Source organism: Carcharodon carcharias, chromosome 9 (assembly GCF_017639515.1).
Source record: "Carcharodon carcharias isolate sCarCar2 chromosome 9, sCarCar2.pri, whole genome shotgun sequence".
NCBI lineage: Eukaryota > Metazoa > Chordata > Chondrichthyes > Lamniformes > Lamnidae > Carcharodon > Carcharodon carcharias.
Genome location: NC_054475.1, coordinates 123,280,756 through 123,424,934, shown reverse-complemented (window position 1 = coordinate 123,424,934; position 144,179 = coordinate 123,280,756). Strand labels below are relative to the sequence as shown.

General features: G+C 41.0%; 2 protein-coding genes across 7 annotated transcripts; one reads left to right on the top strand and one right to left on the bottom strand.

Annotated features, from left to right (window-relative positions):
- Positions 1-584: 584 nt before the first annotated feature.
- On the bottom strand, positions 585-2,043 carry LOC121282463 (late histone H2B.L4-like). Its single transcript, XM_041196167.1, has 2 exons — positions 1,887-2,043; positions 585-943 (listed from the first exon to the last, which is right to left on the bottom strand). The coding sequence occupies exons 1-2, from the start codon at positions 2,041-2,043 to the stop codon at positions 585-587; spliced, it is 516 nt and encodes a 171-aa protein (XP_041052101.1).
- A 29,592-nt stretch (positions 2,044-31,635) lies between these two features.
- brwd3 (bromodomain and WD repeat domain containing 3) lies at positions 31,636-136,499 on the top strand. Of its 6 annotated transcripts, none has more exons than XM_041195342.1 (40): positions 31,643-31,931; positions 32,039-32,097; positions 32,192-32,221; positions 32,430-32,489; positions 39,147-39,297; positions 39,959-40,057; positions 41,039-41,199; positions 43,971-44,192; positions 47,140-47,240; positions 48,388-48,458; positions 58,226-58,326; positions 59,751-59,791; positions 60,032-60,136; positions 61,848-62,001; positions 62,410-62,544; positions 62,934-63,062; positions 64,324-64,549; positions 67,988-68,173; positions 69,675-69,837; positions 71,051-71,144; positions 77,040-77,177; positions 80,297-80,373; positions 84,870-85,041; positions 85,711-85,824; positions 93,534-93,641; positions 94,992-95,116; positions 99,585-99,667; positions 105,617-105,728; positions 108,866-108,927; positions 109,416-109,571; positions 109,763-109,883; positions 112,288-112,413; positions 112,509-112,587; positions 120,967-121,020; positions 121,861-122,010; positions 125,168-125,320; positions 126,018-126,280; positions 130,435-130,529; positions 131,018-131,176; positions 133,431-136,499. In XM_041195342.1, the coding sequence occupies exons 1-40, from the start codon at positions 31,883-31,885 to the stop codon at positions 134,024-134,026; spliced, it is 5,280 nt and encodes a 1,759-aa protein (XP_041051276.1). In that variant the 5' UTR covers positions 31,643-31,882; the 3' UTR covers positions 134,027-136,499. The 6 variants fall into 6 exon arrangements, with proteins under 6 accessions (XP_041051279.1, XP_041051280.1, XP_041051276.1 ...); XM_041195341.1 differs by having other exon boundaries at positions 125,168-125,347; XM_041195343.1 differs by lacking the exons at positions 31,643-31,931; positions 32,039-32,097; positions 32,192-32,221; ... (5 more) ...; positions 47,140-47,240; positions 48,388-48,458 and adding an exon at positions 52,446-52,715 and having other exon boundaries at positions 125,168-125,347.
- The last annotated feature ends 7,680 nt before the right edge of the window (positions 136,500-144,179 follow it).

Below are 144,179 nucleotides of genomic sequence, written 5' to 3'. Positions count from 1 at the left end.
AAGAAAAACTTGGTCGCAGCTCGTACTTAAAACCCTAACAAAGAAGGAGGCAAACTGGAGAGAGGTAACAATGTCCTTACCTGGTGAGCAGTCACTGCCCCTAACCAGCACGTTTGACTGTCTTGAGGGCTTGCAGAGCCTTACTCTGGCCAAAAGTGGAAGTTATGGAAGAAGCACTTCCTCTGATATCAAGCAGCATCGGGCCTTCATGCTAAAGAGCAAAAGCATCAAGTCAGTTTGTTTCTTTATGCTGTAGGTCCAGTAGCAAACAACGTTCTCCTGAGGCAAGAGGCGGAGGAGCCTGCTGCAGACTTTAACACCATTCCCAAAGCCTTCATCATGTATTTTAGCCTGAAGCAAAATGTGGTGATAGTGCACGTGCAGTTTAACTGAAGGTCCCAAAGACCAGGAGGATCAGTGGAATTATTTCTCACCAACCTATATTGACTTGCGAATATGGGGCGCTGTAAGACAAACTCATCCGCAACCACATTGTCTTTAATGTATGTAATGAAAAGCTCGATGGCTTTCTACAGACCTAAGACGACCTCACTTTAGAATGATTTTCAGTCCACTGTGTAGTTTTACTTGGAGCTGGTGTACTTGGTCACCGCCTTTGTCCCTTCCGACATGGCGTGCTTGGCCAGTTCCCCGGGCAGCAACAGGCGCACAGCGGTCTGGATCTCCCGGGAGCTGATGGTGCTGTGCTTGTTGTAATGGGCCAGGCGGGAAGCCTCACCCGCAATGCGCTCGAAAATATCGCTCACGAACGAGTTCATGATGCTCATGGCCTTGGAGGAGATGCCGGTGTCTGGGTGAACCTGCTTTATCACTTTGTAGACGTAGATGGCATAACTCTCCTTCCTCGACTTTCGCCGCTTCTTGCCGCCCTTGGCTACCGGTTCTTTAAGGCTTTCTTGCCTCCCTTCTTGGAAGCTGGTTTCTTATCAACAACCATCGTCACTTTCAGACACAGAAATCACGACCTCACTTTAGATCAAACAGTTCAATCCACGAGGTAGGACAAACTCAGAGAAATTAAGCAGGCTATAATGCGTCACGATACCAAGGCTCTAGATGACTCCGTTAACTGGATAGACCTACGGGGAGCAGCCCCACCCACACAAAAGTCGGCCAAAATGGACAAAAGGATGGGAAACCCCACAGCAGCCATTTTGAAATGCTTACTTTTGGGTACAAAGAAACAACACTGACGCCAAGACTGCCCAGCAGGGGGCACGAAATGCTTCCAGTGCAGGAAGACTGGATATTTCAAGCATTTCTGCAACTATAGCAACTTTAATCAAGGTAGAAGACAAGAGAATATTTATGAGACACATTCCATCCAACAAATTGGAAATTAAGACTATTGGTCAGTTACAGTGCAAGTTAGAGGTTTTGACACCAACTCTAAAATTTATACTGGAGCTGGCATTAACATACTAGCAGGTGATCTAGACTGGCTTCAGCCAATACCCCATGATTAGGTTGTTCTAGGGTCTGGGAAAACTCAAAAGTGAGTATCACACCACTCAGCTCCCAGATACCAAACCCATCTGTTTATTTACCTCAAGGAATGTGCTGATCAGAAATGTCGAGTAACAACTGGACAAGATGCTGCGTCAAGGAATTCTCTCTCCTGTTACATTGCCTACCAAATGGTGCTCTGGGTTCATTACAGTCCATAAACCAGTGGCGACATCAGACTCTGTTGATCTGACACAGCTAAATAAAGCTGTCCAAAGGGAGATACCCCCAATGTCCTCAGTTGACAACAGTTTGGTGAAGTTGTCAAGAAGTGCCCTTTTTACAAAGCTGGATGCCAACAGTTAGTTTTGGCAGATTCCCTTTGACCAAGAATCAAGGTTGTTAACTACACTTATTACTCCCTTTGGTTGCTTCTGTTTCAATCGTCTTCCTTACAGCATATGCTCCGCACCAGAAATCTTTCAACACACTATGTCCAACATCCTCGAAGACAAAGAAGGCAGTATTTATCGCATGGATGATTTGCGCATCCATGGTGCTGCTAAGGAGGGACATGACCATAATGTTTGTGAGGTTTTAAAGGTGCTTTAAAGCCAGCCTCACCTTGAATGATAAATGTGAATTCGGTAAGACTACCGTTAGATTTTTAGGTCACATCGTTCACCAGCAAGGGATAACAGTAAATCCCCAAAAGTCCAAGGCAATTACAGAATTTTCACATCCAGTGATTTTCAGGCATGGTCAATCAGGTGGGGAAACTTATCCTACACCTGTCTGCCCCCAGTGAACCCCTAAGTGACCTGCTGAGGAAAGGTGAGCAGTGGCATTGGGGAGTCGAGCAGAAAGCCTTTCTCAAGATTAAGGAATTGCTAGTCTCTTCTGAAGCACTCGCACATTACGACCCAAAACAGCTAATGATAGTAGTGGCCGACACTTCAGTAACAGGGTTTGGGGTAATTCTACTGCAGACCCAGGAGGATGGCAGGAGAAAGCTAGTTTACTATGCTTCTCGATCGTTAACAGAAACTGAACAGCAATATGCAACAATTGAAAAGGAGACACTAGCTATTATATAAGCCTGTGAAAAATTCTCTGATTATTTAACGGCCTTGCAATTTAAGATAGAGACGGACCATAAACCTTTGCTCTCATTTCTAAACTCTAAGGAAATTTCTTAGATGCCACCAAGGATGTGGCGTTTCTGGCTAAGGCTCATATGATTTGACTGTACCACAGAGCACATGTCAGGCAAAAGTCAGAGTACAGCTGACATGCTGTCGAGAGTTACGGCTGACCAGGTCACAGAACATCATTGACACTTATCTCCAAGGTGGAAACATATTCCTCATCGATTACAGGCATCCTACCAGCCTCTGTAAGCAGACTCTGAGAGATCAGGAATGTCCAGTTGAAGGACAGAGTGCAGCCAGGTCCGAACATACTGCCACAAAGGTTGGCTAGAGTATGCCGCTAGCAACTGGGTGTTGAGAAAATACTACGAGCAGCAAAGACATCTCACAATTGTCGACAACCTCCTCATCTTTAATGAAGGGTTTGTAATCCCATGGCTGATGATAGAGGATATTCTCCATAAACTTCATGGTGGTCACTTGGGCATTGCTAAGTGAAGAGCTCAGGCACAAAGTTCAGTATGGGGGCCAGGAATTTCAAAATCTATCATATCATTCATTTCCATGTGCTAAATTTGCAACATTAACAGCCAAGAACCAATTGAATCATGGTTCTTTGCCATTCCCCTCCAAGTCCTGGCAAAGGCTTAGCAAGGATCTCCTCGACTTCTAATCATCGACTATTATTCTCACTGGGTGGAAATCAGCAGACTCCATACTACGATTGCAGAAGCAGTGGTAAAAGCTCTGAAATGCATCTGCTCTACCCAAGGCACCCCAGATTGAGGTAGTGTCGGACAATGGTCCACAGTTTGCGAATGACCATTTCTGTCTATTCACTGCAGAATATGGCTTCCACCATGTTACCAGTTCACCACACCATCCACGGGTGAATGGTGAAGCAGAGCATGGGGTCAAAACTATCAAAATGTCGATGAAGGAGAACAATGACATGGAGCTAGTGTTATGAATTCAATTTGTTATGTCTATGTGTGTTAAATTTGCAGTCTCCGGTCATTGTAATGTTTAAAGGTTCAGAATGTTCCAATGCTGTTACAGTGATTCCTGCCTAGTAACAAGGGTGGGACCCTCTGGGAGTATTTTGATAGGTTGCCCAGTTCAGTTCAGGGGTCAGTGAACAACTCTTCTTCAGGGAGTCAGTTTGAGGCAAGAATGCTAGCCAAGAATTGTCACAGACACAGGGATTCAAATAGGCCCTGTTAAGTAAATTAAAAGAAGGGAGCAAAGAAATAGCCTCCGAATTAATGAAAGAGCTGCAGTTAGCAGACGGACTCCATACTGTGGGCTGTTGGGGCAAAGGTACTCCTTTGGAGCAGTGGTATGCTGCTTGGCATGGCCATAGGTTTGAAAGTGTGCTTGTGAGCTAGGGTTGAGTCATTCAGAAATCCGGGGACAATCTTAGAAGGCAAGATTGAAACCCTGCGAGGTGGGCCATTGTTAAAGTTCCCTGAGTAGGAGAGATATTTGGAGAGAATTCCAAGGCAGGATCTTCAAAGGTGGAGATTGAAAACCCTCGTGAGAAAGATGAAGTTCCAGTGAGATTGGTTGACTCACAGTAGGACTATCTTCTGGATGATTTCTTGAGAAATTTATGGACTCTGTCTTGGTTGCATCGGCCATTTACTCCGTAGTGTGGTGTGCTCGACCACAGTTTGTCTTTTAATTTACACATACCTCATGCTTGTCCTGAACATTATAGTATAAGATATATGTTGTAAATTGTTTTATCTTTCTAAACTTGTATAGTAAAGTAAATTTTGTTTTTGGTTGTTCAAAACCCTTGGAATCATGTGACTTTATTCCAAAAGCCGGTGTCTTGAATCTCTCCCTTTAACTACTTTAAACAAAACATTACTGGTCCCTAACTGGACTTTCCCCAATGTCCCCAGGTCTGGCCAAGGATCGTAATGTAGGGTAGAATTTTACAGCCCCATCGTGGAGCGGCAGGGCCATAAAATGCAGCAAGCCATTCAGAAGCCCATTGACCTCAGCAGGAACGTAAAATCCTGCCAGCGTAATATTCCATCCATAAATTGGGGTCTCTTGCGGGATCTCAGATCCACAGACAAATACGTGGGCTGATATTTACTGAGATTAAGGTTTATAAGATTTCCACGGTGAATTTTACTATACTGATTGAAAAGCAGAATGGTTTTTTCAATTGCTACGACTTTTCTGGAGAGGGAAGATTTATTCCTGAGTGATTTGCAACAATTAACCAAGGATAGGTTAACTTCATTAGCAGAAAGGTTAGAGTTAGAATTAAAAGCAAGGGCTACGAAAGTACAAATAATTGAAGTAATAGCACAGCATCTGGAATTGAAAGGGGAAAAAGTGAATCCAGATAACAATTCAGTTGAATTAGCTCGAATTCAGTTGCAGATGAAGCAACTTGGGATGGAAAAAGAAATGGAAATGCGAAAGCTTGAGCTCGCGTTTAAAAGAGAGAAAGAAATCAGGCAGCACGAACTGGCGAGAGAAAAGCTTAGGGTACAGAACGAAAGAGGGTCTAGTAGTTTGGATGAGGAATCAAGTCCCATTCTGGTATAACAAAGAATCTTTGTCTATTGCCTAAATTCACTGAAGGTGGTGTTGAGTGGTATTTTATCTCATTTGAAAAGGCAGCTAAACAACTAAAGTGGCCAAAGAACACATGGACTCCCATTTTGCAAAATGATTTGATTAGGAAAGCTATGGATGTGTATCCTGGTCTTTCAGAAGAACAATCTTCAGAATTTGAGATAAATAGTCATTTGGTGCTATAGACCTTGAGTAGTACTGAAAAAAGTGACATTATTTGTCAAAGCTTTTCATCTTGCGCTCATCAGGACAATTTGCAACGAAATGCCAATGTCATGGGAAACAACAATTTTACTAAATGCTAAGAGAGTGCTGTTTGATTGAAAAGTGGATTCTGATTGGTAGAAGTGTTATCAAGCTACCTGGCTTAAATTTCAAACAATACTTGGCAGTTAATTGTTAGTCACCATCAATTGGTGCATTCTCCATGAGAATGCCTCTACTAATCAGAGTCCAATTGCCAACCACTCAGCACTCTTCTTATACAGTATAAATTGTTGTTTCCCCTGACATTGGCAGTTTCTTGTGAATTGTCCTGATGAGTGCAAGACGAAAAGCTTCAACAGAAAATGTCTCTCTTTTCAGTGATTATGGGATAGTTAAAGCTGCAGTACTTAATGCTAACAAGCTTGTCTCTGAAGCATATCAGTTGAAATTTCGGACTTAAAGAAAAGTATGAATTAGACATTTATAGAATTTTCTACAGTAAAAGAAATACTGTGGGACTGGTGGTTTTGATCCCTGAAGTTAGAACAAAATTTTGAGAATGTAAGGGAGCTAATGATAATGGAAGAATTCCAAAATAGCATCCCAATAGCTTTTAGGTCATACCTGGAAGACTGTAAGATTTCTAAGGTATGAGAAGCAGCAGTTCTAGCAGATAGGTATGATATGCCACATAGACAGCTAGGGGACAGTAGATATCCCTCTGTAAACCAACAAGGAAATTGGAGGAACAGAAAAGAATCTAGCTTTACATAAGAGGCTACAGTCAAGAAAAATAAGAGAATAAAAGGCATGAAAATAAACTGGTATCCTTTTATTGATGTAAGGCCAGGCATGTCAAAGCCCATTGTTGGAAGATAAAAGGTAAAACAGTGGCAGTTGTAAGAATGTTTAAAGAAACCCCAGAAAAGGCTAACAGAAGAAGAAATGGATACTAAAGCCATAGCAGTGGTACAAGTGAAACATCTTCCCTCAGAACACAATACAAAGGGGGATATGGCTTAGGATAGTCAAGAGAATTCTTCCTTAACTACTGCTAAATTAAGTCAAGCTACTGGAGGTTCTAAATGTTTTATTTTGAAGGAAGAAGTGTTCCCTTACTCCTCCAAAATAAGTAAACCAGTTAATATTTTGAGAGTTATTGGGGTAGATTAATGTCATGATGGTGGCTAATGATGCAATTTGTGTTCCAGATAGTTTGATGCAGAAAAGGTATTAATAGGAGATATTCATGGAGTTTATATACCTGTTCCCTTGTGCAAAGTTAATTTATAAAGTGACTTAGTAAATCGAATTGTCACGGTGGGAATTGCTCCTAGTTTACCCTATGGAAGGGATAGATTTTTTATTGGGTAATAATTGGGTAATGATTTGGCTAATGGAGACAGTAATACAGCGATGACTGAATTGTAGCAGGAACTTGATCATGCTGATCTTACCAAACTCCTAATAATTACTCTGACCAACCATGAGGATCTGAGTGCCAATAATAAGCAATTGATAGAAAAACTAATAAGTGCAGAAAACCAAATCTCTCATGCACAAGACGAATTCGCTAGTGAAAAATGAGAATTGGTGAGAATGCTGGTGTGTCGATCACAGGAAGCATGCTTGTGAGCTAATGTTGGATAACTCAGGAATTCAGGGAGAATCTTGGAAGGCAAGAGTGAAACCCTGCGAGGTGGGCCATTGTTAAAGCCATACGAGTGAGAGAGATGTTTAGCGAGAATTCCAAGGCAGGATTAAAGCTGGAGTTTGGAAACCCTTGTGAGAAAGATGAAGTTTCAGTGAGATTGGTTGACTCAAGTCTTCAGCTGCTTCATCAATAACTTCCTTCCATCATAAGGTCAAAAGTGGGATGTTTGCTGATGATTGCACAATGTTCAGTACCATTTGTGACTCCTCAGATACTGAAGCAGTCCATGTCCAAATACAGCAAGACCGGGACAATATCCAGGCTTGTGCTGGCAAGTGGCAAGTGACATTTGTGGCACACCAGTGCCAAGCAATGACCATCTCGGACAAGAGAGGATCTAACCATTACCCCTTGACGTTCAATGGCATTACCATCACAGAATCCCCCACTATCAACATCCTGGGGGTTACCATTGATCAGAAACTGAGCTGGACTACCCATATAAATACTGTGGCTACAAGAACAGGTCAGAGGCTTGGAATATTGTGGCAAGTAACTCACCTCCTGACTCCCCAAAGCCAGTCTACCATCTACAAGGCACAAGTCAGGAGAATGATGGAGTACTTTCCATTTGTCTGGAAGAGTGCAGCTCCAACAACATTCAAGAAGCTTGACACCATCCAGGACAATGCAGCCCACTTGATTGGCACCCCAGCCATAAACATTCACTCCCTCCACCACAAACGCACAGTGACACTGTGTACCATCTACAACATGCACTGCAGGAACTCAGCCAAGGAACTTAGACAGCACCTTCCAAACCCAAGGACAAGGACAAGGGCAGCAGACATATGGGAACACCGCAACCTGCAAGTTCCCCTCTCCAAGCCACTCAACATCCTGACTTGGAAATGTAATCACCATTCCTTCACTATCGCTGGATCAAAATCCTGGAACTCCCCTCCTAACAGCACTGTGGGTGTACCTACACCACATGAGCTGCAGTGGTTTAAGAAGGCAGCTCACCACCACCTTCTCAAGGGCAATCAGGGATGGACAATAAATGCTGGTCTAGCCAGCAATACCCACATTCCATGATTGAAATTTTAAAAATTACTCTGTAGTGTGGTGTGTTCAACCGCAGTTTGTCTGTTAATTCACGTGTCTCATACTTACACTGAATGTTAGAGTACATGATATATATTGTAAATTGTTTTATCTTTCTAAACTTATATGGTAAATTTTGTTTTTTGTTTGTTCAAAGCCCATGGAATCTTGTTGCTTTATTCCAAAAGCAGGTACCTTGAATCTCAACCTTTAGCTACTTTAAAAAAACATTACTGGTCCCTAACTGGGCATCCCCCTACCATGTCCCGGGGTCTGGCCAAGGATCGTAACACTAGCTTTGCTTAACTACAGAGCCAGCTTTTCTGGAATAGCTTTTCGTCAGCCAAATTATTGATGGGCAGAAGGCTGAAAATACAACTTCCTTCACTCCAACACCAACTCAGACTCAATGTTACTCTCCGAGACCATGTCCGAATAAGACACCATGAGGAAATGCTCAAAGAGAGCCAGTCCACTCATTATAACTGTCGGCATGGGGCACAAACACTGCCCACACTAGCACCAGGACAGAAGATATGGATCAGGGACCGTCAGACACAAGGTACAGTCATACACCAAACCCAGCAACCACGGTTATACCTCATTAACACACCACTCGTAAATTTAAGATGGAACAGAATGGCTCTGGTTCCCCTGCATACTACTAGAAGACATTCCTTCCAGCTTCATTGTGATGATAGTGACGATGCGGCCTCTACCAACAACAGCCCCAGAAACATCTTTCAAGTCCAGGAACTGGCTGTACCCTAACAAACTCAACTGAGGATACTCAGGAGAAGATCAGGGAGTAATGTCAGAGCACCTGACAGGCTCAACCTGTGATCTTATAACTTTGTGGGGAGACAGCAGGAAAGTAAATAGTTCAACAAAAGAATTTTATACTTTTGAGATTATACTTGGTGGGAGCTGTACAGTAATGGGTGAGGCCTTGGATATATTAAATATGTACCTGTGACATCAGGGGTCAGATGACCTCTGAGAGGGTCTTGGAGAAGCTCCAAGAGATGCAGAACAATCTGTGTGCTGAATACCATATATTTATTATGATTCCTTGTAAATAAATAGCTTTAGCAAAACTATACCACCTAAGTAACTTGTAACCTCGGTAAATCCTCACTGAAACAAAAACAACCAACAAGGAAGAAGGAAATAGGAGCAGTTCAAAATGAATCAGATGAGTATTCTTAATTTTTAAGAAACAATGATTTGTGCTCTCAGGCTTCATAACTTTTTTGGAATCATAGAAAATTTACGACACAGAAGAAGGCCATTCAGCCCATCTTGTTCATGCCGGTTACCGAGCTTAATGCCATCTTCCTGACTAGGGCCTGAACTTTCTGGCCCCATTGGCATCAGACATCATGGTGGGCAGGTGTGCAATATGGTGAGACAGCCAAAAATCGGTTTCATGCTGTTGTGAAACCAGTTTGCGATCATCCGCTCCACCCGTCAATGGCAGGCCACATTTCCCATTGCTGCACATCGGGAACCTAATTTCAATACTTGAGCATCTCATTATAAGTCCTGCTCACTGAAATCATCCCCACCCATGCTGGATCATCCAGGCACATCGGCATGATTGCATGCCGACCTGTTTCACAACTGTACATAAGCGACGTGCACCTGGCGAGCTGCACTTTGCTCGGGACTTTGAGGTTTGTTTGTGAACCTTGCTTTCAACAGCACTCGTGATCAGCAGTGCCAAGCTATGCAGGCAGCACCACATCATTTTTAGGAGGTGCTCACGGATAGGTCTCTGCTACCAAACCAATCATAAGGTGGGCTGGCTTTTCAATGGCTGCAGCACTAGGGCTTGCTTAGAGAAAGTGGAGAAGTGACCTCAGACAAGGGAAAAGGCTGCAGGGCAAGGGCTGTACTGGGGAAGGGGGGTATCCCAAGGTGTATACAAGACACATGTTGATTTGCGTAAGTGGCCTCAAGAGGGTGAGGGCTGAGGAGGCAGTCTCCTGAGGAGATGAGGCCAGATGGAGATGTGAAGGTGTGTGTGAGACAGTGAGCGGTGATGTCCCTTGAGCTGGCAGTGAGTTAGATGCCAGAGAACATGTGTCATGGCCTTGAGAGTGTGTGAGTTTAGAGGGATAAAATAGTTGTCTTACCCTGGCGGCACGGATGAGGTCATGTATCTTTTTTCTGCACTGGATGACCGACCTCTTGTGTGCAGCATTGGCACTAACCACCTCTGCCACCGCCTCCCAAGCTAGATTAGTGAGACTATTAGGCCTCCTGTGCCCAGGCCGGGGGTATAGGACTTCATGTTGGGCCTCCATGGCATCCAGAAGGCATTCCAGGCATGCGTCACTGAATCGGGGGGGTTGCACTTTCTTGGCTTTTGGGGCCATGTCTTCACTGGAGCTGTCCTGGGCTGCAAGCATTGAGAAGTTCGAATGCACTGCAGTTTAAATGTGGCACCCTGTGTGAGGAAGCAGCAAGGTAATGGCGTGGCAAGCAAATTGGACAGCATGTTTCCTGTGGATGCATAATTAATGAGGCAGGAATGGGACAATACAGTGCCAAAAGTCGTCATTGCAGCTGACGGGTAAAGTGACTTCTTTCCCGCCCACTACCACACTTTGTGCAATTCTGAGACAATTCCACCCTAGGTCCGTAACGCTGCCAGACATCAAAGTCACAAAAAAGTGGATAAGTTATGATTGGTGAATGTTTCTTTTTCCGCTCTCTAAGGTACGGCACTAAGTTAAAATAGGATCAGGGAATTTAAAAGATTTACTCCAAGTTTTAAAAAGAGCAGAAGCTAAAAGTCAGAGCGGACATTTAAAATGAGCTGGAGCTGGAGCTATCCCAGAATATAAGTGACATCACAGGACGAGGACTCAGGTGCTGTGTTTTCTAGTAAGTTTTTAATTTAATCAAAAATCAAGACCATATTGATTGATTAACATATACTAAAAACTGAAGCCAAGTTTATACTTTATCATATAATTTAAATTAGTGCTCAAACAATATTTTTCAATTTATTCTTTCATGAGATGTGGGCATCACTGGCTAGGCCAGCATTTGTTGCCCATCCTTAATTGCCCTTGAGTGGTGAGCCACTTTCCTGAACCATTACAGTCCACATAGTATCAATACACCCACAGTGCTGTTAGGAAAAGAGCTCCAGGATTTTGACCAAGTGAAAGTGAACGAACAGTGATATAGTTCCAAGTCAGGATGGTGTGTGGCTTGGAGGGAAACCTGCAGGTGATGGTGTTCCCAGCATTTGCTGCCCTTGAGTTGCTGCAGTGCACCTTGTAGATAGTAAACACTGCTGCCGCTGTACGTTAGTGGTGCAGGGAGTGAACGTTGAATGTGGTGGATGGGGTGCCAATCAAGCGGGCTGCTTTATCCTGGATGGTGATGAGCCACATGTCTGTGCCTATATGCAGCAAGACCTGGAGAACATTCAGGCTTGGGTCGATGAGTGGCAAGTAATATTCGCGTCAAATAAGTGCCAGGCATTGACCACCACCAATAAGAGAGAATCCAACCATCTCCCCTTGCTATTCAATGGCATTACCTTCGCTGAGCCCCCCCTATTAACAATAGCCTCGGGGTTACCATTGACCAGAAACTGAACTGGACCAGCCATATAAATACGTTGGCTACAGGAGCAAGTCAGAGGCTGGGAAATCTACAGCGAGTAATTCACCTCCTGACTCCCCAAAGCATGCCCACTATCTTCAAGGCACAAGTCAGGAGTTTGATGAAATACTCTCCACTTGCCTGGTTATTGCAGCTCCAACAACAGTCAAAAAGCTTGACACCATCCAGAACAAAACAGCCTGCTTGATAGGCACCCCATCCACCACCTTAAACATTCACTCCCTCCGCCACTGATGTACAGTGGCAGCAGTGTGTGCCATTTACAAGATGCACTGCAGAAACTCACCAAGGCTCTTTTGACAGCACTTTCCAAACTCACTATCTATACCATCTAGAAGGTCCAGAGCAGCAGATGCATGGGAACACCCCCACCTGCGGGTTCCCCTCTAAGCTACACACCATCCTGACTTGGAACTATATTGTTGTTCCTTCACTTTCACTGGGTTAAAATCCTGGAACATCCTCCCTAACAGCACTGTGGGTGTACCTATACCACATGGACGGTAGCAGTTCAAGAAGGTGGCTCACCACCACCTCACAAAAGCAATTAAGGATGGGCAATAAATGCTGGCCTAGCCAGCAATGCCTACATCCTGTGAAAGAATGAAAAAAAGATTGCCAGTTATGAGCCCAATCTCCTAACACATTAAGATCAATCAGAAGCAGTTGAGTATTGTCTACAGTCCAAACACTTGCACAGGTCTTATCTGCAACTTTGTAGATCATGCTCCCTAGCACCTACATCTGGGTCATTATTAAAAATATTGAAGACCAACAGTCCTAGCATTGATCTCTATGGGACTTCACTGGTGATAGGTCTCCAAACAGATCTACATCCTGCCAGGCAGTTCTCAGTTTAGCTCAATATATTACCATGAATACTAGCGGCCTCAATCTTACACAGGAGTCTCTTGTGCATTACCTCATCAAAAGCTTTTTGGATCTCTTTCTTCTAATGTTGAAAAAATGGTCAAGTACTTCAAGGTTTGTCAGAGAATTGTAGTTTACAGCTCTCAGATTTGTCCCTATTATTGATGGGATCTTTTCATAATGACTCAAAGATAGATAGGAAAGTAAGCTGAGAAGAGGACATAAGGAGTCTGCAAAGGGAGATAGGTAGCTTAAATGAGTAGGCAAAAATTTGGCAGATGGAGTATTATGTGGGAAAATGTGATATCCACTTTGGCAGGAAGAATAGAAAAGCAACATATTATTTAAATGGAGATATTTTACAGAACTGAACTACAGGGGGATCTGGGTGTCCTGGTACATGAATCAGGAAAAGTTAGTGTGCAGATTTAGCGGGTGATTAGGGAGGCAAATGGGAATATTTTCATTTATTGCAAGGGGAATGAAATATAAAAGTAGGGATGGTTTGCTACAGTTGTAAGGGGCATTGGAGAAACCGCATCTAGAGTACTGTGTACAGTTTTAGTCCCCTTATTTATGAAATGATATAAATGCTTTAGAAGCAGTTCAGAAAAGCTTCACTCGACTGATACCTGGAACTGGGCCATGTGGGCAAAGGGGTTATTTTATAAGTAAAGGTTGGTCAAGCTGAACCTGTATCCATTAGAGTTTAGAAAATTGAGAGGTGATCTTATTGAAACATATAAGATCCTGAGGGGACGTTATGGGGCACATGCTGAAAGTATGGTTTCCCTTGTGGGAGAGACTAGAAATAGGGGACACAGTTTAAAAATAAGAGATCTCCCAAGGATCATGAATCGTTGGAACTCTCTTCCCCAATGAGCAGTGGATGCACGGTCAATGAATACTTTTAAGACAGAGGTAGATAGATCCTTGACTAACAAGGGAGTCAAAGATTTTCGGGGGTAGGTGAAATATGAAATTGAGGCCACAATCAGATCAGCCGTGATTCTATTGAATTGCAGAGCAGGCTCAAGGGGCTGAGTGGCCTACTCCTACTCCTAATTCATATGTATGTATGTTTGTATAATGGTATTTAGCAATGCTACATAATTCTGGGATCTTTATCAGGAAGAAGATGGCATCTAAATTCAAATGATGTCACACGATTTCATCCGCCCTGATGAAATACAAGAGAGCTTCCAAAAAGGGAATGCAATACCTCAATGCATATCTATTTAGCAAAGCTTTGTGCTCAAAGTACTGATGGACTTAGATCATGGATGCATTAACCACAACTACTCATGAACAAGATTTAGCCCTTTGATTTCCAAAACTAAAAAGAACAGTGGTATCATAGGGGAGGTGATGGCACAGCGGTATTGTCACGGGTATTGTCACAGAGACCCAGATTCAGATCCCACTATGGCAAATGGTGAAATTTGAATTCAATAAAAATCTGTGATGATCACAAAACCATTGCCAATTGTCATAAAAATCCATCTGGTTCACTAATGTCCTTCAGGGAAGGAAATCTGCTGCCCTTACCTGGTCTGGCCTACATGTGACTCCAGACCCACAGCAATGTGGTTGACACGTAAATGCCCCCGAACAAGGGCAATTAGGTTTGGGCAATGAATGCTGACCTAGCCGCATCTCATGAGTGATTTTTTAAAAACCTGTCAACGTGGCTAGTGGCATTTTGACTGGCAGCTGCACAATTGCACAATACTGTGAATTATGTTGCAAATGTTTGACGTGCTGAATGCCGGGTCCTCTCTCTAGAGCACACAAAATTTGTACATCATCAGTCAAATCAAACTAAAAATGTTAATGCAATGAGACACATGTAGGACACTGCAATAATTGTGCAGCTTACACCAGGTAGTAAGTTTGGTGATGCTTTAAATATTGCCTGTTGAATCATAGATGAATGACCAACTAACAAACAGAAAGAGATAAACCAAAGACACACTTATATTTCAACTCTACTTAACTGCAACATTTGTGGCATAATCTTTCATTTTTTGGTGTGGATGTCATTACATCATTATTTCAGTCTGGTGGACACTATCATAAGGTAGTGAAGTTTTCTTTAATGCAGTCCAGCACTGCAATCTACATTGTAAGGTACAGGTTCAGTGAGATGTGCCAAGAGCAGGTACACATCAACAAGCAGGTTGAAAAGAATGCATTGTATTGTTTACATGATCAATAATTTATGGCAGGATGTAGGCAAAAAAGTAGTTATTAGATAGTGTAAAATAAAGGGTTAACATCATGAGCATCCGTGATGCTGACGTAATAATGATGTCGGATCACACGACTGAGAAGAAAGAATGATCTGGAAGGAGAAGCTCCAATCTCGTTTAGAAGTCCAAATGGATAAATACTTGACATAAATAAAGAGTAATGGATTTGAGGAACTACAGACTTATGCAGCATATTTTGGGAGAATAGACAATCCACAAAATACCTTTCTAAACCCTGACCACACAATGAAACACGATGGCAGAGTCTCACAACTGTGGAAAGATAGCCCTTTTCAAAACCATTTATCACTCAAAAGCCTGACAACCTGTAAAAAGAGGGAGGAAAAGACAGCCACATATAAGAAGTGGAAGAACTACAAGCAAAGGAATAAAATTCCTGGCGGAGGTAAGTGATAATGAAAACAAGTATTGCATTACTCGAAGTGGATGGACACCCCACAGAGTTTAAACTAGGCACAGGAGCATGGGTTTCTGTTTTATCAAATGAAGTATAATGGCTCAAACAGATTACATTGCAACCCTCATCTATTAAATTACAAGGTTTTGGTGGGATAACTTTAAAAGGCCCACTCACGGCAAAGCTGAAATATAAAGACTGAAAAATCCTCGAAAGTCTCTATGTCATTCAAAATCATCAGTGTTCTCTACTAAACATAAAGGAACGCTTAAAACTATGATTAATCTTTTTTAAAATCGTTTAAAGGATATAGGTGTCGCTCACTAGGTTAGCATTTATTGCCTATTACTAACTCCCCTTGAGAAGGTGGTGGTGAGCTGCCCTCTTGAATCACTGCAGTCCCTGTGGTGTAGGTACATCCACAGTGCTGTGAGGAAGAGAGTTCAAGGATATTGACCCATTGAAAGTGAAAGAATGGCAATAAACTTCCAAATCAGTATAGTGTGTGGCTTAGATTGAAACTTGCAGGTGGTGGTGTGCCCATACATCTGCTGCCCTTGTCCTTCTAAATGGCTGCGGTTGCGGGTTTGGAAGGTGCTACCTAAGGAGCTTTGGCGAATTTCTGCTGTGCATCTTCTAGATGATACATACTGCTGCCACTGTTTGTTGGTAGTGGAGAGAGTGAATGTTTGTGGAAGGAGTGCCAGTCAAGCGGGCACTTTTGTCCTGGACAGTATCAAGCCTCAAGTGTTCTTGGAGCTGCACTCATACTGGCAAGTGGAGAGTATTCCATTACGCTCCTGACTTGTGCCTTGTAGATGGTGGACAGGCTTTGGGGAGTCAGGGGCTGAGTTACTCGCTGCAGGATTCCTAGCCTCTGACCTGCTCTTATAGCTACAGTATTTATATGGCTAGTCCAGTTCAGTTTCTGGTCAATGGTAACCCCCAGGATGTTGATACTGGGGGATTTGGCAATGGTAATATCATTGAATGTCATGAGGTGAGCATTAAATTCTCTCTAGTTGGAGATGGCTATTGCTTGGCAGTTCTGTGGTGCGAATGTTACTTGCTACTTATCAGCCCAAGCCTGGATATTGTCCAGGTCTTGTTGCATTTGGACGTGGACTCCTTCAGTATCTAAGGAGTGGTAAATGGTGCTGAACATTGTGCAATCATCAGTGAACATTCCCACTTCTTGCCTTATGATGGGAGGAAGGTCATTGATGAAGCAGCTGAGGATGGTTGGGCCTGGGACACAATGCTGAGGAATTCCTGCAGTGATGTCCTGGAACTGGGGTGATTGACCTCCAACAACCACAACTATCTTCCTTTGTGCTAAATATGACTCCAACCAGTGGAGAGATTTCCCCCTGATTCCCATTGTTTTCCAGTTTGCTAGAGCTCCTTGATGCTACACTTGGTCAAATGATGTCTTGATGTCAAGGCCAGTCACTCTCACCTCACCTCTGGAGTTCAGCTCTTTTGTCCATGTTTGAACCAAGTGTGTAATGAGGTCAGAAGCTGAGTGACCCTGGCGGAACCCAAACTGAGCGTCAGTGGGCAGGTTATTGCTAAGCAAGTGCTGTTTGATGAAGTGGATGAAGTTGCCAATGAGAACTACAGCAGTACATTTCAAAATGAATCACCAAAATTGGTTACTGGCCTAGGAAATCTAAAGACCAAGTACAATTTCACCTTATGAGCTGATGCTAAACCAAATTTCCTCTTTACACCAAAGATAGTCTTTCACCCACTCTTGGATAAAGTCAAGGGTGAAACTGAAAACATACAGCAGCAAGGGGACATCTCACTGGTCATCATGAACAATGGTGTTCTGGAATGGTTACAGTCCCAAAGCCAAATGGTTCTATAAAAATCTACATGAATTCAACTCAATTAAACAAATCAATGGAACATGAGAGCCTACCAAACTAGCCAACAGTACTTTATTTACCAAATTGGATGAAAACAGTGGATTTTGGCAGTTGTCTCTGGGCAAAGTATCCAGATTGCTGACCACATTTATAACATCATTCAGTCATTATTGTTTCAATGGGTTGCATTTTGGAATAGTGTCCTCCCAAGAAATTTTCCAGAGAACAATGTCTCATACTCTAGAAGGCAAGGAGGGAATAATGTGCCATTTGTTTTCTTTTTTCTTTCATTGGATGTGGGCAACGCTGACAAGGCCAAAATTTGTTTGCCCATCCCTAATTGCTGAACTGAGTGGCTTAGAGTAGGCCATTTCAGAGGGGAGTTATGAATCAACCATATTACTGTGGATCACATGTAGGCCAGATCAGGTAGGAATGGCAGATTTCTTTTCCTCAAGTACATTAGTGAACCAGGTGGGTTTTTACAATTGATTATAGTTGTCATGGTTACCACTTCTGAGACTAGCTTTATGTTCCAGACTTCTATTAATTGAATTTAAATTCCACCAGCTGCCATGGATTTGAACTGGCCCCAGAGCCTGGGCCTCTGGATTATTAGTCCAGTCACATTATGGTGATACCATTGTCTCCCCCGATGTATTGCCAACATATTTATACATGCTCCACAAGAGAAGAGCATGATCACAGAGTCAGAGCAGTCCTGAGAATCTTACCAGATGCAGGCCTAACATTGAATGAAAAATGTGAGTTCGCCAAACCTATGATCAAGTTTCTAGGTCACATAGTACAAGCCACTAGAATCACAGCTGATCCACAAAAAATGAAAGTGATCAGAGAATTTCCACAACTCAGGAACATAACTGATCCTTGGGATGGTTAACCAAATAGGCATGTTCCTGTCAAATTTAGCTGAGGTCAACGAGCCCTAGAGACAACTGTTGAGACAGGCTCAACAGTGGTGCTAGAATGTGAACCAGCAAAATGCTTTCAAAAAGATTAAGCAGCTTTTAATCTCTACTGAAATCTTGGCACAATACAACCCAGAATTACCAACCATAGTAGCATGCCTCTAGGTCGCTAACAGAAACAGAACACCGATATGCCATGATAGAAGCAGCATTGGCAATAACATTGGCATGCAAAAAGTTTTCAGACTGTGATATGGGATTGCGTTTCAAAATTGAAACAGATCATAAACCACTAAACACTCTTCTGAACATGAAAGAAATTCCACAGATGTCACCCAGAATCCAGCGATTCGGACTAAGATTGATGAGATAAAAACAAAAAAACTGCGGATGCTGGAAATCCAAAACCAAAACAAAAACAGAATTACCTGGAAAAACTCAGCAGGTCTGGCAGCATCGGCGGAGAAGAAAAGAGTTGACGTTTTGAGTCCTCATGACCCTTCGACAGTTCTGTCGAAGGGTCATGAGGACTCGAAACGTCAACTCTTTTCTTCTCCGCCGATGCTGCCAGACCTGCTGAGTTTTTCCAGGTAATTCTGATTTGTTTTGGTTTAAAATTGATGAGATATGGCTGCATCACAAAGTATGTGCAAGGGAAGTATCAAACAACAGCAGACACACTGTCACAAATACCATCAGAAGGAACCATCAAGGGGATTTACACTTCATCGAGGAGGCTGAAGCATTCTTAATCACTCAGCGCTTACCTGCTACTGCAAAAAATGTAAGCAAGCCCAGCGATGAGGTGAATGATGTCTCCAAGTCTGAGAATATTGTCTCGAAGGATGGCCAGACTATATCCCCACTAATCTGATACTACAGCAGTACTTTGAACAGCACAAGCACCTCACTGTCATTGATGACTTACTAGTCTTCAATGAGAGAATAGTCATACAGAGAACACTTTGGCTTGATATTCTTCAGAGACTGCATCAAGGTCATCTAGGAATAGCAAAATATTGTGTGAGAGTGCAACAGTCAGTCTGGTGGCCAGGCATTATGCGCTCTATAAAATAAATTATTTCTAACTGTCTTACTTGCGCCATAAACAACCAAGAGCAAAAAGAACCACTATTACCTTCTACTCTTCCATCAAGGCCATGGAGCATCTTAGAATTGACTTATTTGAATTTATGGGAGAAATCTTCCTTATTGTCTTTGAATACTACTCACAGTGGATCTAAGTTAACAATTGCATAGTACCACAGCGGAGGCAGTCATCTAATCCCTCAAGAGAATTTATGCAATGAATGGTATCCCAGATATTGAAGTGTACGATAATTTTATTTTATATTCATCCACGGGACGTGGGCTTCGCTGGCTGGGCCAGCATTTATTGCCCATCCCTAGTTGCCCATGGTAAGGTGGTGGTGAGCTGCCTTCTTGAACCGCTGCAGTCCATGTGGTGTAGGTACACCTACAGTGCTGTTAGGAAGGGAGCTCCAGGATTTTGATCCAGTGACAATGAAGGAACAGTGATATATTTCCAAGTCAGGATGGTGAGTAACTTGGAAGGCAATTTCCAGGAGGTGGTGTTCCCATCTATCATGGATTTTGAAGGTGCTGTCTAAGGAACCTTGGTGAACTCCTGCAGTGCATCTTGTAGATGGTACATATTGCTGCTACTGTGCGTCGGTGGTGGAGGGAGTGAATGTTTATGGATGTGGGGCCAATCAAGAGGACTGCTTTGTCCTGGATGGTGTCCAGCTTCCTCAGTGTTGTAGGAGCTGCCCTCATCCAGGCAAGTGGAGAGTATTCCATCATATTCCTGACTTATGCCTCGTAGATGGTGCATAGGCTTTGGGGAGTCAGGAGGCAAGTTACTCGTAGCACAATTCCTAGCCTCTGACCTGACCTTGTGGCCACAGTTTTTATATGGCTGGTCCAGTTCAGTTTCTGGTCAATGGTAACTCCCAGGATGTTGATAGTGAGGGATTCGGTGGTGGTAATGCCATTGAACATCAGGGGGCGATGGTTGGATTCTCTCTTCTTGGAGGTGGTCATTGCCTGACACTTGTGTGGTGCGAATGTTACTTACCACTTGTCAGCCCAAGCTTGGATATTGTCCAGGTATTGCTGCATTTGGACATGGACTGCTTCAGTATCTGAGGAGTCACGAATGGTGCTGAACATTGTGCAATCACCAGCGAACATCCCCACTTCTGACATTATGATGGAAGGAAGGTCATTGATGAAGCAGCTGAAGATGGTTGGGCCAAGGACACTACCCTGAGAAACTCCTGCAGTGATGTCCTGGAGCCGATATGACTGACCTCCAACAACCACAGCCATCTTCCTCTGTACTAGGTGTGACTCCAACCAGGGGAGAGTTTCCCCCTGATTCCCATTGACTCCAGTTTTGCGAGGGCTCCTTGATGCACACTCGGTCAAGTGCTGCCTTGATGTCAAGGGCAGTCACTCTCACCTCACCTTGGGGGTTTATCTCTTTTGTCCATGCTTGAAGCAAGGCTGTAACGAGGTCAGGAGCTGAGTGGCCTTGGCAGAACCCAAACTGGGCATCAGCGAGCAAGTTATTGCTAAGCATTGATAGCATTGTTGATGACCATTTCTATTACTTTACTGATTATCGAGAATAGACTGATGGGTGGTAATTGGCTGGGTTGTATTTGTCCTGATTTTTGTGTAACAGGCATACCTGGGCAATTTTCCACATAGCCGGGTAGATGCCAGTGTTGTAGCTATACTGGATCAGCTTAGCTATGGGCGCGGCAAGTCTTCAGTACTATTGCCAGAATGTTGTCAAGGCCCATAGTTTTGCAGTATCCAGTGCTGTCAGCTGCTTCTTGATATCACGTGTAGTGAATTGAATTGGCTAAAGACTGGCATCTGTGATGCTGGGGACCTCCACTTGGCACTTCTGGCTGAATATTGCTGTGAATGCTTCAGCCTTGTCTTTTGCACTGCTGTGCTGTGTTCCTCCATCATTGAGGATGGGGATATTAGTGGAGCCACCTCATCCAGTGAGTTGTTTAATTGTACACCCCCATTCACAACTGGATGTGGCAGGACTGCAGAGCTTAGATCTGATCCGTTGGTTGTGGGATCGCATGGTTCTGTCTATCACTTGCTGCTTATGCTGTTTGGCACGCAAGTAGTCCTGTTTTATAGCCTCACCAGGTTGACACCTCATTTTTAGGTATGCCTGGTGCTGCTCCTGGCATGCCCTCCTGCACTCTTCATTGAACCAGGGTTGATCCCCTGGATTGATGGTAATGTTAGAGTGGGGGATATGCCGGGCCATGAGATTACAGATTATGTTTGAGTACAATTCTGCTGCTGCTGATGGCCACAGCGCCTCATGGATGCCCACAGCGCCTCATGGATGCCCAGTCTTGAGTTGCTAGATCTGCTTGAAATCTATCCCATTTAGCATGGTGGTAGTGTCAGAGAACATGATGGAGGGTATCCTCAATGTGAAGGCAGCACTTCGTCTCCACAATGTCTGTGCAGTGGTCACACCTACCGATACTGTCATGGACAGATGCATCTGCGCCAGGCAGGTTGGTGAGAATGAGGTCCAGTATGTTTTTCCTTCTTGCTGGTTCCCTCACCATCTGCTGCAGATCCAGACTAGCAGTTATGTCATTTAGGACTCAGCCAGCTCGATCAGTAGTGGTGCTACCGAGCCACTCTTGGTGATGGACATTGAAGTCCCCCACCCAGAGAACATTCTGTGCCCTTGCCACCCTCAGTGCTTCCTCCAAGTGATGTTCAACATGGAGGAGCACTGATTCATCAGCTGAGGGAGGGCGGTACGTGGTAATCAGCAGGAGATTTCCTTGCCCATGTCTTACCTGATGCCATGAGACTTCTTGGGGTCTGGAGTCGATGTTGAGGACTCCCAGGGCAACTCCGTCCTGACAGTAAACCACTGTGCCACCACCTCTGCTGGGTCTGTCCTGTTGGTGAAACAGGAAATACCCAGGGATGGTGATTGTGGCGTCTGGGACATTATCTGTCAGGTATGATTTCGTGAGGATGACTATGTCAGGCTGTTGCTTGACTAGACTGCGAGACAGCTCTCCGAATTTTGGTACTAGCCCCCAGATGTTAGTAAGAAGGACCTTGCAGGGTTGACAGGGCTGCGAATGCTGTTGTCATTTCTGGTGCCTAGGTCGATGCCGGGCAATCTGTCCAGTTTCATTCCTTTTTGTGTCTTTGTTGCGGTTTTGTTACAACTGAGTGGCTTACTAGGCCATTTCAGAGGACATTTAAGAGTCAACCACATTGATGTGGGTCTGGAGTCACATGTAGACCAGGTAAGGATGACAGATTTCTTTCGTTAAAGGACATTAGAGAACCCAGGTGGGTTTTTACAACAATTGACAATGGTTTCATGGTCATCATTGGACTTTTAATTCCAGATTTTTATTGAATTCAAATACCACCATCTGCCGTGGTGGGATTTGAACTTGGGTTCCCAGAGCATTACCCTGGGTCTTTGGATTACTATTCCAGCGACAAAGCCATTACGCCATCGCCTCTCCTAAGGGCTGCAATTTGCTAATGAGCTATTCTACAATTTTACAAATGAATATGGCTTTGTTCATATAATCAGCTCACCTCATACTCAAGTGAATGGAGAAGGTGAGAGAGAGATACAAATCGCCAAAGATTTATTGAAGAGAAACAAAGACCTTAATCTAGTTCTTGAGTTAGTGAAGCTCACCACTACAAAATAGCTTCTCGCCAGAGTTACTAATGTGTAGGAGATTGAGAACACAGTTTTCATCTCCAGAATAAAGACTCAAGGCCAATATTTCCATGAGCGACCATCACAGCGTGAGGAAGAACAGAGAAGTGACCAGGCTCAGAGCTTTAATCAGAGGCAAAATGCATTTGACTTACCAGTGCTGAAGCCCAGGAAGAGAGAGTGGGTGCAAGACCAACAGAAGGAAGGCACAATCATTGAAAAAACTCCACAACCAAGATCGTACAGGATTGAGACAGACCAGGGTATCATGGGGAGAAACCGTAGTGCCTTAGTATCCTTGGAAAAAAAGCCGATAGAAACTTGGGTTTACTACTCAGATCCTGAGGAAGAAGAAGAAAGACAAGCTCTACAGCCACCCAGGAGAAGAACACTACACGGACAGGAGGGAAAGTACAGAATATCCTTGACCTCAAAAGGAGGTCAGAACGAGATCAGGAAGGTTGGTTAAGGCACCTCAGAAACTAACCCTGTGAACTCTGAGACTTTGGGGGAGATGTAGGAAGGTATAGATATGATAGGGATAAAGACTTTGGGGAAGGTGTCGAGTAAAAGGTTAACATCAGAAGCAAACATGATGCTGATGTAATAATTGTCAGATCACATGACTGAGAAGTAAGAGAGATCTGTAAGGAAGAGAAGCTCCAACCTCATGTAGAGGTCCAAATGTGTAAATATGCGCTGTAAATGAAAAGTAATCATTTTGAGAAACTACAGACTCGAGCGGCATACTTTGGGGGAATAGCCAATCCCCAAAACCCTTGTCTGGACCCTGACCACATAACAAAATCTGTTTGGGGATCTATCACTAGTGGTATCCCATGAAGATTGATGCTGGTACTGTTGGTCATTACTATTTCTAATAACAATCTAGTTATAGGTGTTGGTGCACGTTCTGCAAATTTGTAGACAATAAGATCTGTGCAAGTTTTAGGACTGTTGTTACGACCGCAGCTGATGTTATTCACTGAGCAAACCAAATCCCAGAGGGAAACTTGCCTTACTGGTCTTAACTTTTTTTTGGTATTTTTTAAACGAGGAGAAGACTACTGATCCCAGGAACATAAAATCCCAGTAACACTTTTAGGATTTTAAAATTAAAAGATTTATTAACAAGAAGAAAAAAAACTTAAACAGACAAAATTACACAGTTAAAACTGTCTTACGAAGCATTCCCTAAAAAAACCCACTTAGAACACACAAGCTCTCATATAGATTTTATCCATAAAAGGCCAGTGATATTACCCAAGGCAAAAACCGCTGCTACTTTAATAAGGTATACCACACAACTTCTTACCCTCTTCCGCTCTGCTGTGGAAATCCAGAAAGAGAGGCTCAGAAACAGACTGCTTTCTGAAACCAAAGACATTTCTTGCTTTAAACTGGATGGCTGCTTCAAATTCACAACTTTTCTCAGCGCAGAGCTGGTCTCAAGACATCTCCCCCACACAGCCAACACAACTGAACTAAATATAAGAACATAAGAATTCGGAGCAGGAGTAGGCCATTCATTAAGATCATGGCTGATCTGCCCCAGGCTTCAACTTCTCTTTCGTGCCAGCTCCTCATAGCCCTCAACTTCCTGATATTTCAAAAATCTATTTATCTCCTCTTTAAATACTTCCAGTGATCTAGCCTCCACAACTTTCTAGGGTAGAGAATTCCAAACATTCACTACCCTCTGAGAGAAGAAATTCCTTTGCATCTCAGTTTTAAATGAATGTTCCCTTATTCTGTAACTATGGACCCTAGTTCGAGATTCCCTCACTAGTGAAAACATCTTCTCAACATCTACCCTGTCAAGCACTCTCCAAATCTTGTACGTTTCAATAAAATCACCCTTCATTCCTCTAAACTCTAATGAATAAAGGCCTAACCTGTTCTTGTAAGTCAACCCCTTCATCCCAGAATCAGCCTAGTGAATCTCTTTTGAACTGCCTCCAATGGCACTAAACATCTTTTCTTAAGTATCCTTTCCCCTTTGATCTTAGACTCCATTGTTCTAAGTACATCTTTGAACTCAATTTTTCCAAAATATAAAAACCTTTCATGTTTTCCTATTACCTCCACTTTCAGGTCAAATAAAATTGAATAACCTTCCTTTGTTTACCTCTAAGTTGTTAAAGTCCCTTGTCATTTCTAAATTCCCTTTGAAATTTAACAGCTGAAAAGTAAAGTCCTTGCCTCTTACCTAATGCAAATTTTAAAATCCAATGTATTTACTCGTATATTCAACTTCACTATAGCCTCTCATTACAAATGTATGCATCTAGCTCCTTTATCGTTCATCTCTCTGCTCCCATAGATAAGCTGTCTTTACTAACATTCCCCCAGTTTAATTACACACACAAACACACTCACAGCCTTCTTTACAGAATACCACCATATCCCAAAAATATTTTTTAAAAACATCCATCTTTACACTGTAGACAATGCTGATCTGCTTCTGATTGATCTTAATAAGTTGGGAGATTGGTCTGACAAATGACGTTTAACTTTAACTTTAATAAGTGCAGTGTTATGCTCAACATTTGTAAATCCTTTAGGTAAAATCATTAAAGAAATTGGAGAAAGTAAGAGATCTGGGCATGCTAGTGCATACATCTTTAAAGGTACAAGAGCAATGCTGTAAAGTGATAGGCAGCGCAAATAGGATGTTTGGGTGCATTCATAGGACAATTGAGTGCAAGTTGAGGCACACTATTTTGTCTTTGTGTAAGACTTAGGTCAGGCCTAACTTGGAACAATTTTGGCCATCTCACATAGTGCATAATACTGAGTAAGAGTGCAGAGGAATGTTAGACTTGGGCTATCTAAGAAGTTAGTGACATTTAAAGTCTCAATACACACCCAGGACAATAATCTGTCAGCATGACTGCAGAGTGTCCATTCTATACAGAGGATGAGTCAGGTATTTTAACAATTCTATGTTACTGAAGTTATTCAGTCTTTTGGGAGCTTTAATAGTAAATATCGGTGTATTGTTTTTCTTTCAATACATAATTTGCATAATTTGTTAGAATTTTATTATATAAGTTACTAACTCATTACTTTTTAAATAAAGCAAATTGATGCTGCAAAGCAATGAATAAAATTCAATATTCGTGTTCAACATGTTTCAGTGCATCCTTCCAAAGCACAAATCTCACCATATTCCCATTACCATCTTTAGCATCCACCTGAGTTCAAATAGGGGCTTCAATTTAACGCCTTATCTCAAAGGTAACACCTGTGGCAAACCTGCCCATGAGTGTTAGTCTAGTTTAGAGATTCTAAACAAAATTAATGAAGAGCAGATATTTCTAATATAGAAGATGGATTGTGAGGCTAAATTAAAAAAAGGCTTGGTAAAAATTAAATAATATTAAAAATGGAATATGAAAAACTAAAATATTAAGGGCATTTTTCTCGGTTGAGACTCTGGTACTTTAATGGGGGAGTAGGAATTGTGTGAGGGCAAAGACCTTTAATGTCTATTTGTAAAAAATAATCAGAGCAGAAATAGTGGCCCTCATTCAAATGATCTTGTGGGAAAGGTCAGCACAATTCTCGATAAACAATTAAACTAGAAAGTTATACTTCAAATTATACTCTTCACGAGAGCAGAGGAAAAGGGACTTCCTTGGCACCTCCAGCACCTCTCTTGCCCCTCCATCACCTGTCATCAGAAGGCTTGTTCCACATCCAGTTCTGGATGAACCGCAATTTGTTAGTTTAACGTTTGGAAAACCAAAGCCTTAATTTTCAGCCCTTGACACCAACTCCGTATCTCATCATTGATTCCATCGCCCTCCTAGTCCGCTGTTACAGTTTAAGCTGACCATTGGAATCTCAACATCCTACTTGATGCTGAGCTGAGCTGCCAACACATATCATTTCCATCACCAACTTCTAACTTTATAAAATCTCTGACCTCTTAACTCAACCCACCTTCTGCTGAAACCTTCATCCATGTCATTGTCACCTACAGACTCAATTATTCTAACGGTCACCTGGCTGCCCTCCCAACCTCCCTAGGGTTCAGCTTGTCCAAAATTCAAATCCCACTCACTCAGCACCCCTTCTCTCCCTGACCTATATTTCCTCCCCAACACTTCAAATTGAAAATACTTATTCTCATGTTTGAATCCCTTTGTGGCCTCACCCCTCCTTTTCTCTGTAAACTCATTGAGCCATATATTTTCAAGTCTTCCATATTCCTTAAATTCCAGGGTCTTTTACATCTCTCTCTTCCTTCACACCATCATGGGCAATTATTTAGGCTCTGACACGTTAGAATTCCCACCCTAAACCGCTCTGCCACAAACAACAATGAGATAAATGAAATTAATGGAGAGATTGGGAGAAATTCTTCCTGCAGCAGGTTGTTCGAGTATGGAATACTTTGTCACAGGAAAATGTTGAGGTAGATTGTTAGATAAATATTCAAAGCAGATGATATGCTGTTAATTTTGGATTGCTCTGCCAGAGGGAGAACAGATATAATGGGCTGAATGGTCTCCTATGGTGCTGTAAACCTCCAAAGTTGTGAAGCACCACAGGGTGAATCTTGGTGCAAGTTAACAGGGAAATAATAGTTTTACTATCATCTCATCTGTTACAAATATCCTTTCCCTTCTGACAATAGGGACCCAGGAAGAACTCTGTAGTACAAGAATAAAGGGTTACTGACCTGAAATGTTAACTCTGTTTCTCTCTCCACAGATGCTGCCGGACATGCTGAGTATCTCCAGCAAATTCCACTTTAATTTCAGAATTCTGTAGTACAGTTTCAAGCTCGAAATGCACCTAATGGGAGTAATGCAATGATCTGTGTTGTAACAAAAGAATGAAAAACTTGCATTTATATAGTCCTTTTCACGTCACTAGATGTCTCAAAGCGCTTTACAGTCAACAAAGTAATTTTTGAAGTGTAATCACTGTTGTGATATAGGGAACATGACAGCCATTATATACAGCAAACCTGTGCAGACAGCAATGCAATGACCAAATAATCTAGATAACAGGAAAACTAAGACTTAATAATTACAAATATGCATTGAAATGCTAATTCTCATTGGATTAATTTTACAAAACATGATACCAGTATATAATTGAAATGTTCAGATGAATTGTTAAACCTATTAAAAGGTTTTTGTACTAAAATGTAAAGATTAGAGAAAGATAAACAACCGCTTAAAAGGTCAACTAGTAAAAGAGAGTAAAGCCACAATGTTTATTACAAAAGGGATTAACAACATACTGGGAACACTGAAGATGTTGCTGTCAATGAAGCAGTAAAGGAAGAGGTAGTAGCGATATTGGATAGCAGAAAAATAACAAGGAGGAATTGAAAAGGTCAGCAGTGCCCAAGGTAGAAAAATCACCCAGTCCAGATGGGATGCATCCTAAGTTACCGAGGGGAGTAACAGTGGAAAGTGCAAAGGGTCAGGCCATGACATTACAGAGTTATTCCAGAGGATTGCAAATGTTATATAATGTCATAAAATGTAATCTGCTTAAAGAAGAGAAGGATAAATCCTGTAACCATAGGTCAGTCAGGCTAATGTCAGCAATGGGAAAACTTTTAGAAATAATCTGGGAAAAAATTGGTTGGCATTTGGAAAAGTACGACCTAATAAATGAAAGTCAGCATGGATTTGTTTGACTGACTTGATTGAATTTTTTAATGAGATAACAGAGAGAGTTGATTAGGGTAATATGTGTAAACTTTGAAGAGGCTTTTGAAAAGTACTACATAAGATACTTGTTAGCAAAATTTAAGCCCATAGCATTAAATAGACAGTAGCAACATGAATAAAAATTGGCAAAGGGACAGAAAGCAGAAGGTAGTAGCGAATGTTTAATTTTAAGACTGGAGGGGAGTGCACAATGGTATTCCCCAACAGTCGATATTAGGACCATTGTTCTTCTCAATGTATATTAATGACTTGGATATACAGGCTATAATTTCAAAATTTGCAGATGACACAAAACTCAGGAATGTACTAATATGTAGTAATATAAATGCAGTAATATGTCAATGTGGTAATAAATGTAGTCATAACACTTCAGGAGGACAAACAGACTAGTGAAATGAACAGACACATGACAGATGAAATTTAGTGCAGAGAAGTGTGAAGTGTTAGAAAGAATGAAAACAGGCAATACAAAATAGTTATACAATTTTAAAGGGAATTCAGGAGCAGAGAGACCCATGGATGTACATACACAAATCTTAAGCATGCAATTGAAAAGTTTCTTAAAAAGGCAGACAAGATCTTTGTCTTCATAGAGGCACAGGGTACAAAATCAAGGAAGTTATGCTAAACCTTTATAAAACACTAGTTAGGCCTCAGCTTGAGCATTGTGTTCCATTCTGGGTGCCACACTTTAGGAAGGATGTCAAGGCCTTACAGATGGTGTGAAAGAGATATATTAGATGAGAGAAGCTGGTGCTGTTCTTAGCATCAAGAAAGCGAAGAGTAGATTTGGTGGAGGTTGTCACAGACAGGGGTGGAGGTAAACTGAAACCCACATACCCTTTTCCTTACTGACAGCCATCGGTATGGTTTTGGAGAAGATGTGTGTGATTCTCAACACGCAGTGCATGGTAGTCATGAATATTTCTGTTACTGTTTCCAGTAACAGAAGGACCATTAACTAGAGGGCCACAATTTGGCACAAGTTGAGGATACATTTTTTTAGCACAGAGTTCTTGTGATCTGGAATGCACTGCTAGAAAGAGTGGAGGAAGCAGATTCAACAGTGACATTCAAAAGGGAATTGGGCAAATGCTCGAAGAGAAAAAAATAAGAGCTATGGAGAAAAAGCAGAGCAGTGGGGATAATTGGATAACTCTACCGAAGAACCAGCATGATTGGCCAAATGGACACGTGTGCTGTATTTCTTTCCATTTTATTAGAATCATAAATGAACACATTTATGCATTTCACAAAAATAATTATCAACAGGTAAAATACAGAATGAATTTGGCATTACTGATCCAGTTGTCTGGTTTATAAAATATATGGTAGGACAGGTAAATAAAGGTGGTTAAGAAGGCTGATGGAATATTTTCCTTTAATAGCCAAGACAGAGAATACATGAGGGAGGTTGTGCTCGAACTGTATAAAACACTAGTTAGGCCAGAGCTAGAGCAAAGTGTAGAGTTCTGATTGCTGTGTTACAGGAAAGATGTGATCATACTCGAGAGGTTACAGAGGTGTACAAGGATGTTGCCAGGGATGGAGAATTTAAGCTATAAGGAAAGATCGGATAGTTTGGGGTTATTTTCTTTGGAACAGAGGAGCTGAAAGGAGGTTTAATTGTGCATAAAATTATGAGGGACCTAAAGTGGATTGGAAGAATCTATTTCTGTTCATAGGGAGATCAATAACTAAGGGGTATTAGATTTAAATTAATGAAGGATCGGAAAAAAGCTGACAAAATAATTTCAGAGGTTGGAACTTACTGCCTGAAAGGGTGGTTGAGACAGAATTTTCAAAACCATGAAGGGTCTAGACAGAGTAGAGAGGGAGAAACTGTTCCCACTTGTAAATGGATCAAGAACCAGGGGGCACATTTTTAAAGTGTTTTGCAAAAGAAGAAAATGCAAAGTGAGAAGAAACTTGTTCCACACAGCAAGTAGTTAGGGTTTGGAATGCACTGCCTGAAAGTGCAATGGAGGCAGGATCAATGGAGGCATTCAATAGGGCATTGGATGATTATTTTAATAGAAACAATGTGCAGGGTTACAGCAAAAAGGCAGAAAATTGGCATTGTGTTAAAATGCTTGGAGCCAGTGCAGACATGCCAGGCCGAATAGCCTCCTTCTATACTGTAATTCTGTGAAATCACCACATTTTATAAGTATTTGCATGTGCATGAGGTGTGGTAACCTACAGGGCTATAGACCAAGAGCTGGATTAGACTGGATGACTATTTTTGGCTGGCACAGACACAATGGGCTAAATGACTTCCAATTGTACTATAACTCTTTCTTCATGAGCAAAACTTGGGCTGGTAATGCCAGGGGGAAGACACTGCTGCTGTTCCCCTTCCCCAGCCTCTGGTACCGGATGAATTTGGCTGCTATTACCGGGGAGGAGGGGAGCGCGGGCAAGGTTGGCTGTTGTTTCCCCTGCCCCAGCCTCTGGCGCCGGGGTGGATGAGCTCCACAGTACAACGCCCCCTCCCCCCTGGGGAGATATCGCCCGCCGGCTGACCCAAACCACAAGGGACACCTAGGCCGCAAGGCCTGAGTGTTGAGCCGATTAACCGACAGGACCGAACGACTCGGGAGCAGGGAGAGTCTTTGACCAAATACAGGCCCTCAACGAGCTACCCCGCGGAGAAGCCGCAGCGACAAACCACCGCCGGCAGCTGACGTCACAGCCCACAATCCCCACCTACCTGCTTCTCACCCATTGGCTTAAGCGTCTCTTTAAAGCCTTTAAAAGCCCGGCTGGAACGCTCCCCATTGGTCAATGCCCAGTCACTCACCATTTCCCTCCACACCCCCGCCCGCCAGCACGTTCCGTCCGCTCGAAACCCAGCCAGAGGGGGGAGTGAAAGGAACGTATCCCTCCGCCAGACCGACTCCCCCCCCCCCACCCCCACCCCCCACTCCCGTATCTTTCAGCCGATATCGAATCCCACTTTTTAACTCCGTCAAAACCCAGTAGCCACCGAGTGTCAGCGATCGGGCCCCCTTCGCCAGGGCGGGTTGAGGAAAAATGTGGGCGAAAAAAAGGGAAGTAGTTGGGGATTAGTTGGCGGCGGCGGAAGGTTGAGGGGGAGGGTGTGATGAGGCTGCTGTGCCCTGAATGGCGACGGAGGCCGGAGAGGGAGAGAGAGGTGGAGAGGGGCAGTGAGAGATTCCCCCTGTACCACACTGCTCAAACACCACGGCGGCTGCTGACACAACCGGCAACATGGAGGAGAGGCCAACCGACCCCATCCGAGTCTCACAGCTGGAGCGGGGTGGGTTTTACTGATTATTACTATTGAGGAGTGGTGGGGGGGATGTCTGAGCTTTGAAATGTTTTAATCAGCCTTGACTTTCTCTCTCATCTTTTCTCACCCGGCAGAGCTGTATTACCTGATCGCCCGCTTCCTCCTGTCCGGACCCTGTCAGAAGTCGGCACGGGTGAGTGGATCGTCATTGTGTGGAAAGTGGTGGCCTGTGTCCCCGCTCTTTAAACCCCTCACTCACTCACTCACTGTCTCTCCTTTTATTACAGGTCCTGATCCAGGAGCTGGAGGAATACCAGGTGAAAGAAAACAGCCCCTGTCTGTCTGTCTATGTCTCTCTCTCTCTCGCGATTCTCCTCCCCCCCCACACCCTTTAACCTTCCTCTCTCTCAGGCTCATTTTAATGTCGAACCCGTGTGCCCGCTGATTACTTTTATTCTCTTTTTTTCTGTTTTTTTTTCTCTCGATCTAACCCCCCCTTCCTTTTTTTCCCCTCCCCTTCCACAGCTGATCCCGAAGCGCCTGGATTGGGAAGGGAAGGAGCATCGCAGGAGCTTCGAGAGCCTGGTGAGAGTTTAGGCCGAAAAATAAAACTTTTAAAACATTTCTTGCCCCCTTCTCGGTCAAATTGAATCTCCCGCAAAAAAAGGAAGAAAATAAAGTGCTCTCTCTCTCTCTCTTCCCCCCCCTCCTCCTATCAAAAAACACTTTAAAAAATAACATTTCGATGCTGTTGAATCGACTCGACCCTGTTCGATTATCCCCTCAGAAATAGATGTGAAAATCGCTGGTGTAATTTTTTTTAAAAAAGTAAATAAAAGTGATTTTATGTGTAAAAATAAAGCGTTTTTTGTGGAGAGTGGTTGCGGGGGGGGGGGTGTTGAGGTGGAGGTTACGTAGGCATTTTGGAAGCTCCTCCAATCAGGGAGCTGCTCTCATCTGTTGCTGGGCTGGCTGGAATGTGTTGCATTATCTGATTGGCCGGCAGGCTGTGATACAGGAAGCTGATGTCGAGCACGTCTGCCAATTCATTAGCATTGCTTTATACTGACTGCACATAATAGACAGCTGGAATATCTTACAGCAATGACTAGTCCATTGTTTGCCATCTTTTCCCTTTTCCTTCTCACCAACCACCCCCCCCCCCCCAATTTGTTACTTTGCAAATTATGTTGCAACACTTCAAAGATGTTCCTGTGTATGTAATGAAGTGTATGGTGATCTGTGCTTTTTGTCACCTCCCTCATTGTTTCGGAAATAGTCCACTGAGTGATAGTATATCTTAAAAATAGTACGAAAGAATGTACAGAGATACTTGGAAGGGAAATAGAAATTTATATCACTTTTCGTTCTCAACCTATCCTGTTTCAGATTTCATAACATGCAGTTATTTTAATTAAACAATGGCTGAGCGTTTTTTACTTTTCTATATTGCATTGAATTGTGTTTTTTCAATTTGGCGATTTAAAATGAAATTTATTCAATGGCTATTTGTTCATATAGGTTATTTATGCCACCTTTCAAGGGATATACTTCATAGCAGTATGGGAGGATTAATTATTAGGATTTATTTGGTTTGTTAATATTTGGTTTATTTCACTCAGATATTTCATTTTTATTTAAAAGTATAGTGGATTTCCTGCACTAAACAAATTAAAAATGTTTAAAGAAACCATGAAAATCCTTCAAGTTTATAATTTAACTCTACGTTTATATGTTAGATTTCTTTGCGAGTATTAAAAGCCTATCCCCTGAATTAAGCCAGAAAAATATTTTCATAAATATTATATATTTTATATATTGTAAATTAAATTTTTATTTTCAATTTCCTAAAAATCCCCCTTGCGAATGCAGTTCCTTTAGCATATTACCAACTTTGCCCAGCTAGTTAGATATGTTCATACAGATTATTCCCAGGCATAATCTTGCAAGGAGGTGGCTGCGTGGCTTTCTCTATACAGTGCATCAATAACTATGGTTTGCTGCATTTGCAGTCAACGTGCCTGAATTCTCTTTGACCACATTATCTGCAGTTCTTACCATTGTGGTCCTCACATAGTTTAGGGTATGAGTTGTCAGACCTGATCAAGGCTGTAACTTTTAAGCAGTTTGAATTCTCTGAGCACTAGAAATCCAAAGTCCTTTACTGGCCTAGTCCAAATGTCGCAACTGAATCTTACATTTAAGAGGTGTACAATTGTGCAGTTGACTGCAAAACTATTCCTTGTTTGGAAGTGTCTGATGGAGGGCACATGACCAAATAAAGGCTGCTGAGGATCTTGTAACATTAGGATAAGAAATGTCTTACAGAAGATGAGTTGCTCTTCTGGCTGTAAGATGGTTGAGTATTGTGCTTTATTCAAGTGAAAGTTTGGTACTGACTGAAACATGTTTGCCCATTTCTGGCTATTTTGTATGCAGTTGCTGGCATTGCTCTAGCAGCAATGTGGAGGTGAATTGTCATGGTGAATATACCAATTTGGATGCAGTGGTGATTCATTCATTTTGAAAATATGAATTTAGGATAGCAGAAGCACGGTTGGTTTGTGAACGACTTAAATTGAATCAGTTTCAATGGCATACAATATTGTTTGAGTTTAATGTCATATTATGACCACATAGGCAGTTGAAGATTTATAGTGCAGTGGGAATGAAATTCCCCTTTTCCATGACTTTTTAAAATTTTAATCATAATTTGTGATTTCCTAATGTGGCTAAATTTCTCTTGTAAGCTTATACCAAATCAAAAAGATGAAGAAAGATAATGTATTGAGAACATTATGAAAGTATTATGTAATGTGTTGTATTAAATATTATGAGTAACTGTGTTTTTAAGTTTTTTAGCCTATATAAGAATTTACACTGAGCTTAGATATTTACATTTATAATTGCACCTAATGAGCCTATGGTATTGTGCAACCATGACTTGAAATGTGGAGTATGAATATTGTTTTTATATTAAAATCTGATGAAGGGTGGTATAGACCGTGCACTTTGATATGAAACATGGACGTATGCAACATTTTCAAAAAGTAAGTTAAATTCCATGTATGTGCCATTACTGCCTGTTGTGCGAGTTTTTGAGACATACTTCCCAGTGAGTACATTTCTAAGAAGGACCTGTAAGTGGTTGAAGTTAAACTTATAGTGAGATTAACGAACAACTAATGATGTAAAATTGCAAAAGTCATTAGAAATCTCATGCCAAGGGAAGATTGGGCATGTAACAAAGTATTCCTGGAACACTTGGCACAAAGGAAAGGTACACATTGATTATCTGATTTTTAACTGAACTTGTGGTAGTTAACAAAGTTTTTTTTTTAGTTGAGAAGCATTTTACATAATGTGAATCCAAAATAGCTTAAGCCTGCCATTATTTTGGCATTTGTTTTATTATTATATGCATTTTGAACTTCTGAGCAACTTCTAACCATATAGCACAATTTCTGGCAGGATATAAATGTTTACCTGCTCTTCATTTAAGTTGGTAAAGTTTGCATGTGATTTTTGTTCATTATTCAGATTAGGATTGTTTGCCTCTGAATTTAACACTCAAGTTTTGAGTGAAGTTGTTCTTAGAAAAAACCGCTACTCGCCAGAAATTTCTAGTAGTCATAGAGTTGTGCTCTTCTCAACTTTTTTTGCTCAATGAATTTTTGTGGCAATTTTGAAATGCAGGCATAGGAAGTTTATGAATGTTTGTTTGGTGTGAGGAAACTGCATTTGTAGCAAGTTTTAATTGGCAATCAGTAACATTTGGTGTTTAGTACATGTTAATTGGTCTAAAAATTATAAGCATTGTTAAAAAGCACTCATGAGACAAGGGCTCCCAGTTTTAACTATATTATCTTTTGAGGGCTGATCAAAAATCTTACACTAAATAAAAACAATTAAGGTGGTTGGCTTTTATTTTTAGTGTGCGGGCTGCCAAAAGTGTTTGTTGTGATTTAAAATCAGTTTTGCTCTGGTGTTGGAACAGTTTCAATTTAAAAATGGATGACCTGCAAAAGACCATAAGATGTAGGAGCAGAAGTAGGCCATTCAGCACCTCGAGTCTGCTCTGCCATTCAATGAGATCATGGCTGATCTGATGATCCTCATTCCACTTTCCTGCATTTTCCCCATAACCCTTGATTCCCTTACTGATTAAAAATCTGTCTATCTCGGCCTTGAATATACTTAATGACTCAACCTCTACAGCCCTCTATGGTAAAGAATTCCACAGATTGACTACCCTCAGAGAAGAAATTCCTCCTCATCTCTGTCTTAAATGGGCTACCCCTTACTCTGAGATTATGCCCTATGGTCCTGGACTCTCCCACAAGGGGAAACAATGTCTCAGCATCTACCCTGTCAAGCCCCCTAAGAATCTTATGTTTCAATAAGATCACCTCTCATTCTTCTAAACTCCAATGCGTACAGGCCCAACCTACTCAACCTCTCCTCGTAAGAAAATCCCTCCATACTCAGGATCAACCTAGTGAACCTTCTCTGGTTTGCCTTCAATGCCAGTATATCCTTCCTTAGGTAAGGAGACCAAAACTGTTCATAGTATTCTAGGTGTAGTCTAACGAGTGTGTTGTATAGTTTTAGAAAGACTTCCCTGTTTTTATCCTCCATTCCCTTTGAAATAAAGGCCAGCGTTCCATTTGCCTTCCCTATTACCTGCTGAACTTGTATGCTAGCTCTTTGGGATTCATGCATGAGGACCCCAAATCCCTCTGTGCTGTTGCCTTCTTCAGCCTTTCTCTGTTTAAATAACATTCAGCTCCTCTTTTCTTCTTGCCAAAGTGCATAACCTCATATTTTTCCACATTATATTCCATCTGCCATGTTTTTGCCACTCACTTAACCTGTCTTTATCCCTCGGTAGACTCCTTGTGTCATCCTCACCGCTTGCCTTCCCACCTGTTTTTGTGTCATCTGCAAACTTGCCAATAGTACACTCACTTCCCTCATCCAAGTCACTAATGTATATTGTAAATAATTGTGGCCCTAGCACTGATCCTTGTGGAACTCCACTAGTTACAAGTTGCCATCCTGAAAATGCTCCTCATCCCAACTCTGTCTTCTTTTAGTTAGTTTTAGTTTTTATACTATTTTTGTGTCTGTGTAAAGCAGTTTGAGGTTCTAGTCGATGCAAGAGCAGCATTTTAACTCTGGAGTTATGTTGGTGATTTTGACCCTTGTGACAAATTATTTCACCTGACCTTGAAGGCAGGATATGCAAGATTGCTTTGAGGTAATCTCAAAGTATCAAAACTTTGTACCGTGTGAAGTATGACTCCTGTAGTGAAACTGCAATGTTCGTCTGCATGATAACTTGGGTTTCCTGGCTACTTGTTAGAAATAACTAACATCTGTAGAAACACCCCCTTAGAGATATCAGTTATGTAGAACAACTTTTATAGTGCAATTTATATCTAGGTTGCCCCCAGGAGTTGAGAGGAATACTACATATGGTACTTAGAACTACGCCTCTTCAATTTCCATGAGGCCCTATATCTTATGTTTTTAAATTGTATAACTTGTATAAGGCACTAGTTAGACCTCATCTGGAGTACTGTGTCCAGTTCAGGGTTCCATACTTAAGGAAGGATGTGAAGGCACTGGAGAGAGTACAGAGGCAATTCTTAAGAATGATTCCTGGGACGAAGAACTGTAGCTATGAGGATAGATTAGAGAGGTTGGAGCTTTTTCTGTGGAGAAAAGGCTGAGAGGAGGCTTGAGAGGTATTCAAGATCCTGAACAGGTATGGACAGGGTAAATAGTGAGAATCTGTTCCCACTCAGAACATTAAAAAATAGAGGGCACAGATTCAAAATAATTGGCAAAGGAGTAAATGTGGTATGGAAAAATTTATTTCACCCAGAGGGTAATTGGAGTCTGGAACAAATTTCCTGAAAAGGTGGTGGAGGCAGATTCGATTGAGATATTCAAAAGACAATTGGATTGATAGCTAAAAAAAAGAGTATATGCAAGATTACAGGGATAAGATGGGAGTGGGAGTAAGTGAAATGCTCTTTCAGAGAACCATTGCAGACTCGATGGGCTGAATGGCCTCCTTTTGCGCTGTAAAGTTACTGTGAAATTGTTGACTGTAGATTTATTTGCAGCACTTCTTCCAATCTGACTGAGGTTACTTTTTGAACTTATGCCCACTACACCCACGAACAAGGGAGAATTGAATGCCTTTAAAGGTTCAGGTCTCAATTTGTAACATTGTAGAATTATTTCTGATATCCCAGAGCTACTTATCCTTCAATATGATCCTGGCCATGCAATTCCCCATGACTATGCTTCTGAGCTTGGTCTGTTCCGCTTTAGTAAAACCTGAGTGAGTGGAAGGATTTTGCGCTCACTTGAATACTGGGATGTGCCATCATTCCAAAGGAAGTTCTTGTTTTGTGTGTGGTGAAATTTATAGCATTTTGTTATAAGTAGTAAACAGAAAAAATCTTGATTGAGTTGGCCAAAACATTTCATTAGCAAATTGGAAGTTATCTGAAGTTGGCTGGCAGGTAAGCAAATGTTGTATTTCACTATGCAAGGGTTTCTGTGGGGTTTCATCTATAACTGCAATGTTTTATACCACTACTGCCTTTTTGCAGTCATGTTAATATACTAAGGTATAATTCTGCTATGTCCTTCTGACCTCTGCATATTTAGTTCACAGATGGGTGGCACAAATTTAATGCCAACTTAGCTGCTGAAATCAGTGGCACATATGTACTACAAGTGGGCAGTTGGATTCATTGAGATGTTAGGATGAGAGATAAGGAAGATTGAGATATAGCTTATCTTATTGCTAGCTGGCTAACCTAACTTGCTTTAAATTAAAATATGTTTGCTGATTGTGCTCCATCCTAAAATTTGGAAGATCTCTGCTTGGTTAGCTCTGATCAAAAACCTATCTGGGAATTGGTGCAAGCTTTCAATGTCTGAGTGTTTAATTATACTTGTGAAGTTGTGCAAATTTCGATAAAATTTTATAATTTTTCTATTTTTTTGATCAATTTCTTTAGTGGTGGTAAGTAATAAATTTAAATACATCCAAACTTTAAAAAGTTTGTTTTTTTTGCAATTGTGTAACATATGTGAAGAGTTATTTCAAATTTTAGTTTTTTGTTCCTCTAATGTTTGTAGCAATGTGCAAATTATTTGATTAAAAGGGATTTGCTAAAAATGCATGTACCAATGTCATTCTTTTTGCTTTTTGTTTAGGTTTTAGCTAATAAACATGTGTCTTCTGATCACTTGCTGCAAATTTGTCAGCGAATTGGTCCCCTCTTGGATAAAGAGATCCCGCCCAGTGTCCCTGGAGTGCAGACATTATTGGGAGTGGGACGACAGTCATTATTACGGACTACAAAAGGTACATCAAATAGATGCATTTTCTTGTTTAGTGTGCTACTAATTTTGGGACTTGTGTTGGATGAGAAAATAAATTAATGGTGTATTAAATCGCATAGTGTGCAGAAAAGAATGTAGTGCTTAGCTAATCTATTGTACATTTAGGGTCTTTTTAAAAACTCCTTGTTGATTTTTTTTTTGAAAGGATTACTAAAATGAGAAACTAATTGATGAAAGCATCACCTTTAACATATCATGCATACACTTTATGGCCTTGATAGTAAAGATGGAAAATTACATTACACCATTAGGCAGCTGCAATGTCTCAGTCAACTTTTTAAAACGTCACCTAATTTTTTTTTTGTTCAACTAAATGACTTTTACATTAAGGTGGCAATCTAATGCATTCAAGTGTATGTGTGGACTTGGGTTAAGCCTTTCAGCATTAAATGTAGCCTTTCCTTGCTTAAAATTCTGGTAGTTAATGATGTACGCAAATCTGAATGCAATCAATTTTGCATGCAATCTTTGGTATTAGAAAGGCAACTCAATTCATGGCTGAAACTCTTTCAAGAAGTGTGGTTAAGAAGTATTGTTCAATCACTTGCCAAACATTCAGTACACGGATTTACATGGATTTTACTTCAATTCACATGCTTTAGTGATAACTCTTTTTCTTACAGATCGCAAACATGTGGTGTGGAAAGGTTCGGCCTTTGCTGCCCTTCATAGAGGCAGGCCACCAGAACCACCTGTGAACTACGGAAAATCTCCAAATATTGGTAAGTCAGAAAAGTAGCAACAAAGCTGTTAGAAACACCTCACCAACTTGATATAGTCATTGTTTTTCATTGAAAAATTATGATAATTATGTGGGGAATGATAATGGGGAAACAAATGTAAAGCTGTTGATGGAATGGAACTTCATTATCACAGGTCTTGCTGCTATTATGTAATTCTTAGTATTGTTCTGTTGCTAAAATGTGTATATGTAAACTAATGTATCTCTTAAGGACCCAAGTTGTAATTCCTGTGGCCTTCTGGGCCAGTTAAAAGTTAATTGTTCTTGGATAGGTCCTCTGGTCAGACTGGAATTTTTAAAAGTGCTGCTGACAAGAATGTCTTCATGTGACAAGCAGAATCATTAATGAAACTACATTATGAACATCTAGAAAGCCTCAAATTAATGAAAAATTGATTGGGTATTTAATTTTAAAAATAAAACGAATTAAATAACCCATTTTCTGTTTTATTTTGGCATTCTTGTTCACAAAAAATAAATCTAAATACTTAGGTGCCATGAAGGCAAATCAAGCTATTAAATTGAATCTACCTTGGCATTTCACTCTTTATTTATTTTGGTAACTAGCAATAAGTTGTAGTTCAGATGATGGCCAGAGAAGGTTTATTTTCATTTTCTGGTTTAAGGGGCTCTAATAAATTATTCTTGAGCCTGATTTAATAATCAAAAAGGTACAGTACATGAGAGAATGGTAATTTAATTTCATGGTATGATAAAGAATTAGCTAATGCAGGTTCAAAACACAGTGGAGGGATACATATCATTTCAGGACCACTGCACATTTAGAAATCAATTTTGCATACTTTTTTTCTCTCTTCTCTCCTATTTTTTTCTCTTTTCTCCCTCTCCCTATCTCTCTCTTTCTCTCTCTCGGCCATGGTTCTTTTGAATTTGGGAATATTAAAATCACATGAGACCCCATAGATAAATATTCAACATTTCTCATTATTTGCTGTTTCAGTGAACATCATCAATGCCAAACAGCTGACAGGATGTGGCCGGCGCAGCTATGTTGTCCCAGTTGTTGTATACCAACATGTGAAAATGTACAAGAGGATACTTGGGCATCTTTCTTCTGTGTACTGTGTAGCCTTTGACCGCACAGGGAGGAGAATTTTCACGGTGAGAAAACTGCTGAGCATTCTCTATGAGCAATAAATGATGAGCATAGTATATACCTTACTCTATGTAAATCTTGTTGCTCGTTGACATGGTGCATTACTGCAATAAATTGCCTAATTTCAAAATTTTTTTTAGAAATTGCAAAAGTATTTTTTTTATTTGGGATATAGATGCAATGCATTTAACATAAGCAGCATGACAAAAGATCTGCCTTATGATGGCGTGTGTGTGTCCTTCTGTTGCTTTGACAGTCCACCTAGGACGTTAATGAGAGTATCAAATTGAAAGAGCCATAGCAGGAGAAAATAAACTTTGAGAGTAAACGAGCAAGTAATAGGCCCCTTAGAGAATGAGACTGGGGAAATAATAATAATGAGGCACCAGGAAATGGCAGAGGAGTTGAATAAATACTTTGCATCAGTCTTCACAGTAGAAGATACTAATAGCATTCCAAAAATACTAAATAATCAAGGGGTAAAAGGGATGGAGGAAATAAATACAATAACTATCACTAGAGAAAAAGTACTAGGGAAACTAATGGGGCTAAAGGCTGATACGTCCCCTGGACCTGATTGGTTGCATCCTAGGATATTAAAGGAAGTAGCTACACAAATAGTGGATGCACAGTTAGTAATCTTCCACAAATCCTTAAATTCTGGAAAAGTCCCAAACGATTGGCAGTTTTCCAATGCAACACCCTTATTCAAAAAGGGAGGGAGACAAGTAGGTAACTTTAGGCCAGTTAGCTGAACATCCTTCATTGGGAAAATGTTGGAGTCTATTATAAAGGATGTAATAACAGAGCACTTAGAAATGCATAATATAATCAAACAGAGTCAGCATGTCTTCATGAAGGGGAAATCATGCCTGACAAATTTATTAGAATTCTTTGAGGAGGTAATAAGCAGAATAGATAAAGAAGAACCAGTAGATGTAATATATTTAGATTCCCAAAATTCATTCAATAAGGTACTGCACATAAGGCTACTTAATAAGATAAGAGCCCACGGTGTTGGGGGTAGTATGAGGTTAGAGGATTAACTAATTAATAGAAGACAGAGGGTTGGGATAAGTGGGACATTTTCAGGATGACAACCTGTAACTATTGGAGTGCTGCAGGAATCAGTGTTGGGGCCACAATTATTTACAATGTAAATGACTTAGATGAGGAAAGTGAATGTACTATCGCCAAGTTTGCGGATGACACAAAAACAGGTGGGAAGGTAAGTGGCGAGGATGACACAAAAAGTCTATAGAAGGCAAAAACTTGGCAAATGGAATATAATGTGGGAAAATGTGAGGTTATGCACTTTGGCAGGAAGAATAGAGGAGCTGATTATTAATTAAGTGGAGAACGACTGCAGAAAGCTACAGCACAGAGGGATTTGAGAGTCCTTATCCCAAAAAGCTAACATACAATTTCAGCAAGTAATAAGGAAGGCAAATAGAATGATGGTATTTATTTCAAAGGGAATGGAATATAAAAATAGGGAAGTCTTGCTAAAACCATGCAAGGCACTAGTTGGAGCACACCTAGAATAATGTGAACAGTTTTGGTCCCCTTATCTAAGGAAAGATGAACTAGCATTGGAGGCAGTCCATAGAAGGTTCACTCGGTTGATACCGGGTATGGAGGGATTTTCTTATGAGGAGAGGTTGAGTCAGTTGGGCCTGTACTGTTTGGAGTTTAGAAGAATGAGAGATGACCTTACTGAAACATAAAAGATTCTTGGGGGCTTGACTGGGTAAATGCTGAGAGGTTGTTTCCCTTGTGGGAGAGTCTAGGACCAGAGGGCATAATCTCAGAATAACGGATAGCCCATTTAAGATAGAGATGAGGAGGAATTTCTTCTCTGAAGATAGTGAACCTGTGGGATTCTTTATCGCCAACGGCTTTAGAGGCTGGGTTGTTAAGTATATTCAAGTTTGAGATAGACAGACTTTTAATCAGTAAAGGAATCAGGGGTTATGGGGAAAAAGGCAGGAAAGTGGAGTTGAGATTCAGATCAGCTATGATCTCATTGAATGGCAGAGCAGACTCACTGGGCCGAATGGCCTACTTCTGCCACTACATCATCTTATGGTCTATATTTAAAACAAGATGTGTTTTATTGTGGTCTTATTAATGTGGAATTTGCTACTGCACAAAGTGGTTGAGAAGAATGCGTGGACGCATTTAAAAGGAAACTGCATTTAAAGGGAAGCCAGATGTGTAGTTGAGGGAGAAAGGAACAGAATATGGTTGATGAAGTAAGGTGGCAGGAGGCTTATGTGGAGCATAAACAGCATGTTGACCTTCTGGGCTGAATGGCTTTTTTGTGCTTTAAATTTCTGTATAATATGTAATAAACCTACTAATGAACAAAACAAAAACAGCAATTACCTACTAGTTTCTTTTGGCTGTTCCCCAAAGGAAAGAGCTGGGAATTTACAAGCTGTTGCCAATCTATACACAAACCTCCTTTAGCAACAGCAATTAATTTGCTGTTGACTTCAGGTTATATGTTTACAGTAAAGGAAATTGATATTTATTACTCCATTTGAATGCACATTGAGATATGTATTTGTAAATTTTAGTGCATAGTACATGAATGTAATGTTATCTATGTTTAAAATAAGTTTGAAGATTTGAATATTTGTGCCGCAGTGGCCATAGATTACAAGACCTTTTTTTAAGCTTGTGTTCAAATAAATGGACATTCATGTCCATTTAAGCTTAAACAGTGTGCAACATGTATTTCAGTACTTTATATCTGCTGTACTATTTCTAGGGTTCAGATGATTGCTTGGTTAAGATTTGGGCCACAGATGATGGACGACTCCTGTCCACTCTGCGTGGGCATTCAGCTGAGATTTCTGATATGGCTGTTAACTACGAGAACACATTGATTGCTGCAGGCAGTTGTGATAAAGTGATCCGTGTTTGGTGCTTACGGACATGTGCTCCTGTTGCTGTGTTACAAGGACATACTGGATCTATAACCTCTTTATTGGTAATGGGATTGTATTCTTGTTCTACGTTTATTTGTGTCTTCTGAATTGCCTACTTTTGGACATAACACAAAGTACTTTCAATACATAATACAATGAAAAGTGAAATGAGCTCTAAATAGCCTTGCTGGGATATTGTTGTGATTCTTAAATAGCATGCATATGGATGCGTGAAATGATATGTTTTGAAGGAGAGAATGAGGGAGGCTTTTTTTTCCTGTCCCCTCTTGTTCTTTTGCAAATCATCTTAAATTTGTGTTCGTTGGTTGCCAACCTTTCTGCCATTAGAATCACTTTATTTACTCTATCAAACCTTTCAAAATTGTGAACAGTGCTGTCAAATCTTCCTATGACCTTCTCTGCTCTAATAACAACCACCCCACATAACTGAAGTGGTTCACCCTGGTACCATTCTCCTCTGCACTTTAAAGCTTTGATATCCTTCCTAAAGCGTGGTGACCGTTCTCCAGATGAAGGCTAACCAGTGTTTTATAAAGGTTTAACATAGCTCCCTTGCCCTTGTACTCTTCCTCTATTTATAAAACCAAGGATCTTGTATCCTTTTCATAACAGCCTCTTAACTTATCCTGCACTTCCAAAGATTTTTTCTTTGTACACACCCTTAAAATGTACCATTTTGTTTATATTACCTTGCCTCTCCTCATTTTACCTATTGAAATGTATCACTTCACAATCCCTACTTTACTGTTTATGTCCTCCCTAAAGCTTTTACTATCCTCCTCACTGTTCACTACGTTTCCCAGCTTCATGTCAGTTCTAAACTTTGGAACTATAACTTGTATGTCCAAGTCCAGGTCATTCATTTATGTCAAAAAGAACAATGGATCAAATCCTGACCCTTGGGGAATACCACTGTATACTTTCCTCTAGTCTGAAACAACTGTTCACCACAAGCCTGCTTCCTGTCCCTTGAACAGTTTTGCATCCACATATCCATTGCCCGTTTAATCCCGTGGGCTTCAAATTTGGCAACAAATATATTATATGGCACTTTACCAAATTAATTCTGAAAGTCAGTGCACACATCAACTGTACTACCTTTACTTTTGATTAAACCGATCAAATCGGATGTAATTTGCTTTTAACAAATTGGCTGTAATTTATTAAACCTGTTCCAAGTGGCAGTTAATTCTGTCCCAGGTTAATGCATCATTGTTTCCTCATCACTGACATTAGGCTGATGGCCTGCAATTGCCAGGTTTATCCCTCTTCCCTTTTTTGAACAGGAATGTAAAATTTGCAACCCTTCAATCTACTTGTACCAATCCAGGAGGATTGAAAGATTGTGGCCAGACACTTGCAATTTCCACCCTTGCTTCTCTTAGCCGTCTAGGATGCAGCTCACCTGGACTGGGTGGAGTTTCTCCTTTGAGCACTACCAACTTTTAATTATGTCCTCTTATCTATTTTTATTTTATTCAATTTCTCGATTTCCTCCTTTACTGTGATATTGGCAGCACCCTCTTTAGTGAAGACAGATGCACTGTACTCATTTAGTATCTCAGCTATGCCCCCTGCCTCCATAAGATGATTGATATCAGTCCCTAATTTGGCTTCATGTTTTCCTTTGACTACATTTATGTTTATAAAAGATTCTTATACATTCTTTGCGCCTCTTACTTCATTTTTCAGTTGCCTCCGGGCTTTTTGTTTTCATCATACCTCACTACTGAATTTGAACCCAGCATTTATCATACTCTTTATTTTTCTAATTCATTTTAATCTCTCTTTAGTTATTTGGGGAGCTCTGGATTTAGATGCCTTTTCTTTCCCCATTATGAAAATTTCTAGTCTGTATCTAAGCTATCTTTTTGAAGACCCCCTATTGCTCATTTGTTGTTTTATCTGCCAGTTTTTGATTCTAATCCACATAGACCAAATTTATTTTCAAATCACTGAAAATAGCCTGGCACTAGTTGAATATTTTCAGATATGATTTTTCCCTTGCTCTTTTCCATAACTACTGTAAACCTGATATTATAATTGTTGTTTCCCAAATGTTCTCCCATTAAAAGATGCTTTATTTGTCCCACTTCATTCCCTCACTTTATAGTGGAATGAATTCTTCACATCAAGTGAACTAATTTAATTGACAATCTCTTGAAATTTTCGGAACTTCATTTGGTTTAAATGTGATCTATTGCTTTTCACTTCATTTTACTCAGCAGTCAATGTGAGATTTGTATGACTTCATCAAAAGCAGCCATCAGCAGTGGATGCATATAAACATATTCCTGTATTTTGTTGTTAACGCAAGCATAATTATAAACTGGAGTTGTGGGGTGAAAATGAACAGGCAGATATTAGACAAAATTTTTCATAATTTTTAAGTTGGAAAGCAATGTTATTCTTAGCTAAGTTACAGTTCAACATGTATCTCCTTGCCTTGTCTGGTGGTAAGCTGATACGATTAGGAAAAGATCATTGGTGAGCTAGCTCCATTCTCACTGAACACTAGTGCACATTTCCATAAGGGGTCTTTGGAAAGCTTCAGGGGCAGCCAACTTGTCTGAAGTTCACCTTGCAAGCCTGGGGAGCTGAGGTTAATTGCACTGTTTCTACCCCTGTTAAGACCAGCAAACAAATCCCAGAATGGGTATCAAACTGACAACTTGCTAACCTTTATTGATCGATTACTGGATGATCTTGCTGAACCATCGGGGAATGTGCTGACATCTTCCATAATGATGTTGATTGACTACAGTAATGTGGCAGTTTGAACACCTAACCTATTTGGCTAATGAATATGAAAATGTTTGGTGCAGTAGATCCATGCCCGCCTAAGGTGCTTGCAGGAAGTGAGGAGGGAAATTGGAAGTCATTTTGCTCCACTTCTGTAAATTGAATTTACAGATTTAACAAAAAATCTTCATAATCCTGTTTGGATTTTCAAATGCTTTGTATAATATTCCATTTTCTGTGCTCCAGTTTTGCCCAGGGACCAGAGGAAGAACACGGTATTTGACGTCCACAGGGGCTGATGGGACAATCTGCTTTTGGCAATGGAATACAGAGACTGTCAAATTTAAGTAGGTTTCTTGAGAAGTATATCTGCTGCTGCTTTGTTGACAATAATCCACTGGCTTTCATTTGCTATTTATTAATTTAGAGAAAATACTGTTTTTATTCATACAGCTTCTAGTTCATGCTTTTATCACTGCTGCGCATTTGTGAATATAACTTATGTGGCTTGTTGAATGAAGTTATCGGTGCATCGTGCCTTTTGGTAAGTCCATGGGCCTACCTGATGCTGGAATTACATGCTTGAATGCTGTTCGTCAGCCCTTGTGCCTGACATTAGTTTTATGTTTTATATATCCACTCATAATTAATAGGTAAGCTCAATATTCTTTCTACATATGTATTGGCATCTCATTAACATGGCAGAGCACTAATGGAAACATGATATTTTAAGTATTAAAAATGAGCTGTTGCAAGTTTCTCCCCCTCTTTAGATGATGAATAGTGAGGGTGGAAAAACCAAACGTGCCTGTAGCCAACAAGCTCATTCTGGAGAACTACTCTTAAATCATATGTCTTAATTTTCCCAGTTGTGAGCTTCCTGACTTTTTTGCATCTACTGGAACAATAAAAAGACGTGTTCAAATAGTTGTTTCAGGTTTCCTGCATTAAAGCTGATCAGCACTGTAGGCATAATTTTTCTTTGTGGTCACAAAAACAAATTCTCATTAATTTTGCAGAGCAATAAAGTAAATGATAAACAAACGCTTCTACTCCCATGCCTTCGCATTTGGATATGTAGGCATCCAGTTGCTATCTAATTGCACCAAAATGAAAATTACTGGATCACACTCCTTTTGTGTGGTACTTAAAACAATTGCACCTCATCGTATCCTCAACATCACAGGCAACTAATTGTAATTTGCAGTTAGTGTTAATGAAGACAAAATGTCATGGCCATTCCCACAAACAGCTGATGGGATGAAAAATGGAATGTTGGTTAGGAAGCTAGGAAGCTAACTGCTCTTCATCAAATAGATATGAATCTTTTATGTCCACCATAACGGGCAGATGGAGCCTTGGTTTAATGTTGCATTTGAAAGACCCGTTCGTACATAGTACCTGAATGCATAGGAATTTCTTGGCGGTAATGTAAATTTTATTTGCTAATGCTGTGACTTGCTTTGGATTGAAATTAACGCTCTTATTTTGCAGTGAACATCCGGTGAAGTTTACAGACAGATCCAGGCCAGGAAGTCAAATTTCTTGCTGCTCTTTCAGTTCTGGTAAGTTTTACTTCCAGTTTCACTGGGAAAGAGAACTCTTTGAGTTCCTGCCCTCAACACCACACTCATAGCCAGAGCAAAGGAAGAGCTAGAGACTAGACAAGGCCTAGACAAAATGGACAATGAGTCTTTTGGACTGAACATAAATGAGGGAAAAAAAACAATGTTAAGGCTGTACTTGAGAATGGAAAAATGAAGATCGAAAGCACCTAGGTAGAGGCAGTAGGCAAATTGGCTCGATGATAAACGCCAAAGTTACATCCAAGAATAAAATCCAGGTTAGATTAGATATGATAAGAGGTGTGATCATTGACTTATTTTTGGACGTCCAGACACTAATTATCAGCAAGCATGAAGCTGAAAAACATCTAGTACAGCCACGTGGAGTGTTGTACTCTATGGATGAGAGGTGGACTCTAAAGAAAGAGGATGAGAGGAGGAAAACAGCTATTGAAATGTGGGTAAGGCAGAGGATGTCAGAATCAGCTGAATGGGCAGGAAGACAAATGAGCGGGTTAGATCAAGAGTAGAAGTTCAGGAATTGAAAGGGTTGCTAAGCACGATTAGAGAAAGATAGTCAAGTACAGACATTGGAACAAAAGACCCGACAGCCTTGTCTTGACAACAATTGGAGGAGGAATTGAGGGTAAAATAGAAGAGGAAGAAGAAAAAGCAGTTGGGTGGATAACACTAAGATGTGTACTGAGCAGCTTGAAGTAAACCAGAGAAGAACCAAACTGTCAACAGTCCACTAAAGCTGTGGTAACAATGCATGAACGAACTGGTCCCACCCTTTTCACCCACTTTGTTATTTTCTCTCCTCCATCTGCCCCTTGAGGAATGAATAACCCAAATTATGCTAGCTAGCTGTATTTAACTATGCCTGTCCTAGCTGAAAGAAAACCAATTGGTCTAAAATCACTGATATTTGATTGCAGTGATTCCTAATTATTTGCAAGGACACCCGAAACATTGACTGCATTGCAGGTTTAAGAACATAAGAAATGGGAGCAGTAGTAGGCCATTCAGCCCCTCAAGCCTGCCGTGCCATTCAATAAAATCATGGTTGATCTGCCTCTTTAGTGCCAGCTCCTCGTAGCATTCAACTCCCCGATATTTCAAAAATCTATCTACCTGTTCTTTATATATTTTCAGTGATTTAGCTTCCATAACTCTCTGGAGTTCTCTCTAGAGAATTCCAGACATTCACTACCCTCTGAGAGAAGAAGTTTCTTCGCATCTCAGTTTTAAATGAGTGTCCCCTTATTCTATAACTATGGGTGGAATTTCCCATGCCCGCTGGCAGTGGACGTGAGGTGGTGTGCGCGGGCAATATGGCGCGATCGGTTTCACGAAGGCGGGAAGGCAGGTCGTGATCATCCGCTCAGGCCACCACCGACGGGCCGCGTTTCCCACCAGTGGTCATCGGGGAGCTCATTGTAATGCATCAGCACACCGCTAAAAGGCCACCCCACCTGGCTCTTGGACCCCTGCTGGATCATCTGTTCACGTCGACAGGAAAGCACGTTGACATGTTTCACAACAGAGCACTGGGCGGCCTTCACTTTGGGGGAACTGGAGGTAAGTAAATAGCATTGTTCTGCAGAGCTTGTCAGGGTTGCCTATTGCTTTGCAGGCTTCAGAGGCACTGGGGGGAACGTGGTGAAGTGCCGCCCTACCATGGAAGCAACTGTTGTCAGTTGGTTGGGGGTCGGGGGGGTTGCGTACTCTCTGGGGGCAACTGCTGCCCAGCCTCGGAGGTGACTGTTGTTGGGGTGGTGGGGGTTAATTGCTGCCCTGGTGTTGGATCCCGCGCACGCGAAATTGAGATGGGGGGTAGGGTAGACGAGGGATGTGGCCTCGCATTAGGGACATCTGGATAAACTGACCATTCCTTTACAACTGAGACAGTTCAGGCACAGTCACAGTGATATTACCCCACCTCGCTCCCCGGCCCCGACACAGACAGTGAGTCCACGACCACTTTAGTGGACAGCGGAGCAGTTGCATGCACACATTGTATAATCCCTTCGTCATAGCCCCTTGCAATCTCAGCAACCCAGTTAGGAACAATCTCCCCCATGTCACAGTCAGACAGGGTAGCCATGCAGCGCACTCATCTGTGGCCATCCGAAGAGTGGCCAGCACTCTTCTGGGGAAGCATTAAGGGGCCGTCTCACAGGGCCAGGAAAGGTGCTAAGTACACCCATGCTAACCGTGTCTCTCTTTCATGCTACAGGAGGACCACATCAGGAGCACAGAGCCTGGTGACCTAGCCTGATGGCCTACAGATAGTGGAGAAGAGGGAGGAGAGAGCAACTGAGGCTCCTGGCCGTGCAAAGGCAGGAGCAAAGACCTTGGGAAGAAGGGGCCGCTGGGGCTCCCACACACACTGCCCAGGAGCAACAGGGATTGTATGGACGCCGCCTGTCATTCCTGCAGATGACGGAGAACCGGTATCGCCGACGACTGCATATTTAGTGACCTGGTCGCTCACATCTGCCACTTACTGCAGGACTTGATGCCAATGGGTCATGGAGGGCATCTACTGCCAGTGGCTGTGAACGTGACCTCGGCGCTCAATTTATATGCTAGTGGCTCCTTTCTACAAGTGACCTCTGTAGGATATCACAAGCCGCCACCCACGAATGCATCTGTGAGGTCACGGATGTCATCTTCTGGAGGGCGCACAACTTTGTGCATTTCACCCGGGGCTGTGACAGCCAGGATGCAAGGGCCGTTGGATTCTCCCAGATCTCAGGATTCCCACAAGTGCAGGGTGCGATTGACTGCACCCTTGTGGCGCTCAGGTCTCTGTCACCATACACAGTGGACTACATCAATCGCAAGGGATTCCACTCACTAAATGTTTAGCTGGTATGTGACCACCAGAAACACACCGTGTGCGCATTTTCTAGCAGCAGAGCGATGGTATAATGAGGCTCATGCTGCAGCTCGCAACTTGGTGGAGCAGACCATCGGGATGCTGAATATGATGTTCCGGTGCCTGGACTGGTCTGGTGGAGCCCGCAATACAGTTTGCAAGAGTGTATCACGCATCGTTGTCATCTGCTGTACCCTTTGCAGCGCCAGATGCCTGAGGAGGAGATAGAGGAGCTGCATGTCTCCTCCGATGAGGAGAACACCGACGGGGATGAGGCTGAGGAGGTGTTCTGAGGCGACAATGACTGGGAGGAGGCCCTTGCACTGGCTGGACAAGGCAGGTGCGCTCGGGAGGCTTTCGTAGCTGCTCGATTTGTAAAGGATGATGATGACATGCACTGAGATGACCCCCATACATCCTCACATCACATTTGTGAACGTTTAATTCCAGTCTGACTTATGGCAACGTAAATACTCTTTGAGGATGCTCCTGTCATGGATATGCAGTGAAGGCTCTAATAGTCGCTCAATTGCAGGAAGATGATGACAACATGCAGTGAGGACACTCTATAAATCTTCACATAGCCTCTGAGAATGTCTGACTTCTGTCTGGCTGAGGGCAGCTTACTTGTGGTCTGTGATCAGGGTCATATAGTGACGCAGCCATGAAACTGGAAGCTCTGATGCTTTGTCTGCTTTCAGCACTTGAGCCCTTCAGGAGCTAGAGCACAGCATCAGTGGTCAGATGCTGAAGAGATGGGGGCCAGTCCCACCTTTTAAAGGTGCTGAGAGCACACAGACTTAGAGAACTCTGTGGCGCCTGCCCACTACATTCTGGCAGCAGTGACGAGCACTGCCAATGTGTAGGCATTAGTAATATTTCCAGGGAGTGAGAGGCCGGACCATCACTTTGGTCTGAGGGCTGGACTGAGAAGAGGCCCTGGACTGAGACACCTGCCTTTATCTTGTGCAGCAGGGTTTCACATCTGAGTGACAAGAACACTGCCCATCAGAACAAGGAACCATGGCGGAGAGACATTCTTCGGAGTTTATTTACAATAGTGAACAGTATGTACAAGTGATTAATGCCTATGCCCAGGCTGTGCAACTAATTCTCCTTGGGAGGAGGACCTCCTCATGAAGCTGCTCCTGGGCCTGGCCAAGGTAGACATTAACAGGTCCAGGCAGCGGGCAATTGAGGATGTCGACCGACCTGACTGTCTACTCCTCTTCCACGGCTACATTTGGGCCCGCGTGTCCTTGGAGAGGAGCACACGGTGCCTGCCAGCACCATTGAGGCCTTCATGCCTGGTGGGCACCGCGGGAACCGGAGTGCTTTATTGACCCCTTTAATCGCATTTTGATTTGATATTTGTAAGTTTCCTTTAAATTTTGTCTTTGGTTTTGCAGTTCCCTAATTTAGGGGTTGTGTTTATTTTTCTCATTTTGTTAATTTTGTTTAATTGGTTGGACTCAAAAGAGTTAATTCTCCTTTATGTTCCTAACCTTGCTACTATGCCTTGTTGCTCCCCGGACATCCACAGCAGAGGTGGAGGCAGCCTGCTGACTGCGACGCCCAGTCTATGATGACTTTGTCAGGCGTCCTCTGGATCGCTGAGACTTGGAGGGCCCTAGCCTGCTTTTGGGGTCGTGGCACCCTCCTCGGCCTGTAGAGCTGGAGCTGCTAAGGTCACTGGAAGAGGGGAATCGGATTGGCCAGACACACATTTGGAGTCACCTGGATGTCATAGAGTTATACAGGTCAGAAACAGGCCCTTCGACCCATTGTGTCCATGCTGGCCATCAATCACCTACCTATTCTAATCCAATTTTCCAGCACTTGGCCTGTACCCCTGTATGCTATGGCATTTCAAGTACTCATCTAAATACCATTTTAAATGTTGTGAGGGTCCGTGTGTGTCCCCCCCCCCCCCCCAGACAGTGTGTTCCAGACTCCAACCACCCTCTGGATGAAAAAATGTTTCCTCACATCCCCTCTAAACCTCCTGCCCCCTACCTTAAATCTGTGCCCCCTGGTTACTGGCACCACCACTAAGGGGAAAAGTTTCTTCCTATCTATGCCCCTCCTAATTTTGTATACCTCTATCAGGTACCCCCTCAGCCTTCTCTACTCTAAGGAAAACAGTCTTAGCCTATCCAGTCTCTCTTCATAGCTGAAATGCTCCAGCCCAGGCAACATCTTGGTGAATCTCCTCTGCACCCTCTCCATTGCAGTTACATCCTTCCTATAGTGTGGTGACCAGAACTGCACACAGTGCTCCAACTATGGGCTAACTAATGTTTTATACAGCTCCAACATAAGCTCCCTGCTCATATATTCTACGCCTTGGCTAATAAAGGCAAGTATCCCATATGCCTTCTTAACCACCTTATCAATCTGTGCTGTTGCCTTCAGAGATTTATGGACATGTATACCAAGTCCCTCTGAACTTACTAGGGTTCTACCATTCATTGTGTATTCCCTTGTCATGTTAGTTCTCCCAAAATACTTCAACTCACACCTCTCGGGAGTAAATTCCATTTGCCACTGCTCTGCCCATCTTACTAGCCCATCTACATCGTCCTGTAATCAAAGGCTTTCCTCCTCACTATTTACGACACCACCAATCTTCAGGTCATCTGTGAACTTACTGATCATACCTCTTACATTCGCGTCTAAATCTTTAATGTACACTACAAACGGTCCCAGCCCCGATCCCTGCAGTACACCACTCATCACAGGCTTCCAATTGCAAAAACAGCCTTTGACCATCACCCTCTGCCTCATGCCATTAAGCCAGTTTTGGATCCAATTTGCCACATAGTCCTGGGTCCCATGGGCACTTGCCTTCTTGACCATTCTCCCATGCGGGATCTTGTCAAAAGCCTTACTGTAGTCCATCAACTGCACTACCTTCATCTACACAACTAGTCACACCCTCTCAAAATTCAGTCAAATTTGTTAGATGTAACCTCTCCCTGACAAAGCTATGCTGACTACCCCTGATTAATCCCTGCCTCTCCAAGTGGAGATTAATCTTGCCCCTCAGAATTTTTTCCAATAGTTCCCCTACCACTGATTTTAGACTCATTTGGCCTGTAATTACCTGGTTTATCCTTAACTACCTTTCTTGAATAATGGTACTACATTCACTGTCCTCCAGTCCTCTGGCACCTCTCCTGTGACCCGGGAGGATTTGAAAATTAGTGTCAGAGCCCCTGCAATCTCCTCCCTTGCCTCACAGCAGCCTGGGATACATCTCATCTGGGCCTGGGGATTTATCCACTTTTAAGCCGGTTAAAGCCATTAACATCTCCTGTCTTTCAATGCTAATTTGTTCAAGTATATCACAGCCCCCCCTTCCTGATTTCTATACCTACATCATCCTCCATCGTGAACACTGATGAAAAGTAATAATTTAAAACCTCAGCTATGTCCTCTGGCTCCACGTACAGATTGCAACTGTGGTCCTTAATGGCCCTACTTTTTCCCTGATTACCCTCTTGCCCATAATATATTTTTAAAATGCTTTGGGATTTTCCTTTATCATGCCCGCCAGTGTTTTTTCATGCTCCCTCTTTGCTCTCCTAATTACTTTAAGCATCCCCCTACACATTCTATACTCCTCCAGGACCTCTGCTGTTTTCAGCGCTCTGTATCTGTATCAGCCTCCTTTTTGTTTCCTTATCAAATCCTCTATATTCTTTGACCTCCAGAGTTCCCTGGACTTGTTGGTTTTGCCCTTTGCCTTTATAGGAAATGTTGGCCCTTAACCCTCACTATTTCCTTTTTGAATGACTCCCACTGGTCTGATGTAGACTTTACTACAAATAGCTGCTCCCACTCCACTTTGGCCAGATCCTGTCTTATCATATTGAAATCAGTCTTCTCCCAATTCAGGACCTTTTAATTCTGGTCCATCTTTGTACTTTTCTATAATTACCTTAAATCTTATAACATTATGGTCACTATCCCTGAAATGCTCCCCCACTGACGCTTCTACCACTTGCCCAGTTTCATTCATGCCAGTCCAGCCAATTCAGTTCACTCCACGTGATATCAAGAAACGGCTGGAAGACACTGGATACTGCAGAGGCTGTGGGCCCTGACAATATTTCAGCAATAGTACTGAAGACTTGTACTCCAGAACTTGACGCGCCCCTTGACTAGCCAAGCTGTTCCAGTACAGCTACAACATTGGCATCTACCCAGCTATGTGGGAAATTGCCCAGGTATGTACTGTACACACAAAGCAGGGCAAATCCAAACTGGCCAATTAGATGGGAACACCACCACCTAGAAGTTCCCCTCCAAGTCACTCACCATCCTGACTTGGAAATATATCACTGTTCCTTCATTGTCGCTGGGTCAAAATCCTGGAACTCCCTTTCTAACTGCACTGTGGGTGCAGGTACACTACATTGGCAGCAGTGGTTCAAGAAGGCAGCTCACCACCACCTTCTCAAGGGCAATTAAGGATGGGCAATAAATGCTGTCCCAGCCAGCAAAGGCCACATCTCATGAACAAATTTAAAAAAAAATTCCCTAAGATCTGACACTTGTAGGACTTTCTTTGTGCTGGCTCAAAAAGCTCTCCTGGATGCACTTTAAGAATTCCAATGGATGGGCCTGGAGTGTGCACCTCCTGACCCTCCTTCCTATGGGTGTCTGGGGGCCGAGGCCAACTATGGTATCAGCTATGCAGCTGAGCCCGCGCAGCAGTGCAGAATCGAAGTCCTGGACCAATGTCTCCATGGCGGCTGCCATCCTACCAGTGTTGACCTTAGTTTGTTGGCATGCTGGCACTATCACCTCAGCCTGAAGGTAGACGGACTCCTCCATCATGCCTTGCAATCTGAGGAGTGCAGCGGACATCCCTCCCAGATGTTCCCGAGCTTGTCTTTGTAGCTTCAGCAACTATGACATGACCGAGTCCAGATGCTCAGTCTGACTCGGATTCAGAAACGTTCTGGCCTCCAGCAGTCCTCTGAGTGCCAGGGACCTGGGAAGTCCCTGCTGCCTTCCACTGTAGATCAGTGTGATGTGCTTACCAGATTGTAATCCCGAGGCTACCGAGTTAGGTGCCACCGAGGTGTAGTGGAGGGTGTCGGTGAGCGTTGTGACGGGACTTCAGGGAGGGTGCCTCCAGATTCCTCTTCAGAGGTTTCTTCTTGGCTTGTGTTTGATTGGAGGCCCTGGTTCATGGACCCTGTTGGCTGTTTCCTGGATGTAACTGCAAAAGCTAAGAGAGATAATTAGTGCATGGCAGTAGCCTGGGAAACAGGGCACATCACTCATGGCATGGCTGTCTGATGGATGTTGCACTGCTGGATCCTCACTTGGTAGAGCAGCACTGACATCACCATCAGCACAGGACTGGTCCAGATCGTGGCCAGCTATCTGGATGGCTCTGTTTTCAAAGTCCATGAGGACCTTGATCTTGGCATTCAGCCACCGGCCTGTGACCTCTCTTGTGTGCCAGCTTGTCCTGCATGGATAGAGATGGAGAAAGAGTAATCAAGACGCTTGCCAGGTTAAATAAGTATGCCTGGCCTGTGTGGATGGTGAGTGGTCCCATGGAAGGGATGCGGGCAAGGAAGGTGTGTGTGTGAGAGTGAAAGGCAATGTCCCTTGAGCTGGCAGTGAGTGAGGGCCCTGTGCATGTGTGATAGGTTTGTGAATGTGAGAGTTGAGTGATGAAAAGAGTGACTTACCTGGCGGAATGGAGGAGATCATTCATTTTGCAGCACTGAGTGGCTGTCCTCTTCTGAAGAGTGTTGGCGCTGACCATCACTGCCACTGCCTCCCAAGCCGGAATGGTCATGTTGCTGCCCATCCTGCAGCCAGAGCAGGGGTACAGGTCATCTTGGTGGGCCTCCACGGTATCCAGCAGTCACTTGAGGGACCTGTCGTTGAAACGGGGTCTGCAGTCTTTTTTTCCTTTACTGGCCATGTCTTTTGTTCAGCAGTGGTGAACTGGAAGCAATGGGCGCTGTGCTTGCGGCTAGACTTTAAACATGGTGCCTGGTGTGATGCGGCAGTGAGGTGATGGCTGGCGAGTGAATGAGAGCCTGCCTGCCGTGGAAACAGCGTATTTCCTGGGAGTGAATAAATAATAAGGCATGTTTGGGACGATTCCGCGTGAAAACCCTCCAAGCGACCTGCAGGTGAAACATCGTTTTGCCCTCCCGCTACCACACTTAGGGTGGAAAAATCCCAGATTTGCATTATGTTCCCTAGTTCAAGATTCCCCCACTAGTGGAAAAATCTTTTCAACATTTACCCTGTCAAGCCCCCTCAGAATCTTGTATGCTTCAATAAAATCACCCCATATTCTTCTAAACTCTAATGAATAAAGGCCCAACCTATTTAGCTGTTTTTGACCTGTCTTTGGCCTGCCTTAAGCTTTGAAAGTGCATGTAAATAAATCTTTTCAGCATAGTTGCCAAATGCCATACAGTGACGTTTGTGTAGAGTGATCAGAGTTCAAATTCCAACCCTCCTGGATTTCCTTTGGCAAGCTGTCTAACCAAGCTGAGCTGTTCAGTATGATATGAAGGAAGGGGTGGCACATAGTGGGCCAAAATAAAGGAGGAATGAGACCTATTACTGGACATTTTAATTATCACATTGGGAGTGACTGTGATTGGCTAAGTGATCCAAGAAATATAGAGAACCTAAGCATAACAGCTTGTGTTTTGTAACTTCTGAGTGATCAGAGCACCTGGGAATGGGAATAATTCAAGCTTTAAAAAGAGTAAAAACGAAGACAAATGTGAGCACTTCATATGAATATCAATGTTATTATAGGATTAGGATTAGAATGGGAATAAAAATCTTCGTTCAGATCACTTTGCTTAAACCTTTTTCATTGCAATTATAGGTGGAATGTTCATAGCAACTGGCAGTACAGATCATGTGATTAGGGTTTATTACTTGGGTTCTGGTTCACCAGAGAAAATTTCTGAGCTGGTGTCACATACGGTAAGATGCTGAACAGTGAGGTAATTCTCACAAATTATTACTTAACAATTTGTTCTACTAAGATGCCTGAGAGAGAATCTTCTCACCCTGTTTTCCTGCTTTTATTTTTTTAAATAAATATTGCACAAACCATGAAAATAAATTAACTTGACCACACCAGTTTTAAAAGGTAATTTAGGAATAATTTAAAGAAGTGATTGCAATTGTGAGGGAGTTGAATTGACAGCGCATCTGCTCATATAGTTGCTTGAACTGAGGAGGAGATTTGTTTAAGTTTTGCACCTCATTTCAACTCTTTCAGATCCGGTTATTAACTGTGGTTCTGAACTGCAGCATTGTCAAGCAGCAGTGTTGAGCTTTGGTACAAATCCAGAGCCGGTATGTTATCCAACTTTGAAATGAAGTGAGACCCCCTTCCGCAAGCAATCTTGCTGTACTCTGCTCTGTATGAGATTGGAGATTGACTCTGTATTTACAGTACAACTTTATCACCCTTCTAAAGTCTGCACACAATTATAGTGTAAACACAACCTTACTGTTCCAAAATAGTTTCCTCTTTTAACAATGTTGCATTCATTGGGCTGGATTTTTATTCTGGGGTCGGGACCATTTCTGGATCCTGCCCTTTAATCGCATCAATGCTTGAGGCCATTCATGATTTTTGACGAGTTCACTGATTAATGGCCAGAGTGAGTGATTACAATTCAGTTAATAATGGCGGACAGGTTCCCTAGACTGGAGGACCAGCAGGAGGCCCTCCAGCAATGACAGATTGGCAGTCCCACTGTCAGAGGTGGGAACTGCTTATATGAATAGAAAAGAAAGGACACCTCCACATGGAGGCATCTGAGTTTCGAGCAGCTAAAAATATATGTTGTCACAGCTGCCAGACCATTATGGTGGAGGAAGAGCCCCACCAGAGGGTGAGCTGTGACTGCAGTAATCTCAGCTGCACTTATCCTTCTCCATCTCCATGTGTTTTATGGAGCACTGTCCATCCTCTCCCACTGCGGTTTTAGGCACACAACAATCATATAATTTGACTGAATGAAATGTCTGCTGTCATGGTAGCTTTTGGGAATGTACACTATTTTTTGACAACAGTGATTTAAGGATGAATGTTTAACTGTTGGTTCATACAACCTACTTTAAATAAAAGTAACTTGAGAATTAAAAGATCTAATAGAGTAGAGATAATATTTTGGCCATACCGGTAGACAAATGTCTTTTGCAGTCTTATGGCATTGTATTGTCTGCTACAGCTTCAGCTAGCTGTGTCTCATGATGTGTTAGACCTTTAGGTTTAGCTTGGGGCTGAGCACTAGTCATTTCAATTTTCATTAATGCAGTTTTTTCATCAACAATGCACAACTGAATTGGGTAGTGGAAAAGAACAATCTTTTTTGTTCCTCAATCTCCTTTAGGATAAAGTGATCGCAATTCAGTTCTGCAACAATAGCCACAGGTAAGTGTTTATGCCTTTGTGATGGTGGGCTGTTTTTTTTTTCTGCTAGTTGCTTTTTAATTTCATTGTAATCAAAAACATAGCTACTGTAAAATTTTGTAGAAAATAAACAAATGTTATAAAACAACATATTAAATGTAAACTTGCTGTCCTTGTCCTTTGTGCTGCTTACTGTAATACATGAACTTCCTCAAATATTTAAAACTTATTTTTTTCTGGTTCTTCTCCAACCCTGGGTAGTTTGAGATTTGTTAGTGGTAGCCGAGATGGGACAGCTAGAATCTGGCAGTACCAGCACCAAGAATGGAAGAATATAGTCCTGGATATGTTTACAAAATTACCAGGGTAAGATTGCAGTATCATCTATTGAGTATTTTATAATGTGCAGATTTTCATATTTGTCACCGCCACCATCACTGAAAATGTAAAGCAAACTGTTCCGTATGGTTATCTGTCTTGGACATTAAGAAGTCCTAGTGTAGGAGCTGTGTGGCAAAAGTGTAATCTGGACATTGAGAATATAAATTTTTTTGCAGCTTTGAAAGCAGATGTGACTTTAGTATTTCTAATCCATTTCCTTTATAATACAGCAAATATGGACTTATTTTGTTTGAGAACACAATAATAGATAACTTGCAGTTTGTTCTAATTGTTTGGCCTTAAACAAGTTCTATTCTGTCACAGCCATCATATTAGCTTAACATTAATTATTGGCAAGTTAGAAATCAAGATGTTGGTGTTGTGTTTATCATTGAAATGTGTGCATAGCTGGTAAAGCTGGCGTTTATTGCCGATTTATTTTTAACTCTCCCGCAACAAGTGGAGGAAAGACATTTGTTTTGGAAATCTATCTACAGTTTGCTTGCCACTTATATGCTGGTTTCCCTTGTCAAAGTGGTCCAATCTCGTTTTTCTAGCTGAGTGTGTGATTGATTGAGAAATTGTTCTCTCACCATTTGGATTTTACTTGTGGCCTGAACAAAACATTAATTATTGACAAATTCAGTTAGCACCTTTTTTTTTCTACAGATCTGTTTCAAAATAGCAAGATTCAAGTTTTGCCCAGTCATATATTGGTTTTTAATGCTGCTGCAATAAATCTCTGGAATTATTGTTTAGTGTGTGAAGCTCTCAATGTGAGCTTTTGGGTTGACAATGTTGACGATATATGTATGCTTAGATTATTGTTTTCTGTTGTTTTGAATGTTATTGATAACTTGCATCTAGTTGCTTTGGATCATACTTGAAAAATACCTTGGCTGAGTAGTATCATTCTCTCATGCATTTATGTTCAACTTCAGCATTTTGAACAAGTAATATAGCCTTAGAGCAGTAGAGTACTGAGGGAGTACTGCATTCTCAGTGTTTGATTGTTTTCGGATGAGATTAAGCGAAGACCTCTAAAGTGGATGCCAAATATTCCATGGCATTTTTTGAAAAATATCATGGGAATTTTCCTGGATTTCCGGACAACATTTATCCCTCAACCAGCATAACCAAACAAAGCAGATGTGCTTTTTGGGAACTTTGCACACAAGCTGGCTGCAATGTTAGCCAAAAAACAATTATGACTACCTTCATGGCCTGTAAAGCATTTTGGGATGCCCTGAGCATATCAGTGGTGGTATATGAATGTAGATTCTATTCTTTTTTTTCATTGATTCATTCTTAATTTTTTTTCACTTCCTTAGCTTGAAAAAACATTGACAAAGATGAACAGTTCATGTATAAGGCATGGGCTTGCTTGTGAAGCTTCAAACATGGTCAAATTAATAGTTGAATTACTTTAGTGATGGTAATATTCTACACTTTTAGCCAGATCCCTAAGGAAACATTCACATGAAAAGATTGTACATTTTATTCCAAAATTTCTGTATACTGAACACAGCATTGCATTTAATGCTGAAGCCTTAAGGAGATTTTACAATAGTTGCCAATTACAGAAAGTATGATATCTGTTTTAATTCTTTAGCATGTTTAATTCCTATTTTTATCAGCACAAACGATTAAATTAGAAGTATGATATGTGTCTAATTTTTGATTTTTCTTGTGGTAGAAATAATTCTGTTGCTGTGGAAGACAAAATTAGTAAATTGAAAGTAACCATGGTAGCGTGGGATCGCTGTGACAGCAGAGTCATCACAGCAGTGAATAATTTTAATTTGAAAGTGTGGAACTCTTATACCGGCCAGCTGCTTCATATCCTTTCGGTAGGTAAACCGAATAAGTACTGCAAGTTAAATGATATATGATTTAATCAAACTGACATCATAATACCTCTTAAGTCTTGGATGCAGGAGACCAATTGATATCTGTTAATTCTGCTGTAGGATCCCCTGCACAGAGCTGAGGGCACACTTGAGTGTTATACCAGAAACTCCAATATCCATTTGGACCTGAGGCAAAATAACGTGCAGGTTATCGAGTGATCTGTTGACAATAAATTCAAGGCTGAAATGTCTCAGTTATGGCAAAATCGCACTCATTGCCTAACGTGCATTAGTCATGGTTTTGGCTGTAAAATGTTGCAAACACAGTGACATAATGAATGTAAATCAGATTTTTAAAAATCAATGATGTTTGATGTATGTGTTTAATAGACTGTGATTTTTCTGTAGGGTCATGATGATGAAGTTTTTGTTCTGGAGGCTCATCCATTTGACTCCAGGATTATGTTGTCTGCAGGGCATGATGGCAGCATATTCATCTGGGATCTTTCAAAAGGTGCCAAACTTCGGAATTTTTTCAATATGGTAAGCATTTCTCCGGTCTATGGATGAAACGTGAGCTGGGTCTGAATATCTAGATGTGCCATTCTATAATAGTCTTTAATTTATTTAAATAAAATGCCTAACCAAACCTGTTTCATAATAGGGTCCTTACAGCCAACATACAAAATAACTTAATTCCACCAATCCCAGTTGGAGTTGAAAAAGCTAGTGCTTCATGCATACTACGATCAGTTACCTTTTTTTAAATGCTTATTTTACAATATTACTACTTGTTCCATCTATGCCTAGCTTGCACAATTTTACAAATAATAGTAGATGGTCTGGGGTTGTCAGACCTTTGGGAGTTTAAGATGCAAAGCATTGTTTAATCCATCAGTGTAACCAAAAGAGATTTTATTTATTTTCTACAGATTGAAGGTCAGGGTCATGGTGCTGTGTTTGATTGTAAATTCTCTGCAGATGGACAGCATTTTGCATGCACTGACTCTCATGGACATTTGCTGATCTTTGGATTTGGCTGCAGTAAATCATTTGAAAAGGTAGGTTGGTGAGTGCATATATTCTGGAAGTAGCATTTGCTTAATTGAACTCGGAGAATGGCTGGTACAAGGAAATAAGCCTCTGAAACTTGCTGGTTGTTTAGCTCGTACACCATAATGCTGGAACAAATGATAATATTACATAATTGTCTAGAAGAGCTTTATCATTATCAAATTTTAATCTTAAACTAGAAAACTAAGCATGTAAACCTATTTTATGTGAAACATAAAAAACTTCAAATGCACCATTGTGCTTTTGTCCTATTATTCTTTCCCATTTTATCTGTATTGTTTATTAAATCTAAATTTAACTGCTGTCAACTCTTAACTAATGTTAGCATTAACCATTTACTTAACATTTTTGTTTTACTGTCTCCTACCCTCCATTTTGGAGGTGTGACAGAGATGAAAAAGCAGCTGGACTTTGCTCAGTTAAATTCACTGGTTGCTTAAAAAGGAGCAGAGTGAGTTTAGAGTCAGGGCAGATGTGGGGTAAGGAATGATCTGTATGAGATTTGATATGGACGTGAATGGTTAAGTGTGCTGAAGTGATTGATTATTTCATGTGTGCACAGTATGTCAGACATTATGCCTATCACTTTACAAGGCAAGATTCAGAGAATGCTTGGTAGTATAACTAGAGTGTAACAACTTGATGTGGAATGGCAGACTGCCAATGATGCCTGCATTTCATGAATGAATTAAAAGCAAAAGTCAAGCGCATTCAAACCATCCAGTCAAGGAAGTTCTAAAACTGTGTTGTCAGTTTATCTTAGCTTGGCATAATCTAGGATGTTTGATGGTTGCTCACAATGCCTCTAAATTGTGAAAGAAACTAGAGAAGCAAACAAGATATCTGCCCCAAATAATTATCCATTTTCCCTGTTTAAAGTGTATTTGAAGTGAGAACATGATCAGGTTTGACTGGTTGCCCCTACTATCCAATATTTTGTTGGCACTCGGACTAAATTCATGTATGAGAATGCCCATTTTGGTGAGGTTGTTGTTGTTGTGTGACTGGTGGCTGCTGGACTGTATTCCTAACAAGACATCTCTGCCTTCAGGGAAGGAAGACATGGAAATTAGAAAAGAAAAGAAGAGTAGAATAAAACTGCAACTATTTTCTGTAAGCTTTCTCAAAAGAAAAATGGTGATATATGCGATTTAAAATTAAAGTCTATTCATACATTGGCTTATGAGCTGCTCCCTTAAGTTCTCATTACCTGAATTCATTTATAACCATTTTTCCTCTCCACAATAGATTCCAGACCAAATGTTTTTTCATACTGATTACCGTCCTCTTATCCGTGATTCCAACAATTATGTTCTGGATGAACAGACACAACAGGCGCCTCATCTCATGCCTCCCCCATTTCTAGTTGATGTGGATGGAAACCCCCACCTAACACAATATCAGCGGCTGGTACCTGGTCGGGAAAATTGCATGGATGAGCAACTTGTTCCACAGTTGGGGTACATGGCAAATGGTGAGAATGGAGGCTGTGTGATGTCTGTTATTTTCTAAAAATATATAATAATTATAAATTTAGATATTTTGAGTTTCTGTCCTGTGCTAAATGGAAAGTAATTCTCTGTTAAGTACTAGACAAGTAGTTTCACTGATGAAAGACTCAAGATGTAAACACTTGCAGTGCTTGGGAATTGTAGCTTTCTTCAGAAGTCTGAAATATTTCTATGTTGTACTTCTGAGGTGTCATTGAGTGGTATTGTTTCTAATCCTATTGGATGCTTTGTTACACATTGAAGCCATACAGCGTGTATAGTATCAGGTGATTGAGTTCATTTGAACAAGACAGTACCCTGTCTTGCTGGGTCGGATGCTGTAAGGTCGTATGGTCAGGCACAGGGAGTTATCGTGCTGTGCTCTTGTGTAGTTTAAACAGTTAACCTTGGTCACCAGTTCATGACATTTCATGATGTCAACATTTGTTTAATATGCAAATAATTTCTATATCAGAACTACTTTTATGACCATGAAGAACCCTAACTCCCTGCAGCTTGCATTTACTTCCATATAATTAAAAGTAACTTTTGATAAATATAAGCTTTGTCTAAATTTGTATATCAATGTATGTAAATTGGATGTGTTTCTGCATTTTTCTAATCAAAAATTCTTTTAACATTCATAGGCTGAATTTTGCCGTCGGCGAGCAAGGGGTGGGGCCTGCTCGCCGACACACAAAATGACGCAGGATAACATCGGGGGAAAGCCCCGACGTCATCCCGCCTGTGGGCCCGCTGACCTATCAATGGCCGATTGAGGCCATTGACAGGATCATTAAAACAATTAAAGGACCTGCCCGTCCAACCTAAGGTTGGCGGGCAGGCCAGGTGCCCCGGCAGGTAATAGAAAAAACATGAAACCTCATCCACCGACGGAATGAGGTTTTATGTAAGGTTTAATAAAGTTTTAGTGAAATTTATTAACATGTCCCATCTCATGTGACATTGTCACATGAGGGGAACATGTTAAGAATTTTTTTTTTCTATTTTTAATGTTTATACAACTGTCAGCGATCTCCCTGAGGCAGCACTTAGCCTCAGGGAGATGTGTGCTCTTTAGTGCGCATGCGCGAAAGAGCACACTCTCGCATTTGGGGAATCTCTCGCCCCCGCCCGCATAGGAAGTGCATAGCGCTTCCTGCTGGCCATCAAGCTCTCCACCCGCCGGAGATTGGGTCGGGCCCGCCCGCCCGGTAGACAGAAAATTCTGCCCCATGTTTCTTAAGTTGACCCTTGTATGGGGGAGAGGGGTGGAGGAGTTGTAACTTATGTATGAGGAAGTTTTAACCTCTGTTCCCCATTGGAAGTTCTGTATTTTGCACACTTTATTTTTTAAAGGGATTGAAGGTTCAAAGCCAATTTTGTCTATCATAGAACATCGCAGGAGTAGGCCATTAAGCCCATTTAGCCTGGGTAATCTACACCTTAGCTCCATTTTCCCACCTTCGCTCCATATCCCTTGATAACCATAATCAACAAAGAAAAATGTCCGTCTCAGTCTTGAATGCTTCAATTGACTCGGTACCCACGTTCATTTGGGGGTTAGTCTTCAAAATTTGTACTCCTTTTGCCTGGAAAAGTGCTTCCTGATTCTGTTCCTGAAAGGTCTAGCTCTAATTTTAAGATTAGGACCCCTTACTCTTGATTCTCCCACTAGAGGGGATAGTTTCTCCATATCTAATTTGACCTGTCATATCCTTTTCAGTGTTTTAAACACCTTGATCAGATTATCCCTCAATCTACTATACTCAAGGGATTACAAGCTGAATTTACACAACCAGCCCATCATATTGGTAAATCTGCTGCACTCCCCCCGAGGTTAATGCATCTTTCCTGAAATTTGCTCAAAAGTAAATGCAGTACTCCGGATGGGGCTTGACAATGTCGCTGTAAACTAAAGTATGACTTTCTTCTTTTATAATCCAGCCCACATGATATAAAGACTAAGGGCAGAATTTTCTGCCAGTTGGGCAGGCGGGCCTGACCCAATCTCTGCCAGGTGGGGAGGCGATCCCCGCCGGAGAAGCGGGCCCCGCTGCCAATTAAGGCCTGCCCAGCGTGACACCTGGCGGGAAACACTATGCGCTTTCGGTGCGGGGGGTAGGGGCGGATTCCCCAAATGCGAGAGTGCACTCCTTCGCACATGCGCACAAAAGAGCGCACATCTCCCTGAAGCTAATTGCTGCTTCAGGGAGATCGCTGACAGCTGTATACACATTAAAAGTAGAAAAATAAAAAAATCTTTAACATGTCCCCCTCATGTGACAATGTCACATGAGATGGGACATGTTAATAAATTTCACAAACTTTATTAAACTTTTTTAAACCCTACATGAAACCTCATCCCGCCGGTGGATGAGGTTTCATGTTTTTTCAGAAGCCCACCGCGGCTCCTGGCCTGCCCGCCAACCTTAAGGTTGGACAGGCAGGTCCTTTTAATATTTTAATTATTTTGTCAATGGCTTCAATTGACCATTGACAGGTCGGCGGGCAGACAGCTGATCTCGCTGTACCCCCGCCTTCCTGAAGATTTAAATGGGGAGGGATGACATCGGGGGTTCCTTCTGACGTCATCCCATGTCGGCGAGCGGGCCCCGCCCCCTGCTTGCCTACGGAAAATTCAGCCCTAATATTCCATTTGCTATCTTGATTTCTTTTTTTATACCTGTCTAATAGCTTATTGATATGTGAACTTGGACTCTGCAGTGGCATAGTGGCATTGTCACTCGACTAGTGATCCAGAGACCCAGGGTAATGCTCTGGGGACCTGGGTTAGAATCCCACCACAGCAGATGGTGAAATTTGAATTTGATAAAATTGTGGAATTAAAAGCATGATGACCACATACCATTGCTGATTGTCGTAAAAAACCCATCTGGTTCACGAAAGCCCTTTACGGAAGGAAATCTGCAGTCCTTATCTGACCTGGGCTACATGTGACTCCAGACCTACAGCAATGTGGTTGACTCTTAAGTGCTCTCTGAATAAGGGCAATTAGGGATGGGCAATAAATGCTGGCTTAGCTGGCGACACCACATCCCATGAACGAATAAATAAACACGTTAAAAAGTTGAAGACCTAAAATAGATCCCCGGGGAACACCACAACCTTTATCCCCACTCTGTCTCCTACCTCCTGCCCAATTCTTAGCTCAATTTAGATGGCCATAATAATTATGATACTGTAGAGACAGTTGAAATATTTGTAAATATTAGTGCCTTTTATTCTGCCCAAAATCTAATATAAAATGTGCATGGATTTGGCTGTATATTGTTTTTGTTCCAAAGTTGGATGTTCTGTATCTTCAGTAAACTGTAATTTATTGATTTCTAAGAGGAGGGAGGAAGTTTGCTTGAATTTGCATGGAAGTGTAAGAAGTAAAAGCTATGATTCTCTTCTAGGTGATGGTGATGTAGTGGAGCAGGTCATTAGCCAACAGACAGATGATCAGTACGAGAATGGTCAGGAACCCAGCGTTCTGGATGACGCTATTAGGGAGCTCCAGCGAGAACATGACCTGAGGCAGGGCAACGAAGGAGCAGCTCTACCGGATGGCCCTCACAATAGATCAAACTTGCTGAACAGTGGTGGGTCACACTGCAGATATGAGTTTATCCCAAAATATTGCTTTATTCACTCATGCAGATAAATTAATAGATCTTTAAAAAGTCATATTGCATTTGTATAAGATGTAGTATATTTTAATGTACAAAACTCAGTTGCAGTTATACAGTAGCTGTTTGAATCTTCTTTGAGATTGCCTCATAGATCTTTACTTAATGTGCTGACTGTAGTTTAATCTGATTATAGAGTTAGGTTGATTTGCAGAGGCTTCAATTTTCATTTTATTATGGAGCAGTCTTTTTGTCTCCTGTGTGAATGATGTACAGGCTGTCATCTGTCCTTTTAAACACAGGACCACAGCCATTATAGTGTAAAAAACAGTTCAAGACAAATACTGGTCTATTGCAAATCATGACAATCTATTCTTGGAAAAATTATAAAATATTTCTGAAATTTTATTTTGTAGTGTGCATTGAGCCCTTATGCCTTAAACATTAAAGGGGAAAATGACCTCTGCATATGTAATGACTTGAGAGATTATGGGGCTAATTTTAACCTAGCCCATCCAACAGGAATTACTTGGGTTGGTTTACACCTTATTTGAATTTACTCTCCATTGAAGTGTCTCCCCCTTCTACAAGACCCACCACCACTAATATTAGTTAAAGGTCTGATTTTATTATCCAGTGTGATAGTTTACATTTCCTTTGCTTTCCACGCCCCCACCGACTTAATATCCTTTTCTGATTCCACACAATGCTACTGAGCTGCATATTTTAATAGTGTAGCCGAAACATCACTGCATCATCAGATGCATTAGATTTGACGGCACAAATGAATGTGGTGGCTTTAAAGGTGAAGTGTTTCTCCCAGTTTTATCAAATTCAAGAAGTGTTAAAGTAGTCGGGGTATTTTCAAAGCTAAAAATGTATATGGCTATAGCTACTTTGGTGGTGATTTGTAGTTGTAATCAACATTACCTACTTGAATGGGGGATGGTACCTTCAAGAGACTGGTAGACAATATTGATATATGTATATATGTGTGTGTGTGTGTGTGTGTGTCTGTGTGTGTCTGTGTGTGTCTGTGTGTGTGTGTGTGTGTGTGTATATATATATATATATATATATATATATATATATATATATATATATATATACATATATATTTCTCTGTACTTTTCAACTTCCTGGAAATGTTACCTGCTAAAATTATGAAACTTTGCTAATGGTGGACTGTTAAAGTTCAAGTTAGTTAGCTGAAGTGCTTACAGAACTCTCTTCAAACAGCTTCATTAGTAACACCTAGTATTAAAACAAACTTTTTTGGTTATGAGAACGTTGAGATTTGAGTGGCAGTTAATGTTTTAATTAACCACTTGTAAATTTTAAACACTCTTTTGCGGATGCACTGATGTGAATCTTGAGTTGATCAATTGTAATTCCTTTGTGTCGGTGTCTGACTGTGGAAATTTCAACACACTTTGTTCAAATATATATTTAAAATAAATGTTTCATGTTTTAGCCTTGCTGTCACGACCAAACATTGGACTTCGACGAAGTGGTCAGATAGAAGGTGTTCGCCAAATGCATAATAATGCCCCTAGGAGTCAGATGGCAACAGAGAGAGACTTGATGGCATGGAGCAGAAGGGTTGTTGTCATGGAACTTTCATCTGGAATTAGCAGGTAGAGATAAGTTAGGTATTTTTATCTCAAAATGCACTTCAAAATTTACCTGCATAAGGACAGTTACTTGACTTCAATGTAATCCCTTTAAGATGTTTTTAAAAACAGAAGACACACAGAAATGTAAGTCCTTTTTTAAAAAATAAATTGAGAGTATGTTTCTATTTAACTCTGCCCTATGCTGTTCACCAGCAGAATTATGCATTTGAGTTTCATTGCTGCTGCAAATAAGAAGATACAACGTAAGGAATGGGAGGAGTCGGCCATTTGGCCCCTTGAGCTTGCTGTGCCATTAAATAAGATCATGGCTAATCTGATTGCAGCCTTAACTCTACTTTCCTGCCTGGCTGCAAATAACTTTTGCCTCCATTGTAGATCAAGAATCTTAAACTCAGCCTTGAATATAGTCAGTAACCCAATTGTGATTCCAATGATTAACTGAGAGAAGAGACTCCTCCTAATTTCTGCCTTAAATAAGAAAAGCCTTATTTTGAAACTATTATACATGAGTAATATCTAGAATCAATCTGAGCTGTAGATTTCAAGGCCACATCCATTTTAAAACTGGATTAAGGCCTTCTCACTTAATAGTACCTGAGATTCAATATTTCAGGAACAAGTTAGTAATATCGGCACTCTCAGTCTGACTTCACTCGAGGGTCTTCATGACTATTTGCTAGACCACCTTCATTCATGAAATGTGAAAAATCCTCCACGTATCATGGACACTTTCCAGTACACCATGCCTGCACATTTCAAAATCTGGTGCAAAAAAACCAAAGCTATGAAAATGCAAAGATAAAGATTTTACTTCTAGGAAAGGATTGGTATATTACCAGACTGAACATGCCTTTGTATAGGAGAGATAGATGGGACCGCTTTACGTTGTCAGTGCTTAAACCATTTTAATGTGGTGTTCCTTGAACTCTCTTTGGTATCCTGGAATGGCTTGAATGGAGCATGGAAAATATATCCTAATGGATAGTTTTTTTTTATTTGATCCCAGGGAGCAATCCTATAAATGATATAACCACTTTTTAAGTCTTGAATGCCAATTTGCTTCAAATGTTTAGCAAACAAATTTTGCATTTATCAGGAGTCAGTTCTATTTTCCTTGGCACATGGCCCACACAAGTTTAAGACTATAATAATTAAGCACTTCAATGTTTTGGGGGGAAATGAATATTGCCCACTTAAAAGTTGTGAATTTCAGGTTTCAGGAGGAACTTCGACTAAGTAAAGGTGATGGAGAAATTAACTTGTACACAACTGAGAAGAAACGTAAACCACTGCAACCAACTCAGAAGGTAAACTGGAAAAAATATGTTAATAGTTGGCAGAATTGTGCATAATAGTTTTATCAGTGTCTCCCTATCTATTTAGATCATCCTGTTTGCAATGTCTTTGGAATTTTAACCTTAACTGTGTAGAGCGACCTTTTAAAGTAACAATTGAATGACAGAATCATTATGCATTTTCAGTCATGATATTTTAAGGAGGTGGCCCAAAAATTTAACGTTCAATATGAGAATTTACTGGAGCAGCAAATTGCATTTCTTGTTACAAAATGAGCAAATACTTTCCACACATTGGTAGGAGGAATACACCTCAGTGTATCTTTTTGGAGAGCCAACATAGATACTATAGGTAGAATTGCCTCCTTAAAAAGCAAACTCTGATATTTGACTGTTGGGTGTGGGCTGTTTTTATTGGTTTCTGAAATATTTTAGACATGGTGGACAAAAATGTAAAGTAGCTGCTTAGTGGGAGAGATAGAGGGTTGGGTGTTGACCCTACATTTTGTATTTAAATTTCCAGCTTTTACACTTCTGGTGTTTTGTTTGTGGTAGTTAACTCTGACATTCCACTTTGTACTGATAAAGTAAATGTTTTATAAACTTGCATTTGAACCTCAAGCACTTAAAGAAACCAGGTAAGCACATTGAACTTATATGTAATGGTATTCACCACTGTTGGGGTGTGAAATATTGACCACTGCTTGCTGCCAAAGTAATGATGAGGCTAATGGCTCTCGTTTATTATTGATGTGCAAATGGTACAACTACTTCAAGCAAGGGGGCTTGGCCTAAATAGCCAAGTGGTTATGGTACTGGGTTTGTAACCCCAAGATCAAGAGTTCAAATCTCACAACGGCGAACTATGAAACAATGTAACTTCATCTGAAACAGATGGAAACGGGTTTGTACTCAAAAGAGTTACTTCAGGCAAGGATCAGTTGGGTGATTAAGCACAGAAATCCAAAGGTTCCAGTCCAAGATGCACTCCTCCGCCATTAGCTTAGTGAAAACAGTATCTTGCCTTACCATTTGAAATGGATAAAATGGTGTGAAGCTGCTATAATTATGCGATAGATACAAACTAAACTCATTACAGAAAGTTAAGCCTTGTCTATTTCAGCCTATGTTCTCTTCTTTCAATGTGACAAATGTTAGTTATTGATAGTCAACCTCTCTGACACTTAAAAGTTAACTACTACCAGTTTGGAGTCTAATCCCTTAAGAGTTTAATTGTTAGACACTTTAAAAATGTAAAATTACAATTTCTTTTCACTTTGTGTTGTCTTTCTCAATCCAATTGTTCTTTCCCTATCTCTGTACCTGATTTGCCATTGAATTTATCCACTCTTCCTTCTGAGTCCTTGTGCTGTAACAAAAGGTGAAAAGGAGAACTTGGGGAATTATAAACCAGTTAGTCTAACATCTGTTATCGTATATTGCTGGAGTCTATAATTTAAGGTGGGGTGAATGAACACCTTAAATTTTCAGCTGATTAGAAAGAACCAACATGAATTTGTAAAGAGTAAGTTTTGCCTGCCTAACCTGATGAATCTTTTGAAGGGATGAATAAAGTAATGGATAGGAGAATATCTATGCATGCTATTTATGACTTCCAGAAGGCGTTTGATCAAGTCCCTCATAAGAGACTGTTAGCTAAATTTGAAGCTCATGGAATTGAACGTAAATTATTGACCTGGTTACAAAAATTGGCTGTGCAACAGCAGAGTCAGGTATTCATTATTGGCAGGATGTGACTGGTCCCATAAGGAACTGTTTTGGGGCCTCAACTATTCATTGCATTTATTAACTTAAATTATATGACTTGTCGATGGCACAAAGATAGGCGACATTGAGCAGTGTTCATGGAAATGTAAAATTACAAAGTTATACATACGAACATATGAAATAGGAGCAGAAGCAGGCTGTACGGCCACCTCCTCCCAAGCCTGCTTTGCCATTCAATAGGATGATGGCTGATCTGTTTGTGTTTTGAATTCCGTATTTTCATCTATCTCCGATACCCTTCAGATTCTTGTTAGGCAAGGAAAACAATCTAGCTCTGCCTTAAAAATATTCAATGACCCCGCCTTCAATGGCAGAGAGTTCCAAAGTCATACAACCATCAGAGAAAATTTCTCCTTATCTTTGTCCTAAAAGGGCAGCTCCTAACTTTAAAGTGGTGCCCCATAGTTCTGGACTCACCCACAAGAGGAAACATCCTTTTCACGTTCACTTTGTCAATACCGTTCTGGATCTTATGTACTTCAGTCAAATTATCCCTCCCTCTTCTAAACTCCAATGGAAACTAGCCCAGTCTGTCTAACTTTTCCTCGTAACACAGCCCGCTTATTCCAGTTATCAATCTAGTAAACCTCCTCTGAACCGCTTTCATTTACATCCTTCTAAAACTAAAACTGCATGCTATTTGAGCTGTGGTCTTACCAATGCCCTGTATAACTGAAGCACAACATCCTTACTTTAATGTTCAATTCCTCTCGTAATAAAATATAGCATTCCATTAGCAGCCTTAATTACTTGCTGTACCTGCATATTAACTTTTTGTGACTTGTGCACTAAAACACCTCGATCCCACTGCATCTCGGAATTCTGCAGCCGTTCTGTTTAAGCAGTACTCTGCTTTTTAATTCTTCCTGCCAAAGTGAACAACTTCACATTTTCCTACATTAAACTCCATCTGCCAGATTTTTGCTCACTCACTCATCTATCTATATCAGTCTGCAACCTCCTTATGTCCTCTTTGCAACATATTTTCCTATGTACCTTTGTGTCATCTACAAATTTAGCTATCATGCCTTCACTCCCCTCATCTAAGTCATTGACACAAATTTTAATAAGTTGAGGCCCCAGCACAGACCCCTGCAGGACTCCACTGATCACATCCTGCCAATCAGAAAAAGACCCATTTATGTATACTCTGTTTTCTGCCAGCCAGTCAATCTTCTCTCCATGCTAATTAATTACCCCTACACCATGAGTTTTTATTTTCTGCAATGAACTTTGTGGCACCTTATCAGATGTCTTCTGGAAATCCACGTACAGCACGCCTACAGACTTCCCATTATTCACAGCGCACGTTACTCCTTCAAAGAGCTCCAATAAATTGGTTAAACATTATTTCTTTTTCACAAAACCACACTGACTCTTCCTGATTTACCTTGCATTTCTCTAAGTGCCCAGCTATAACCTCCTTAATGTTTGATTCTAACGCCTTCCCCACAACAGATGTCAAGTTAACTGGCCTATAGTTTCATATAGGTTAAGTGGGAAAAAACTGTGGTAAATGATTTTGATGTAGGCAAGTATGAGGACACCCATTCTAAACCTCAAAAGGTTAGAACAGAGTACTTTGTAAATGGTGGAAAACTGAGAAATGGTGGAGGACCAAAGAGACTTGGAGGTCCAGTTATATGGAAAATAATCTAAAAGGTTAATGGAATGCTGGTCTTTATATCTAAAGAAATAGAATGCAAAGGACTAAAAGTCATGCTTCAACTGTACAAAGCCCTGGTTAGGCTACCCCCTGAATATTGCAAGCAGTTCTGGATATCACAGATTAGGATGAATATGTTGACCTTGGAGAGAGTACATTGAGAATTTACTGGAATGGTAAGGGTTGAATTGTATGGAGAGTGTATACAAATCCTGGTATTCCTGGAATTTAGAAGGTTAAGGAATGATTTGATCAAAGTTTCTAAAATATTTTGGGAACAGATAAGATAGAGAGAAAACTTTCTGTTGATAGGGACATAGTCTCAAAGTTAAAGGCAGAACTTTCAGGAGTAATATTAGGTGACACTTCTACATACAAAGAGTGGTAGAAATTTGAAACTTTGTTCTACAAATGGCAGTTGACGCTAGATCAATCGTTAATTTAAAATCTGAGACCGATCTTTCAATTTTTGTTAACCAAAGTTATTAAGGGAGATGGGATGAAGGTGTGGGTATATGAAGTTAGGCCACACATCAGCCATGATCTCGTTGAATGCCAGAGCAAGCTTGACGTGATAAATGGCCTAATCCTGTCCTTTGTTCGCAATCCTTCAGTTTGATTGGCTAAGGAGTTGCACAAATGCTTACCCTGCTCATTCTGCTTGCAGATACCTGGTTTGCCTCACTACAAAGTTCTCAGCAACACTATAATACAAAAGAATTGACATATCCAAAAAGTAGAAAAGCACTCAGACTGTCCCTTTGAAGAATTTGACATTATACTGGAAATATTTAAGGCATATGTTTTCCTCACTTCCGGTATACAGAGTGCCCCTTGTGGAAGCATGCACATTTTTTTAAAAACTTGGTTGACTGCAGTTCTTTCTATTATTGACACAGCAAGAAAAGATATAGCCACTCAATCTTTTTCTTATGTGTTTGCTTGTAGTAAGTTGTTGTTGAGTATGAAGGGCAAAATAGTGTGTAGTTAGTGGATGGAGATGGATGGGAAGGTAGAGCATTGTAATTGGCAGGGCTAATTGCAGGCCTTGGAATAATACTCCTGTGAAGTGCCATGGGACACTTTACTATGTTAAAGACACGGTGTATTAGTGCAAATAGTTACGTATTTACATACATAGTTATGATCGATTGAAATCCCAGCTGCAAGAAGTAATTTTTTTGAGAAATCTGACCCAATGAGATGGCATTAGTGGCCAACAATAGACTAGAGGCTGACCTGTTTGTTTCAGTGGAGCACAGAGAACAAAAGGAACTGAGACCAGGCTGCAGAGAGAGCACGAAGTGCCAGAAACAAGCCTGAGGCTGACAAAATTGCACTTCAAGGACGTGCTGTGTGCTAGGGGCCAGTGGGAGCAGCTAGTAACAAACAGTAGTAGTGGGAGCTTCAAATGTTGGATGAGAACAGTTGGGGGAAAAGCATCACAAAACAGTGCCCACAAAAATTGGTGTTCTCATTAAAAATAGTGAATTGGTTAGATCTGTGGAACCTCATAATCTTTTGCCTGAAACAGAAAAGCAAAGGATGGAAAAAATGAGGCTTCAAAGTTTTCTGGAACTACACAGTGTGACATACAAAAAATAACTTAACTAAAGTGTTGCAGAAACTCTCAATATAAATATTGTCTATATGTTTTGCATGCAGTTACAGCAAGGTATGGTCATAGTTAACCATTTCACATGGAATTTAAATGTTAAATTCCATATGAACTGTTTAAGTGACAGCAACTGATTTTGATAATATCTCATGGCAAGGCATAGTTGGAGCCAAGATCAATTGCAGCCTTTAGGTGAAGCAGCAGATGCTTGGATCAGGGTTCCCATATGTAATCCACTCATGATTTTAACGTCATACATTGTCATTTTGTATTTGTATTCTAATTTCCGATGTTTGTTTATAAAATAAACTAGCTTTGCAATACATGTCACATCAATTACACTTCACTAATGGTGTGCAGATGTGTTTCAACTGCAGGAGGGAACAATCACATTTTATGTGGGCAGTTTGTGTTATAATTGTAAACATTGTAATCTTATGAGTTGTTGGGAAGTGTTAACAAATATAAAATTTTTAATGTATTAAATAATCAAAAAACAAATTCGCATTTCGTACTAGACATTTTTTTAAATAGAAAAAAAATCTAGGTGAAATAAAGGGCTTATTGAATCCTTGACTCTTCCACCATTTAGCTATAATCCTTAATCTGGTTACTAAAGAAGCAAAGCAAATGAGCCATGTGATTATCTTGGAATTTGCATATCACGGCATTTCGGTATGAATCGAAATAGTGACATTGCTCAGAACTTGAAGTTTCTGATGTTGATACCTAGAAAAAAAAACTTATCAAGGTGACTGTGGCTGGAGACTTGAGATATGTATAGGATATTAAATTAGTTAAACCATAACATAATGTGAAACATATCACTTTATAGAGCGATGGCCAGGATTATTTTCAACGTTCAGGAAGGCGGACTCAACGCCGAAACCAACATTTCTACCACACACGTTCAACTGTGGAACGCCGCACTTGTAATATTCGTCAGATAGAAGAACCTAATAATTCTTCGGAGGTCAGTGACTAGAACTTTAATTTGAGTATTGTAAATCCTGTGGTAACCACTCCTGCTTCACTTAAAAAATCATAGGATCTTACAACACAAACAGGCTGTCTTGCCCATTATGTCTTTTGCCAGCTTTTTGAAAGAGCTATCCATTGGTCCCACTTGCCTGCTCATTACCCAAAGCCCTGCAAATTTTTCTTTTTTATGTATTTATTCAATTCCCTTCTGAAAATAGCTTTTGATTTAACCTGCTTCACAGATTTTTCAGTGGCTGGCTGCGTTTCGCAGGGAAGAAGAGATATCTTTGGAGAGAAAGTAAATGCCTTTGATGTACTGCTTGTAGGCCAGGAGGAACATGATTAATTAAACTCCTCCCAGGAGCAGGCAGGGAAGGAGGGGCTGCTATATAATGGGACGGGAAGTTGCGGGGCATGTGCCCGCCACCTTCCCCTCTCTCCCTCTTCTTCAAGCCTGGTTTAGGAAGGATCGAGAACAGCCTTGCCCAATGGACCACTAGAGACCCTGAAGTCTGCCTCCTGCAGCCTGTTGGGGAGGTTGGGGTGTGGTGGTGGGTGAGCACACAATCTCTCCTTCTCAGGCATCCTGTCAGTGGGAAGGGAGGGGCCCAGGAAAGATACCCCCTAGCCTTTTACCCCACTGTCGCTGAGGCTTCCCTGACTGACTCTGCCAACCCGCCCTACTGACCTGTACTCTGGGGATCGCATAATGGTCTTAATCCTCAGCCCTCCTTCAATACTAGCAGTGACCACTGGTGATGTTGCTCATGGTGAGAGAACATAAGAATGTAATAAATAGGAACAGAAGTCATTTAGTAAGATCTTGGCTGATCTGATTGTAGTCTTATCTACACTCTCCTGCTAACCCATTACCTTTGACTCCCTTGTCAACAAAAAATATGTCTAATTCAGCCTTGAATATATTCAATGACGCAGCCTTCTCTGCTCGCTGGAGAAGAGAATTCCAAAGCCTAACAACCCCCAGAAGAAGTTGCCCCTCATGTCTGTCATAAACGTTATCCTGAAACTGTGCCTTCTAGTTCTAGATTCTCCCACGAAGGGAAGCATCCTCTCAAAATCTACCCTGTCAAGCTCCATCAGAACTTTCTGTTTCAATAAGATTACCTCTCGTTCATTCTCAATATTTCCTCCTAAGACAAACCCCACGTCCCAGGAATCAGCCTTGTAACATTTCTCTCAACTGCTTCCAAAGCAAGTATGTCACTGCTTGGGTAAGATGACCAAAATTGTACACTGTACTTCAGGTGTGATCTCACCAATGTCCTGTGCAGATGTAGCAAGGCTTCCCTACTTTTATACTCCATGCTTCTTGCAATAAAGGCCAACATTCTATTTGTCTTCCTAATTGCTTATTACTTGATGTACCTGCATACTAACGTTTTGTGATTCATGTACAAGGACACCCAGGTCTCCCTGTACTGCAGAATTCTGCAGTCTCTCCATTTAAACAATAATCTGTGTTTCTATTCTTCTGCCAAAGTGGACATCCTCACATTTTCCTACATTATACACCATCTACCAAATTTTTATCCACTCACTTAATCTATATATACCCCTTTGCAGACTCTATTCTCCTTAAAAGATAAGTAGGAAAGCAAATTCTATGTTGTCAGTTTAGGTACAATACAGTCATCCCCTTCATCCATGTTATTTAATATAGATCCTAAATAGTTGAGGCCCCAGCACTGATCCCTGTGGCACTCTGAGTTACAGTTTGCCATCCACCTGAAAATGACCCATTTACCCTGACTCTGTTTTATGTTAGTTAGCCAGTCCTCTATCCATTCTAATATATCACCCCCAACACCATAAACTCTTATCTTGTGTAGTACGTTTTTATGTGGCACCTTATCGAACGCCTTTGGAAATCCAGCTGCGCTACACCTTCTGGTTCCCCTTCATCCACCCTGTTTGTTAAATCCTCAAAGAACTCTAATAAATTTGTCAAACACAATTTCATTTCACAAAACCGTGTGGCCTCTGACTGGCAGCACTGTAATGAGACATCCACCCTTTAGAAGAGAAAGTCCGGCAGGAAATGCCTCTGGTGGAGCAGGGAACCCAGCCTGCAGTAAGTAGGCTGCCAAATTGGGACTTATTTCCAGGAGCATTGTTGGCAGGATTATTCCCCAGCCAGTGGACTGGTCCATGCTGCGACCATTAAATGCCACCCAAGCTATATATCAGAGAGGTCTAAAGACCTGTGCCTTTCTGATAGATTTAAATACAGCTGCCAATGAAACCCACAGATTCAGGCAACCATTTGATTTATCAGGTTATCTCTCATGCTTACTCTCAAAATCTTAGCCAAGCCCTCTGAAGTTAACATAATATAATAGACTGTGTGTCTCATAATTACCGTAAATCAGCAGCCAGGCATCTATATTGAATGGATGGATGAGTTGATTGCATTTCTGTTGAGAAATGTGTGTAACCTTTGGTGTTTAATCCCTAAAATAGGAACAGGACTAGGCTATTCAGCCCCTCAAGCTTGTTTCGCTATTTAGATCATGACTTTAGTATCATAACTCCATTAACCATTTTGAAATTTTCAATCGCCCTAATTGCAGCTTTTTGTAGGGTGTGGTTGGGGTGAAAGAATTTCAGATTTCCATTATACTTTGTATGGAAAAAATGTTTCTTGACAACACCCCTAAATGGGCTAAATCTAATTTTAAGGTTATGATGTTACTAGTAACATAGAATACAAATTGAAAATTCAGTACGGGCAAGCATTACCAGATGGCTTCATGTTGTCTTTAACTGGAACAAAGATCAAGATCTTGCACCTTTATCCATCTCTGGCTTAAAAGCTATTGCATCACAGGGGGCGAGCAAAGGCCTGGGTATCTGGTATTTACTCAATCATTTATCACTGAGCCCTTGGAGAGAAGGAAATAAAGGTTATTTGAACTTTGTTCAGTTATTTTTATTAGCAGATTGATTAAGATGATCTCAGGTGGAATTGCAGCTTCTTAATTTTGAGGCTTTATTTTTTCCCAGCTGAAACTACAGATAGATAACATCAGCTGATGGAAATAGCCAGTAGCTAAATTGTCTTTTTTAATATTTGCATTTTGTGATGAGCAGGAAATGGAGACAATAGATGGAAGTGATGGGTCATCTGATGAGGCTGAAGAAGAATGGCAGAGCGAGAGCAGTTCTAGGTAGGAGACCTTTGTTTTGAATTCTGTCATTGGTGTGCAAATACTAACTCGAATTCTTGTACACAATTGAATAAGCCTGTACTGTATATTAACACGGATCATTGTATTCTCCCTGTCAGGCTGCTATAACAAAATAAGATATAGGAGCAGGAGAAGCCATTCATCCCTTCAAACCTGCTCTGCCATTCAATATGATCAATTTTCTACTTAAGCTGCATTATCTCCGTATCCCTTGATATCCTAGATCCAAAAATCTGTTGATCTCTGACTTGAAAGTACTCAACAAGTGTGCAGCCACAGCGTTCGCAGGTACAGAATCCAAAGGTTCATGACCCATCTGAGTGAATTTCTCCTCATCTCAGTCCTAACTGACCAATGCCTTATTCTGAGACTGTGATGCCCTAGATCTAAACTCTTCTAGTTCCTTAAGAATTTTGTGTTTCAATGAGATCACCTTTCATTCTTCTAAGCCCTGAGGAATGAAGGGCTAGCCTACTTAATCGTTCCTCATAGGACAATCCTCTCATTCCAGAAATCAGTTTAATAAACCTTTGTTGCACTCTGTCTAAGGCAAATATACCCTTCCTTTGGTAGGCGACCAAAGCAAGACACAGTGCTCCAGATGCGGTCTCACCAAGGCTGTATATAATAACAGTAAGACTTTTTTGCTCTTATACTTCAGCCCCTTTGTAGTAAAGGCCAACATACCATTTGCTTGCTGTACCTGCATGTTAACTTTAAGATTAGGATCACATAGGATACGTGCCACAGGAACAGGCTTTTGGGCCCAACCAGTCCGTGCTGGTGTTTGTGCTCCACTCTAGTCTCCTTCCATCTTTTTTCATGTACAAAACCACCTAGATTCCTCTGAATACTAACTGTTCCTCCCATTAAAAAACATTCTGTTTTTTTTTTATTCACCCTACCTAAATGGATGTCATATTTCTCCACATTATATTTCATCTATCACATTCTTGCAAACCATTTAACTTGTATAAATCCTTTGCCAACCTCTATGCTCTCCTCACAGCTTATTTTCCTGTCTACTTTATATCATAAAATTTAAATACATTATACACTGTCCCCTCATAGCTTAGACCCAAACACTGATCTTGTGGTTGCCTAGCACTGTCAGCCAACCTGAAAGTGACCCAATGATTCCTAGACTCTGCTTTTTGTCCACTGACCAATTCTCGCCCCATGCTAATATATTATTTGGCCAAAATCTTAGAACTCCCTCCCTAACAGCTCAGTGGGTACACCTATACTATATAGACTGCAGCGGTTCAAGAAGACAGCTCATCACCATTTTCACAAAGGCAGTTAGGGTTGGGCAATAAATGCTGGCCTAGCCAGCGACGCCCGCATCCAGTGAAAGAATAAAAAAAACTTATCGGCAATCACATGAGGCTACTAACATTGTGTGGAAACTTATTGAATGCTTTTTTGAAAATCTAAATGGCAATGGCACCTCCCTTATACATTCTGCTAGTTACATCTTCAAAAATGCTCATAGGTTTGTTAAAAATACAATTTCCTCTTCATAAATCCATCCTGAATGTACTTAATCATGAAGTATTCCATATAAGCGTCTTGGGACTTTTTGTTGTGTTAAAGGTGTGATATGAATACAAGTAGCTGTTGTTATCACATCTCAAAATATATTGTAGCATCTCCCCTACTATTGATGTTGGGAGATTATATTTGCCACCTTCCAGCCCATTGGGCCCATTCTAGGATAGAGGGAATTCTGGAATTCACTGTTCCCCAGAAGCTCCCTTACTATGAGGTTATTAACTAACCTTGTCTCATTGCACAAAACTAGATCTAAGATAACCTGTCCTCTATTTGGTTTCTTGATGCAATGATCTGGAAATCCTAACTTAAATGCATTCCATGGATTTGTCACCTACACTTTTTTACTGCAAATTTGGTATGGCTAGTCTATATGAAAGTTAAAGTTCCCATGATTGTTGTATTTTTCTTGTTACGCGCATTCTAATTTCCTGATTACACTTTTCCCAACGCTATAACTACTCTTAAGGGGGCCTATTATAATCTGTTCCCACCAATGTTTTCTAAACCTTAGCATCACCCAAACTGATCCTACATCTTGATTTTCTGAGCTAAGATCCTTTCTGCCTACTGTCTTTATCTCATACTTTAATATTAGGTAACCCCTCCTCCTTTTCCATTTTGCTTATTTTTTTCTAAAGTTCATGTACCCTGAAATATTTAATTCCCAACTTTGGTCCCTTCACAACCATGTCTCTATAATGGCTATTAGATCAAACCCATTAATTTCTATCTGTTCTGCTAATTTGTCTGTTTTGTTGTGAATGCTTTGTGCATTCAAATATAGTGGCTTTGCCTTTAATTTTCATTCCTGTTTTTTTTTGTCACCCTTGTGACTAATGCCGCATTACTTTTGTTAAATGCTGTCTCTTCCTGACCCACTCTACTGATTTTTAACCAAATTATTAATCCTCAACATTTCCCTTAATTGCTTTTGAGTTTGCCCTTTCCTGAATCCTCCCAGCCCACTCTGTCAACCTATTTTGCAGAAGAATTTCCTAGACTTTTATGTTAAATATTAAATTATGAATACTTTACTGGTCACAAAAGCAGTTAAGGCACTCCAGTGTTTACTTCCAGATTTTGAATATTTCCTTCTAGTGTTTACTTCCACTTTTTGAACATTTCCTTCAACAAAACGTTATGAAAGTTTTAGTGATAGAATTGTGCTGAGGAAAATGTAAACATGCTGGCTTTCAGTCATTATAATGTTGAAGATAATTGAACCACAGTGATGAAAGTCTGTATACTACCAGAATTTAAGAATTCTACCAATGCATCAGTACCAAGTTTCCAAGTTCTTGAACAATGAAGCTAAAAACTTGTTTTTTTTAAATATAAAAAAACCCTTGCAGTGTAATTTTTCTTCAAGGCATAATTGCTGTTGCATTTCCTTAAAATTGGGATAATGTGTTGGTGGAAGTTCACTGTAGTTCTTTATTTTTTCACATGCATTTTTCTTTTCTAAGCTTTTACTGTACTTTGTACTAAATCTACTGATCTCAACAGATTGAAAGTTATTTTGGGTTTTAAGACCAGTTTGCCAGTTAGTATAAAAACTCTGAAGCAGTCATATGGACTCGAAACGTTAACTCTATTTCTCTCCACAGATGCTGTTAGACCTGATCTTTTTCCAGCATTTTCTGTTTTTGTTTCAGATTTACAGCGTGTGCAATAGTTTGCTTTTATCTTTCTAGTTAGTAGTTAACTTGAGTTATTTCCTTTGAAAATGGAGCACGTTCTTCCAACCACATGCTCCCTGCATTCCAGATAAAATTTGTCTTTATCCAATATGTTCTTGTCTATTTTGGTCTTCTCTACCCTCACCAAAGTATTGCATCATTCTTGGGTATAATTGAGCAGACACTTGGTCACTGGTACTTTATCCAAGTGACTACTGTTCATGAATGCATATTAACAGTGAATGTTGCCAGGCGCTTGGACTATAGTTTCAAAGTGTAGCACAGCTGAGCCCAATTCAGTTTTTGCTCAATGTTCATACATGTGTAACTCTTTCGAGTACAAGCACGTTTCCATCTGTTTCAGATGAAGTTACATTGTTTCATAGTTTTGCCATTGTGAGATTTGAACTCTTGATCTTGGGGTTACAAACTCAATACCATAACCACTTGGCTATTTAGGCCAAGCTTCATACATGTGTACTTTCAGCAGGATTAGCTGGTTACCAATCATATGTAGCTTCTCTGGTTAGGTTGTCTATACTGCTATTTTGGCTGAGGCGAGCTAATTCAGCACAGATCAGATATAGAACCTGAGATCTTCCTGATGTGTATGGCTCAGCAGCTCCTTAGATAAGTCACCATGGTGTCTCGGATATAATGTTTAAATGAAGCTACGTTTTAAATTCCTTTTTATGATTAGTGAAGTGACCCATTCAATTATCAGCTGAGAAGATTCCCCAAAAGGATATCTACTTCCTATTGATAGCATTTGGCACATTTAGTTACTTCGAGACATATCACGAACATGTCCCTAACCTATTTTAGATTTTCAATAAAGTATAGAGATAACAATATTTCATGGACAATCTAAAAATTACAGTATGAAATTAGTGATAGAAAGCACATAAGATATGACTGATACCCATTTTGAAATAGCCTCAATGGATTGTGTCACTTCAGTGAATCTTGCTGGTAATGCTTAAAATATATATTTAGGTCCAGTTTGCAATAGTTGTGTCCCATTTTAAGATGGAAATGTTTCAACATTCAGAATCTCCAGAGTTTTCTCCTGGTGTCATGCAAAATAATTTCTGTAATACATTCTCTGCTATTTTTAATCAGAGGTTTTGTTTCAGGATGTTACAGTATGATCAGATATCTACTACCTCTTACCAGAGCCAAAGTCTGAATGTTGATCTTAAAGTTTAAATTTCCCTTCTCTAAAAATTCTAAATTTAGTGACTCGTCAAGTGAATATTCGGATTGGACAGCGGATGCAGGTATTAACCTTCAGCCACCCAAACGATTGGTGAGACGAATAGTACGTCACAATATAAGCAGTTCTGAAGATGAGAAGCTGGGAGAAAGATTGGCTGTAAAACGCAAGAAATCCAAACAGTCCAAACAGAAGGTACAAGAAAGTGTACAACATTTTGTGATTTTTACCTGTATGACCTGAAAGGAGTTTTTGCATAAACTTATATTGTCAATGTAAGATTCAGTTTACAACATGAGTTCTACAAGATTTTTGGAGCTAGAAATTCACTTCCAGTGCTGGTGCAAAATGGGAAGCATCAGATCGGCTGCCCGTTATACACAATGACTGTTATTCTGTTCCATTGCTGTCGATCAAATATCCATTTTATGCCACTGCTTGAGACAAATTTCTAGCCCTTGAATGTTCCATCTGGCTGTATTAGTTTTAAAAAGGTTAAGAGCGGGTTCCAGATATCTCTTGAATTGTTTGACCTCAGTCAATTAAAGTTTCTGACTTGAAAATTTTATTTTCACTGTTCTTGCCTGTGTTGTTTGGAATAGGTAAAACTGCGTTTGTATCATTTCAATCTTATCAATGTTTTTACTGCATCCATATCAAATGTGCAGATTTGCATTAATAAGTCTACTTGTAAGTAACAAGGACTTGTACACCCTTCTATACTTGCATATGATGAGCTATTTAAAAAATTTTCATTCCGTACTCCTATTATAAAGTATAGCACTGGCACTTTCAAACCTAAACTTGTTTTCTCAAGTTTGAATGTTATATGTGTAAACTTTCACATAGTTTGTTCATTTTTAGAGGCCAAGTGAACTTGCAATAGATGGCGCACCCTCTGAAGAATGGATTCCTCCAACTTGGATCAGAGATACAACACCGCGCAGGTCACCGTTTGTACCACAAATGGGTGATGAGGTGAATGTTTGTTTGTTTGCTAGTTTCTTATCAAATGTGAAAGTATGTCTACTTTTAGGAGTTAACAGCCCTTGTCTGTTTCTTGCAAACTACTGTTTCACAGCCTGCGAACTCTGTTGCTTCTGAAAATTGTTTGGCTGTATAAATTTATTAGCACCTTGAATACTGTAATGATGAACGTAACTAGAGAAATGTAGTTCTATGAACCACTTTTTTAATGACTTTTTTATTGCCACTTTTTTTAGCAAAGCATGAAAGACTTAAGTGAACCAGTTTTAACTATCAGTGCATCTAAGTACTAGTAAAATATCTTTGGCAATGTTCCCTGTAAGCTTCATGACTGCGCAGCAACCCAGAAGTTCCTGTGCAGACTGCGTACAAGTCAGCCCCTTTAAGTTATCATGCATGTCCAAGCGTGCAAAAAGTTTAAAGGACACTTAAGGATACATTGATAAAGCCAAATACTGCAGATGCTGGAAATCTGAAATAAAAATGGAAAATGCTGATAATCTCCAGGTCTGACAGCATCTGTGGAGAGAGAAATAGAGTTAACGTTTAGCGTCTGTGTGACCCTTCTTCAAGAGTACATTGATCTTTTGTCTTTCATTTTTTGTTCATCAGTTATCAATGAATTACTGTACTATGCAATATCATGTTAGAGTTGCCCAAATGCAACTTTGTGTGCATTCTGTGGGACCCTCTTCTCAGGGTATGACTGCTGTGTCCTATGTAACTGTAATTCAGGTGATGTTGATGGTAAACATTTTTGCAGCAGTCTTCTACATATTGTTGGCCAGATATTTGATGTTGGCGCTTTCATATTGTATCCAAACATTAAGGCCTCTCTTTTGGCCTATTTTTGGTCCTCGGTCTTATGGGATGCCCTTGGTTTCTTTGATCACCTTGTATTCCCTTTGTCTGTTAGTTTGTAATGGGCTACAGACTCAGTTTAGATAGAATTGACCCACCAGCAAATGCCACAGATTCAATCTGTAAAACTGCAATGATTAATGTCATCTTGAAGAGCACTTTTTCACCTCTGAGTCAAAGACGTTTGACACTTCAGTATAGTAAGAAAAGAGCCGTGTTGTCAGATGGTGTCCTTCAGTTGAGACGTGACACCAAGGCCCTGCAATTGGTAAAGGTGGTTGTTGAAGATCTTATTTTGTTATTTGAAATAAGGAGTGTTGTTTTGAGTTCTGACCAGTATTTTTCCTTCAAGTATCATCAAAAACTGTTTAATTGGTTTTTCATCTTACTGCTTGTGTTTTGATAAACAATTGCTGATATGTTTGCCTTGGCAGCAGTGAACCATAGAAAGAGGCCATTGAGCCCGTCATGTCTGCGCCGGCTGAAAAAAACTGGCCGTACATTCTAACCCCGCCTTGCAGATTACAGCAGTTCAGGTGTTTTTAAATGAGTTGATGGTTTCTGCCTCAACCACCAATCCAGGCAGCAAATTCCAGACACCTACCACCCTCTGGATGAAAAGGTTTTTCCTAATATCCCCTGTAATCATTCTACCAATCACTTTAAATCTGTGCACCCTGGTAATTGACCTCTCTCCTAGGCAAACAAGTCTTCCCTGAGATTTCTATCTAGGCTCCTCATAATTTTGTACACCTCAATCAAGTCACCCCTTAGCGCCTTCTCTTCTAAGGAAAACAATCCTAGCCTTCCTAACCTTTCCTCATTCAAACAGATCTAGCAACTCAAGACTGGGCATCCATGAAGCATTGTGGGCCATCAGTAGCAGCAGAATTGCACTCAACCACAATTTGTAACCTCATGGCCTGGCATATCTCCCAGTCTAGCATTACCACCAAGCCAGGGGATCAACCCTGGTTCAATGCAGAGTGCAGGAGGGCATGCCAGGAGCAGTGCCAGGCATACCTGAAAATGAGGTATTAACCTGGTGAAGCTGCAAGACAGGATCACTTGCCTGCCAAAAAGCATAAGCAGCAAGCAATAAACAGAACTAAGCGATTCCACAACCAACAGATCAGACCTAAGCTCTGCAATCCTGCCACATTCCGTTGTCAGTGGTGGTTGGCAATTAAACAGTTTGATGGAGGAGGGGGTTCAACAAATATTCCCATCCTCAATAATAGAGGAGTCCAGCAAATCAGCGCACCAAGATAAGTCTGAAGCATTTGCAACAAGCTTCAGCCAGAAGTGCCAAGTGGATGATCCATTTCAGTCACCCCTGGAGGTCCCCACCATCACAGATGCCAGTCTTCAGCCAATTTGATTCACTTCACATGAAATCAAGAAATAGTTGAAGTCACTGATACTGCAAGGCTTTGGGCCCTGACACTATTCCAGCAATGGTGCTGAAGACTTGTTCTCCAGAACTTGCTCTATCATAGCCAAGCTGTTCCAGTACAGCTATAACACTGAGATCTACCCGGCTATATGGAAAATTGCCATTCCTGTACACAAAAAGCAGGACAAATCCAACCCGGCCAATTACCGCTCCATCAGTCAACCCTCAATCAACAGTAAAGTGATGGGAGGGGTCCTCAACAATGCTATCAAGGAGCACTTGCTTAGCAATAACCTACTCACTAATTCACTAATGCTCAGTTTGGGTTCTGCCAGGGTCACTCAGCTTCTGACCTCATTACAACCTTGGTTCAAACATGGACAAAAGAGTTGAGGTGAGAGTTACTGTCCTTGACATCAAGGCAACGTTTGACCGAATGTGGCATCAAGGAGCCCTAACAAAACTACCTAGTACAAAGGAAGATGGTTGTGCTTATTGGAGGCCAATCATCTTGGTTCCAGGACATCACTGCAGGAGTTCCTCAGAGTAGTGTCCTAGGCCCAACCATCTTCAGCTGCTTCATCAATGATCTTCCTTCCATCATAAGGTCAGAAGTGGGGATGTTCACTGATGATTTAATGTTCTGCACCATTCGCAATGACTCATATACTGAAGCAGTCCCTGTCCAAATGCAGCAAGACCTGGACAATATCCAGGCTTGGGCTGACCAGCAGCATATGCCAGGCAATGACCATCTCCAACAAGAGAGAATCTAACCATCATCCCTTGACATTCAATGACATTACCATCGCTCAATCCCCCACTATCAACATCCTGGGGGATGCCATTGACCAAAAATTGAACTGAACCTATCCATATAAAAATGTGGCTACAAGAGGAGGTCAGAGGCTAGGAATCCTGCAGCGAGTAGCTCCCTTCCTGACTCTCCAAAGCCTGTCCACTGTCTACAAGGCTCACGCCAGGAGTATGATGGAACACTCTGCACTTGCTTGGATGAGCGTAACTCCAACAACATTCAAGAAGTTTGATACCATCCAGGACAAAGCAGCCCGCTTGATTGGCACCCTTTCTACAAACATTCACTCAACATTCACCGACGAACAGTGGCAGCAATGTGTACCATCTACAAGATACATTGCAGAAACTCACCAAGGTTCCTTAGGCAGCACCTTCCAAACCCACGGCCCCTACCACCTAGAAGGACAAGGGCAGCAGGTACATGGGAACGCCACCACCTGGAAATTCCCCTCCAAAGCCACTCACCGCCCTGAACTTGGAAATATTTCACTGTTCCTTCACTGTTGCTGGGTCAAAATCCTGGAACTCCCTAACAGCACTGTGGGTATACCTATATCTGGGTATACCTATATCACATGGACTGCAGTGGTCGAAGAAGGCAGCTCTCCGCCACCTCCTCAAGGGTAGTTAATGATGGACAATATATGCTGGCCCAGCCAGTCATGCCCCCACCCTGTAAGTTAACTTTTTAAAAAATCCAGCCCTAGCAACATTCTTGTAAACAGTTCAGTACTCTGTCCAGAGCAATTATGCCCTTCCTGTAACATGACTAGAACTGAACACAGAACTTCAGCTGTGGCCCAGCCAGCATTTTATACAGGTCCAGCATTCCATCCCTTCCCTGATTTTGTATTCTGCAAAGAAAGCATTCCATATGTCTTCTTTACCACTCTGTCTAGCTGTCTGCCACCTTCAGGTACTTTGGACATGCACTCCAAGGTGTCTTACTTCCTCTACCCCTCTCAATATCCTAGTGTTCATTGAGTATTCCCTTGCTTTGTTTGCCCTCCCAAAATGCATAACCTGACACTCCTCCAGATTGAATTCCATTTGCCACTTTTCTGCTCCACTCAGCTAAACCATTGTTATCAATCTCGAGTCCACAGCCATCCTCTTCATTATCAACTACACGGCTGATATTTATATCATTTGCAAATTTCCCAATCATGCCTCCCACATCTAATTATTAATATATACTACAAACAGCAAGGGACTCAACGCAGCCCTGCAAAATGCTCTGAAAAACCACTTTCCATTCACTAAAACATCCGTCGATCATTACCCTTTGTTTCCTGTCACTGACCCAATTTTGGATCCAACCCACCAATTCCCCTGTATCCCATGGGCTTTTACTTTTCTGACTAGCCTTCCAAGTGGGACCTTGTCAAATGCCTTACTAAAATCCATGTAGAACATATCCACTGCACTGCCCTATCCATCCTCCTTATTACTTGCTCAAAAAATTCAGTCAAATTAGTAGGACGGGACCTTCCCTTAATAAAATCATGTTCACTATCCCTGATCAATCTGTGCCTTTCTAAGTGACATATGAACAAGGAGCAGGAGTAGGCCATTCAACCCCTTGAGTTTATCCTGGCTCCCAGAATTGTTTCTATTAATCTGTCCACCACCAAAGGCAGACTGACCAACCTATAATTATTTGGCCTATCCCTCACACCCTTTTTAAACAATGGTACAACATTTGCAGACCTCCAATTCTTGTGTACCTCGCCTGTATCTAGTGAGAATTGGAAATATTATCCTCAGGGCATCTTGTGTTTCCTCCCTGGCTAGCTTTAATGGCCTGGGATACAATGCACCCAGCCTGGTGATTTACCCACCTTCAAGGATGTCAGTCCCTCCAGTACTCCCTCTCTCATTCTGCTTATATTATCTAATATTTTCACACTGCTCATTAACTAGAATGTGGTTGATATTTTTCAAATTTAGTTGTAAATGAAATGCTTTGGGATGTGATTAGACACTTTGTAAACATGTTTATCTATTTGCCTTCTATGTGTCTTATCTTGCTTTAAGTGGATAATATTTTTAACCTTTTAACAGTTTTACTAACTTCAATGTTGTAAAGCAGTTTTTCAAAAAAAAAAATTGCAAACACTAGAGTATATAGCAACAGCAGGAGCAGGAAATAAGTCTTCAAAGTTATGCTGACACTTTTCAGGGGACACTTGAAATGTTGCACTATATTCAAGTTTGCTATCACACCTCAAAGACTGATTTGGATCCTTCAGCATGATGGGAATATTGACCAGCTTGATATGCTTTGCTGGAAATGTATGATCTCTTGAGCTGAAAAGTAGGAAAATGATAATGAAGTACCTGAGAAAACATTGCCAGTCCACAGCTTCAAGTGCACTAAAGTGTTTTATTTGAGTCTTTAAAACCTTAATATGCTAATTCAGAGGTCCTCGACTCCCAGAATGGAAGTCTTCCTTCAAGCCTTGCATAGGATTCCTCGTGACTGAATCCTTAGGAACTACTGCCACAAAGGGCTGCCTTAATAGTTGCAACTTATTAACATGTAGCCATAAAATAGATCAGGTATGTAACATTCACTTAAAAATCTGAGCCTCATGACCAAGAGAAGCAAATAGATTTGTCAGAGTAAATTCATCAGCAAGTGCCTCATCAGATTAGGATGAACTGTCCCTGGGCCCTTTCACTAGTCTTTGACAGATAAAACCTTTCAGCTTCAAGAAATTACTGAAACAGATTGGGCCATTTCCAAGGTTGGTTACTTCCACTAAGTGAAGAAAGACTGCCATCCTGCAGAAGAAAATAGTTGCCAAGACTGGGACTCAGCAGTGAGACCAATGGCTTATGGATTGCCACATACTGGCATGGTTCTGTTTAGCATCACATCAACATTAGCTACAGCAGTAATTTTTACAAATGCCTTATGATGAGAGAAGATATATTTTTGTGGCCAAAGTGGACCAAACACTAGAATTATTACAGCAGAAGATATTTGCTTTGAGTGAAATATCTGTGCAAATTCCTTTTAATAGCTTCAATTTGCTTAACTGTTAGGCTATGTTGAATTCTGGTTTAGGCATAATTTTTTGTGCCATCATGATATTACTTGCCACTTTCCCACCTGCGGGAATTATTTTTCTTTATTCTTACATGGGATGTGGGAGCTGATGGCAAGGCCAGCATTTGTTAGCCATCCCATGAACCGAGTGGTTGGCTAGGCCATTTCAGCATCAACCACATTTCTGTGAATCTGGAGTCACATGTAGGCCAGACCAGGTAAGGATGGCAGATTTTCTTCCCTAAAAATCATTAGTGAACCAGGTGGGTTTTTTACGACATGTGATAGTTTCATGGTCACCATTACAGAGACTGGCTTTCAATTCCAGATTTATTTACTGCATTCAAATCCACAAGTTCCTGTGGTAGGAATTAAACCCATACGCCCAGACCATTAGCTGGGTCTCTGGATTACTGGTCCAGTGACATTATCACTATACCACCATCTCCCCGTTTGCCCTTATTTCTCCTGTCGCCACCCATTCGTAAACAAAGGTGCTTTTGGTTTTGATTTCCCACTTTATAAGCAGTGGCATACTTCCCAATCTTTCAGTCCTGGTGTGATTCAAGCAAATTCAGGATAGGGTAAATACAGAGGGGTAGTTCATTCGTGCACACTCAAACACAAGGAGGGTCAAAACGTTGCCTCCTTTTCACTCATACAATAAAAGTTGGGGAATAGAAAAAGAAAGATTTACAGGGCAAGGACCACGGAATAAACAATTATTGTTTCACATGAGTCCAGAGTCCAAAGTCAAAATCTAATGGTGTATTCCTTCAGAGGTCAGCAGGTTGAAGTTTGATGCTGGGTAATTCACTTTTCCAGTAGAGATGACTTTCAGAATGAGAGAGGCATGTGGAAATGAATTAATCTTGTAGGCGCTGGTACAGAAGTTCCACTAGAAACAGTGTGGCTGAGAGGTGGAGGGCAGGCATTCAAACCTGGAGAGAGCCCTTTTTCTGAGCTGCTCCTTGCTAGATGGAAAATAGCAGAATGATTGGCAGTACAGCAATACAGTGTAACTGGTTCTCCCAGCTAGTGGTGGGGTGGGAGGGGTAGGGAGGAGGCCCTACTTTCTCTCAACCTTTGGCAAAGGATGTATTTTCCTTTGTCTGCATTCTTGAGATTGTTAATGTTTCAATTATTAAGAATTTGAAAGAAGGTTGCAGGGTCCTTTGTCCTAGTAGACTAGTGGTCTCCATAGGCCAGGCTTAGGAAATGTAGATGGCCTTTGTATAATTACCTTTGAATTTGCTTTCTGCATCTCTCAGAGCCGTTAGGATCTCTTCAGAGATTGAGGTGTCAGCTTCTCAGACACTGCCAGAAAGTTCCTTTTGTTTGAAAGTCACAGCCTGACGTGGCTTTGGTGATTTTTGAAGTCTTTGTCCAGTTTTTAAAATTTTAGGAAGTAGCCATGATGATATATATAATAAATTGGAAATCTGAACTGAAAGTTGGTATGGATGAATGTAGAGGGAGAATTGTTAAATGAGCAGAAAATGGTACCTTAACAGAAAACTTACCCAAATTGTAAACCTATGTTTTTAAGAATTTTGATTATCATTTCAGGTTATATATTTTCGCCAAGGGCATGAAGCATATGTGAAAGCTGTTAAAAAAGCAAAAGTCTACAGTGTAAACCTTCAGAAGCAACCATGGATCAAATTAGAACTCAGGGTGAGTGTGGCTGTTTACAAAAATAACTGCAGTATATACTTGAGTGTAAGACAACTTTTATCTCCCCCCACTTCCAGTTAAACCTATTTTTTTTAAAAATCAGCGGCACAAGTTTAAGATTATATAACTTTTATTTACTATCTTTCATTGTCTGGTTGGTATCTGTAAATGTATTTTCCATTTTCTCTTGTCTTTTGTGGTTTAATAGCTGCAGTTTGCTAATGTGATGCTCGCCTATAGGGGAGAATTTTCTCCCCGTTGGGGGAACTCAGCGGGAGTGGGCGCGCAGCCGACCACTGCCCGCAGTTGGCTGCGTGCAGCAATTTTACGTGAGCAGGCCAATTAAGTCCCGCCCAGCGCAACTCGCACCTGGAAGCGCTGAGTGCTCCCTTTGCATGCGGGGGGAAGAGGTTGAGTCGGGGTCTGCGCTCTTTCGTGCATGCGCACAAAAGAGCGCAGAAATCTTCAAGGCACAGAGCTGCCTTAGGGAGATTAGTTTGATTTTGAAAGCTATAAATAAAGAAAAAAAATTTAAGACATGTCCCCTCATGTGACAGTGTCACATGAGCTGGGACATGTCTTATGAATTTTATTAAAAATTTTAATTAAAGTTTAAAAACCTTCGTGAAACCTCATCCTGTCCGTGTATGAGGTTTCATGATAAATGCGAAGGCCACCTGTGCTCTTCATCTGCCCGCCAACCTTAAGGTTGGACAGGCAGCTCTATTAATTATTTTAATTGATATTTAAATGGCCTTAATAGGCCTTTGACAGTTTGGCGGACATGCAGCCAACTCCGGTGTACGCCCGCCGAACTGAAGGTCTGAATGACACGTGACGTCGGGACGCACACCTAACTTCACCGTGCATCATTTTACATGTCGGCGAGGGGGCCTACCCCCACACACTGACCCAAAGATCCTGGCCATAGAAACTGTGAAGCTTTTAATGTTTCAGATTTAGTGATTTTGGGGGGGGGGAAAAAACACGCTGTTAATTATTACTGACCAGAACCAGTGAATTTAAACTTAAAACCAAACACACTGCCAATGAAAAATATATTTGAAGAAATCACAATGTTAGCACTTAATGACCCTTCCTTTAGGAACTGGTTTCTGACAAGCTAATTACAGCAGTTGCATTAAGTTGAAGAACTTGTTTTAACCCGCAATGTAATGAAGTTAGGGAAATATTTTCCGAAATAGTTCACAATCAATACATATATCTTTATGATGTTGCAGGAAAAATAGATAGGGTGTCTAAAATCTATTTACTACTGATTTTCATTTAACTTATTGAGCTTCTCTCTGCTAATCGTGTATTTTCGTATTTTTTTTCAAATATCCACAGGAACAAGAGATTGTTAAGGTTGTTGGGATCAAGTATGAAGTTGGGCCACCTACATTATGCTGCCTGAAGCTTTCGCTTTTAGATCCCATCACTGGCAAAATGACTGGAGAATCATTCTCTATTAAGTAAGTAGCTCTTCATATTTTAGGCTCAGTTAAGTTTCTGGTAGTAGTAACCCCTAGGATTTGAATGGTGGGGAGATTCAACAATGGTCATGCTACTGAATGTCAGGAAAAGGTAGGTAGATTCTCTTGTTGGAGATGGTCATTGCCTGGCACGTGTGTGGCAAGAGTGTTTGTGCCACGAATTAATCTAAGCCTGAATGCTGTCCAGATTTCGTTGCACGCGAACATGGACTTCCACCAATATCTGAGGAGTTGCGAATGGTACTGAACACTACGTAATCATCAGTGAACAGCCCCTCTCCTGACCTTGTGATGGAGTTAAGGTCATTGATGAAGCAGCTGAAGATGGTTGGCCTAGGACACTGTCCTGAGGAACACCTGTAGTGATGTTCTAGCACTGAAATGATTGGCCTCCAACAACTGCAATCATCTTCCTTTTTGTGTTAGGCGTGACTCCAACCAGTGGAGAGTTTTCCCTTGATTCCCATTGACTTCAATTTTACTCGGGCTCTTTGATGTCACACTTGGTCAAATGCTCCCTTGATGTTCTACCTCCGGAATTCAGCTCTTTTATCCGTGTTTGGACCAAGACTGTAATGGGCTTTGGGCAAGGAACCTTGGTGGAACCTAACCTGAGCATTGATGGGTAAGTTATTGTTGCATAAGTCTCGCTTGATTATACTTCAGTGACACCTTCCATCAGTTTGCCAATGTTCGAGAGGAGGCTTTTTGGGTACATTGGCTCAAGTTTTAAGGTTATATAGCTTTTATTTACCACATTTTATACCAAATAGCAACTGGTTGGTATCTGTAAATTTATTTTCCATTTTCTCTTGTCTTTTGGAGTTTTAATGGCTGCAGCTTTTAAAGTTTGAGATTTAGTGATTTTTGGGTTGGGGGGGGTGGGGGGTGGAAACAGGCTGAGGTAATTATTAATGACTCAAACGCAGTGAATTTAACTTAAAACCAAACACAAGAGCTACCAATCAAAAAATACATTTGATCAAATCACACAAAGACCAGATTAGATTTGTCCTGCTTGTGGACAAGACAACCTGTGCAATTTTCCACTTTCCAGTTTCATGTCTGTGTGGGAGCTGTATTGGAGCAGCTTGACTAGAGGAGTGGCTAGTTCTGTACAAGCCTTCAGTACGAATGCCATTATGTTGTCAGGGCATGTAACCTTTGCTGTATCCTGTGCCTCAGCCACTTGCAAACCAAACCCTTGGCCAAGTTTCCTAAATAAACACAATTGGTTAAAGGATTGGTGTTTGTGAAATTGTAGTTGTTTTTAACCATGTGCATATACCCAATGATATTTGGCAAAAAAGGAGTGACATGGTGGTGACTGAGAAAAGTCACAATAATGTTACCCTGTTCGAGTTCTGTGATGGTTTGCAAAGATAGTTCTACCCATGATACTAAGAGTTAGTTATCAAAACATTACAAGCTGTACTTTTCCACAATAAAAAATTGACAGGATTTAATTCGTGACTAACCCCTTATAACTTAGAATTTTAAATATCTTTAAAATAAGATGTTAATTTTTTTGAGAAAGTTCCAAAGCACACTTCTATGTGTTTTTCGATATATTCTTGCACAATTATGCAGATTTTCATTCAAATGCAACATCTAAGTAAGCATTGAGGGGTTCAGAGCATGACTACGGATTGCTATTGCACTAATAATGCAAAAATGTGTCCGTAGCATTTTTCTTGGCAGCTAGCCTCTAATTCAGAATTTAAGGGGCTGTGAAGAAATTGAGATAAATATAGTCATTCTTCTGATTCCATCACTCATCTCCCACTTAGCTGTAAGGAAAAATATAGTTCTGTTGCCTAGAAAGGGTAAGATGTGAAGCTACTTTTTAAATTGCCAATTCACATTCTTAAAGGCAAACGTGAAGTTATCAACTATCTGAAATGAAGAGCTTGCATGTGAGGGTGAATTGAATCGGGCTGTTTTATTCGTTAATGGGATGTGTGCATGCTGGCTAGGTGAGCATTCATTATCCATTCTTGAGATTGAACTGATGCAGTACATGCAGTGTAGGTACACCCACAGCCCTGTTAGGAAGGGAGTTCCAGAATTTTGACCCAGTGACAGTGAAGTAACGGTGATATTGTCCCATGTCAGGGTGGTGTGACTTGGAGAAGAACTTTCAGGTGGTGGAGTTCTCATGCATCTGCTACCCCTTGTCCTTCTCAGTGCTTGAGGTTGTGGGATTGGAAGGTTCTGTCAAAGAAGCCTTGTTGAGTTTCTACAGTGCACCTTGTAGATGATGCACACTGCTACCACTTTTTGTTGGTGGTGGATGAGATGCCTATCAAGTGAGCTGCTTTCTCCTGGAAGTGTCAAATTTGACTTTTGTCAGAGCTGCACTCATCCAGGCAAGTGGAGAACATTCCATCGCACTCCTCAATTGTGCCTTGTAGATGGTGGACAGGATTTAGAGAGTCAGAAAGTGAGACTCTGCAGAATTCCCAGCCTCTGACCTGTTCTTGTATCCACAGTATTTATGTGGCTGATCCAATACGGTTTCTCGTCCACGGTGTTGTTGATGTTGAAAGTGGGGCATCCAGCGATGGTAATGCCATTGAATGTCAGGATAGATGGTTAGATTATCTCTTGTTGAGATGGTCATTGCCTAGCACTTAATTGGAAGTAACATTCATGCCACACATAAGCCCAAGCCTGGATATTGTCTATGTAATGCTGCATTTGGACACAGACTGCTTGAGTATCTGAGGAGTAATGAATGGGGCAGACCATTGTGCAATTATCAGTGAACATCATAGTTTTGACCTTTTGATGGAGGAAAGGTCATTGATGAGCCAGTTGAAGATGGTTAGGCCTAGGACACTGCCCTGAGAAACTCCTGCAGTGACGTCCTGAGATGAAGATGGTTGACCCCTGACAACCGCAACCATCTTCCCTTGTGGTAGGTATGACTCCAACCACCGGAGAGTTTTATTACCTGACTCCTATTGACTCCAATTTTGCTAAGGCTCCTTAATGCCACAATCAGTCAAATGCTGCCTTGATATCAAGGGTAATCACTCTCACCTCACCTCGGGCGTTCAGCTGTTTTGATCAAGGCTGTAATGAGGTCAGGAGTTGAGTGGTTCTGGCAGACCCCAAACTGAGTGTCAGTGAGTAGGTTATTGCTGAGAAAGTGCTTGATATCACTGTCGATGACTCCTTCCATCACTTTGCTGATGATCGAGAGTAGACTGATGGGGCGGTAATTGGCCGGGATGGATTTGTCCTGCTTTTTGTGTACAGGACATAGCTGGGCAATTTTCTACATTGCCAGGTAGATGCCAGTGTTGTAGCTGTACTGGAAAATCTTGACTAGGGGCTCAACTAGTTCTGGAGGGCAGGTCTTCAGTACTGTTACCAGAATGTTGTCAGGGCCCATAGCTTTTGCAGTATCCAGTGTCTTTGGACATTTCTTGATATCACGTGGAGTGAATCGAATTGGCTGAAGACTGGCACTGTGATGTTGGGGTCCTCAAGAGGAGACTGAGATGTATTATCCACTCGGTACTTCTGGCTGAAGGTGGTTGCAAATGTTTCTGCCCTGTCTTTTCCACTAATGTGCCTGGCCCTCCCATCATTGAGATGGGGATATTTGTGGTGACGACGACTCCAGTGAGTTGTTTAATTGTCCACCATCATTCCTGACTGGATGTGGCAGGACTGCAGGGCTTAGATGTAATCCATTTGTAGTGGGATTGTAGCTCTGTCTATTGCATGCTGCTTCCGCTGTTTAGCATGCAATTAGTCCTGTGTTGTAGTTTCACCAGGTCGACATCACATTTTTAGGTATACCTGGTGTCGCTTCTGGCATGCCCTCCTGCAATCTTCATTGAACCAGGGTTGATCCTCCAGTTTGATGGTAATGGTAGAGTGGAGGATATGCCGGACCACAAGGTTACAAATTGTGGTTGAATGCACTTCTGCTGCTGATGGCCCGTAGCGTCTCTTGGATGGCCAATTTTGAGTTGCTAGATCTGTTCAAAATTTATCCCATTTTTGCATGGTGGTAGTGAGATACAACGTGACAGCACTGTGAAGACGGTGGCTCAAGAACAGCTGGAATTTAACCATGATCACTTCAAACTCAAAATTAAACTGTGGCCGCAAGGTTCAACAGGTCAGGTTTTCCATAGTTACATACCTACGTTTTTGTATAGCATTCCCTGACAGCGGGTGGGGAAGAAGAAAGGAATAACAGCTCATGATGCAATTACTTTCTGTTCCCTCTGCCTGCAGTTTTCCACCTAATATGCCCATTTCTCAGTTATAAGCAATGTGCTGCACTTCCATTCAATGCCAATTCCATTTTGGACTTTTAATTGTTGGATTCTGAACTCAGGGAAAAAAAAAAATTTTGGATTAATTTTTAAGCATCTGATTACGCTGAACTTTTGGTGGTCTTATGAAGTATCTTTAAATTTTTCAGATACCACGATATGCCAGATGTCATTGACTTTTTAGTGTTGCGGCAATTTTATGAAGAAGCAAAAAAGAGAAATTGGCAAGTCGGTGAGTTTTCCTCTGTAGGATTCCTTTTATTATTACTTTGGAGTTGCTATCTTTAAAAAAAAATGCTCTGCCACTTATTCAATTTTTCTGTACTGGTTTTCATGATTTGATTATTTTTTTTAAAAAGGCATTGGATTAAAAAAAAGGCCTTTGACAGTTCCAGTAAAATCCCAGTTTTTCCAAAACCACACTGACTTCTAAAATGGAAAATGAGCATCTGAATGAACCCATAACCAGCTAAGTAGTCTTATAACATTGAAGCAAACAACATATCACTTTTGGTATTGGTGATAGAGAGTTGGAGGTAATCTTTAATAATGGGGCTGTTTATTCCATGAGAAGGGAAATATCAAGGCTATTAATTTAGAGACTGAATAATATGAAGTCCATTTTTTGTTAAATGATTATTCAGACATTTATTGTGATGATGCTTTGGATATCAAATTCTACAACTGCTCATTATTCTCTGGAAACTGTCCAGCATTGAGATGAACCGGCTGTTTAGCTGTTTTGAGTATCTGATCTTTAGCATGGCAAAGTTAGCTGCCCTTTGGTTCTGGACTTTAACAGAACTGAGATGGGCATCCGACTAAGGCAGCACTGTTGGAGCTGCTGGGTATTAGCAAAATGGAAATACGACTTGATTTGGAAACCCTCTGGCAGAGGAACAAATCTATGTTTGACATGAGAGGGTACGGAGGAGTTTTATGAGAGTGACACTCGGAATGGAAAATGTTAGATTTGAGGAAAGATTAAATAGGCTGGAATTATTTGGTAGGACCCGAGGAAGGATATATTTCCTTAAGCAGAGAAGTCAAAAACTAGGATTGTAGATTTAAATTGGCAGAAGAATTAAAGGGGAGCTGGAAATTTTTTCACCAAGTAGGAGGTGGGGGTTTGGAGTTTACTGCCTGAAGGCCTGGTAGAGACAGAAACAATCATCACTTTAAAACAAATTCTGATATTCGCTTGGAAGTGCAAATAGTGATGCTGCAGATACACAGTTGGAAGGTGGTAGTGAGATAGAGCTGAGTGTTATCAGCTTTTATGTAAAACCAATGCTATGCTTTTGGATGATGTTGCTGAAGGGCAACATTTGATGAGAAATAGAAAGGGTCAAGGATGGGTCCTTGTGGCACACCAGAGGGAGTGGTGTGGGAATTGGCAGAGAAGTCATTGCAAGTGATCCTCTGGCTATAATTACATAGGTGATAATGGAATCAAGCGAATGCAATCCTACCCAGCTGAACGATGTTGGAGAGGCATGGTATAATTAGCCATGCCAAAAGCTGCATATAGTTTGAGAAGAATAAGGAGAGAGAGAGTTTACCTTTGTGACTTTTTGGTGAATCATTTCAATACTGTCAAAGGAATGGAAACCTGAACAGAAGGATACAAACATGGAACTCCAGGAAAGGTGGGCATGAAGTTGGAAGGAGACAACATGTTCAAGGACTTGGGAGAGGACAAGTAAGGTTGGAGATGGGGTGGTGGTTTCCAGGAGTGGTGCAGTTGGCTTGTTGAGGAAAGGTGTGATAACAGCAGGTGTAAAGGAGAGAAGAACAGCACCTGGTGAGAACTGTTAACAATATCTGCTAACATGGGACCGAGAGATGAAGTTGAATAGTTAGCACTTTAGTTAGACAATATTATCGAGAAAGCAAGAGGTGGGCCTCATGGACAAGATAAGCACAGAGAGGGCATAGGGGAGATGGGAAAGAAACTAGAGAGAGATGTTCAGAGGTAGGGCAGGGGGGAGCTTTAGAGAACATTTGGCCAGGTGGGCTAGTGGATGGGAAGGAGGCGGCAGAGACAGCTGAGTCTGTAAGCTCCTCGCATTTATTATTGGAGGTGGGGGAGACGGTGGAAGAAGGGTTTAAGAAAAACTGTTTGCATTAGAGAAAAGAAGCCTGGGGTTATATTTGCATGTGAGGATGATCCTAGAATAATAAGCAGTTTTAGTATATGAGAAGAGAAGCCTGTAGTGCATTATGTACTCAGCCAGATCTGGAGGTGGATATTTGTAACAGTTGTCTGCCATATCTTTTCAAGTCTGCATCCCTTGGACTTAAGGGAGCAGAGATGAGGGCTGTATCAGAGGGAGCAGCCAGGGTGAGAGAGTAACGGTTTTACTGGGAACTAGAGCCTCAAGGGGAGATGAACAAACTAGTAACTGCAGAAATGTGGTGAACAGAAGGCCAAAGGCTAGATGGTTGGGATTTTGAGAACGCAGGTGTAAGTGAATTGGAGGTGGTTTTTTCCAAGGACAGATGCAGAAGGCAGTAAAATTGGGGATGAGAGTGGAGAACGATTCAAGGAAGTGATCAGAAATGGCCCATCTCTGATATAATGGAACTAGCAAGACCACATGAGATGGCATGGACAGGGGGATTGTTGTGAATAAAAGTTGGGCGTTTACATGGACGGAAAGATTTAGGGAGATAAGGCAATGAACTCTGAAGCGAGAGAACATGGTGAGTCATGGTGGAGGTTAAAATCAGACTTAGAAGCCATTGGTGAAGAGGCTGAGGGAGGAATTCAGCGAGAACCTTTTTATCGTCCTTGGAGGATGTTTGAGGTTGCGGGTTTTGAATAAGGGATGGAAAAAGATGAGGTGCTTAGTTGAGAAGAAAGTGTCAGAGAAACAGGGGTTCAGGCCAAGATGTGATCGGGTAACAAGCACCACATTCCAACCGTAGTAATTTTGTGGGGACAATGGCGGAAGGTATAGCCAGGCGGGGTGGCTTCATTTAGGGGGAAAGTATCATCAAATTTTTGTTACAATCATGATGTCCATGCAGTCATGCACAATAATTAATACACTGAATGGGAAAGTGAGTGAGAGAGTCGGGTGGCATTGCTACTCATGATGAGCCAGTGCTGAATACCTTGAGGATGACGTGGAGGGAGGCATGGGGAAGCTGTAAGGGGAAGCCTGGGACAGCAGCAAGAGAGCAGGAACGAGTGTAGATGGTTGGGGTAGGGAATTGGGAGGATAAAGTAAGGAGAGAAGTGAAAAGAGGTATGTATGGTAATAGACAAGGGAGGTCCAGGAGGTGTAAAAAGGAAAAGTAAATTTGGTTCTTTTTTTCTTTCAAATAATTATAGAAAATAGGTTTTGTTACACATGAGCAATTTAGCATTTGGCTTCTTGAATGATACAGGTACGTTCTGGGGATTTGTGCGCATGCCAATGTAGGACCTGCAATTGCGGACAAAAATGTGAAGTTGAAAACTCAGTTTTTGGGAGAAGCTTGGTGCCTTTAAAGCTTTAATGAAGGCCAATTAAAAATTAGTTGATAATTTTAATTGTTATTGTAAAATATGTAATTATTGGAATGGATTTTGTTTAACAACTTATTTATTTATTAGAAATTGAAGAAATGAGAATCATAGGAGAATTTTTCAAAAATATTTGAGTGATTTAGTAGATCAAAAAACATGGTGAAAGCTGGCATAACGGGCTGGATTTATGGGGCCAACAGCGGTCTTGTCCACTGGTCAGAGAACTGGCAGGGAACCCCCCCCCCCCCATCAGATTCATGGGGGAGGTCTGATGGAATCAAAGGCCCTTTAGGCACTTAAGTGGCTACCATGGGGCCTTCCCCAAGACTGAGGTCCCTGGTGGTGGAAGTCCCACCCAGCAAGAGCTACCGCCAATTGAGGCTGGCAGCTGTTCATTATCATCAGCAGTGGTGTTACCTGGTGGCAATACACCCACCAGAAGTCCAGGAATGTCATGGGACCCCCATCCAGAGGTGAGAGAGGGCAGGCTGGGGGATGTTGGAGAGGAGGTAGGGGGATCAGAGGTAAGGGCAGGGGGGTGGTTCACAGTGGCCCCCTCTTCTTCCAAATCCTAGATCCCTCAATCAGGCACAGAGTGGACCACCCCGTGTCTCATGTGAGGTTGCCAGCAAACCAGATAGGTTTTGCTGGGCGACCTTCAGTGGGATCAGGAAAGTCTGCAGTTCCCATTAAATCGCTGAGGCACCACTAAATTGTGGTGGTCTCACGGATAATTGTCAATTAGCTCATTAATGAGCCTAATTGACATGTTACCATCAGCCAGAAATCCCGCATCAATCCTTTTCGCCCTCTGACTTAATCAAAATAGGTTCTCCTGCCACAGGAAGACGGATATGGGGGGTCTCCTGTGAGTAAGTGAGACCAGCCACTGTGGTCCCTACAGCAACGGGCTGTTATTAAATCCAGCCCACTTTTTTTCTAATATGAAGTATTAATGTGGCTTTTTCAGCAAGGCACAGGGAGTAATGTTAATGTGTGCTGGAAGTGCATGCTAACAGCCACAACTTTTATTATGTTAAGGGCACTATATAAATACAGTGTCCCAAGGTGCTTTACAGGAACATTATAATACAAATATGTTACCAAAACAAACAAGGAGTTATCAAATAGATAACCGAAAGCTTGATCAGAGGTAGATTTTAAAGAGTGAGGTAGAGAAGCAGATAGTGTAAGGGAGGGTATTCCAGAGCTTAGGGCTCAGGCAGCTTAAGTGATGGAGTGATTAAAATTGGGGATGCTCAAGAGGCCAGAATTAGAGGAGGGCAGATATTTCGAAGGTTGTGGAACTGGAGGAGATTACAAAGATAGGGGAGGGCAAAGCCTTGGAAGGATTGAAATCAAGATTTGAAATTTTAAATTCAAGGCCAGGAGCCAATGTAGGTCAGAGAGCACAGGGGTGATAGGGGAACAGCACTTAGTGTGAGTTAAGACACAGGCAGCAGAGCAGCAGAGCTTTGGATGAGCTCAAGTTTATGGAGTCTAGAATATGGGAGTACAGCCAGAAATGGGTTGGAATAATGAAATCTGGAGGTAAAAAAGGAATGAGTGAGGGTTTCAACAGCAGATGAACTGAGAGATGGGTGAAATCGTGTGAAGTTAAGAAGCTGGATATAGGTAGTCTTAGTAATGGTGCAAATAAGAGGTCGGAAGCTAATCTCACACCACCATGTGCAAAAATATAATGTAGATAAGGCATGAAAAGATTAGGGAAGTAGGAGTAAAGTTAAATGGAATAGAGAAAGGGATGATACTGAGCAGGATTAGTTTTTTCTAATTGTAACTATTGTTTCATAATTTTAATTTAGGATTATTACAGTAACAGCTGCTCTTGACATTTGAGAAATTAATGTTTTAACATCACAATTGCTGACTAGAAATACTGCAAAATAGCCTGGCGCAGCACACTTGTGTTTGGAGACAATGGTAGTTAAAATTGAGCAAGGATGCAATAATTGATTGGGGAGGTAACGAAGCTTTAAAGCTGGTATGAGAGAGCATGTAAATAGCATGCTAGAAATACAGAGCAAGTTTGTTTTGGGTGTTGACCTCAGGAATGCAGAGGTAATTTTTTTTAAAGTACAGCTGCGGTGTCTCAAAACCAGCAACCTTGTGATCGTATCTTGCCAGTTTTTGGGTTGAATGGTTTGGGTCAGGTTAAGGGTCACTTGGATCATGGAAGAAGACAGGTGTGCAAATTCGATAACTAGTCAGTGGGCCAATTTAGGAGATATTGCTGGTTTTTGGATAGCTAGATTTGAGACACTGTGTTCCACTGAAGGTTTATGCCTGTTTTGTGTTCATTTGTTTGGCACTGCCAAAGAAGTGTAGCTATTTATGTGATGAATCTTCACATTTCTTGCATTCAAACAGATAATGATCTCCCCTGGCTCAGTATGCTTCATAATGAATGTAAATTGTAACTCGCATCCAACACATTACAGTTTCTGCCTTTGCATACACAGCTATCTATTATTTATTAAAGTTTTGTTACTTCAATTTCTGATTACATTGAACTATTAAACTGTAGTACTGCAGACTTGCAGTAGCAGAAAAAATGAAAAAGGTTCAGGTAGAGGCCATGTTGCATTCGCAGTTAAGTACTTGTGAGGGATGTTTAAAATAGTTTTGTTACTGTTTTACCAGGAGACAAGTTTCGCAGTATAATAGATGATGCCTGGTGGTTTGGATCAGTACAGAGTCAGCAACCTTTTCAGCCCGAGTATCCTGACAGTTTATTCCAATGTTACAATGTTTGGTGAGGAACTCTTATCTTTTGGATGTTGTTAATAACTTGCATGGATGTTTAAATTTAATTTGAACAGAATCAAGAGATGGAACTAAGTATTATTCATAGATTGATTTATTTACTAGTATATACATACTGTCAACTCCAGATATCCAGCACTTCAAATCAATTGCTGTGCTCCTCTGGCATCCTGACTCTTATTGGATGACTTCCCACTTACTATTGGCTCCTGTCTTACGCCTCCACTTCCCCTTTGTTCAAAATGTTTATGTTGAAATAGAATATTTAATTGCTTTTTAAATTTAGAGTTTAAAATTTTAAATTTAAGCAGAAAATGGCACATAGAGAACTGACCTTTCTGTGGCGAAATTGATATTTGATCTGCTGCTACAGGGAGTAAGAAGATTTTAATGTAACAATTTTCTGATGGCTTATAGGAATTAAAACTAAAGTGCATTTGAAAAGATTTCAATTAGGCTCATTTGCTACTCAACACTTTGTTTTAAATTAAATGAGGCCTCTGAGAATACACAGTGCTGGAGTAAGAGGATGCTGTAAAGGGGACAAGGACAGACTCTTATTTGGTTAGAGCTAAGAAAATTAGAGATGCCAGTACATTACTGGGAATATTCTAGAGCCCACCATAGTGGCATAGATAGAGGAGCAAATTTGCAAAGAAATTAGAGAGGTACAAAAATTATGCCATAGTTATAAAGGGTGTTAATTATCCCAATATAGGTTAGGGTAGTAATACTGTAAAGGGCAAAGATGGAATAGTTTCTGTAGTGTTTTCAGGAGCATTTTCTACATCAATGTTTCTGGTCCAACAAGGAAGGGAGCAATGCCGGATCTGGCTCTGGGAAATGTGGTGGGTCAAGTGGATCAGTTGTCAGGAGGGGAACCTTTAGGGAGCAACAATCACACTATCATAAGCCCTAAGTTATTATGGAAAGTGACAAGGAGTAATCCAAAGTAAAAATAATTGGTCCTCCCCCAATTAATTTCAATGGGGTGAGAACAGATTTGTCCCAGGTAACTTGGCATCGAAGATTGACAGGACAAGGGACTGCCTCTAAAGAGTTGTTGTTTCAGGTACAGTTGAGATACATTCCTACAAAGTGGGGAAAGTAGGACTGACAAAACCAGAGCTCCTTGGATGACAAGTGATCGAGAGTAAGATGAAGCAAAAATTGGGTGCATGTGACAAATGTCAGTTGATAATACAAGTGAGAACCAGGCTGAATACAAAGTTCTGAGGGAAGTGATAAGGGACAGTATGAGAAGAGATTGGCAGCTATCATAAAAGGGTATCCAAAAGTCTTCTATCGGCATATAAATAGTAAAAGGAAGAGTGGCGCCAAAGAGGAGACCTATGCATGGAGGCTGAGGGCAGAACTGAGGTTCATGGTTGAGCACTTTGGCAGTGTCTCCCTTGGTAAAGACAGACACAAAGTCATAGTTAAAAGAGAAGGTTGTTAAGGCACTGGATGGGCTAAAAATTGACTTATCAAAAAAAAAACTCAATAGAGGGTTGATAAGGATAATATGGCTGTTGTGATGTGCACGGACTTCCAAAAGGCATTTTAATGAAGTGCCATATAACAGGCTTGTCAGCAAAGTTAATGTCCTAATGAATAAAAGGGACAGTGATAGCATAGTTGCAAAGTTGGTTGAGTGACAGGAAACAGAGTAATGGTGAATGTTTGGTTTTAGGAGGGAATTGGATAATTATCTGAAGAGAAATTTGCAAACCTACAGGGGAGAGCATAGGTGAGTGGGACTAGCTGAGTTGCTCTTGCAGAGTCGGCACAAACATGACAGCCTCCTATACTGTAGTCATTCTGATTCCTTATTTTTGACATTTAAAACTTTTTTGACCAATGTTAGTTAAGTGCTGAGAAGAATATTAAAATTAGAAATATATTAGCAAGTTTGTAATTCAGTTAATTTCTTAATTTCCTAACTGCAAATCAGGGATTCAAAGTATATGAGTAACCAAAACCAACCAAGTTTTAAATCTATTACCTACCATAAGTGCAACAGAGGTGATGGGGGATTTAATAATATAGAATAATTACCCATCCCTATTTTTTCAACAGTCATGTTTGTCATTTTTAAAGTGTCCATCTATTCCTGAAGCTACTCCCCTATTAAATCCATGGGCATTCTTGTGCTTATGCTGTATCCAAGTAGTGATCTATAACCTATGAGTGCTAGCTCCAGTTTTTTTTTTGCCAGGTACTATTGGGTCAGCTGAAGATAGTCAGGAAGCTTTGGCCACTCATTGGGACCCAACAAAAAGCCTGGATACCAGTTTCATATTGATAGTGCTGTTTGTTTCAGCTGCTCTACAGAATTAAGTGAATCATGTTGACTATATCCACACCATTGAGTCATTTTTTTGAGAAATGGGAGATGGTATTAGATAAGACCTTCTGGTAATCGAACATTGAAAATACATCAGTTACATTTATACTTCCAGGAGAGAAAGAGAAGGCTTGCATTTATATAGAACCTTATTTCATCTTTGATATTCTGTGACTGGTTTATAAGCAATCCCACGTCCATTTTACAAGCAACAAGATGAATGACCAGTTATCATTTTGCTTGTGTGGAATAATGTCTAGGATACCTGGTGAACACACTACCGTGGCAACTTTAACATCCTGAGTCAAGGGATCCAGGAATTTGAACGCTGTTTAGCATTTCTGTAAAGGATGGCATCTTTGGTGTACCACTCCTATGATGTCCTGTTGGCCTAAATTATATACTCATATCCAAGGAGGACTTGAACCCACAGCCCTCCGACTTGCAGGTGGAAGTTAATTGTTGAGCTGGGATAGCACAGTTTAAAAGGATTCAGATTTTGCCTCTTGAACGGCCTTCATTTAGTAACATTAAAACAAAATACTGTGGATGCTGGAAATCTGAAAAACAGAAAATGCTGGAAAAACTCAGCAGATCTGGCAGCATCTGTGGAGAGAGACAGAATTAACGTTTCGAGTCCAAATGACTCTCTTTGTAGCAGTTAGTTCTGATGCAGCTCTTTTAAAATGTGAAGTGATTGTGGCAGGACCTAATGCACAATCTTCAAAGCTTTGAGTCTGCATTTCAAAATCTTTTAAATTGTTCTGTTGTGTTTCTAGCTGGGATAATAATGAGTTGGAAAAGATGAGCCCTTGGGACATGGAACAAATTCCTGACAATGGTAGGCCATTTAAATTAATTTTGACAGTACAGTATTAAAAATGCCTAAAAAGCAATATAATTAATTGTACATGGTATTCCTGCACTGTCCTTTGTGTATCTGATTTAAAATGATTTTATTTTAATAAATTTGGGTAATTTTCCCTGTTTACGTACATTTTAGAATCACAGGTAAAGAAAAAGTTGTTGTAGGAGCCATTGTAGAATGCTTTCCCACAAAATCAAGTTTTGTAATTTGCAGTTCTGATCCAAATTACATTAATCAGTTATGATGTCACAGCAATTAGTCTATTTCAAAGTTAATACCTCACAAATGAGATGCACTTCCAACAGTTGCAAAACTGCTATTTAGTATAGCTTTGCTTCAGTTTACTGTATTTTAATATAATTATAAAGGAGTTTGAATCTGTTTGATGGAATCTAAGGATAAATGTCTTTTTAATATGCAAAACAACTACCTTTTTGCATCAATGATGTGTGGTTTTGCAGCTACCTATCCTGAAGAAATTGGTGCCAGTGTCCCTGTCACTCCAGAGGAGCTTAAAGACTTGTTATATAAACCTCAGGAGGGTGAATGGGGATCCGGCTCTGCAGATGAAGAACATAAACGTGTCATTCAGGGAATCGATCAACTGCTTACACTTGGTAATTGCCCAATGCAATTGAATTTAAATTTTAAACCATAAATTCAATCTATTGTGTAGATAAGTTTAAAATTCAGCTTTCTGAATTTTCTGTCATAGTTTTATGTCATAGTTCAGATGTTCGAAAGATAAATGTTTGTTTTAGAGAAATTCAACAAATAGTAATTATACAAATTTTAATTAATTTGACAGAAATGGCTGCACCTTTTTGTGCTCCTGTGGATCTCTGTGCCTACCCATTGTATTGCACTGTGATTGCATATCCAACAGACCTAAGCACCATCAAGAAGAAATTAGAAAACGGGTTTTATAGGTGGGTTTTCATTTCTGCTTCAGCAAAAAGGTTTGCTTCAGTTCAGTCCTTTGCATTTGTTCCCCATTCCTCATTGCCCTGAAAAGGGGGGTGATGGGAAAGCTTTCTTTAAACAATTGAGCAACTTCACAGCGTGTTAAAGATTCCAGTACACAGTGTGGGACTAGAATCATGTGTAAACCGGACTGAGCTGGGTAATAGATTTCTTACCTGAAGAATATTAATGGACAAATTACGAGGTTTATTGAATCCCATTTCAAATGCATTCTTATCTCTGATGGAATGTGAATTTATGACCTCTGGATACCAATCCAGTGTATTTCTGAATGTAAGCACCTATGTGCTGAAGTATGCTGTGAAGTGTTAGCAGATAAAAACTTAAAAGGGGTAGAAATGTTTTCTCTGTCAGTGGGACAAAATACGAGATTCGGGATTGGCCACGCATTATACGCAGTGCCTGACATTCAGTTCTGTTGCAGTCAGTAGGTTAAGAATTAATTGCTGAGTAGTGTGTGTGGCCAATCCAAAACAGCACTCTGTTTTGCTCCATGCTCTACAATCCCCTCCTGTGTCCCCCCTCCACTTCCCCAAAACTGAATTTCTGCCTTCAAAGACTTTAATCTGAATTCCCTTCTCTATTATTTTAGTGGAAAAATGAACTTATGCTTGCATTGATGGTTTAATTTCAGGGTTCCAATCATTTGTTTTCCACCATATATTCACATTGTTTCTCATATTGTTTTATGTGGTTATGCGCAAGTTTAATGAAACTGATTATCAAAGGCAAGTCATGTTTTATTCATGGATCACAGTTCTGTTACCAGTTAAAGCAGATTTTATTTTCTTTTAATCCTGTTGTTCCTCAGTGTATGCTCCGTACACAAACAGGTTCACCCAGATATCCAATGGGGGAAAGACAAGATTGAGATTTCCTTTCAAAAATATTTTCTGAAATTTATTTCTTAACATTAATACAGAAATCTACTTTGAACACTTCAGCAACAGCATTAGAATTTTTGAGCACATATTATTTCATTAGTCAACTTCCTGCCAAATGAATATCATCAGTATGTTTGGTTTCTAGACCAGACATACCAGAAATGTCAATGTTCTAATGAACCTATTTCCATATATTTAATTAGGATCTGCCTCTAAAGGGGGACAGAGGAAGCCCATTCTTTTAATCACACTCTAAGATGTGATTACTGTTAAAACTGCTATGAAAGTTTTATGAGAAGAAAACCAATCGAGACATTATCAAGAGGCGTCAGCCACAGAGATGTATTACTGTCACAAATTCAAGTTGCACAATGGCTTAGAATAATTCTGCTTCCTTATTACCCTACATACCACTTGGAGTTGAGTGAACCTACTTGCAGACCTAGGACAATGTCATTGTGAATGATAACATTTGTTGTAATTTATTGCCCACTCCACCTTGCTCAAGAGAAGTGTAGCTGAGATTAACTGTGGTTAGGAGGAGGATGCTGAAGCAGTATCCTGCCAATCCAAAGATCTGTTCTTCGGTACTGCAGTGTGTCACATTACCCTTTTTTGGGGGTGTATTTGTCATTCAAAACGCTTGTGAATGTTGTTTGATCCCACCTGTTCCATTCAGTTAGATGTTTTGTCTGGGACCACGCTTTTCCTTTCTCTATATCCTCAAATGGTGTTTGTTATTGTTGTTTTGACATAGGGAAAAGTATCTTTTTATGTTTAGCCTTTGGTCGACTTTTCTGGCAATTTTTCCCCTTTCTCAAAACAATTTTGTGTTTCTGTTCATTAGTGATTATGTTGTAAAGCAGGTAGAATGTTTTAAAAGCAAAATACTGTGGGTGCTGGAAATCAGAACTAAAACAGAAAATGCTAGATAGAACTCAGCAGGTCTGGCAGCATCTAAGAGAGAGAAACAGAGTTCATGTTTCAAGTCCGTATGACTCCTCAGAGCTCACTGAAACTCCTAGTATTATGGTCAAGAAGAGTCACACACACAAAATGTTAACTCTGTTCCTCTCTCCACAGATGCTGCCAGACCTGCTGAGTTCTTCCAGCATTTTCTGTTTTTAGTTAGAATGTTTTGTTTGGTGTAACACTTAATCTTTGCACTACTTGGCGAACACTTTTGTTACCAACTCTGGATTTTTTTAGATGTGCCAGCTGTCTCCTTTCTTTCAAGTCTCTTCTCTCTTGCTGATGACCAAATTAGCTGAAGTTGGCAATTGAGTGTTGTGTGTATTAAACCAATGTCATCACAATATGTTTGGTTTTATTTCTTGTCGATGACTAGCAATAAAGTGAAAAAAATAGTACTTACAACACTAATTGGAACATTTTACAGTGAGGTTGTAAACTGTGCTGGGTTGACAGTAGACATGCTATTAACTTCTTAACATCTGAATTATAGGACAGTTTCTGCCCTGATGTGGGAAGTAAGATACATTGAACATAATGCTAGGACTTTCAATGAGCTTGATAGTCCAATTGTCAAGTCTGCAAAATTAATTACAGATGTCTTACTTCAGTTTATTGGGTGAGTTGGTTTCTTTGATAGACACAGCAAACTTTGTTGTTCATAATGTTTGATTTTACCCCATGGTTTACCAGCTGAATTTTTTGTATTTGTAGGGATCAGAGCTGCACCAGTATATTAGAGCTTTATGAGAAAGTTAAGAGAGAGGAACTTAGCAGTGATGAAAATGACAAGGTAAGATATCTTTCTAAGAGGTTGGATTATTAACTACACTCGCATCAAAAGTTATCAAACTAACTTGGTTTACTTTATCTAAGAGATTAGAGATAGGGTCCACTCAAAATCAAATTCACCAAAAAAGGGATTTTGGAAATTGGAATAACTTCCTGTTTAGTTCAAGTCAAATAGATATTTTCCCAATAGGTGATGATGATTGTGTAACACACTTAACTTCAATTATGGGGCGAGGTTGGACAAGTTAAGACTGTCCTCATTGGAACAGAGAAGAATACAGGTGACCTAATAGAGGTTTTCAAGGTGATGAGAAGCTTTGATAGAGTAGGTAGAGGAAATCTAATCTTTGAGTGGGTCACTTTCCAGAGGTCATAGATTTAGAGGGGAGACAAGGCAAAATTTTTTCACTGGGTTGTCAGGATCTTGAATGCTGTAACTAAAATGGTGGTGGAATCTGATTCCCCAAGTAATTTTAAAACTGAATTGGAAGTTATTTGAGAATGAGAAACTTAGTGTTATGGACAAAAAGCGGGATGTGGGACTAAATCTGACTGCTCTTTACAGGAACCAGTACAGATACAATGGGTTGAATGGCCGCCTCCTGTGCTGTTCATTTCTATGATAGCTGCAAGACTCTTGGTATAGATTTCAAATTCACTTCCACTCCAGTACCTAGAGTTAGCTTCCATTGTCCCTTCCTACCTGTTAAACTTCCATATTTCATCTTTTGGTAATCTTTTGAATGTGGAATGACAGCTTCCTCTTTTAATGCAGTCAAGTCCTCAAGGCAGGTCTACAAGCCTGAAGATTCTGATAGCATCAAAGCAAGGCAACCTCTAATAGAAAACACTCTCTCAAGCACTGAACATGATGCCAGCCAACAGCCAGATATCCTTATAGCCATCAGGGCCCTAGCCCTGACTATTTCCCTCCTCCAGACCAGAACATAACTGAATGTCAGTGAGTAGGATCCGAATTTCAATTTGCTCATGATTGTCAGAACTGTATGGTCTGCCTATGTCATCCAGTTTGGCTTAGTCATTCTTTGGCCCATGTTTTGGCTGCAACATTGACATTAGGAGAAGGGAAGCTTAGGGACAACCATCCTTTGGCCAAGCTAAGCTCTCTCCTCTCTTATTCCATTTTATTTATTCTTGTCAACAATACATGCCACTTCTCTTAACTGAGCCCATGCCTTGTTACATTTACTAATGGTTCTCCACTGACTTTTTTGGCACCACCCCAGAAGTTAAATCCCTCCTGGATATAGCCAGGGCTTCCTCTTCTCTTTTTGTCCTAAGATAGAATTCGGCAGTGCTTAGTATTTCTCTTCCAGCTCAATTCCTGCCCCCTCACCTTGTTCTTCTGCCTTTCCATGTAACAGCGGTGGCAGCAGTGATGGCATGAGTTAAGTACAGGTCCTGGCTATTTTATGGGCCAGTCATGAAAGGGTCCTTACAGCCAACAAAGAATTTTTGAAGTGAAACCACTTACAATGTAGGAAATAAACACCAAACTGAGGAGAAGACCTTGGGATCTACTGGAGCTGGCATATTCTTTTCAAGTTTAAACTAGAAACTATTATTGAATGAGTACTAAGATGTCAATTAGTAGTTATCTCCTCCAGTAGGACAACCAGCTGTTGTTGAACTGAGGCTTTCCTTGGTAAATATTCGCTTCATCTCCACAATTGGTGGTTGTGCCTTCCATTGTCTAGGCCTTAACCTCTGAGTTCCCTCCTTGTACCTCTTTAACTATTTCACTTTCCCCCTTTAAGAACCTTTTTGACCAAGCCTTTGGTCACCTGACCTAATACCACCTCATGCGTCTCTGTGTCATATTTTATAATGCTCCTGCGAAACATTTTGGCTGTTTTATTACATTAAGGGCACTATATCAATGTAAGACAGTGTTGAGAGAGTTAGGAGAGAAATAGAAAAGCAGGACCTCAAAGGCATAGTAATCCTCTGATTGATTGCATTCTGTGTTATGATCCTTGGCCAGACCCTGGGATGCGGGGCGATGTCCAGTTTGGGACCAGGAACATTTTGTTTAAATAGTTAAAGGTTGAGATTCTCAAGACACCTCCTTTTGGAATAAAGCCAGAAGATTCCACGGGCTTTGAACAAATGAAAAGAAACTTTACTATGCAAGTTCAGAAAGATAAAACAATTTACAAATCAGCCTTGTACTCTAACATTCAGGGTAGAATGAAGTCCGATTCCATGGATTTCTCAACACCCCACCCAGACGCCCGTCACATTGTGAGCCAACTAATCTCAATGAAACTTCGTCTTTTTCACAAGGGTTTCCAATCTCCACATTTGAAGATCCTGCCTTGGAATTCTCTCCAAATATCACTCCCACCTTACAGGGCTTCATTCTCACCTTCTGAGATTCCTTTTCCCTAAATTCCTCGAACTCGAACACTAGCTTATAAGCACAGTTTCGGATCTGTGGCCATGTCAAGCAGAACCTTTGCCCTCTTTACTTAAAGTCTGCTCCCCGCAGCTCGCTCTTTTAAGTTGCAGCCTGTTTCTCTGTTCCTTTCTTTTAACTGGGACCTGTTTCTGTATCTCTTTCTAACTTTTTAACTCCACTTAACTGGAACGTCTGCCTGTCCCCATCTCTGGCACTTGTTGGCTGCCAGTCTCCCTGAAACTGCCTCAAGAAGAGCTGTTGAACCGATCTATTGATCTATCAAAACACTCCTAGATGGTCTCACCATTGTTTTTTTTACTCTTTCATGGGATGAGAGTGTTGCTGACAAGGCCAGCATTTGTTGCCCATACCTAATTGCTCTTGAACTGAGTGGCTTGCTAGGACCATTTCAGAGGGCAGTTAAGAGCCACATTGCTGTAGATCTGGAGTCACATGTAGGCCAGACCGGGTAAGGATGGCAAATTTCTTTCCCAAAAAGGCATTAGTGAACCAGATGGGTTTTTACGACAATCGATAATAGTTGTCATGGTCACCATCACTGAGACTAGATTTCAATTCCAGACTTATTAATTGAACTTAAATTCTACCAACTGCCATGGTGGGATTTGAACCTGTGTCACCAGAGCATTAGCCTGGGCCTCTAGATTACGAGTCCAGTGATGGTGCCACTATGCCATCATCTGTTACTAGGCAGAAATCAATGTAACAAGTATTGGAACACCCTGTATCATAAATGTTACAATTTTTTATTGATTTATGGGATGTGGGCTAGGCCTGCATTTCTTGCCCATCCCTAATTGCCCTTGGGAAGGTGGTGGTGAGCTGCTTTCTTGAACCTCTCCAGTCCACAAAGTATAGGTACAGCCACTGTGTTGTTAGGAAGGGAGTTCCAGGATTTTGATGCAATGACAGTAAAGGAATGGCAATATATTTCCAAATTGGGATGGTGAGCAGCTTGGGGGGTGACCTTGCAGGTGGTGGTGTTCCCATGTATCTTCTGCCCTTGTCCTTCTAGCTGGTAGGGGTCTGGGTTTGGCAGGTTCTGCCTAAGGAGCTTTGGTGAGTTTCTCTACAGCCTGCTAATTTAACCCCCAGGGACACACAGTTCAATGGATTTCATGACACCAGTGCCATGTGCTAGTGAGTGCAGAAATAGGAAAATAGAGCCAATGCATACATGCCTGGAGAGATGGTGCAGGAGGAAGGGGATTAGATCCCTAAGACATTGGGACTCCTAGGTACAAGCTGGACAGGTTGCATCTCAACAGGATGGGGCCTAATATCCTTGCCCAGGGGGGTTGCTAGTGTAGTTGGGAATTTAAACTGGTTTAACAGGGGGATGGGAACCTGAGAAATTCGGAATGAAGGGAAGAGAAGTTGGAAATGAAAGGCAGAAAATGTTGGAAGACAGATGAAACAAAGGCTAGGAAATAGAAAACAAGGGCGTTTATTATTGCTAAATAGTGTATATTTTATTGGAAGTCTAAGGAATAAGGCAGATGAGCTGAGAGCACAAATTGACCTGTGGGAATATGATTTAGTTATTATTGAGATAAGGCTGAAAGAAGGGCAGGAATAGCCCATCAACATTCTTTGTTAGTTTTCAGATGAAATTGAGGGGATAAAAAAGAATGCGGGTATTGCAAAATTGATTAAAGAAACTGTTATAGTTGTAAGAAGAGATGATATGGTCGAAGTATCATCAAATGAGGCCATATGGGTTGAACTGAAGAATGAAAAAGGGGCCATACACCACTGGGTGTGTAGTATAGACCCCCCCCAAAACACCAGAGGGAAATGTAGGCAAATCTCTGAGGAAGTGCAAAAATAATAGTGCAGTAATAGTGGGCAATTTCAACTACCCAAATATTAACTGAGATAGAATTGTTGTGGGTGGTACAGCGGGAGCAGAATTCTTAATGCATTCAGGAGAATTTTTTTTAGCCAATGTCAGAAGGCGTGGGAGGCATGGGGCAATTCTCGACTTCATTTTAGAGAATGAAACTGGGCTGGTGGAAGGTGTAACCGTTAGGGAGCATTTTGGTGGAAGTGATCAAAACTCAGTTAAATTTAGTGTAGTTATGGAAAAGGATAAAGAGAGACCAGGAATAAAGGCTTTCAACCAGGGAAACAGTTTTATGAAGCCGAGATGTGATTTAGCTAAAGTGGACTGAAAACAGCTGCTTGAATGCCAGATCAGTGAGAGACATTTAAGGAAGAGATGGAGGGCTCAGAGCAAGGTTGTTTCTTTAAAGTAAAAGGGTAGGACTAACAAATCCGGAGCCCCTTGATGTCAAGCAGCTTAAAGGAGAGCATAATGAAAAGAAGGGATGTTGAGTTCAGGTGCCCGGAGCTCAATACTGCCAAAACAACCTAGAGTTTAAAGCGTAGGGCAAAATTATAAAAGAAATTTGAAAAACAAAGAGAGGGCATGAAAAAGATATTGGCAAGTAAAATCAAGAAAAATCCAAAGTTTGTTTTTCTTGAATACATAAAGAGCAAAACAATAACTAACGAAAGAGTAAGGCCTATTAGGGACCATAAGGGTAACCCGTGTGTAGAGTGAAGGACATGGGTATGGTTCTTAATGAGTACTTTGCATCAGTTTTCCCAAAAGAGAGCGATGATAGAGACATTATAATTGTGGGGAGGAGTGTGTAACATTAAATGAAATTAACATAGTAGGGGAGGCAGAATTAAGGAGTTTTGTTTGACATTGAAGAAAATTGGATAAATCCCCAGGCCTGGGTGAAATGTATTCTAGGCTGGCAAGAGAAGAAATAGTGAGGGCTCTGACCATAATTTTTGTAATTGTCTCTGCCTACAGCTGTGGTATCAGAAGGCTGGGGGGCACCTAATATGTCATTGTTTAAAAAGGGAGAAAGGGAAAGACTGAGTAATTGTAGGTCAGTTAGCCTAATCTTGGTGGTAAGAAAATTATTGGGGAAAAAAATTGAGTGACAGGATCAATCTTCATTTGGAAAGACAAATATTAATTAAAGACAGCATGGATTTATCAAGGGTGAGTCGTTACTAGCTAACATTGATTTTTTTTTGAGGAAAAACGAGGATTGATGAGAGTAGTGCATTTGACGTAGTCCCTAAGGATTTTAGCAAGGCTTGTGATAGGTCCTACATGGCAGACTGGTCAAGGAAATAAAAGCCTATACGATCCAAAGCACAGTGGCAAGTTGGATCCAAAATTGGCTCAGACACAGGAAGCAAAGGGTATTACGAGTTCCAAAGATGAGTCATATTGGACTCAAAACTTTAACTCTCTTTCTCTCTCCATAGATGCTGCCAGACCTGCTGAGCTTTTAAAGCATTTTCTGTTTTTTATTAAGCAAAGCTTAATGGTTGGTAGGGTATTTTTATGTTTAGAAGGCTATTTCCAAGACTCCGTACAAGGTCCCTTGCTTTTTGTGGTATATATCAAGGACTTGGGCATATGTTTTGTGGGTATAATTAAGAAGTTTGCAGCTGATGGAAACATTGACTGTATGGTTGACTATGAAGAAGAAATGTATAGACTGCAGGAAGATAATTAACGGACTAGTCAGGTAAGCAGCACAGCGGCAGCTGGAGTTCAATCTGGTGAAGTGTGAGGTAATGCAACAAAAACAAAAATAGCTGGAAAAACTCAGCAGGTCTGACAGCATCTACGGAGAGGAATACAGTTAGTGTTTCAAGTCCATATGACTTTTCATCAGAACTAAGAAACATTGAAATGAGGTGAAATGTAAGCTGGTTGAGGGGGTTGGGACAGGTAGAGCTGGATAGAGGGCCAGTGATAGATGGAGGCAAAGAACAGGTTGCCAAAGATGTCATAGACAAAAGGACAAAGGGGTGTTGATGGTGGTGATATTAGCTAAGGAATATGCTAACGATGACATTAAGGGTAGAAAGCAGGCGAGCAAGTGACAGATAGCCCGGGTGGGGTGGGGTGGGGGGGGAGGGATCGAAATAGGCTAAAAGGTAAAGATAAAACAATGCGTGGAAATACATTTAAAAATAATGGAATTAGGTGGGAAAAGAAAAATATATTTTTTAAAAAAATAATTATAATTTATTGGAAAAGGGGGGATTGGAAAGGGGGTGGGGATGGAGGAGAGAGATCATGATCTGAAGTTGTTGAACTCAATGTTAAGTCTGGAAGGGTGCAAAGTGCCTTGTTGGAAGATGAGGTGCTGTTCCTCCAGTTTGTGTTGAGCTTCACTGGGACATTGCAGCAGGTCAAGGATGGGCATGTGGGTATGAGAGCAGGGTAGTGTGTTGAAATGGCAAGCAACAGGCAGGTCTGGATCATCCTTGCGGACAGACCAAAGGTGTTCCGCAAAGCGGTCACCCAGTCTGCGTTTGGTCTCTCCAATGTAGAAGACACTGCATTTGGAGCAGCGAATGCAGTAGACTAAATTGAGGGAAGTGCAAGTGAAATGCTGCTTCACTTGAAAGGAGTGTTTGGGCCCTTGGGCGGTGAGGAGGGGGGAAGGAAAGGGGCAGGTGTTGCAGCTTCTGCGGTTGCATGGGAAGGTACAGAGGGAGGGGATTGAGGTGTAGGGGGTGATGGAGGAGTGGACCAGGGTGTCCCAGAGGAAACGATGTATGTGAGGTAATGCATTTGGGGAAGGCTAACAAGGCAAGAAAATACACAGTAAATGGTAAAATACCGAAAGGTGTAGAGGGAATTAGAGTGCATGTCCACAGATCCTTGAAAATAGCTGGACAGGTAGATCAGGTCGTCAAGAAGGTAAACGGGATGCTTGTCTTTATTAGCTGAGGCACAGAATATAAGAGCAGGTAGATTATGCAGGAACTGTATAAAACACTGGTTTGGCCACAGCTGGATAACTGCATGCAGTTCTTGTCACCACGTCTAGGAAAGATGTGCATTAGAGAGGGCTCAAAGGAGATTTACCAGGGTGTTGCCAGGAATGGAGAATTTTAATTGAGGAAAGATTGGTTCAGCTAGTGTGGTTTTCTTTAAAATAGTGGAGACTCGGTAAACCTAACTGGTGTATAAAGTTGTGAAGGGTCTAAGTAGAGTGGACAAGAAGTCCCTATTCCCCTTGGTTGAATGAGAGCATTGATTTTGGGTAAAAGGTAGAAGGTTGAGAGGGGATTGGAGGGAAGTTTTTTTTTAATCACACTGGTGGGGGTCTGGAACTCCTTGCTTGAAAGGGTGGTGGAAGCAGAAATCTTCATCCCATTTAAAAAGTGCTTAGATATGCACTCGGAAGTGCCAGGACCTACAAGTCTACAGACTAAGAGCCAGGGAGTGGATTAAGTTGGATGACTCCTTATCAGCCAGCATGGACACAGTGGGCCAAACAACCTCCTTCCGTGCTGTAAATTTCTATAATTCTATAAATTGATGTAATGATACTCCAATCACCATGGCATTGGCTGTCAGTGTTCAGAATCTGTTCTGAACCAGATGTAGAAATTGCTTTCCTGCCATAGTGTCCAGCATTAATGTTGACCATGACAGTGCTGATAAGAACAAAAAAACTGCGGATGCTGGAAATCCAAAACAAAAACAGAATTACCTGGAAAAACTCAGCAGGTCTGGCAGCATCAGTCGGGTCATGAGGACTCGAAACGTCAACTCTTTTCTTCTCCGCCGATGCTGCCAGACCTGCTGAGTTTTTCCAGGTAATTCTGTTTTTATGACAGTGCTGTTGTTGTGTTTGTAAAGGAGTTGACTGAGGCTCACTTTTCCAAAACTTCCAGCCTCTCGGCTGATGAACTTCGACATTCATAAAATTTTTTAAACAATTCCATTTACTGTCATTAGATGTTACAGGATAAAAGTATAATATTTAGCAAAAGATACAAGCAGACCTATTGCCTGAGTAAAGTTAATCTGTAAAATATACAATTTTAATAAAATTAACTTGGATACACTTTTTTAATTTTAACTTCTTTAAATAAAACTAGGAACAAACTGCAGAACTAGATTCTGATGCTCCTGGGACCTCCTCAGACACAATAGTGAGTATAAAAGCACACACCTGTTTCAAACTTTGTCATTGTACTGTTTTGTTAGGTTGATTTTCCTGTCCACCTGTTTCAGTATACAAAATTGTTACCTTTTGTTCTGTATCCTGCATTGCACCCTTATCTCATAACAACGTAGCCTCAGCTATTCCTAAGAATTTTCACTAGCTTCACCTTATTCATTACAGTCCTGCTAATTTTAAAATTCTCACCCGTGCTTCCATTGATTGCAGTTCCCCACTTGATGTGGAAGACTGATGAAGTTACTACTTATTTCTCCTAAAAAAATGTAAAACAGCCTTTTCATTCTTTGTTCATGCTGCTCCTTTGTTCCTTCACCATAAAGAGGGACTTCCCTTTTTTTATTCTTTCATGGGATGTGGGCATCACTAGCAAGGCCAGCATTTGTTGCCCATCTCTAATTGCCTTTGAAAGGGCATTTCAGAGGGCAATTAAGAGTCAACCACATTACTGTGGACCTGGAGTCACATGTAGGCCAGGCTAGATAAGGATGGCAGATTTCCAACCCTAAAGGACATTTGTGAACCAGATGGTTTTTACAAAAATCGGAATGTTCTCATGGTCACCATTACTTGAGAATAGCTTCTAATTCCAGATTTTGTTCATTTTAATTCAAATTCCACCAGCATGGTGGGATTTAAACCCATGTCCCAGAACATTAGCCTGGGTTTCTGGATTACTAGTTCAGTTACAATACCACTATGCCACCATCATCCCCTGAAAATTATAGTTTATAAAGTGCAATCAGTTTACCCTCCCAACTCCAACTAAGTTATTTGTCTTTAATTAAGTGTATTTTTTTTTTTAACTCAGCACCGGCTTCCAAGGCAATTGAACAGAAGACCAGCATTCAGCATTGATGTGAATGCTTGGAAAGAACAGTGCAAAGAGTTTCTGAATCTCATGTTTCAGTGCGAGGACTCTGAACCTTTTAGACAACCGGTGGATCTCTTTGCATATCCTGTATGTGGTGTATTTTTTTTTTTGTTGAAATTATTACAATTTTAAAGTTCCCGTAGCTGTTAAGTTTCTGCTTAGGATGTGTCTATAGCATTTAAAGGGATATGCTTCACCTTAAAGCAGACTTTTTTTTTACATGGTTTAGTATTAATTTCCTTACAAAACACGGCACCCTCTCACTTAACAATGGTTCAAGTGATCTGTTATTCTGTTTACAGCTTCAAATTTTTTACTGAAGGGTTTAATAGAAAAATCTTTAATCATTCATGGGATTTGGGTGTTGCTGGCTAAGCAAGCATTTATTGCCCGTCCCTAATTGCCCTTGAGACGTGGTGGTGATTTGCCTTCTTGAACCGCTGCAGTCCATGTGGTTTAGGTACGCCTACAGTGCTGTTAGGGAGAGAGTGTACCAGGAGTTTGATTGTGACAATGAAGGAACGGCGATATATTTCCAAGTCAGGATGTCCTGTGGTTTGGAGGGGAATTTCAGGTGGTTGTGTTCCCATGCATTTGCTGCCCTTGCCCTCCTAGATGGTAATGGTTGTGGGTTTGGAAGGTTCTGTCTAAGGAGGCCTGGTGAGTTTGTGCAGTGCATCTTGTACATGGTACACACTGCTGCCACTGTGTATCGGGGGTGGAGGGAGTGAATATTTGTGGATGGGGCCCTAATCAAGTGGGCTGCTTTGTCTTGGATGGTGTCAAGTTTCTTGAGTGTTGTTGGAGCTGCACGCATCCAGTGTCAATTAGGCAGTTAACCTCCATCCTAATGAATGATAAAATATAACAATATAGTTCAAAAGAAGTAAAGGGCAGTTTTGCAGGTTAAAATAAAGCATGCCCATGGCAGGTGTTGTAGAGCATTTTTTTTAAGGTGTGGTTACATAACAACGTTAGCATTGATGTGAAGCAGTTGCAACTTCATATTATTGAGAACCTACATTGGATATTGTCCTTTTCAAGGGCAATTAGGGATGGGCAGCAAATGCTGGCCTAGCCAGCAACAGCCACATTGTGCGAAAGAATAAAAAAAAAGCCAGGCCAAAGCTGATTCCAAAGCAGTGGCATGAGACTCTAGGGCCTTGCCCAATTTGCTTTGCTGTTGGATGATGTTTGACTCCAGATTCTAATTGCTCTTATGGTGTAAAGCTGTAGATCAGCAAAACTATCTCCTGTCTAATGAAGCGATGTTTGCACCTTGGTGGTCAACTTTGTTAAATATCACCTTGTATGGCTCAGGAGCCCCACTCTAGCATGGTAGTTTCTGCTGCATTTGCTGCTGAGGAGGTGCAGGATTCCCTGGCCATGGTTTTTCTCTGGGCCCTCTTTCAGCCAGCTGCGCTTTCAGTTTCTCCCTTTCCAGTGCCCTTCCACACAGTCAGTTGCCAGAGGTCACAACGGCCAGGACTGTCTCCCATTTATCAGTGTCAAATGCCTGCCATCTTCATATCTCGCTCGTAGGTGTCCTTGTAGTGGAAATGTGGATTTCCAGCAGGTCTTGATCCAGTGGCTAGTTCACCATACAGAGGTTTGGATGTTTGGCTATCATCCATCCAGTAAATTTGGCCGAGTCAATGCAGAAGTGGTTCACTTAGCAATGAATGTGTACTGCTGGAATTGACGTGCTCCAGGACCTCTTGAGTTGGTGACTCTGGTACCAAGAATACATCTGAAACAACGACGGTGGAAATTATTCAGCTTTTTCTCCTGCATAGCATATGTTGTTCAATCACTACTGTAGAGGAGTGCACTGAGGACTCAGATTGGTCAGCTCACAGTTTGGTGTTCTTGGTCAGGTTGCTGTTGTTCTACGCGCTCTTACTCGATTTGGACAAAACAGCTACAGCTTTTGCGATGCGTGTGTTGATTTCAGATTGTGGTGATTGTGGAATCTGGATATATGAAGCTATTAACAATATACAGCGGCATATTCAGTGCTGATTGATGGCAGTATGGCAATATCCTGGACCATGACATTTGTCTTCCTGATACTAATGCTCAAACCAAACTCTTTACAGGTATCAGAGTCTGTCCATTTTCCACTGAAGATATTCCTCAGTATGACATCATTAGTGTAGAGCAACTTTCTGATTAGGACTTGTTGCACCTTTTTATCTTGGATCTCAGGCAGGCAAGGCTGAACAACTCCCCATCAGTTCTGGTGCGTAAGTTGGCACCCTCTTAGATGAAGTATACGACAGTAGCACAGAGAATAATATGCCAAAGAGTGTCGACACCAGAACACAACCCTGTTTGATCCCACTGTAGATCTCAGATGGTTTCATTGTTGCCATGTCAAAGCTGACCTTATCTCCTCATATCACTGGAAGAGAAGATCACACTGAGCAGCTTCAGAGGGCAACCAATTTTCTCCATCAGCTTAAATAGGCTGCCTCTACTCATATGGTGAGGTTAATGAAGGCAATATATAGTAGCCTCCTTTGGTCATGACGTTTCTCTTGCAGCTGCCGGACTGAGAAGATCATGTCAATTGCGGATCTTCTAATTCTGGAACCATATTGGGATTCAGGTAGATGTGTTCAGACAGGATCTACAGTCTGACAAGTGCAACATGGACGAATATCTTTGCCACAATGCTCAGCAGCAAGATGCCTCGATAGTTGCAATATCTGCAGTTGTCTTTGTTGTACAATCTTTGAATCGTGCATATCCTGGGACACTGCCACCTCTATAGCAGAGGCAGAGAAGTTCTGCAAATGCTGCAGGAGTGCTGCTTTCCATGCTTGAGTTCAGGCAATATAGCATCAGCACCTGGAGCTTTGCTAATGGCAGGCAAGTGCAACTTTTTTTGCTAAACCTATATTGAATATTAAGGCCGGAGCACACTACTCCAAGGTGTCTTGCTTGTTTCACTTTGCTAATGGATGGGGTGGGGAGTGTGATTCCAAATTCAGGTTGATGTTATGGTGTAAATGCTACCTCACACCTGGAGTTAATTTATTTAGCCTAGTTTCAAAATTGATCTGGGAGAAAATAGATTCTAGAAATCTGATTATCCATTGAGTAAGAATGTGACACTTCTGCAGAGCTGTGCAGCTCACAACTGAGAGAAAAAAAATCTGTACTTGGAATATCTTCTTTATTTGATACAAATATTGTTACTTGTTGCCATATGTGGTTACACTTCCAATTCCCTTTATAGGACTATCGGGATATCATAGATACTCCAATGGACTTCAACACAGTGAAAGAAACACTAGAAGAAGGAAATTATGACACTCCTCTGGAATTCTGCAAGGATGTTCGGTTAATATTCAGCAATGCCAAAGCCTACACACCCAACAAGAAATCAAGGGTAAAAGGAATACTTTCTTTTGGAAAGGTTTGTAAGATGTTTGATATACTGTTGACCTGTTCCTCATTGGGCGACTAGTTATCAAAAAGCAGTAACGTCGAGGGACAGGTTTTAAGTTTTTTTGTGATGAAGGTAACTGATTAAAGTTCATATTTTCATTATTGACCGAACTGATGTTTCTATATTAGATTATTTTAATAAGTTGATAAAATGATATATAAAACCAATGCGGTCTAATGTGATGGTCATCGTAATTGATAAAATGCACAATGAACTGCATGGGAAACTTATTTTGAGTAACCTGTGTTTTAATAATGAGGTAGTCATTTACTAGATAGAACAATGGAAAAGGATGGCAAAGCTGTTTCCATTGGTTTTGAATATCTACACAACACCTAAATAATTTCTGGTGCTGTCAATTTTATAAAATAAAAAATCTGACTTTAATCGTATAACTAAGACTTCGCTCATCTCAACTCTGCAATAGATTTGACTTGCTCCAACTAGTTGTTCCAGGAGAAAGTAAACATGAGTCTCAATACAGACTTCTCGATTGTACATTTTAAGATAATTAAGTAAATTAAATTTAGTTGGTTATGCCTGTCAGGATACAACCAGTAAGATTGTCACTTTCTTTTAACATGAAGAAAACTTTATAAATTACGAATGTTTACTGGTACAATTATTGTGGTTGCAGATTTACAGCATGACCCTCCGGTTATCTGCCTTATTTGAAACTCAAATTAAAAAAATTATTTCGGACTACAAGTTCGCCTTGAAGTGCCAAAAGAAGAATAAACCAAGACAGAAGTATCGAAAGAGGTTCAAAAGCAGCAGCAGCAGCAGTAGCAGCAGGAGCAGTTCGCGGACCAGCAGCAGGAGTAGTTCGCGGTCCAGCAGCAAAAGCAGTTCTCGGTCCGGCAGCAGAAGCAGTTCACGTTGCAGCAGCAGAGCATCCAGGTAAAACAGTGAAAGCATGGCCAGAATTTTACCTTCGGCGTGCGCGCCCAACGTGCTGGAACATAACATGACACGCAATGATATCGGACGTGCGTCCCAACACCACCGCACATAGTCGCGGTATTTCATTCAGCAGGTGGACACCAGAGTCGGCTGCACGCCCGCCAGTAATTGAAAGGCCTATTAAGGCCATTAACAAGGTAATTAAGTTGAAATTTACGCTGCCCGTCCAACCTAACAGCTGGCAGGCAGGCGAAAAGGCCAAGCAGCCTTTACGTTTTTTTTACAAAACCCCATCCACAAGCGGGATGAGGTTTCCTAAAGCTATTATAAATTAAATAAAAACTTTCTTTTGAAATTAAAAACACGTTCCATCTCATGTGTCACAGTCACATGAGGGGACATGTTTCATTGAATCTTTATTGCATTTATTAAATTTTTAAAAAGCGCTCCAATCTCTCTGAGGTGGCCCCGTGCCTCGGGGAGATTGAAGCCATCTTGCACATGCATGCGCGAACTGCGCGCTAGACCCAACTCTCTCTCTCCCTCCCTCCGCCTGCACAGGTAGCACTCAGCACTACTGCTTGCGATCCACACAGAGCAGGCCTTAATTGGCCCGGCCGCATGAAATTGGGGTGCGGAGTCGATCGTGGACAGCAGTCAGCTTCCCGCTCCTGCCAAGCCAGCCCGACGCAGGAAGAATTCAGGCCCATTAGTCCCAGGTTCCTAGCGGAGTGCTATATCCCTGGTATGTTTGTATACTGATAATTAATCATGTGAATTTTTAATTGATTAGCATGCCGAATAGAGCTCCAATACACACGAATTTGATCTTAGCCAGCTTTATGCATTGTGGTATGAATGTTTAATCTTGTATTGTTGTTGTAGGGGGTAGGGAGGAGGAAAAAACTTCTTCTGATGCACAAAATTCTTCTCCTGCCTTCGACAGTTGTCTTTAATACGGTAACCAACAGGCAGTTTTGCAGGCTTTTATTATTGAATGATGCAAATTCCGTATCTATTTGTCAACTAACTTGTGCAACTTGTTTTGTTATGGATCTGTCAGCTGAGAAAAGATAATGTTGGATTTCCCAAGCTGCATAATTCCCCCTTGTTGAAACAGGTGTAGCCCTTTGGATGTAAAATGGTCCTTGGTGTGGTAGATTTTGACTTGGGGAACAAAAGGAGTAATGGGTTGAAGGGGCATTGATACTATTCTAAAGGGTATGTAATGGTGTAGCAGACCATACAATACTACGAAGATTAAAAACCATGGGCATGATTTTCCCCTCACCAGGCGGCTGCGGTGGTCGGGCCTGGGAGCAGCTGCAAAATGGTCCGCCACCTGCAATCGGGCACTGCCAGGGTGTGGGTGGAAGGAGCGCGAGCGCTGAATTCTGCGCACGCTTGGGGGTGCACTCACTGAAAGTTTCCTGAGGAGCTGAAGATATTTAAAATGAAGAATCAACAAATAATATAAACATGTCCTCCCATATGACTCAGTCACATGAAGAGGGATGTGTCAAAAACAATTTTTAAAATTATTTTTTATTTACTGTAGGAAACCTTAAACCGCCCATGGATGAGGTTTTGCAAAAAATGCAAAGGCTGCCTGGCTCATTCGCCCACCTGCCAACCATAAGGTTGGTCAGGCAGTGAAAAATTCAACTTAATTACCTGCTTAAGGATCTTAATAGGTCTCATAATTGTCAGTGGGCACAATGCCAACTCCTGTGCGTGCCCACCGACCGAAATATCACACGAGTGCACAATGACATCGGGATGCTCGCCCGAATACATTGCATGTTATTTCACACTCCGGTGTGTCAGGTCATGCCCGCACGCCAATCTGAAAATCCTGGCCTGTTTTTTTTTATTCATTCTTGGGATGTGGGCGTCATCAGCTAGGGTCAGCATTTATTGCCATCCCTATTATTTATTGCCTTTGAGAAGGTGATGGTGAGTTGCCTACTTGAACTGCTGCAGTCCTTGTGGTGTAAGTACACCCACAGTACTGATAGGGAGGGAGTTCCAGAATTTTGACACAGTGACGGTGAAGGAATTAAGATATATTTCCAAGTCAGGAAGGTGAGTGGCTTGGAGGGGAAGTTCCAGGTGGTGGTGTTTCCATTTGTCTGCTGCCCTTGTCCTTCTGCATGGTAGCGGTCGTGGGTTTGGAAGGTGCTGTCTAAGACCCTTAGTGAGCTCCTGCAGTGCATCTTGTAGATGGTGCATACTGCTGCCATTTGCGTCAGTGGTGAAGGGAGTGAATGTTTGTGGATGAGGTGCCAATCAAGTGGGCTGTTTTGTCCTGATTGATGTCGAGCTTCTTGTGTTTTTGGAACTGCACAATCCAGGCAAGTGGAGAGGATTCCATCACACTCCTGTCTTGTGCCTTTTAGACTTTAGAGGGACAGGAGGTGAGTTACTCGCCACAAGATTCGTAGCCTCTGACCTGTTCTTGTGGCCATAGTATTAATATGGCTGGTCCAGTTCAGCTTCTGCTCAATGGTAAGCCCCCAGGATGTTGATAGTGGGGGATTCAGCGATGGTAGTGCCATTGCATGTCAAGCAGTGATAGTTAGATTCTCTCTTGTCGGAGATGGTCATTATCCAGCTGGCACAAATATTACTTGTTACTTTCCTGGTTATTGTTGAGGTTGCTGCATTTGAACATGGATTGCATCAGCATCTGAGATGTCGCGATTGCTGCTGAACATTGTGCAATCATCAGCGAACATCCCCACTTCTGACCTTATGATGGAAGGAAGGTCTTTGATGAAGCAGCTGAAGATGGTTGGGCCTAGGTCACTACCCTGAGGAACTCCTGCAGTGATGCCCTGGAACTGAGATCACAGAATCTCACAGTGCAGAAGAGGCCTTTCGGCCCATCAAGTCTGCACCGACATATGAGAAACACTCTAAGATTTACTGTAGGTGATACAGTTTTCATGCAGAATTTTGGAAGTGGACCTTGTTGGATTCCTGGTACAATTGTCTCGAACTGGGCCTCCAACAACCACAACCATCTTCCTTTGTGCTAGATATGACTCCAACCAGCAGAGCGTTTCCCCTGATTCCCATTGACTCCAGTTTTGCTTGGGGTCCTTGATGCCACAGTTGGTCAAATGCTGCCTTGATGTCAAGGGTGGTCACTCTTGCCTCACCTTTAGTTCAGCTCTTTTGTCCACATTTGAACCAAGGCTGTAATGAGGTCTGGAGCTAGATGACCCTTGCAGAACCCAAACTGAATGCCAGTGAGCAGGTTATTGTTAAGCAAGTGCCACTTGATAGCACTGTTGATGAGCCCTTCCATCATGAACAGTATTTTCTCAATACCAGTAGTTAAAAACAGTGACCAAGATTTGAACATTTCTGTTGCAAACTAAGTATAGGCTACCGAAGAGGCCGTTTTTAAATCAATTCACATACTTACAAGTTTCCCGTGATTACTTGTTTGTGGCAATCCTAAGTAAATTGGGAGAAGCTGAAAGAAGATTACGATGACTTGTTTGTGAAACAAAAATAAACCCTGCATTTTGTAGTGCTTTTCAGAACCACCAGATGTCTCAAACCTTTACAACCTATGCAGTACTTTTGAAGTGCAGTCACTGTAGGAACTGCAGCAGCCATTATATGCACACCAATCTCCACAAACAGCAATGTGATATTAACCAGGTAATCTGTTTGTGTATTATTGATTGAGGGATAAATGTTGGCCAGGCCATCAGGGATAACTCTCCTCCTCTTCAAAGTGGTTGCTAGCTATCTTTTATATCCACTCAAGCAGGCAGACAAGGCCTCAGTTTAACGTCATTTTTGAAAGACAGCACCTCCAATAGTGCAGCATCCCTCAGTCCTGCATTGATGATTTTGGCACTTGAACCCTAGAGTAAGTATTGATAAAATCATCAAGAAAGTTTCCTTTGGTGGCAATTTAATTCTCAGCTGATTAAAGAAAAGCTTGGCTTTCCAGTCTCACTCTTTACGCCATTTGTTTTGTTTTGAGTTGATGTGGGGCATAAAATGTTCAATATAATCATTTTTCACAGTTGTATTGCATTGAAACCTAATTGATAATAGTTGCATTGCAGAATTTTTTCTTCATACTTTTTCTTAATTTATCACTTACTATTTTCTTTCTTGTCTTTTAGCCTACAGCACAAACCAGCAAACACTCCACCTAAAACATACCTGAATACCTCACCATCCTGTTCAGTTAGAGCCATTTCATCGAGATCACCTCAAGGTGAGAGTCAAAATTTTCCCAGAGTTACAATTTCATTTACCCTCAGCATGTGAATAATAACTTCTGCATTAGCTACGTTTAAGGAATCAAAGAAGAGATAGGTCTCTTCCTCACAGGGAGAGAAATATCACCCTGGAGCAACTGGATTTTGCCTGCCTACTGAAAATACATAAGTGTTTGTTTTTAAATCTTATGTATGTTTTTGCCCTTTTCTTTCCTGGAGGCATTTACTCTTTTTGGTAACAAAGCTACAGTCACAAAATTGGCCCTTAATCTTTATATGCCTCGTCACTGTGTGCAGGCAGTCTTATTTGACCCTGCATATGCCACTTCTGAGTTGAGTCACATGCATCTCTAGCAGGAGTTGCTGGACAGAGGGAATGTTAGTTTTTATTCTTTCCTCCCTCCTTTGCACTGAGACCAATTATAGTAATACCCAAATGTCACTTGCGAATTTGCAAACGTATTGACTGCTTTTCATTTTCCAGCTTCAGAAACAGAAGATCTTTTGGGACCACTGAATGATGAAGTTGAGCATCCAAAGGTGCCACCACTTCTTGAGTGGGATGTACAGAATAGGATTGGAAATGATTCAGAGCATGAAAGTACCAGAGTAACCAGAATCATATCTACACCTATAAAACAAGGTAACGGAAAATGAATTTGTTCCTTGTAGCTCAAGGACTGCCAGCTATGTGGGTGCTTCTTATGGTTGAAGGATCAAAATGAGAATCTCCCAGTAGTTCGTCTATTCTTCTACATGTTAACTAACTCTCTCGGCGCTTGCAACTTAGGTTTTGTATTATACATTTAGGTTTTATATACATTTTATATTGTTATGCTATTTTATGCAGATATCCCAGTCAAGGTTTTCTATAATGTATTGCTGCCCCAAGAATTACATTGCTCTAGACAACAGGCATGAAACCATCTTCAGATTCCAATCTCAGTGTCACTAATTTTGCAGCATTTGATTTGGATTTCAAAAGTCCCCTTCTGGCTTTTCCTGGGCTTATATTTTGGTGATCTTTGTGTTGGTCCATGAGATGATTCAGCAGCACTTTGCAGTGGTTGACTGTTTCTGGCATAACAACTTTCATTACACCTAGATGTTGGAGTGGTGGACCATGACATTATTATGAGAAAGCAGCCTGAAGGTACCAACTCCAGGCATGTCCCTACTGCTCAGCCCACCCTCAGTGTGTTTCTGATCTGGGTGGGAGCAAACTTCACATCAGCATTAAGGTCTGTGAATCCCTGCCTCGAGGTTCTCAATCTACACTCCCAATATCTTGAATTCAAACCAGAAAGCATTTTATAAATTGTTCCCAAAGCCTTTGCAGCAGCAGTCTGAACATTTATAGAAATGCTGCCATTATATTTGGGACTCATGGCACTCAATGCTCCTAAGGTGTTGCCACTTTTCTATGATACACTGGAATGAAGCCTGTGTTCATCAATGACTGCAAAACCAGCTAACGGACATTTGAAAATTGGGACATGATCCATTTTTTCAAAGGATCATCCATAGGAATCACTAAAGTCCCTATGAGACTTGTGGATGATCCTGTGCATGTAAGGATTTCCTTTTAAAAGCAGGTCCCAGTGGAATCAAAATCTCTAGACCTTGCAACAGGAAAGAAGCATGCTAATCATCCAGGCAGTAGGTGCTTGCATCTCATCCGCCATTACTACTCCATTCTTTCATTAAAATTTATAGCTCAAAAACTGCCATTCAATCCAACTGTCAATGCCAGCATTTATACTCCTCATGGGACTCCTCCCATCCTCCTCCAACTAACTCTATCAGCAGATCCTTCTATTCCTTTTGCCCTCATATACTTATATAGATTCCTTGTAAATACAGTTATGGTATTTGCCTCAATATGTAGCTAGTTCTATATTCTAACCACACTCTGAATAAGTTTCTCCATCTTATTTGTAACACACTCTGTACCAAATTATGCTCCTCCATCGCTGCTGTCCTTGCTGACCTACCTTGGTTCCTGGTCCCCAGTACCTCCAGTATTAAAATGGGCATGCTTGTATTTAAACCTTTTCATAGCTATCTTTGTAACCTCATCCAACTCGACAACCCTATCAAACTTCAATTTCTCTGGCTTTGGGGTCTCTTTGCCGTGCCATTAGATGGCTTTTCCTTCAGCTGTCTCAGCCCATGCATTAGAATTCTCTCCTTCAACCCTTCAGCTTCTCCATCTTCCTCTCCCTCTTTCAAAACCCAAATCTTTGACTAAGTTTCGCTTCTCCCTTTCTGAGATCTCCTTTGGCTCAGTGTTTTTTTTTATTCAGTCTCTAGTGCTTTGGGGCTGCTTTACCTACATTAAAGGCTCAGGAAAAATGAAAAGTTGTCATTTCTGCTTTGTCAGGTAGTAAATCAGTTAGAACTTGGGGGAACACTTATGAATATCTCAGTTCACATACAAGCACCTTCTCAGACATGTTACTGGAATATCATTTATTTTTTGGAAAAAAAATACTGGTGAAAAAGCAATACCCAACAATTTATGACATAATCTTGTTTGTTCTTCTGTTTAATCATGCTTGATAGTTGCTTCATAGCTTATTGTCTTAGATATATGGTCTATTGAAGTGTCAGTGCCCAGTGTCATCAAACATGAGAAGAATATGAGACAATTCATACTATTTGAAGTAAGCTTCAGAGATTTAATATTCATCCAAATGATACAATATCCTACAATACTTTACATCAGTTCACTTCACATAGGAGCAGTGGAGCCTGGCCCTTTGCACTAGCTCAAGGAAAAATCTTGGAACAGATTCAGACTACAAAATTATTATAATCTGAGTTTAAAGACACAGAACATGGTAAACATGCTAAATAGGCAATTTACATATCTTATTATAAATGTGTCTTTTCAGATCAACCCTCTAATGGCCCTTTAATTAATGGTCATGGAATGCGTACTTCTACAAAGAGGAAGGTGATGAGTGATTCAGAGGAAAGTAGTTTGGAGAATCCAAACAAAGAGGAGATGGAAGACATAGCCCAATTAGGCAGCGATGCATCAGCTAAATCTGGCCCAGGGTCTGAAAGTGGGTCAGAAACGGGTTCTGGATCAGATAAAGACCACATTGAAGGAGATCATGATTATAGCAAGGTTGTGAGAAGGAAGGCAACAGGAAAACGAAGTATCAAAAGCAGGGTAGGAGTAAGAAGGAAGAGGCGCAGGAGGAAACGCTTCAGATTTTCCACGCCAACAAACAAATATAAACGAGCAAGATTATTGGATGATTGGTTTGATGAAGACGAATTGTGTGTTGAGCGATTGAATAAATGCTCCACAATTAGAACTCGAAACCAAGGCAGAAGAACAGTTTTATATAATGATGACTCTGATGATGATGGCTTTGTACCAGCTGGCGAACCTCTAAACCTCGGTATGTCGAGGTCAGGAAGAATGCGTCGAATGACAGAAAAGGCTAAGGCAAGTCATTTAATGGGATGGAGTCACTGATCATTAAAGCAGAGAACTTTTTAAACGGAACTTATTACATTTGTACTGCAGGGATTCGATATGCACATTACTTTTACTAATTTATGTGGGTGGGTTGGGGAGGAGCTTACTTTTCTTGTCGTGGTGCTGATCCCATTGTCAAAATGCACTTCGGTCTTCCAAACCGTTGCTTACCAACTGCTGAATCCAACCTTAAAGGCGGTGTAGCCTTAATGTTTTGAAAAATATCTCTGTGCATCAGTGGCTTCAAAGCCAACAACAGCTATGTAATAGGAAATATCTGTCTATTTACCATGGCAATTTTTAGCATACCTGGGCAGTGTTCCTGATCTCTCTTCATAAGTCAAACACACAGCAGAATTTCTTTAAATTCTAGCCATAATTTTTTACCATACAGTAATAAGCCTGTCCCAAGTTTTTGCACAGTTCTTCCAGTCTCAGTGGCAGCTATCAAAGGTTTACAGCATGAATATTCTTTCCACTAATTAAGTTTATGACTTATTTGATCTGCACTGGCTTTTTTTAATTTAGGATTGAATTGTAATATATGTTACATGTGTTAACTTGTTTTTATTTTGAAATTGAATTTTACTTCACTGGTGGCTTGTGTCTTCCACTGATGGAGGTAATGAGCAAATAATGGTTGGTGCCTTTGTAAATTGCTGAATTTAATTTAAGTATCTGAGTGATTTTTGATAATGTTTGCATTAACTTTGTATAAATTGAGGAATATGAATTTTAAAGCATTATGAAATGCTTTTCAAATGTTTACACCCACCAACATTGCAACATTTAAAAATGTCCGTATCTTTTAATTTTTGTGTTTCAGTTTATAAAAACTTATTATTTTAATAGTCTTTTCACCCATCATTTCTAGTTAGTCCTCCAGCAAAGAAAAATAAGACAATGATTGCTTTTTTGCTGCTGACAATGCTAGATATGAAGATGTGATCATCCCAACAGACCTTAGCAAGACAAGAGATACCTGACTTAATATCACCTATCAGGTGGAGAATCTTGCAATAGTGAGAAACAGCAAGAAAAGTTTTATGGGTAGCCAATATGGTTTTTCTAAGAACTTGGCTTTGGCTTCAAACTGCTTTTCCAACAGTGTAAAATTCTGAAGTCACTATGCTTTCCTTGCATGGCGTTTGTAGTGTAAAGTGTGAGATGATTTGCAGTGTCTGCACAGCCGCTTTTCTTTTGCACTCTCTTCAACCCAGCTCCCAAGAATTGAACCAGCTTAGGAAATCCAACATTTGTGTTGGAATTTGATTTCAGGCCTGTTGGAATTACATGGGAAATTGGACTTAATGACTTTCATCAGTCAAGGAGCGTATGTGGATTTCAATCTGACCTCTTATTCTCCCCAGAGGAAGTCCTTTTCATGAATTAAAACTTAAGTCTGCGCTTTTAAAAAAATTTTTTTTTTAAACAAAACTAAGTACACTTTAAAGCATTATCAATTTTATTTATTTTATGGCTGGCTTCTGTCAACAGTTGACTCATCATTTTCTGTTCATATGTATTTAAGTACTGAAAGGTTGATACGTGAAACATCAGTTTGTTTATATACAGAAAACCAGCTGTATTACGTTAAGTGCTCTGTAAGAAAAAAATTTGATTACAAGATTTTCTGAGAAAATCGCTATGTTATCAGTGTATGTGAATACATCTTTAGCAAATTATACTAATGATTTTCTCCCTGCAGTTTGCATGTAACATTAGCATGATGATGGTGCTATAAAATTGAAACAATGCTTTTGTAATGCAAAGTGTTTCACTAAAGTTGCTTGAAGAACGATAACATATGTAATCAGAGTTCTACAGGACAAACCTGTAGTCCTGCTTATTTTTCTACAGAATGCGTACATTGAGTACATTGATTCATTATTTGTATAAATTACACAAATCTTTGTAGACCATTTTGGTTTTTTTGTAAATGTTCTAATCATGTCTGCACAATCAAACAACATTCAATCTTAAGGAATACATTTTTTTTTTAAATTGCTCACAGCAAGTGATGAATTGCAACTCTAGTGAAATGCCTTATTGATTATTCTCCAAAGATTTGTGGTAGGAAGGTACTGTGTGCATCCTCTCCTCTCCATAAAATCATGCACATTTTCTAATTTGTGAAGAAGCAATGTATTAACTTCTTTCAGTCCTTGCTGTCAATTTGAGCCAAAATCTCCAGGTAGGTGATTTAAAAATGGACCAGATTGCATCAATAAATTGAATTTCAGGGGACATCATTTCACCAAATCCTTAATCTTGGTGACTGTCCCTTTTTTATATATGTACACATATAAATATATTTTAAGAAGTCAGCATTTCAGGGATTTTTCTTGCCATATGGGCAGACCAAATGTAATGTTGATATGCAATGATTTACTGTGAGTTAATTTGACAATTTTTATATTGTAAAAAAATGTACATATGTAAGCTTTTTGTTTATAAAATAGTTACTACATTTGTGTTCGCGATAGTGAGAGTTCTTATTTGTTTTGTGAATTCTTTTTCCCTTTACTCGTGTTCAGAATTTTCTCTAGCTGATTGTAAAATTTTAACTACTGGCCCACCCCCCAATCATCCATTTTTGGGTGTTACAGTTCACCCCATGTCTTTGCAGTCTCATAAGGTGACCCAGCTTAACACTTTTCTCTTGTGAAAGAAATTGGAATAGTGTATGCAGTTTTGGTCTCCGTATATAAGGAAGTATGTGCTTGTATTGGAGGCAGTACAGTTTAGAATGGAAGATGGAGGCTTTACAGGATAGATACTGAGAGGTTGTTACCCCTGGCTAGGAAGTCTAGAACACTGGGGCACAGGATAAGGGGCTGATCATTTTTTAAATTCATTCATGGGATGTGGGCGTCACTGGCTGTGCCAGCATTTATTGCCCATACCTAATTGCTCTTGAGAACAGAGTGGCTTGCTGGGCCATTTCAGAGGGCATTAATTGCTGTGGGTCTGGTCACATGTAGGCCAGACCAGGTAAGGATGGCAGATTTCCTTCCCTAAAGGGCATTAGTGAACCAGCTGGGTTTTTATGACAGACGACAATGGTTTCATGACCATCATTTGACTTTTTTCATTCCAGATTTTTAATTGAATTCAAATTTTGCCATCTGCCATGGTGGGATTCAAGCCTGGGTCCCCAGACCATTACTCTGGGTGTCCGGAGTACTAGTCCAATGACAATACCACTATGTCACCCCTTCCCCTAGGAACGAGGAGAAATTTGTATGCGCCATCGTTGACTACATTTAAGGCTGGAATAGACAGATGGTCTCTTGACGAATAAAGGGATTTGGAGAGTGGATACAAAGGTGGAGTTTAAATCCCAAGATCAGCCATGATCATGTTGAATGGTGAGCAGGCTTGACAGGCCATTTGGTCTTCTCCAACTCCTATTTCTAATGAGAATTGACATTTTTTGCGGGTCTTTTTCTCTCCCATTGACCTCACCATTTGTGCTATCAGCTTCAGTCACTGGGGCCCCGTTCCTTCTCATTCTTGGCCTACACGCTCTCTCCCTGAGCCCCTCCGCTCTACTCATCTTCTAAGGCTACTTTTTCAACTTTACCTTTAGTCACCTCCTGTACTTGTTCCTTTCCTTAATGTCAGATTTCCCCCTTATGAAGTGTCTTGGGATACTTCACTTTTTAACAGTGCAGTAGAGAAGTAAGTTGTTCATTGATCCAAAAACCTTTTTGTAATGACTTTACAAACCAGACATGTTTCAATAAGAAACAGAAACTTTATTACAGAGAGCTTTTCAGATGCTACATGCTTGATCAGGACCATCATCAGGAAGACCTGTTCCTCGGATTACTCGTTCTTAGGACTGATTGGTCGGAATCTCCAAGAACATTACATGGCCCCTGATAGCCAGCAGGAGAGGCTATACCTTCAGTTACTACATTTCCTCCCCCTTTTGTTTTTGACAGTTTCTTCTTACAGAGGACATTTGAATATCTAACAACATATACATACATACAACTTTAGATGATTAAAGATTAAGTCTCTGAGGTGCTTTACTTATTCGGTTAAAGTGACCTTTCCCCCACCTAAGTTTGGAAACACCAGACTTAACCTTGTACATTGGCAGCGTTTCCTCAATAATTCAGACGGTGTTGAACCCGTGGATAAATGAGACGTACGATAACTGAAGAAAGCGGGAAAGTCGAGTTTCTAGATTACCTTCTGATAACATCTTCATTCCAGATTTGATGGATTGCACAGCTCTGTTAGCTAAATCATTTGATGAGGGATGGTATAGGGCTGTTTTAATATGTCTGATTCTATTTAAATTCATGAATCTCTGAAACTCGGTACTGGTAAAGATGGTACGGTTATCAGAAACAATAGAATGTGCATCTACAATCAATAAAAACATGGTGTTATTACACAGCAGTTGGTAAAGGCTGTTATTTAAAATCCCAGAGGGAAACTAAACAACTGCCATAAACTATATTTTCAAGTGGTATGTTTGAGATACATCTAAATTTAGGAATAAGCCTGCCAGTTCTAGAGAGGTTTTCATATCAAACTACATGAGACATTTATTAATTTACACAAGTTAAACACATACACATGGCTACAAATTACTATTATCATAACTTTTAAAAAATGCCTAAACTCATCTCCATTAAGGCAACAACAACCGATAGACTTTAAGCAGACACCAGGCAAAACATTTTCACCTTACACATTCAAAATGAGGTTCCTTTAACTTTGGTTCATTTGCAGATAGTTGTAGGCTTACAGCTGCTTTGATGTTACATGTCTCTGCTCTGCACAAACGCAACTGCTTTCTGTTATACCCAGCACTTCTCTTTGAATGTAAATTTTCATTGTATTATCAGGCCCTTTGAACTCCATCTCTTCTAACAATAAAAACCCCTTTCATAGTACCAATTTTATTAATATTTTGATTGGTGGCTCCTAGCTAGGTGCAAGATTTCACCCCCCCCCCAGTCTTTGAATGCTCTATTTAGCAAAATGCAAATGTCCTCTACCTCTGTGTTTACATCTCAAAAGTACTATACATCAAAGCACTCAGACTAGCTGGCTTTAATCCAATTAAAACATGCGCATGCGCGCACACACCCACAAACTAAACCTCTATTTAAAAAAAAATTTCCAATAACATTATATACATTCATAGCTTCATGACACATGGTATCTAAGAATAGTCTGACGCAATCAATATGTAGTCTAACCCAGAATCAACCAGGCCACTCTCTCCCATGGATGTAGTGGAGCTGAAACAGACAACTTCTGTTGCTCACAATGATACAGTGCTTGACCATGCTTTCACTGTCAATGCCTGGCCACCAGACATAGCATTGCGCAAGCATTTTCATCTTTGATATGCCTGGATGCACACTGAAGCTCTATCAAGAGTGGTTCTCTTCGTTGCAAAGGGACAACTCTTGATCCCCACAACAAAATTTATCTTGACAACTGTTTTCAGGCATGATATGGTCTCATCTCCTCAGATACAGGTGAATTTGACCGCCCTTGTAAAGCAAGGTCTCTGACATTCGACGAAATTGGGTCTCTCTCCGTCCAATTTCTAATTTGCTTCGAGCACACAGGCGAGGAACCCAAGAAATTAAGTATTCGCCCAACTTCTTGTGGCACTGGAGCATGTACAATGGTATCTGGTAATGGGAAACGGCTAAGTGTGCCTGTATTTGCAAGATGTAAGCCAGGTATACTCATACGCAGACAATATCAAAGCCCAACGTTGTATTCTTGTTGGTGCGATTGGCAGAATAGCCTTATCCTCAAAGATTAAACCCATTAATGGTTTATGGTGGAATGTCATCCATGTAGGTACTGGTGAAATTTCTTAACTCCGCATACCACAAATAAACCTTCCTTTTCTAGCTGGGAATAATCCCTGCTGTGGAGACGGTTCTGAAGTCATAGCCAATGGGCCTTTCTGATCCATCTTCCATCCAATGTGATAACACAGTTCCTAACCATAAGGAGAAGCATCACATGTTAATACCAATTCTTTCAATGGGTTGTAGTTTACCAATAAACACGACAAATGCAATAATACCCTTTATTTTCACAAAAGCTTCTTCCTGTTGTGAATTCCATGACCAATGGTGATTCTTTTTTAACAACAAATGTAATGGTGCAGACACTGTTGATAAGTTGGCAAGAAGCGGCTATAGTAGTTGCTCATACCCATGAAAGACTTAAGTTTGGTTACATTGGACGGTGAGGGCGCATCTTCGATTGTCCTAACTCTCTTCTACTGGATGCAAACCCATGGCGTCCACCTTGTGACCCAGATAAGTAACTTCTGGTGCTTGGAATGTACATTTTTCTTTCTTTAATTGTACGGCGGCTTCCGAATCTTCTTAGGACCTCCTCCAGGTTGGCCAAGTGTTAGAGTCTTAATTGACCCTGTAATCAGAACATCATCTAGGTTTACTACCTCTCAGGGAAGTCCTTGCAAAAGACTCTCAATTGTCCTTTGGAAGATTGCACATACAGACAATACTCCAAACAGTTGGCGTGTATACTGGTAAAGTATACCTTGATTGTGTTGATAGCCACCTATTCCCTAGATCTGCTATCCAGTTCCAATTATTGGTAAGCATGGCTCATATCCAATTTAGGATTGCCTCCAGCTAGCTTTGCATATAAGTTGTCTATCCTTGGAATGAGGTACTTATCTAGTTTGGCTGCCTTGTTTGCGGTCAATTTATAGTCCCCACAAATGCGTATGGTTTGTTCATGCTTAACCACTATAACTATGGGTGCTGCCCATTCCAAGAATTGGACAGGTTGGATGATGCCCAGCTTTTCTAACCAGCACAGTTCTGCATCCACCCTCTCCTTCAATGCATAAGGCACAGGCTTGGCCTTAGAAAAGCTTAGTGTCGGCTGAGGATCCACACATCTTTTTGCTTGCAAGCCTTTTAACTTACATAATTTGTCCTGAAGTACACTCGTATTTCCTTAGCAGTTCAGGAACTCCACCGGTGCTTAGGTGAAATATTTTGGACCAGTCAAGCTTGATTTTTGTAACTAGTCTCAGCCCAGAAGACTAGGTCCTTCTGTCACTATTATCGCTGGAAGCTGAGCTGTTGCCTATAAGGCGCTGGTACTGTGGTGATGCCCTCTACCTGTAGAGATTCTCCAATGTATATCTTCAATTTAGCGGTTGTGCGCTCCAGATTCAGTGGCTGAGTACCTTCATTTAGGTACTTAAATGTGTACTCTCCCACCACTGTGGTCGAGGCTCCTGTATCTGCCTCCATTATTAGTGGCTTCCCATTAACTTGGATTGTGACAGTGATAGGTTGAGTTTTATAGGGAATAAATGTCAGTGTTGGCAGCTTCAGGTTCTCCTGTATTTTTCAATTCAGTCATATTGGTTTGCTGCTTTATGGGCTGTCTCAACTTCACCCTGCATTGCCTTACTACATGTTTGATCTTATGGCAGTAATGGCATTCTGCCTCCTTGAATCTGCAGGTGTCTGGTCTATGGTCACCCCCACATCTATTACAAATTAACCATGGAGATGCTGCTGAAGTGTTTCTACTAGGCCTTTTCATGTTTCTAATGGTGGACATTGCCTCGCTTCGCTGCTGTCTAGTTTTCACACCACGCCTGGCAGGTAGGTTCCCACACCACATGAAGAAGAATGTCACGTTATATGTGTTGCAAAGTATGCGAGTCTCTCGGAGCAAATCGATGACGACCTCTGTGAGTAAGCATTGCTGAATGGTGTTGTTGTGAACTCCACAAACTAATCAGGCCCACAGTATATCATTTAGTCTGTGTTCTGTCAACTGCTTCAGCTTCACTACATTGGTTGCGTTGGACTCTCCCAGGGCCTTAACTCTGGAATTAAAGTGCTGCATTATTACAGATGGCTTCAGCTGGAAATGCTTTTTCACGAGGTCCCCTAATTCACTAAAGGGCTCAGAATTGGGCAGGTTTGGGGCCATCAGGCTGATGTCTTGCACATACACTCTAAAAGATTGCTTCCTGCTTTGTCTCTGCAGGAATTTCATTCACTATGAAATAAAAACCAAGGCACTCTAAATACTGGCTCCAGATTCCATTGTCACATCATAAGGATAGATTCTGCCGAAGAGTGGCATGACTGGCGAGAAGCCTTTTTTTTCTTAAGATATGATGTACTCATGTTAACAAGGCGAGGCACCGTGTCAGAGCTATTTTACCCTCATCGCCAAATGTAATGACTTGATGGACCAGAAGAAAAGCAGAGAAACTTTATTACAGAGAGCTTTTCAGATGCTATATGCTTGATAAAGACCCTTGTCAGCAGGTGCGTGCGCACGCGCCTCCTCATCCCACTCGATTACCAGTGCTTAGGGCTCATTGGTCATTCATCTTTGCGGGAAACAAATGATTGGAACTTAATAAAATGCATAATTTTAAAGTACTTGTATTCAAAAAGAGCTGTAGCTTTTGGTCCTTTTCTCAGAACTAGGATGATTCTTAGAGCTTGCTTGCTTCCTCTCTTTTCCTTTCCTGGTTGGGTACCTCCTAACCCCAGAACTGACTTTCACAGTGAGGGAAGAATTGGAGATTCTAGTGAAATATGGGTGAACCTTCCAGCCTCATTTAAACTCATGAACTTGGTCTCTTTAATTCAAGCCCGAGTTCCCACCTGCATTCTGCATGACACGCAATAGACTTGCCTCTAGCTCATTGCTCTACTCTCTCTCACGCATTGATTCTTGCAGACTGTCCCTGTAAGTGACATTGTGATTTTTTTTGGGACAACCTGCAACTCGATTCTGTAATGGCTTCCTATGGCCTGTTGGGCTGTCAAGACATATCTTCATTGCAAGGTCAATCACACAGGCCTTCTAACCTGGTAGAAATGTTAATCAGCCATCCTCTAGACCCTCAACTTCATTATATCTTGGAATTAAATAGACAAGTTTAAAGTATATCCTGACATTCCTAACACCTCCCTAGGACTTGGAGACTTAATGGTGTATCCTCCATCAGCACAGTTGCTCTGTTCATCCGGTGTCAGGCATGAATATCATACACCACCTTCCCAGTAAAAAAAAAACTGCCCCTGCCTTTAACAGCCAAGCCACCCAAGGTGTTCGGGTGAATTCAGACCAAGTCACATGACCCATTTCAATCCTCCATTTTGCCCTAAATTAAAGGCACAGTCCTAAAACCTAACAATCCAAAAAACCTTGTATTTGTAAAAGTACAGTGTGAGATAAAAACAGAAAGGAATACTACTTCAGAAGGCAGGGCAGAATTTACAAAATATTAACATTTAAATTTGGTCCTCAATTATCCATTTTTATAGGATGGAAAAAGGTTGAACTACCACTTTAGAAAACAGTCATTGTTGCTTTAGTGCTCAAAATCAAATACGGCATATATTAATCCTTTTTAAAAAGTTCCTCGCTAAAATTTTTTGTGCAATTTAATTTTGGATTTTTAATTGTGCATGTCACATTCTTTTGATAAAGTAGGTAGAGAATTGTTTTTCTTTGTGGGAATCAAGAACAAGGAGGTGTAATCTTAAATTTTAAAGCAGGCTACTTTGAAAGGAAGTCGAGATGTATTTTTTTCCCCCCACACAAGATAGTAGAAATCTGGAACCCTTCACAAAAGGTTGTGTATGCTGAGATAATTGGAACTTCAAAGACTGAGATCAGTAGATTTTTGTTGTGTAAGGATATCGAGTGCAATGGATCCACAGTGGGTCAATGGATTTGAGGTATAGATTGTACATGATCTAATTGAATGGTGAAGCAGGCTCCATGGGATTGAATAGGTCAATTCTGTTCCTATGTTGGATACACTTGCCAGTCACAAAAATGCACTGTCAGGTGCACGCACGCACGTACACATTCGCGCACACGTGCGCTTGTTCAGCATTTGAGACTTATGGAGTTTAGCTCATCAAGGGACCAGTTTCATGAACAAAAATTGACTACTCACATGTGCCTCTTTGTTCCCCCTTTTCCTGTCCTCACAAGCAGCTGGGATTTTGCTGCTGATCCTGTCCCTGCTTTAGGATTGGCTAATGTTCCTATCCCACTCCCTTTTTTGGAGCTTCCTTCATGAGAAGTTTAACAGGAAGGAATATCTCATCAATCCAAACACTATAGT

Excerpts from the sequence above, each read along its gene's own strand:
- LOC121282463 (XM_041196167.1), bottom strand. The coding sequence starts at position 2,043 with ATGTCCCTCCTTAGCAGCACCATGGATGCGCAAATCATCCATGCGATA. Across the intron at positions 944-1,886 it reads AACAGAAGCAACCAAAGGGA|AAACCAGCTTCCAAGAAGGG; the intron begins GTAATAAGTGTA and ends GTTGTTGATAAG.
- brwd3 (XM_041195341.1), top strand. The coding sequence starts at position 31,883 with ATGGAGGAGAGGCCAACCGACCCCATCCGAGTCTCACAGCTGGAGCGG. Across the intron at positions 47,241-48,387 it reads ACAGAGACTGTCAAATTTAA|TGAACATCCGGTGAAGTTTA; the intron begins GTAGGTTTCTTG and ends CTTATTTTGCAG. Across the intron at positions 95,117-99,584 it reads GGAGAATCATTCTCTATTAA|ATACCACGATATGCCAGATG; the intron begins GTAAGTAGCTCT and ends TAAATTTTTCAG.